Source organism: Urtica dioica, chromosome 8 (genome assembly GCF_054948205.1).
Source record: "Urtica dioica subsp. dioica isolate 48M chromosome 8, U.dioica_male_clone48M_v1_H2, whole genome shotgun sequence".
NCBI classification, from domain to species: Eukaryota; Viridiplantae; Streptophyta; class Magnoliopsida; order Rosales; family Urticaceae; genus Urtica; species Urtica dioica.
This window is the reverse complement of record NC_142763.1, coordinates 31860106-32003877: the sequence shown is the minus strand read 5'-3', so window position 1 is coordinate 32003877 and position 143772 is coordinate 31860106. Positions and strand designations below refer to the sequence as shown.

Below are 143772 nucleotides of genomic sequence, written 5' to 3'. Positions count from 1 at the left end.
TCTACGCCTACACCAACGCTGATGCTCTAGCTAGCTCTTCGAATGTGGTAGCAGGTCAGCTTCCTATAGCTCATTTTGACGCTTTAGTATTGTTTGACTCTGGTGCTACACATTGTTTTATTTCGTTAGAACTGGCTAGGAAATTAGGCGATAGTGTAGTGAAAACTAGGAAGGTTTTCAGGACAGCATTACCATCTGGTGATGAGTTGTTATCGGAGTACTGTCTGGAAGGAGTATCGATAACTATAGGTGGACAAGAATTAAATAGTGATTTCATTGTCTTAGAAATGAAAGACTTTGATGCCATCTTGGGTATGGACTTCTTAGGCGAGAATAATGCAATGATCGATTGTCGCCGTAAAAGAGTAATCTTCAAACCGGTAACGGGAAGAGGGTTCACCTTTGAAGGAAGACCACTCAAGAAATCAAAGATGTTGGTGTCAGCATTACAAGCTAGAAGATTGATGAGTAAAGGGTGTTATGAATTCCTAGCATCGGTGGTGGACAAGACTAAGGATGTAGAGGCAACTCCAAATGACGTGCCCGTGGTGGGAGATTTTGTTGATGTTTTTCCCGAAGAATTACCAGGCTTAGCTCCAGAGCGTGAGATTTCTTTTGGGATTGAATTACTACCTGGTACGGGACCGATCTCTAAGTCACCATATCGAATGGCGCCAGCTGAACTCATGGAGCTACAAACACAACTTCAAGAGTTGTTGGATAAAGGATTCATCCGCCCAAGTCATTCACCATGGAGAGCACCGGTTTTGTTCGTGAAGAAGAAGGATGGATCTTTCCGTATGTGCATCGACTACAGAGAGCTTAACAAGGTCACCGTCAAGAACAAGTATCCGCTTCCTAGGATTGATGACTTGTTTGACCAACTCCAGGGAGCGAAGGTATTCTCAAAGATTGACTTGCGATCCGGCTATCATCAATTACGAGTCAAAGAGGACGACATTCCAAAGACTGCTTTTCGCACCCGCTACGGTCATTACGAGTTCACGGTCATGCCTTTTGGACTCACTAACGCCCCAGCAGCCTTCATGGATATGATGAATAGGATCTTTAGCGACGTCTTGGATAAATTTGTAATAGTCTTCATTGATGACATTCTGATTTACTCTAAGAGTGCCGAAGATCACGAAGAGCACCTGCGAGTTGCACTATAGACGTTGAGACAACATCAACTATATGCCAAGTTCTCGAAGTGTGAATTTTGGCTAGATAAGGTGCATTTCCTTGGTCATGTGGTTTCTAAGGATGGGATCTCTGTTGATCCTTCCAAGATAGAATCTGTCAATGATTGGAAACCGCCTCGAAGTGTGACAGAGATCAGGAGTTTTCTCGGTTTAGCAGGCTACTATAGAAGATTTGTTGAAGGGTTTTCTACATTAGCTGCTCCACTCACCGCCCTCACGAAGAAAGATAAGAAGTATGAGTGGACCGAGAAGTGTGAAGAGAGTTTTCGCGAGTTGAAGAGAAGACTCACCAGCGCGCCAATACTTATAGTCCCTGAAAGTGGAGAACCTTTGTCTATTTACAGCGACGCGTCAAAGACAGGTCTTGGTGCTGTGTTAATGCAAAACGGCAAAGTAGTGGCTTATGCGTCACGACAACTCAAAAATCACGAGAGGAATTATCCTACTCATGATTTGAAGTTAGCCGCAGTGGTTTTTGCCCTCAAGATTTGGAGACACTACCTGTATGGTGTTCGGTGTGAGATATTTACCGATCATAAGAGCTTAAAGTATATTTTCACTCAAAAGGAGTTGAATATGAGGCAAAGAAGGTGGCTAGAATTGGTTAAGGACTACGACTGTGGTATTCATTACCACCCTGGAAAGGCAAACATGGTAGCAGATGCCTTAAGTAGGAAGGGTGAGGCTAGTCTATCGATGATGCGAGCTTTATCTCCTCAACTCACTGATGAAATCAACAATTTAGGGGTTGAAATTATCACACAAGGATTAGCCAATATGACCTTACAGTCAGATCTTTTTGAGAGGATCAAGGAAGCGCAAATGCGTGATCCGGAGATGTCAAAGTTGAAGGACGATGCGTTGGAAAGCCAAGAGTCAAAATTTTCCATTTCGGAGAATGATGTACTCTTTTTCGATGGAAGGATTTGTGTACCCAACGAAGATGAGTTACGAAGGCAAATTCTTACCGAAGCACATGAGACACCGTATTCAGTTCACCCAGGTTCCACGAAGATGTATCAAGACCTCCGAGAACACTTTTGGTGGAACGGAATGAAGGGTGACGTTGCAAAGTTTGTCAGTAAATGTCTTACCTGCCAGAAAGTGAAAGCCGAACATCAACGACCAGCTGGAGAATTACAGCCAATCGAAGTTCCTGAATGGAAGTGGGAACAAATCACAATGGATTTTGTGGTTGGATTACCTAAGACGGTTGAGGGTTATGACGCTATCTGGGTAGTAGTGGACCGTTTGACCAAGTCTGCTAGATTCATCCCGATGAAGGTCACGTACTCCGTGGAGAAGTTGGCTGAGTTATACGTGAATAATGTGGTGAGACTGCATGGCGTTCCTCTATCCATCATCTCAGATCGTGATGGTCGTTTCACTTCTAACTTCTGGAGGTGTGTGCAAAAGTCGCTGGGATCGCAACTAAAGTTTAGCACCGCTTTTCACCCCCAAACAGATGGCCAATCCGAGAGGACGATTCAGACCCTAGAGGATATGCTAAGGGCATGTGTCATGGATTTTGGTGGGAGTTGGAGTAAGAGGCTGCCACTTATTGAATTCTCATATAACAACAGCTACCAAGCCTCAATCGGCGTTGCACCGTATGAAGCTCTCTATGGGAGAAAGTGCCGATCTCCAATTCACTGGTTTGAAGCGGGAGAAAATAATCTCGAGAAAACAGATTTTATCCGAGACACAACAGAGGCTATCAAGAAAATTCGTGATCGAATGGGAACTGCCCAAAGTCGACAGAAAAGTTACGCTGATAAGAGAAGGCGGCCACTGGAATTTCAAGTCGGAGATTTGGTGTTCTTGAAGGTAGCACCTCTAAAGGGTGTGATGAGGTTCGGAAAGAAGGGAAAGTTGAGCCCGCGGTACATTGGTCCTTTCGAGATCATAGAAAGAATCGGAAAGGTGGCCTATCGTCTAGCCCTGAATCCCGAGTTAGCATTGGTGCACAATGTGTTTCATGTCTCGATGCTTAAGAAGTACCTATCTGACCCAACGCACGTCTTAATCCAAGAGCCCATCGAAGTTCACGAAGACTTGACGTATGAAGAGAAACCTGTCCAGATTCTCGATCGAGAAGAGAAAGTTTTGAGGAACAAGGTGATTCCTTTGGTAAAAGTGCTATGGCGGAATCACAAGATAGAAGAAGCTACTTGGAAACGGGAAGAAGACATGAAAACACGATATCCCGATCTTTTCAGATAATTTTAGTATGTCCAAGTAAGAATTCTTATGTTTTCTCGACTTTTGTTAATTTTCGGGACGAAAATTCTAATAAGTAGGGGAGATTGTGAAATCCCAATTTTTTTTTAGCTTAACTAAAAAGCTAAAAATTTTGTGTTCGAGTTACGTTAGTTTTTTTTTAATAAAGTAGTAGTAAATGATTTATTTATGTGGTAGTTTTTGAAGTTGTATTTTTATGTGTACTTTAGAGTGTTTTTGAATTTTACTATATTTTTTTAGATTACAAAATATGGATATAATATATATAAGTTATATATTATAAATAAGTTATGTGTATATATACATATTTTTATACATATATGTTATAAAAAATTAAAGTTAACGTATGATATCATATATATATATTACTTTATATTATATAACATAATATATATATAACTCATTTTTAACGTTTGTATATATATATATATATATATATATATATATAAATATAAAAATAATGTTACTGATAAGCGTGTTTTTTTTTTTTAAGATAAGTATATATATGATCAGCGTTATATATAAGTATAATAATAATTAATAATTAATATATTAAGAAAATAAGTAGGATTAGGGTTTGGGCTTTTAGGTTTGGGCTTTTATGGTTTATTTAAACCCTATTTAAACATCCCCTCCTCTTTTTTTTAACGCTTCTTCTCTGCTCTCTCTCCCCATTCCTCTTTTGGTTTGAAAAATTCGTAGCTCCTAATAGGTATGTTTTCTTTTCTCTCTGATTCGGATTCCCTGAAAACGTTTTCTTAAAACGCTTGTGCTGGTTTCAAAAAAATTGTTTTTGCGTTGATTCTTTTTGGAAACGTTAGTTTTAAGTGTGTTCTATTTAAATCTGCAATCGAAAAATATTTTTATGAAATACAGAATATTTTCCGATTATTTTGAAATCGGCGCACAGACCTGAAACCTATTCCCGATTTTCAGACTTTAAACGCTTACTTTGGATTCAACAAATTTGCTTTTGCGTTGATTCTTTTTGCAAACTTTAGGTTTAAATGTCTTCTATCTAAACCTTTAATCGAAAAATATTTTTATCAAATACTGAATATTTTCGGATTATTTTCAAAACGGTGCGCAGACAGTTTTTGACAAAAACTTTAAAGTTAGATCTTAGCACTTCTTTTATTTTTAATAAATAGTTAAAATATTATTTTGGCCGTGATGCCTTTACAAAAAGTGCTCAAAATTATATTTTATACGTACTTGATTTTTACAAAAGTTTTACCAGAGTTTCAGTTTTCCCCGAAACCCTAATAGCCAAGGGTATTTTAGTAATTTCACGTCGGATCTCGTTTCTGAAAATTTCCAGAAACTAAGTCATGTATTAAATCCTTTTCTTACCTGATAAGTAATAGTCAACCTTTTCCGTTTAGGTTCCGAGTCATTAAGAGCATCCTTTTCCTTCGACGGTCTTCGATAGTAATTCCGATATCCAGGTGAGAATAATCTCACTGCAACACGGATTAGTTAAAAAATATATATATAATACGTATTATGTGATATGAAGTATTTATGTATTGTGTGAATTTTTGTGTGTGCGTGTTTGTTCGGAATGTGCTTGTTATGATATGATATGACTATATGTGAGTTTATATTATTATCTTATGCTGTGTGTTAGAGTATCTATAACACGTCTTATGTTTCTAGCTATGTTATCATGTATGTTTTTATCTTATGTCGCTCATGCTTTTAACGTAATAAACACGATTAATAAGTTAAGTAAGCAAGAGAGTCGTACCGCCTCGAATTACGGAGGTACCTAGAGGAATTTCTCGAGCCGAACTACGGGCTCACATAGAGAGTTCTTCATATGTTTATGTATGTGACGGGGCGTACTATGGGAGGTCGCAGCCCCATGGTTCGTTACCAAAGTGTACACTGAAATCGGTACGGCTACTCTAGGGGACCCCCGAACTAAAATACGATAGACTTTTAATAGGGTATCTCATGTCACAGTTAAAATTTAAAGTACTAATAACCGGTTCATGCATTTTTGTTTTATTGCTTATGTTTTGTGAGTTATAGTTATTCTCGCTGAGCGTTAGCTCACTCTATGTATTTACGTCCGTGTTGTAGGTAAACAACATATGAGCAAGTGAGGAGGGTGGATCAGCGGCGGCGATAGCGAGAGGGTTGGGTTATGGTTGCCGTTTTCGAAAATAAAAGACTTCCGCTTTGCTTTCAGTTTTTCAATAATCCAAACCCAAGGTTTTATTGTTCATGGTTTAAGTTATGTTTTTCAATTTCGTTAAATGTTACGACTTTATTTATGGTATTTATTTTACGATGGTATTTTGTTGGTTTTAAATTTCCATTATGCAACTTCGACTTTTTGGTTGTTTTCGTTCATCAAGTTTAAATGAAAATTTATTTTTAGGTTACGAGTTTTCAAACTTTATATTTTAAGTTATGTTTTAAAAAAAAAATTTACCTCAAATTTTCTTAAGTTTTAAAAAGTACGATAAGTAAGACGGTCCGAAAAGTCGGGTCGTCACATTATATCTCAAATAGTTATACTAAGGATATAGTCCATCTAGTATATGTCTAACATAATATAACTCATGCGCCCCCTCCCGCTGCGGAAATTCTAAAAGCAAATGTTTTTAAATTAATGAGAAAACCTATATAAATCTGTGAATGAAGACCGAAACATACAAATTATATTTAAATAGTACTTGAAGATCTCGAGTTTAAATCTTCAAACTTTTATGATGAGATTTTCCGAAAGAAAGTGATGAAGAATGGTTTTTTTTTTTTTTTGTAATTAAATTAATAATTAAAGATAACATAGTCTTGTGTTGCAAGTATATTGAAGATTATTTAAATATGTATAATTTAGTGTAGTAGTATAGTCTTTCTATTATATAGAGAAATCACGATAACGGCCAAGTGATGTCATGTAGCGTTGTAACTCATAAAAAAATGATTAGGGCGTCTACTTTTTAGGTAACTTTTTTCATCATCATATATCCCCATATATATCATATATATAGCAAAAGCCTATTCAGAGATAATATTTCATTCTTGTGTATCTAAAACATTTTCGACTTCGTGTTGCGTGACTGTTAATATACTGTACACATAATTTTATATAAATATCTCCACCGACTTGGCTTGTAGGTTTATAGTTATTTGTTTATTAATGAAAGTAAGGCTTCTTTTTTTAATAATTAACGCTCAATAAAGTATTACCTGCACCTCAATATTTTTCCATATGACTGTGCGTTTATCATTTGGGTAACCTCGAGATTGGCATGTAACAAGTTTCATAATCGGATTAATCTGTACTTTGTCTGTCATGTTATTATCGTTGTTACACCAAGGTTTTTTTTTTTTTTTTTTACATTTAGGTTAATTTTGAAGCTTAGTGGTCCGAATAAAACTAAATGCGATATAGTTTTATTATTATAATATTTCTTTTCATGTGAAGCGTTTTATATGAATTATTATTTTCTATTTTGCTTCAACTGGCCTCGTATTATTTCTGGAATGATTAGACTAGCGTAGCTGTTAAGAATGTTAAATAAAAATATAATGAGTAACGAAGTTTATAATGTTTATATGGTATTTATGGGAAAAATTTACACGACTGTTTCATTGATGATGCTAAAACATGTAGCTAAAGCTGTATTCTTGTCTTTTAGTATAAAATTGAAATGTTGAGTCACTCTATATATTACGACGTACAAGTTGGCCGGCTGCGTTGCGTCACAGATGGAGCTTTTTTTTTTTTTTTTTTTTTTTTTTTTTTTTTTTTTAATAAAGTATAAAAATGATGATTCATTAGCAAACAAAAGAAAGGAAGTAAGTACATGTAGCCATTTAAATCTTTTTATGTTAAAATTTTAGTAATTGTTTAAATTTTAAAAACTAGCCTAAATTAAAGTAAGACAGGCGTGATGAAGATGAAGACGTAGACATGAATTGTACTAACTTTTTTTTTTTTTTTTTTTTTTTTTTTTATGTATAATTGAACTATAATTTTAATTTGGAGTAACCAATTCAATATTTCATACAGTTACTTTTTAAGAAACCTTCCGCCAATATATATATATATATGTTGCGATATTTTTGTAACTAGCACGCAGCGGACGTATCGAACAAGTAATAATGTTACGTAAGTAACGGATATCGATCCCACAGAGACTAGTTACTATAGCGACGTTAAACAACCTAAAGCAAATTGATTTCACGGTATTAAAGTGTGTGGTGCAAGAATCGACTACAATTAAACTAACAAAAACATCAACGGAAATGTAACACGAAACTTTGAATAAGAGAACATGGGGGTTATGACTTCACCGGAAAATTAAGACTCGGGGGTTTCAGGTTCAATCAACTTGACCTACTCTACTCACGCTAATCTCATTCTCCCTATGATATTACTAGGCTCTCTCGAGTGATCTAGCAACCTACGCAATTGACGGATTATATATCCTCTCGGCCTCTAATCCTATTAAAACAATTACGAGCAATAAACACGAGAATTCAAACGATTACATTGAGCTTAAGCCGTCTTGCAATTATGAGCGTGAGTTTTCGCCCTCTCTCGAGTGACAGAAAACTCCTAAAAACAATCCTAAAGATGGCCAATCTAAAGAACGCATTAAGAACACATCCACACAAGCATGAATAATTAAGCAAATCAAAGCATAATTTCACCCTAACGAAACCCCCTAATCCAATTCAATCCGGCTACATCGCAACCCCGCTAAAAATCTAGCCTCTAACGGAATCCATATTCAACAACATAATGATCAAGACGAGAATCAACATAACCATAATTAAGAGAAACACTATGAGATTCATGACGGGAAGAATGAAACTATCAATTAATGAAAATTAGAGGAATCGAGATTAAGGAAAAGAAGGAAAAACTATTAAAAACGGGATTCACGGTTGCTTGTTCGTCGGATCTTCGACTCAACTTCGCTCCCAAGCAAAAGCTCTCAAAGAAAAAGTGCACCAAAAGTAGAAAAAAAAACAACTCCCAACTAGAATAAGTTAATTAGGTTACAAGATGTGTTTTTAGCCCTGAATGTGTGTTTTTCGGAGTTATCTGAGTCTTCCAATTCAATCCAATGGTCAAAGATCTTCTATAAACATTAATTTCCTATTCCAGCAATCCGGAGGCGCGCGGTGGTCGATACGCGGCGCGCGGACCAAACTCCAGGTTACGCGCGCTCCGCGCATAAGACTCTGTGCATTTTCACGATTTGTGCCCCCGTATGCGCGGCGTGTGACTAGAGGCACGCAGGGCGCGACTAGAGGCACGCGGCGTGCAGTCTCGAAGTCTGTCTTTGCGCGGCGCGCGAGGGAATGTGCGCGGCGCGCAAAGTCGCCAATTTTCTTGCTCATCTTTTTTTTACTCTATTTCGACCGTTTTGTCTCCGAATCCCGTCATCTTTCCACGAAATTTACTGTAGATGCTCTATTGCTCCTCTGAACTTGAAACTACTTAAAAACCTACCAAAAACCATTAAAATACTTGAGGATTCGTCGGTTTTTGGTTCGGAAAAAATAGGAGTTTTACGCGTGATTAACGCACCTATCAATATATATATGTATATACTCCATGTATAAAAAATACTTACTCTCTTCAGTTTGTTGTTATATTTGAAATAAGCTTATATATGTGTGCATGTGGTTATCATAATTTTGTGTTCTTTCAAATTAGTCGCTATTCTTATTTTTGGTACTAATAGTCAATAATTTTCTTTAGTGATATGTATTCTTATGTGTATACATGTACACGTTATTAAATTTATACGATCGGAATGGGAATTTCACGTTCCGACTGAATCTGAATTTTTGTCCTCAATGGACCTGGTCTAAACGATGCTAGGGTGTTAGCCAAACCGGAATGAAAGATTTCATTCCTGTAAATTTTGACATTTTTTCATGTGTTATAAAAATCAAAATTATGAGTGATCATAGTCTTCATATAGACGTGTGATGACTTAACTCTCAAAAGGTAGAAAATAAACTATATACAATAGATTGTATATGTTGAATTCCATCTTAAAATCAATTAGTGTTAAGTGGAGAGATTAACCGATATGTAAACACATGTTCATTCACACACACAATCAATGTGTGTTAAGTGGAGAGATTCAATACTCTCCATCGTGTATAGCATGATCTAGGCCGAGTAACAATCATCTTCACACTTCGCGTGGGCCGGACTAAAATCAAATTATGTGAATGAACAAGACTCTGATACCATGTTCAATTCCATTTTAAAACAAATTGATGTTAAGTGGAGAGGTTCAACCGATATATAAACATATGTAACAATCACCATAGTAGTTTCTTATCATTGATAACTTATATATTAATTATAGCAACTTGTTTATAACTAATTCATAAATATATAATTATTTTACAACTATTTATTAGTTATAACTGCTACTTATTTATATTGTAGTTAAGTATATAAGTATTTAATTATTACGTAACTTCATTACTAACTATAACTACTTATTTATAGACTGATTAATAAACATTTAATTTATTTTTATATTCAGTTCATTTGAGGATAGTGAAAAAAATTCTTCTGCTTCTCAACTCATCATTTTCTCTCTAAATCCTGTTGTTAGGATTCTATTTGAGCCTGAAGGATTTGTTTGAAACCCAAAAACATGTGATAGAAAGTGGTGGAAATAATATGGAAACTACATAGGAAAATAAAAAATTAATCGTTATGTTTGGAAGTGATTAAAATCAAATTTCTCTCCTATTTTTTTCAATTCAAACAAAACTAAAGAAAAGTTTGACGAGTTTCTCATTTTTTCCCTTTACGTTTTCCGGGTTCCAAATGGACCTTAAGTGCTGAGTTAAGTTCGTCCACAAGAACAAAAATTCTGGATACTTTTTAGTTTCGGCTGATACCGCAAAATATATAGCAGAAGAACAATATTACAATATTAGACATCGTTACATCCATGAAAGAAATCGCAAATAATAATCACATTACAGCAAACTGTGGAGCTGGGGTTCGATGTGAAAAAGACTAAAAGTCCATCTCACTTATTTGATAAACAAAGAAGCACACCATTATTGAATTACACACAAACAAACACACATATATATACACATATAAATTAATTGGTGTTGGAGTGATGAGCACAAATATCTTTGGCAATGGTGACGGCCATGGCGAGGTAGTTGTGCGGATCAGGAACATCATCGCTGAGCTTCTCATATTCAACCATGGCTTTGACGAGACAACCCGTGTCTTTGGGATAAATATGGTAAATAGGATTGAAAACTTTGTAGTACTTGAACACGTCTCCGTCTAATCCCACCATCTTGATGGTCATCCCTTCATCATCGAACTCCAATCTCTCCTCGAAACTCTCGTCTCTTCCATCTACACAGATACACATAAAAAAAATTAGCCAAATAAGCCACCGAAAGTTTAAAAATTGCTAAATAGCCAATTTTTTTTATAAATAGTCACCTCAACTTATTTACGGCACTAAAAAAACAAAAATATAAAAAAAAAACATTTCGACTTATTTTGAATTTTTTTTTATCTTTTTAAATGCCGTAATAAGTCGAATGGCTATATAGCTAAAAGACAAAAAAAAATAGTTATATCGGTTCGAGTTTATAACACATAAAAAATTAAATAATAGATTACATCTCTAGGAGGAAAAAAAAAGGAGGACAAATGATATAGAATCGGTGATATGTACGAACCAATTGTGTACTTCCATTTCTTTTTGGCTCCGTTGAGATCCCAGTCGTGATCTTCGTGATCCTCGTGGAGCTCCACGGCCTGAATATTGCCCGCCACGTTGGGGAGTTTATGCGCCGCGTTACACCACATGTGGAAGAACTCCTTTGCAGTTGCCTTCAGCTCCACGTCTTCCTCAACCCTGCTAAGTGCCATTATTATTTATTGTTATGATTGTTATCAGATTATTTGAAGAGATTGTTGTGAGCCTTGTTGCCCTAGCTTGCGTCCTTATATAACCTCTGCTCTCATTATACTAACTTCTCCACCACTTTTCACGACTAATTAGTACACTTCAACTCGCTGTCTGAAATCATTATATGAATATTTATTTGTGTCCATTTCATCAATTTGATAATTGTTTATCACTCAATTATTAGCGTAAAGAAATCCAATGCCAGCCACTCTACGTAGGACCAGATATATTTCTTATTATTATTATTATTATTATTATTATATATATATATATATATATATATATATATATATATATTGTTTTGTTTACTAGTACTGATTATTGAATGAATTTTCTTGATTTCTAGATTTCTACCGATAGGAATGAATTATAGATTTATATAGAATAATAAGGGACAAGAGTTGACTACAGCTTCCAAATATCTTGATCCGCATATATCTTATTGCTTATTAAAGATATGGATATATAAATAGGCTGTACAAAAGAACCGAATATTTGGATACCGGAACCGGGCCGATCCAAACCGAACCGATTTTTTGGTGTACACGTCATCAACCAAAACGGTTCGGTTATCGGTTATGAAAAACTTGTAATTCGGTTAACCGAAACAGAACCAAATATGCATCTGCTTATTGTCTTTTTGTTTTAAATATAGCATATTTTTAATAAAAGATTGGTTGCAAATGTTGGGTTTCCAACCCGAGACACCGACAAGGGAAATACATAAGTCATTTCCGCTAGACCAACACGCGTTTTGACTTACATATTGATTTTAAATTTATATATCGATTAAGAACCGAATGAGAACCGAAACAGAACCGAATTAGAATCGAATTATTCGATTAATCGAAATTCGAATTGGAACGGTTTCGATTTTATATTTTGAAAAAAAAAAGGAAAATTCGGTTTCGGTCCCAAAATTATGCTAAAACCGAAACAAATCGATCCAGTTTAAGCCCTATTATATATATAAAGGAGAGGTAGGGTTTAATATGTTCACGTTCACGTAGACTCATCTTATTATTGAGTCTATAGTGATCGGGCGATTCTGTCCTTCAATTGCATATAATTTACAAATTTGACAATGACTCCTTTATATACATTTTTTTTATAAATGAATTTCTCCTTTATATTGTTTTATACATGTTTCCTATCCACATTTTTTCCATAATTGTCAGGATGTGGAACCTGGTACAGATTTCTTTCTCTCTTAAGTTTTATTAATAATTTATTATTTATCATAATTATTAATACATAATTCATTTTCTCGATGTAGCCAGATAAATATACTTATTAAAAGTATTTCTAAACAGTTAATTTTTTTAGATCATATACTACAAAAGTACTTTAGAAGTAACAAAAAATAAAACCCAAAGATTTATAAATTACATATATAGAAAAACTGTATTACATAAACAGTGGATTGCAATATACATACATATATATATATATATATATATATATATATATATATATATATATATATTATTCCTGCTTTAGTGTGCATATATGTAAATATGTGTGTACTTGCAGATAATAAGTGAAATTACTAGAAATACGTTTGAAAATTTGTTTAGACAGTGTAAGATATCGCGCACAGTGAAAAGTCAATGTATACGACAATTTAAATTAAAATAATAAACGGATAAAAAAAAGTACAGTGCGTAAATGAAGTGCCGCAAGATATGGTCACAAAATTCAGTGGAACGTCACCTACTCCAGGGGGCAGTGTGCCCAAGTGCAAAGAAAATTCATTATATCAAAAGTAATACAAGTACAACGATGGACTTATATAAAACAATCTTTGCTTCAATGCCCTTTACCTAATACTATCCATGAATTTCAACTCAGACTCCCCTGCATCTGAATTCCCCTCAATTCCACTCTCAAACACTCTCCCATGTGTTTGGCAAATCTAATCTCAATGCACGTGAACAAGCAATAACAACATTACAGCACCCACAGCAATTCACCAAAACTCAATAGATCTGTAGATGTGTTTCGAGAATTCGGCACATTCATCAAAACAATCAGCTTTCCAGTCTACCGATCGTGTACGTCTAGAAACCCTAAAAGTCTGAATGAATGCATCAAAGCTACTAAGGGAGAAGCGCACAACTTTTATATTAGCAATATATCTAGAAGTCAAACTAGGGTTTTTTTTACCAATACACGCGCATAAAACGAATGTAGAAAGTTATTTGTGAAACATTCTGGCAGAATAGAAAACTTGCCAAAAATATGTAACAATGTACAGGAAAAAGATGTCTCAGCACAAAGTGCAACATGATGTATGACATCTTTCCAAACAAACTTGCAGTAAAAAAATATGCCAACAATAGACGTATCAACGACGTTGAAGTAGATTTATACTTATTTTGAAAATGAAAGGAAAAATAGAGAAAATGTTAATATTTATAAAATGTTAAATTAGCAATGAGACAGACACTAATCACGTAGATGCATTTCGCTATTAAATTTACAGTTAAGTGACAAAATTGCTCTTTTAATTTTTTCTACTTACAGAACTTAGCACTCGATGATATTACAAAATTGTCACTCTGATGTAACATAGTCAATTACCTGTGAAAAGATGGAAATTTACAAATTTGCTACTGGTTAAAATTACCAATTTGCCACTGTTTAAAATGACCAATTTGTCATTGCTTATTCAGTTCTAACCTAGATTATTCTGGATACATGACGGTTGATATTATTCGTGTGTACATATAGAAAATTACACACAACAACGCGTGGGAGTTAAACTTATATATATATATATATATATATATATATATATACTAGTTTTATAAACGCGCGATGCGCGAGTTAGCAATTTTTTTATTTTTTTTTAAGTCAAAAAGAAAAATAAGTAAAATAGAGTAAGTTGAAGACTTTTAATTGTATTAAATTAAATCTAGCAAAATCGTTGTCAAGGATGTTTAAAAAATAACAAAAGGTAGAAAAAAAATTCTTTTATGATTCAAAGGTTTTCAAAATACTGAATGTTTTCCTATCTGTCAGATTTCTTAGAAGTATTATGGGAAAAAGAAATTTTAGGTAAGTAAAAGTCGAAGTTAAATTCTGATAAAAGAAATCGAAGTTTTTCCAACTATATATATATATATATATATATATATATATATATATATTAACATATACTCATAATAATGTATGTTATTGGTATAGTATAATATAGTATTAGTAATCATGATTATAATATACATAAAAAAATTATACAAAACATATTAATGAAAGATGGAGAAAAAGGAAATAATATAAATAAAAAGATATACAAAATATATTGATGAGAGAGGGAAAAAAAATTAAAGGTCGGGAAAAAAAATAAAAGATAATGTATGTTATTGATATAGTATTAGTAGTTATGATTGTAACATACATAAAAAAATTAATGTTTGGAAGGGAAAAAAAATCAAAATTTGAAGGAAAAAAAGAAAAATTCAAAACCAAAATAAAAATTGGAAGGCAAAAAAAAAGGGGAAAAAAAAAGAAAACCAAAATCAGAAGCAAAAAAAAGGGAAAAAAAAAATCGGAAGCAAAAAAAAAAAAAAAAAACTAGCCGTTACATGTTGCCTTCTGGCGGCGCCACGTGGCGGCATCAGGATTGAAGTTAAATAGGGAGTGCCTCTTATTAACTATGTTAAAGATATATATATTACAGCGAGAAAAAATCATTAATAAAAGATTAAATTATTGATTATCCATTTTTTATTCGATAATGTTGTCATCATATTTTATTTACATATTCATCATATATTTATAATATAATAAGAGCATTTCACAGACAGAAGTTGAATTCTGAACCTGTGATGCATATTACTGATAAAAGTATAGAGGACAAGCATTTAAACTTTATATTTAAATATCCAGTGTAAGATATTTTTTTCAAATAAATTAAATAAGAAACGGGTTAGGTAAAGTACTTTACGACTTCTGATTTCGTCACCGTATCTTTCCGATATGGAATTCGATATGGAAAGCACATTGGACTTTGTGTAAAAAAAAAATATTATAGACACGATTGCATTGCACGCGTACAGGATATTATCTTAGAAGTAAATCATGTAAATTGTGATTGGTTAAATCTAACTAATTAGTTCCATAAGATCCGCTATTTAATTTTATCATCCCAGAAATTATCTAGGTTTGTTATGGGATATCGTGTAATATTTTCGTATCCGGAATAAGATATTTTGAGTAAAATTTCGTTTTAATGTTTCACATAATAAAGTTTGAACACAATTTGAAAGCTTGATCTTCATAAGAATAAAATCTTGTTGAAATTGTTGTGAAATCTGATATAACTCGGTTTTAATAAAGAGTATATTCACAGAGAGAACGAGAAGATAGACTAAAGGGAGAGAGAGAATTAATTCTTTTATTCTTTTCTTAATGATTAATATCCGTACATGAGTGCATTTATATGAATGTTATGATGTGACTGAGATCAGCATAGTATGCCCACTCACACGTTAGCTGACTCATCACTTTGACACGTAAGCAATCTAATACAATACACGTAGACAAGGCTAAAGATCTCAGACTAACAGTCCCCCTCAAGCTAAACTCTCGCCACTGTAGAGATTAGCTTGCTGCACAGATCTTGAAACCTTGGAACTGCCAAGGCCTTCGTAAACACGTCTTCCAGTTGACTCGCAGTGGGCACATAGCGAATGTCAAGCACTTTCTGCAACACCTTCTCACGCACTAAAAGCACATCTACCTCTACGTGCTTTGTTCTAGCATGGAGCACAGGATTTGAGGCTAGTGACGCAGCTCTTTGTTTTGCAAGCCAAGCTCGTTCATTAAGCTTTGCAGCCACACTACTTCTGCAGTAGCATCAGCTAGAGCTCTGTACTCTGATTCACAGCTTGAACGTGACACCACCTTTTGTTTTCTTGAACACCAGTTTACAAGACATCCACTCAGAAATACACAGAACCCTGTAGTTGATCTTTTATCATCTAATGAGCCAGCATAATTAGCATCTTTATATCCCATAATGTCAAGTCTATTTTCTGGCTTTGGCAGCAGTAAATTCAATGCCTTTGTCCAATGTGCCTTTCAGATATCTGAGTATGCGCTTGCAAGCACTCAAATGCTCAATTGTTGGTGCTTTGAGAAATTGGCTCAATTTATTTACAGGGAATGCAATATCTGGTCTTGTCAGGGTCAAGTACTACAGTGCTCCTATGGTACTTCTGTACACTTGAGGATCATCAAGCTCAATTCCTTCAGCTTCAAGCTTCTTACTTTGACACATTGGAGTTGGACTGGAGTGAGCACAGTCTATATTGGTTTTGGCTAGCAGATCAAGTGTATATTTTCTCTGAGTTAGGTAATATCCCCATGTACTCTTGACAGCTTCAAAACCAAGAAAGAAGTTGACTTGACCCAAATCTTTCAGAGAAAACTAAGCATGCAGTGCAGGAGACTAATTGACTGAGCTTGGTTTGATCACCCCCAGTAATTAGAATATCATCAACATAAACCAGGATGAGTATTAGACTCTCACCATGACCTTTGTAGAACAAGGAAGAATCTGAAGTGGAACTGTGGAAGTTTAAACCTTCAAGGGCACCCTTTAGTTGTTCAAACCAGGCTCTAGGCGCTTGACGAAGACCATAGAGAGCCTTTTTCAGTGGACAAACATGATTGGGCTTGGTGGGATCAACAAACCTTTGTGGTTGTTCCGTATGCACTGTTTCATTAAGGACACCATTTAGAAACGCATTGTTCACATCAACCTGTTGAATTTTTCAACCAAATTGAGAAGCAATGGTGAAGGGAACTCTGATGGTGGAATGTTTGGCAACTGGACTGAAAGTGTCAAAGAAACCAACCCCCTCGTGTTGTTGAAAACCCCTGGCTACCAGCCTGGACTTGTACTTGTCAAGTGAACCATTTGCTTTAAACTTAGTCCTGAAAACCCACTTGTTAGTGATCACATGCATGTCCTCAACTCGAGGTATCAGAATCCAAGTCTTATTTCTTATAAGGGCATCATATTTCTACTTCATAGAGTTTAGCCAATCAGGGTTGCCTAAGGCATCTTGGACATTTTATGGTTCAATAGGCATTTGGTTTGACATGAAATCTGCTAATAGGGCTCTTGGTTTGTAGATGCCAAGCTTGGAACGAGTGGTCATGTGATGGGTGTTTTGGTTAGGGAGAGGTGGAGGAAGAGAGATGTATATTTCAAAGATACGAATAGGGACAGACTCATACACTTGAACCCTGGAGTTTTGTCCATGAGAACTGTGGATGGTTATTTGTGGCACAGACTCAGGTGATACAAGACTCTGAATCGAAGGGTTGGACACAAGACTCTGAACAGAAGAATTGGACACAAGACTCTGAACAGAAGAATTGGACACATGAATGTGATCATGCTTAGAAGAGTGGTGATTTAGTGACACGGATTCCGTGTTTGAGCTTGCTTGACCCGAGCTGGTTGGCATAGGCAAGGTTGAGAACAGAAATAACCACTGAGATGGGACAAAGGCATTTGATGGTAAAGCTTGCTTGTTGAACAGGCTTGGATATGGAAATTCTGTTTCAACAAATTTGACATCCCTGACAATGTATAACCTACCTGAGGGATCCAGACATCTATGACCTTTATGATGATCACTTGGTCCTAGATAGATGCACTTTGTTGACCTGAATTGAAGCTTATGTGAGTTGTATGGTCTAAGGAATGGAAAGCAAGCACAACCAAAGATTCTAAGCTTGGACAAATCAGGATTATGTTTATACATGAGATGTGAGGGTGACTTGTTTTGTAAGACTGGTGAAGGAAGCACATTTATGAGTGAGACAGCAGTGAAAAATGCATTCCACCATAAATGAAAAGGTAAGTGAGACTGAGCCATAAGAGCAAGACCTGTTTCTATAATGTGTTGATGCTTGCGTTCAGAAATACCATTTTGTTGGTTTATGTGTGGACAGGACAGAATGTGTTTGATACCTAGTTGTTGCACAACAGATGAGAGAGTCCTAAATTCACCTCCCCAGTCAGAGTGAAATGTTTTGGTTTTCCTGGAAAACTGATGCTCTACAAAGGCATTGAACTTGAGAAATGTGTTTAGAGTGTCAGATTTCTGTTTTAGTGGAAAAATCCATGTAAACCGAGTTAAATCATCCAAAAAATATCACATAATATCTATATCCATCTCTTGATACATGTGAAGATGGTCTCCACAGATCAGAGTGGATTAGAACAGGAATGTTCTTGGACTTTGTGATTGACTTTTGAAATGGAGTTTGATGCATTTGTCCTAGTGTGCACGAGGAGCATAATCATGTTTGTTTTATGTCATGAACAGAAAAAGGACTCACACGACTCATTACAAATGGAGATTGATGACCAAGGCGTCTATGCCATTTTTCAATTTCTGTTTTATTGCTAGGAGTGTTTGTTGATACAGGAGTTTGAACTGATACAGGGATAAACTTTTTTTTATCACATACATGTATATACATGGGTGTATGTTTAGTACAACAGTCTTTTTGATCTACAACAAGTACAGAATTACACACATTGACACTCCTATTACAAGCAGGATCTATCTCCTTGGGAATTGCTTTTGTAGTATTCACAGGTACATGGTGAGGTTGTGACTTTGACATTGAGAGTTGGTATAGGCCATCCTTAAGGCTTCCTTGAACTAATACCCTCGTTGACTTCCTATCCTTAATATAACAAGCATCAGAATGAAACTCAATCACTACATTGTTGTCACGAGTAAAGTGAGATATGCTCAAAAGGTTTTTAGTGATTTGTGGAACATGAAGGATATTTTTGAGCTTCAACTTACTATGTATAGCAGGAATATGAATGATTGAATCACCAATATGAGAAATAGATAGCAAGGATCCATTATCTACTACGAGTTTTTGTTTGCCTTTGTAATCAGTTTGTACTAAAAGGTTCTCAAGCTGAACAGTGACATGGTTTGTAGCACCACTGTCCAAACACCATGACGCATCACTGGTACTTGCAACATGTGCTTGGTGAGGTTGCTGAGACATTGAGGCGAGATGAGCTTGAGTCATTGAGGCAAACGGAGCTTGTGGAGCCGAACCATAAGACTGAGTGTATGCTTGACTTCGACTGTCAAAGTTTGGTGCATATGCTTGCTGAGCATAGTTGAGATTGTAGCCAGTCATAACTTCTGAGGGAGCACAGAAGCTTTCTTCAAATGTCATCTTCTCAGTCTCATCTATGTAGCCTGTTTCAGACTGAGCATTGTAGTATTCGTTCTCATACAGCTGTGTCTGGTGAGCTTGAAAGCCTTGTTGCTGATGTTGAAGGACTTGTATCTGAGACTGAGAGGCTTGTTCAGGTGCATCAAACCTGTGGAAACATCTTATGGCAAAGTGACCCGTTCTTCCGCAGATTTGACACAGCACACGTCCACGACTTGGATTTGGACCACGTCCACGTCCTCTGAGGATGAAACCTCCTCTGTTATGGCCTCCACGACTGAAGTTTCCTCTACTTGAAGGAAATCCAATTCATCCTCCTCTGTTGAAGCCACTGCAATTCGATCCATGAGCAGCATAATGTGCAGACAAGAGATCGGAATTATCAGGTGAGACATCGAATTCATTGATTCAATTCGCGTCTCTTGAGATTGAAGCATGAATTGTACTTCCTGAAGATTAAGATCATCACGTCGCGACGTGAGGTTTACCAATGCGGACTCGTACTCCGGTCCTACTCCTCCAAGAATATAGAGAATTAACTCATCATCGAAGATTGTTTGACCAGATTGATTTTGGTTATCTGCAAGCTTTTTAATCTTGAGAATATAATCCTTAATTGACTGATTTCCTTTCTTCGTAGTCTGTAGGAGAAACTTTAACTGCAACGACCTGGCTTTTGACTGTGTAGAGTTCAACCTCGCTAAGGTGAACCAAACTTATGAAGAACTTCGACATCAATTCACATGTCCTAGCATTGACACCGATATCGAAGCAAACAACCACGAGAGAAGAAAATGATCGTACCTCATCCAATTGTGAAAAGCGGGATTTGGCCGTCGAATTATTGGTTGAGTTGGATCTGGTTGATTTTCGATGAACGGAGTCGGAATTGGTACTTTACCTTCAAGGATCGTGTCGAATCCATGAGCTCTAACTGTTGGAAGTACTTGTGAGCGCCATAGAACATAATTGTTCCGATCTAAACGCATCGGAAGTGGATAGAGATGAGGAGCAAAATTTGGCGCTACTTGAAACATTTCCTCTCCCTGGACTAACGGCTGAGCCGCCATTAGAGCTCTGATTTGGACTGAGACCTAAAGCTCTAATACCATGAGAAAGAGCGTATTCAAAGAGAGAACGAGACTGATAGACTAAAAGGAGAGAGATATAATTAATTATGTTATTCTCTTCTTAATGATAAACATCCGTACATGAGAGCATTTATATGAATGCTATGATGTGACTGAGATCAGCATAGTGTGCCCACTCACGCGCTAGCTGACTCATCACTTTGACACGTAAGCAATCTAATACAATACACGTAGACAAGGCTAAAGATCTAAGACTAACATGTTTGTATTGAGATATTAAACTATAATTAGGACTTGTGATTTTCATTTCTAATTTTTCACTTATATTTATCATATTTAGGTTGTGCTCGTGCACTTTCAGCACCTCTCATTCGGATGTTGTTAAAATCTTCAGTTTTCTTGTAGATTACATTGGCATGTATGGACATAGTAAAGTTTTTTTTAAAAAAAAAAAAAACTGACTATCATGATGAGTATCATGATGCGCTCCATGAGAATATAACACCAGAGGTACCCTGTCCCGGATCCCAATTGATCCCAAACACCTCATTAAACCATAGTCGATTTAGTGTATAAGAAACATAAATGATCCACTATCTTTGCATCCGAATTCTAAAGCCTACACTATAGCTTAATTTCATATAAATCTTTGAAAGTCTATCCATTGTTGGAATTGAAATTACTTAGCGTGTTTTAAAATAGTTGTTCAATTAGTGGGTGAACGAACTTGTTGAACAAGTGATTATTTTCATCACTATTAAATTAATGAACAATTAAACAAGCAATCAATCAGAAAGCAATAAAGAACACAGAGATTTGGTAACACTGTTCGGTGATAAAACACTTACTAAGGGAGACTGGTACGCCTGATGGTGAAAAGCGATCCAATATCTCAATAATCAAAGGTACATGACTTAGGTTTGCAGACTCTCTCTCAAACATCTTCTTCTTTGATTTCTCCAATGGATGGAAATCTAAGCACCCCTTTGATCAGAGACTCCCTCTCTATTTCACTAAATCCTCTCTCGAAGATTGAAACAACACGTCAATGCAAAAACACGCACTCACAAACTCTCTACAAATAAAGTACAACGGTAGCAAGCACCTAGAACTAGTTGTTGTCAAAGATCTCCAACACATTTTCACATATTTGGGCCGCAAGCTTAGATATTTTATCTAAAACAATAACGCGATTTCGTCATAAAAACATAAGATGTGACAAACTAGAGAGTTGGCTTACGATGTGGAGTCCATGAAAGGCTCCTTCCTGTTTCGGATTTATGTTGCAATATTTTTGTACGCAAGTACACGTAGTCGCTCAAGTAACATAGTCATAAGAATGAATTGATCCAACGAGGATTTTGCTTAACCAAAACTTAACTAACTAGCAATGATTGAACTCAAGACTACGAAATATGATTATTAACTAATCTGCAAAAATTAAATAAAACACAAAGTAAGTGTGGATGAACGGATGAGTAGAAGGAAAGGGAAAATGCTTCGCTAAACCTCATATGTTGAGATTCCTAGAATTACGCACGATTTTTCTGTTCTCTCTCTTCACTAATTACACTCATGTAATATTATAGATAAATCTATCTTGAGCATCTAATAAACCTATGTCAATATTAGAATTTTATCTCTCGATCTCAAACCCTCAAAATAAGAAAATCATTACAAACATGAGCGTTCAACGATTCCATAGCAGCCTTGCTACCTCTAGCCTAGGAATGTACTACTGTGAGATAATTGTTATGCACGATCGACATAATTTTTCTCAAGCATCAAGTCAATCCTTAAAATCATGAATGAGAGTTCATGAATCTCAAATAAGCAATAAGCACAGAATTAATTCAAGCGATAGAGAAGAAGAACATATAAAAAATACTTCAATCAATAAACATGAATCCATAACAATAATTGAGAAAATCTAAGCCATCACCCTTAAAGGGTATAGTTCATGGCGACGAGAGTAACATAAATACAAAATAAACTGAAACAAATCATAAAAACTATGAAAAAATAAATCAATATCAACGGAATTTCCAAGGAATAAAGATAGAAGAAAAAACGCTGAATTCGCAGTTGTCAATCGCGACAAACGATGGTCTTCTTCTCCGGTTGTCTCTACTCTCCCAACTAGCCAAACACTAATGAAAACCTAAAATAAACAAAACTTATATTTTTTTAGGGGTTCTAACTAGTATATAAAGTGTTTAAGGTGTTTTTCGGAGCTATTTAGACCCTTAGATCTGATCAAAAGTTCCAAAATTCGTCAAAATCGGAAAATAGCATCTTGGAGGCTGAAAAGGCAAAATCGGCACCAAACGTGCAATTGGTGTGCGCGGCACTAAGTTGGGCGCGAGGAACGCGCTAAGTGCTCTGTTTGGTGTCTGCGACGCGCAGAGATGCTTAAAATAACATAACGTCTTGCTTCGGTGATTCTTACAAATAAATATGCAGTGGAATGCTAAGAGAAAGCTCTCTGCAATGGTGGAAAGAATTAATCCATGATTGTTTATAGAGAATCTCAAAATCATGCAAAATATGACTCCGTATTTTTTGTTCCGCTCTAACTTGTTCAAAAAGTTTATTAATCACCTCAAAATTTATCCGTAGCGTCACATGATATGCTACTATCCTCCTTAATATCCAATTGGCCTCTCGAACCTATAAATCAATCAAAACACACTAAAATACATCAAATGCACAAGATAACTCTAAAGATTCAAATCGAGAAATAGAAATTTAACGTGCACGAAACGCACATATCAATTTGCATACGGCTAAGAACCTATGTAGTTATGACAAACAAGTACATGAATAATCTCGAAGGGATAATTTTTTAATAGTATTCCACAAGAAGCCGTAAGGATACATTGATTACCAAACCCACCACCTTGCTAGATTCAACAAAACAATTAAGAACTTAAGAGAGTAAATTTCCACTCAAGGAAGTCATGATAATTTCGGATATAGAAAAGTTTGTTATGAGAACTTGTCATGAGATAACTACAATTTGTCAGAAATAGAGTCTTATTTTTTAAGACTTATAATTTTCTATTTTCAAAATCTTAACATTGTTAATATTGTATGGATGTTAATATTAAAACTATCTTTGAATTATTGATCCATGATAAATATAAACTATAAATTATAAACATTGTTAATATTGTCAGAAGAAGACTTTTTCGAAATATAAACTATAAATTATAAATAAAAACTACATATGATAAATATAAACTGTAAATTACAGCTATATATTATAAGTATAAACTATATATTGTAGATATCCATAACCTCTAAATTAAAACCATATATTAATTATACATTAAGACTATACATTATAAAAGAAAAATAAATAAATTGTAGGAGAGTTTGAGATAATTTGAGAGAGTTGAGAGAATAATGGATTGATTTTTAGGGGAAAAAAGTTGAATGAGGTAGTATTTATTGGAATAAATTGTTGAGAATTAAATATTTTTATTTTTTCATCGCTTAGAGAAAATTAAGACCTTTAACGCATGTTTGGTTGGCAACAGTTTAAGTTTAAGGAATGGAATGGAATGTATTCTTTAAATTCCTCATAGTATACTATGTGTGGTTTAGTTTTTAATGCTGTAATCGTGATTATTTTGTATGATTATTCAGCTGATTGGATTACTTTATAAAAAGAGTAGAATGGTTCATTACATCATTAAATGGATAATTTTTTACATAAGTAACCTTTTTAATAATCTTAAAAAAATTCTCTCAACAATTTTTGTTCAAAGAAATAAAATTCACGATTAAGATTATCACAATATAAAATATTTACACAAACTCATCAACTGTTTTCTTTATTTTTGTTTTAAGTTTTAAGTAATAAAACTTCACTACGTACATGGAACTTCAAAACACTACCAAACCAATCTGAGACGGCATTCGGGGAAGAACTCGCTACCCCGCGTAGTTTTGAACCATACATGTTCTTAACAATTTCAGAAGAAACGCTGTTCGATTATTTATGGATTCTCTTTGCTGAACTGGAAGTTTCATTTCATTAGCCACTAGAATGATTCTTTCGGTCGCGGTGGTTCTGGTGCCCAGATTGACTCAAAGATATGCCATCACTTTGGGAAATGATGTATTTAAATGGACTTGTTGGCTTATTCTATGTTTTTATAGTATACAAGACGTAGAAGTATATGAGTCAGATCTTCATCGACATTGTGGTAGAGTTAATTGTGCGTTAATTTTGTCAAAATTCTCATAAATATGAAATTATGGTATCAAATTACAACGTATATGAGGAATATGAACCAAACTGATTAAAACTAAACTAAATTAAAATAATATATATTTAATATGCAACTTTGGTGAATTAACAATCAAATCTCAATACAAATGCGGATCAGGAGATGGTATATACTTTTATTATCTCCATTTTTAACAAAGAATTATAAAGGACGAGGTTATATATGATATTGGAGATAATATCTTAACAAAAGGACGAGGTTATAACAGTCGTGAATATGTTTCACCCACGAACTGCACTTATTTTTCCTTCTATTGTCGTTGTTAGACGCCCTACGCGCGTGCAACTCCGCTAAAATGGTGGCCGTGTAGTATCCACAGAGAGAGCACTGAAAGATTGAGATGGACTGTTCGATTGGCGGATGCCAAAGGCTACAGTAGTGCCAGTGGATGGACATACCTCCATCAAGCTCTCCATACCTCACGCTCAACGTGCTCAACCATGCCTCACCATGAGCCATGCCGTGCACCGCCATGAGCCTTACCATGCATTGCCGTTGTGCACCGCCGTGAGCCTTTGATATTCCTTTCCATGGACGTGACTCGCCTCACCATGGACTCGACTCGCCTCGCCGGACGTGTGATTTGCCTCGCCGGACGTGTGACTCGTCTCGTCGTGCCACAACTCGACACGCCTTGCCCTCGCCGTGCCACGACTTGGCACGCCTTGCCCTCGCCGCCCCTCGACTCGTCTTGACCTCATCGTGCCCTTTCCACGGCTCGACCACGGACCAAAGCACCCTGCCACAAGGGCCGTACGGCCAAACCCCCATCACACAAGGCCGTACGACCACTTACTTGGCCGTACGACCAATAACCCTCAAGAAGATTACCGTATGGCCACCTCCAAGGCCGTACGGCCAAGCCCTCCAAGCCAAATGGTCGTACAGCTATCCCACAAGGCCGTACGTCCAAAGCCCTCAAGCCAAAATGGTCGTACGGCAATTTCCTAGGCCGTACGGCCACATCCTCAAACCAAACAGGCCGTATGGCCACTTAGAAGTTGTCAAGCCTATTTATAAAACATAAAACTCTAATTTGGGGCTTCAAACTACGGAATTTGGCTTATATCCCGAGACTTTAATTGCATTGAGTCTTCTTTATTGAGCCATTTTCACTCGAAAAATGCTACTGTAACGTCATATTATGTTCGTACGGCCAGTCTACCCAGTCCGTACAGCCAGCCTTCCACAGCCTGGGAAACAACGCCGAAATGGCCGTATAGCCCTCCCAAAGCACATCCAACCTTTTGCCAACTCACCATTTCAGCCCCAGTCTTATCCAAACACATCAAGGGACCTTTCTAGCTCTTTCCTCACACAAAAGCACTTTCCAAGCACTTTTTCACCACAAAAAGGAAATTTTCTCACACATTCATCACTCTAACACCTTGAAAGTCCTATAAAAACCCCAATTCTCCAACAAGAAAGACACACCCAATTTTTCCTAAAAAAAACTCTACACAATCTTCTCCTCATACAATTTCTCTCAAACCCATAATCAACTCTCAAGAAAGATCCTAGAAAGGAAATTCTAAACAAACTTTCTTCTTTCATCTTTTAACCGATTTCTCCGTATTTCTCACCACACATACCCAAATCCACGCCCACACACCATCATTGATAAGACTACACATATTTCTGTACATCTCTCGTCTACTATTTTTACTACACATTTCTCTACATCTCTTCTCTACACATCTCATTACACCTCTCTCTTATCACACTAGCTACCACGCGTAGAGAAACATCTTCCTTCCTTTCTCTCTAGAATTGGAGGAAGATCACTCTCATACTCACATTCTCTACACTTTCTTTCTTTTACATAGGCTCAAAGCTATACTAAATGTTCTCTCGTGATGACTAAGAGATTGCGAAAATCCATTCCCTTGTTCTTTATCTACTAGAGAGATACATCCTTTTTTTTTCTTTTATCTAACATTTTTGACTTAGGAAAGAATGAGCCAATTACCACCTCGGAGAATCATCACCAAAGAAGACGGTCCTATTCCGAAGTCCCTCAGGAATCACGACCTTAAACAAGCAACTTGTTGCTTGATCACCTTGATTTCCTTGCGACCAAGGAGCCGACCCCGAAGACCATCACCGAAGGCCCTTTGAAGAATCGCCACCAAAGAAGACGGTCCTATTCCGAAGTCCATCGGGAATCACGACCTTAAACGAGCAACTTGTTGCATGATCACCTTGATTTCCTTGCAACCTAGGACCGATCCCGAAGACCATTACCGAAGGCCCTTTGGAGAATCACCACCAAAGAAGACAGTCATATTTCGAAATTCATCGGGAATCATGACCTTAAATGAGCAACTTGTTGCTTGATAACCTTGATCTCCTTGCGACCTAGGAGTCGACCCCGAAGACCATCCCCGAAGGCCCTTTGAAGATTCGTCACCGAAGAGGAAGGTCCTATTCCGAAGTCTCTCGAGAATCAAGACCTTAATCGAGCATTCATTGCCTAATCACTGTGAATTCTCGTGAGGCATAGAAATCGACACTTCCCTCACGATCGACCACTCCGGAGGAATCTTAGGAGTTGTCGCCTTTATCGAGACTAGATCCCATAAGCGATATATCCGTCAAGACCAAAAGAAAGGAGACTATCCACCCACCTCACGGCACACATACTCATACCTCTTCGCGATGTGTGTGTCGCAAATGCGATGCAAATAAACTGCATCAACAATTGTTGTGCTTTGTCTTTCCGTTCTTGTCTTCAGTTTTATCAATGCAAATAAAATAAATTTGTGACTTAAAAAGATAATTAAATTGTTTGGTGTACAATTAATGGTGCCCATTTTTATTAAAACTAATGGTTTAAATGGATTGTGTGTTGTTTGGGAGGAAAATTTCGAACCATTAAATCATTTAAAAAAAAAAGCTCTTAAATGAGATTTTCACCATTATTTAAATTCTGCTCTATAGATGAATTAAACTCGTTAAAAATAGTGAACATTTATTTCTAACTGTTACCATATAACACTCACCATATATTCTATAAATGCAGTTGTTCATTTGTCTTATCAAAAGTTGGTGGTGCGTTAGTCTTCTTCCAAAAGACAAATAAATATGACAACGGATATGCAAAGCATGCAATATGATAACAACTATTAACTTGGTCCCGACCTCTCTCTTCGGAACAGAACAGGGGAAAAAAAAGAAACCCTAATTTTGAATCGCCGCCGCCGCCCCTCTGGGCTCGGACGCCGTCACTGTCGCGGCTACGGTTCGGAGGGGATGGCGATTCTCCACGTGATCCCCTTCTCAGTGGATGCCGTTTCTCCGCTTCTTCGCCGTCGAGCCCGCTCGCCACCGCCGGTCCAGATCCGTTTTTCCCCTTAGCCCATGTTTCCTGCAGGCCCTGCTGTGCCGCGCCACCGCCTGGGGGCCCACGCGCTTCCGCGCCCTCTCCGCCGCCGCCCACAAGGCGCGCTCCTTCCAGTCCGCGCGCGCTATGGTCCTCGAGCCCCAGGAAGCCACGCCCTGGACTACCTTCGGCCACGTGGCCTCCAACGCCGGCCTTCGCGAGGCCCTCCACCACCACCACGCCCTCCACGTGTTCGACCTGGGCGCCACCCTCTGTACCCAGTGGCCCACCCTCCTCGAGGCCCTCGCCACGCGCTCCCTCGACGAGGACGCTCCCGCCATGAGGCTCACCGTGCTAGATCCCACCGCAGGCGGCGCCGCCCTGACCATCGTGGTGGGCCACCGCATGGAAAAGTTCGCCAGGCTCAGGGGAGTGTTCCAGTTCGCCGTGGCCTCCGACCTCAACCTCCGAGCCCTGGGGATCTGCCAAGGGGAAGCCCTGGCGGTGAGTTGCGCAGGGGCGCTGAGGGAGGCGCGTTCGCCCCACGCCTTCGTGGAGGCGCTGCGCGCGTTTAACCCCGAGATCGTGACGGTGGTCGAAGAGGAAGCTGACTTCTGCGGCGGGGTCCAGGAGGGGTTTCGCGGGGCGCTTCAAGGAGTGATGAAGGTTCACAGATCTGGGTTGTATGGATCGGTTTTTGTGGTTGGCTTACTGTTTTGGTGGCTGGCTTTTTGTTTTCAGTTTAGCTATATGGTTCTTGGTTGGAGTCTGGATCCTTTTAATGTTTATTATGCTTGTTTTGTCTTGTCTTGTTTTGGACGCGGATTAGCCGTAGTCGCATCTCCCGTAGTGGATTTCCTGTTAGGTTTTTATCTATGCAGGTTGAAGAGCCACCCTATTCGTGGTTATCAGACCAAGTTTGGTTGGATTTTTCCATCGCCATTCTTTGGGTTTTTCATCGAGCCTCTTGTGTGCTCTATTGGTGCTTGTAATTCTTCCCATTGTAGGAAGTTTGCACATATCGTACTTTTATCGGAATTTAGTGTTAGATTCATCTCGACTTAGGTCTTGGTAATCCATGTACTAAGGTGTTATTCTCCTGTATTGATGGGTTTTTTACCCTATTTTAATGGAAAATCCATATTATTCAAAAAAAAAAATTAACTTGGTCCCGACAAGATTTGTTTTAGACAACATATATGAAAGCTTATAGGCGAGCACTGTGCCATGGATCAATTATCATTTTTAATAGTCTTTTTGAATGACCAATTTATAACAATCCAATTAGAATGAAATGGGCTATTTGAATGCTGCACCAAACAGACCCAATGAAATAATTGTTATTAAAGAAGCAATTTAATGAAAAATTATGCATACAATGGAAAAATTGAAAGATACAATAATTGTTTTATATTTAAATTATCATATAACTCCCGGAACTTACCCATTTAAAACTCCCAATTGAAAAAAAAAAAATATTTAAGCTCTTATTCACCATCAAGTAATGAAGTACGAAAGATATATATATATATATATATATATATATTATAAGTAATAATAAATATTTACTGTTAATATGAACAACCAATCATATTGTATTTCATTGCTTTCGTGGCCTACTACATGTAAGCCATGTGTCATTGCTACACCTAAATGAAGCTTACAAATACCACTGCTTAGCCATTTTGTTGTGTTTTGTGTGTTTAAAATAATGATTACACTATATTATTCATCAATAAATTTATAAGACAATTTTGACATATATATTCTTGTTTTCCCATTAGATAAACACATAATTCCAAAATTTCGTCTTCACAAATATTTGTCATATCAATATCATAATCTATAAAGTATCAATATCATAATCTATAAAGTATATATTGTTGTGAACTATGGTATGTATAATTGGTGTGAACAATCAAAGTAAAAAAAAAAAAAAAAAAAAAGAGGGGTAAATAATTAATTACCCTTATCTCTTTGTTGACCAATGTACCTAATTTCTACTATAAATACATGTGGATGGGTAAAGAAGTTATTTCTTAAGTTTGTTCATAACATATATATATATATATATATATATATATATATATATATATATATATATATATATATATATTCAAATGGATAAATTACATTATTGTCCCTTAAACATGACACCGGTAACGATTCACCCCTGAAATATGAAATTGTACATGACAGATCCTGAAATCTTACATTGTAATAAACACATCATTTTGTCAAGTTTTATTAACGACTCTCAAATGATTCAAGGGTAAAGAAGTAATTATAATTAAAAAAATAATTAGTTTTATTTATTTTGTTAGTAGTATTTGCTTCGTGCCATACACATGCAAACACATTATACTATACAAATATATATATATATATATATATATATACACACATTACATTATATATATATATATATATATATATATATACACACATACACATCACAATAAAATAAAATAAAACTAAAAAAAGCTGAGCAGATCAACAGAGGGATCGAGAGAGGGGAGATTCAAATCCGGATTGGTCAAATACGTAATATAAATCAGTGTTTCTCTTTCATTTAATCATAGGGTCAAGCGGCTATATAGCCAAATAGAACTTAAGTTTTTGCAAAATAGCATAGTTTGTCAACTATAAGCAAACTAGCCAAAGTAAGATTAATCTAGGCTGGATTAAATTTAATCTCAACGAACTATAAAGACAGAATGTAAGCTTTATGAAAGCTGGATTAAAATTAATCGAGGCAGGATTAAAAGTCGTAGTACTCTCAATTGGCTATTTTGCTATACCTAATGAAACTATGGCGCTATTTTGCAAAAATCATAGTTTGAATTGGCTATTTCATATCATTTTTATTTAATCATATTGAATCGAATCTTTGACCACACGCATTAGCATAGTCTTTCCCTTTTGGAAATTTTGTTTGGCATAAGTGTTTATTTCTCAAAGCTTTCGAATTCGATAAGAAACGTCAACAATGGAGACCAAGAAGACTCTGTCTCCGACGCCGGAGGAATCACGCTGAGATTAAACCCCCAATCACAGTTGAACCAACTATCTCACTGAGAACATGGGAGCCGAAAGCTTCTCACCCCTCTTCCCCGACAAGATTCTTCGGCGGAGCGGTGCGTCAGCTTGGGATCCCGATCTTCTGACTGTGGTGGTGGTTCTATACATAATTGTATAATATTGCTATGAAATTGATGAGATCTCATCTCTTTTTTTTTTGGATTTTTTTTTTCCACACTAATGGTTTTGTTCTCTTTTCTTCTATTTTCAAAGATTGAAATTGAATGTTGATTATGAGGTAAACCAACTGTAAAAGGAAACTGAGGTTCATTTATCTGTTTGTTCCTCGGAGGACTTGCTTCATTTCGGCACTCTACTTCACTGCAAGAATGTCGTATCGACTGAATTGGATTCTTCGGTGGCCAATAAGCTCTTGGCGATCCACGGCACGGTCTCTATTTCGACATGACCAATTTTTGTGGTGGTTGGTCTGGAGCTTCTCTCCGGCGAAGAGCCGCTGAAGTATCAGATGGAAGAGCGGTTGCGATTAGTGGGTTTATGAAACTGAAGCTAATTTTTTCGTTTTATGTTTTAGGGAAAATTGAAGTTGATTTCAGTCCACCATATGGTTAACAAAATCATAAATTAAAATATATATATATATATATATATATTTATATATATTTAAGGGTATTAAAGTAAATTTATTATTCACCACGGTTTTTTTTAAAATATTTTTGTTAAATATTTGACCAAAGAATGTGTTAGTTACAATGTAGGATTTTCAGGCTCTGTGATGCACGATTTTTTATTTGAGAAGGTAAAATGTTACGAGTAATATAGTTGAGTAATATAGGCGAGAGGATAATGTAATTTATCCTATTACAATATAATAGTTTTAACTTTTAACTAGAAGAAAAAAAAAACTGTAATCATTTTAATATCATACGAACATAATATTTATTTCTTTTTATTTCTTTGTATAATTCCGCAGCTTTACGCACAGGGTTATATACTAGTATATACTATATACCCGTTTAAAATTCCCAACTATAAAAAAAAAAAATAAAAAAAAAAAATAAAAAAAAAAAAAGGAAGAAGAAGAAGAGACTAGAGATCAATGATGTCATCAAATTCAGAGATCATCCAAGAAAATGGACCAACCATCCGCAAGAAACTTGCTTCAATAGAGTTTAATGGATTTCTAATCCAATGTATTATTAATGTTGCCATGGTTGTTTAATATCTCCACATTCTAACAAAAAAAAATGGTGTAATTCCTTCTTCCTTCCCCACCCAATCTCCCCAATAAAAAAAAAAAGAACAACACATGTTTTGCTTTGTGTGGTGTCCAGCAAGGTCTCTCGGGTCATACATAACTTACTCGAGACATGTGATGTTATTATCCTTCTGATGACCCAAATAACACAAATAAATTTAAAGGCAAGGGGCTCGGGAATTTCACGTGAGCAAGCCGGTGGTTTTACAGATGGGGCACAGATTCTTGTGCTTCAGCCACTGCTTCACGCACTCGGTGTGGAAGTCGTGCCCACAATCCAGCACCCCGATATCGTCCCCTTCCACATATTCCTCCTGGAAAAACCAAACAGACCCGAGCTCAGTTAAACCGAATTTACCTCCTGCAAGCATTATTGGTCAACATTGCGTAGACTCTGAACAAGAGCCGGCTTTTCATTATTATTATTTATATTTTCATGTTATTATTCACAATGCCACCCCAGGGCGCTTGAGCAATATAGCCGTTTCAAACTTAATGTTCGCAAAATAGCCAAGGTTTCAGAATTGTTAGAACTATGCCGAACCGAAACTAATTAAGTTGACTTCAAACTTTGCTGTTTCGGATATGCAATCAACACACTGTAGTGACTGCTAATTTACTATCAAATGTAAAACTTTTGCTATTTTACTCGGAAGTTTGTCCAACATAACTATCTTACGATATTTCTCAATTTGGCCACTCAAGTAAGCTTGGGTGAAACATCTGAATCTTGTTATGCACACATTACCTGACAAACACAGCAAGGTTCCGGGTCGGGGCCGGACTGTGCTGCTGCTGCGAGGGACCAGTGTCTTCGACGTTTCAAAAGCCTGGAAATTGCTTCCTCACTGAGCCCCGTGCTTACCTCTCCAATGCGTTCCCCGAGAGCCAAGAGCTCCTGGTTATCATCCACGAAAAGACGACGAGTCACTTATACAGAAATCTACGAGAAACGAAATGTTGGGCCACGCCACGTGTGTTCTTTTTTTTTGGTACCTCATACGACATGTTATCAACATCGAGACGCATGTCTCGGTGCCGGTCCTGCAATTCGGCCATCCCGTGAGACAAGAACGGGTCGAACACCATGTAATCCTGAAATTTATTACAGAAGCTTTGTAACATAAATCACTTCGAATAGCACACGAGTATTAGCAGAATATTATATCCACCTGTAACTAAATAACACGAGAGAGAATTTTTCTGGTCACTGGAACTAAAACAATAATTAGCTTTAGCTGTTATGCGTTACATAGTCAAAAAGTGACAACATAAAAAAATTAAAAGTATACCAATCACAAGAAACCCAAAAGAGTTGGAAGATACCTTAACTTCGACATAAAAAGCACAATGAAAAATTGTTCAAGTCATAAATAGGTGATAGTAATAAGTATCAAACCTCGATTTGTAGGTTCTCGCCCCTCCGCATCGCATGCAAGACATGACGAATCTGCTAAACAGAGAAGAGAAAAGTGCTACATGTTGTTGGTTCTTGGTTCAAACACTAGATTTCATTTTGATGAACAATATGAAATTCTCCTCATGACACATGAGAAAAAAGTAACACATTTGTACATAATAGAAAATAAAACACTACCACATCAGCTATAAAGCAACAGCTGAGCTTGCTGCAGAAAATTCAGGTAAATTTAAGACCATATTCCAAACATGTATATACTTTTGTTAGCATAGTGATTTAATAACCTTGAATTAGTCTTCAATTCAGGTTGTGTATTTGTCAACAGAAAAGATAGAAGATGCAAACCTCGGATATCAATCGGCGTCTTCCTTCGGCATCGGCGTTCAAAGCTCTTAACGAGTTGGAGACACTCAGAGCATCTTCAACTTGCCTATCCGCCAAGAAATTTGACCTGAGATATGGCTGTTGCCGGTTCTGATTATTATTCCGAGCCGGCGGGATCGGGGAATCCCGTGACAGAGAAGGACCGGCGGGAAGTGGGTCCCGACCAGCGTGAGGCTGGGAATCAAGGGTTGAAAAAAGAGACCACGGAGCCAGCTCCATCGCTCTCTGCCGGTTCTGTGACGAAGAACCATGAGGCTGAATCCACGGGTGATTTGCCGCGAGATGGTTGCTTGAGCTAGAAGGAACCCTCGCCGATGAAGGAATGCCAATACTACCGAGTGCCAAACTATCGTGCGCGAATATCGGATGATCCGTGTTGTTGTTCCTCGGCGCCCCTCTTAAACTCGTTTCTTCTCTGTCTATAAATGGGAAAGAGTTCGGGACGCCTGTTCTCGAGGAGCTAGAAGTACCGTGCCATGGAGAGGTGTGATTGGTCCCAAAGAAACTGGGACTGTACAGCCTCTCGGCCGGGTTTTGGATCGGACCTGGACCGCTTCCCGATGATTGTGGCGGTCTCAGTTCGAAAGAATTTCTGAACTGAGGAGGGTGTCTCAAGCTCAAATGCCTGGCATTCTCTGCCGATGCCATGTTGAACGGAATAGACTCGTGCTGAGACAACGAACTAGGCTCAGCACCAATTTGTCTCAGAGAAGTTCCCGGATTAACGTTCAGAGAAGGAAACGGGTCGGAAATCCCTGCTCTCGGGTCCTGAGGTTCCGAACCAAACAACCTAAAAGTGTTGGAAGCATTGACACGGCCGTAACTATTATTCCACGTGTAATTATCGGGCTGCAAAAAGGAGCCAGAGCCAGAGCTCGAACTCGCTCCAGCGTGGCTCGAAGTCCCTTCGAAAGACTTTCTCTTACACGACAAGCCCCAATTACAATGAGGCCCCGAGTTCCCATCGCTTCCCTCCGAAGCTCCATCAGTATCCGGTGCAACGGCGGTACCAGATTCCGACTCTGTCTCCAACCTGCTCGACGACAAGTAAAGATTCGGCTCAGCGTCGCCGATATTCCCGCTATACCCTTCATTCAAATCCATGCCCTGATGATGATGATGATGATGATGATGGGTGTGGCTTGAGCTAGCCCCGCTGCCGTTTCTTATGCTCACCATAGCTCTCGGAGGGAAAAGGATTTCCTTTGCCATTGAACCCACAGCATGGTTTCTCGAAGACGACCCGCTCTCTTCTCCGGCGCCCTGTGCCTCTCCATTTCCGGCATTCACTCGCGCCTCGCCGGAGGAGGCGTAGCTCGACCACCGGCGCTCCGGCGGAGGAGGCACCAGAGAAGATTGCTGGTTATTATTCATTCCACCGGAGCCGCCGGAGCTTGATTCCGATCCCTTTCCGAAGCTGCTATTATGGCCTTGCATCAGGGTCTTATATATTTGGGGACACTGAAGATTCAATGCGATGGTCCGAGTGTCAAGTCCTTTATGAGCACACCTGAATTGAAACCAAAGTGTAACAATGTACAATATTATAAGTAGTTCTGAATTACATGTCAAATAACAAATTTATTAGCTGTGTGTTGATCGATCGTGTATGCACTAAGAACAAATATTTGAGTACAGCATAACAGTGACACGTATGATAAAATAAACGGACGGTTACAAATTTGCCGCAAAATAAGTGTTAAAAACGAAATAAGATGAGACCAAATTCTGCTAAAAACCAATTCGATATTATCAATGAAAAGATTTCTACTGTGAAGAAACGAGCAGTTTCAGGTGAGCAAATTAACTTCGAATACGAAGAGCGTAATGGATCGAAGCCGATCCTTAAAGTTCATTCACATTTACAGAAAATTATAATATAAACTAATAATCCAACACCAAAAAGAAAAGAAAACTCGTATACAGGCAGAATTTTATCGCACAAGCTACAATCGCCATAAGGAAAATTTACAGACGAACAGGATGATCGATTAACCCGAGAAAAAAAAAGGAGAGAGAGAGAGAGAAAAAAAAAATTACCACGGAGAGAGGAAAGAGCGAGATCAGGGTCAGAACAGGACGATCGACACCGGAGACAAAGCAAAGGAAACGAAAGCCATTCATTCCTAGTGACGAAGAAGGGAAAACGAAAAAGCCTTTCGCTTCAATAACTCAATCGCTCCGATTCTTGTTCTCCGACTTTCGGTTACCTCAACTTCTCTCTCTTCCTTCCGATAAAAAAAAATAAATAAAATATTAAAAAGAAAAGGTAGCCAAGCGAGTGCGAGAGAGAGAGAGAGTACGAAATCTGGAATCTAATCTCTCCTTGTTCTCTCTGTGTTAGAAAGTGAGTGTGTGTGTTGGCTAAGATTCTGAGGTGTGTTTGGTTGGATTTTGTTTGGTTTTGGGTTCGGGTTTGGGTTTGGGTTTGGGTTTGGGTTGGGCTTTTTGGGACTTTTGGGTCTCTTTTCTTCTCTTCCTACTCGCTGTCATCTCTTATTGTACACGTAGCTTGCATGCATTACAATCTTGGGTCCCACGTTTTACCTTTCTTTGCTTCCAAAAACAAAGACCAATAATATTCAATTTTTAATAAATAGCGCACGATACAACGACAACTAGTACCAAATACCAATATAAGAAATTTTCTTTTCATAAAACATTATTGGAAAATTTGGGTTATTAGGTGGAGAGTAAAAACCCCTAATAAATCTTTTTATAATAACGCTAGCTATAGCTTAATAGATCAGTTTCGAAATCATTGTTAATTATTACATTTGTAGATTATGAATGATAGAAATTGGATTTGAGAACTGGGAAAAAACCAACTTTCATCTTGAATAATTGAGAGTGAAAATGTTTATTTCTATCTTGAATGAGAAAAGTACAAATAAATGACTTTATATAGTCATAAAACATTAAAAAAAATACAATGAAACAAATAAAAGAAAAACAATATATCGTACTTATCGTTTAATAGACATAAACGACGCATATGGAATATATTTGATCTCTAATACACCCCCGCAAGATGAACTTTTCCGAAAGTCCATCTTGGATTGAAGTTGGATATCGGAGAAGACAACTCGGAGAAGACCTCGATCGTATGAATGAAGAAATGAATTGACTTTGTGAAGAACCGATCTCGTTTTGAGAAGAAAAAAAAAATTCTTAGAGGCATTTTGTCGAACACATTGAGTGCATATTCTAAACAAGTGCATAACATATCATAACACGATCGGTTTTATTCCCAAGAGGAGGTTGACCTTCAAAGAATTCAAGAGTGCTTTTGACTTTGTGGATGAAGCCCCATCGGAGCTGATTCTCGCCATTGCTGAGGCCGGGATAGAGAACCTCGAAAGCCATGTCCGTGAACATCGCGTCGCTGTCCATCCACCAGAGGAACTCAATTTCTGCAATCGACGGTGTGGACCACGGCGGACTTGGCGACGAGAAAGAGCGTTGCGTAGAGAGGGAAACACATCGCCTACGCAATCGACATCTTCGCGAATCGCTGGCAGGATTGTCACTGAAGTGTCCTTTTGAAAGGCTTCTTCTGATGGCGAGCTTCCAGCAGAGGAAACACCGAAGGAATCAGAGGATATGGCAGAAGAAGATGAAGAAGTGGAGCGCCGGAGATGATGGGGCTTTTCCTTGCCATTGCCGATTCCGATTTCGTCGGCTTCAAAGCCGAGAGCGAAATCGTCTCGCGAAGAAGAAGAAGAAGAAGAAAACGTTGCAGCACTTTCAAAGATCCAATATTTGTTGCAGCTCTCATCTTGATATTGGCGATGGATTGTCGTGGCTGCGCTGGAGAGGTCGGAGGAGCTGTTGATGGCTTTGACACGGCGGGGACTCGTCGGAGAAGGGTCTTGACTCGACAAAACTTGTCGGAGTATAATCTTGATCGTATTGGCACGGCGGGACTCGCCAGAAATATATCTTGAAGCTTTGACATGGCGGGACTCGCCGGAGAAGCCTCTTGAATGTTGACATGGCGGGACTCGCCGGAAGAAGATTCTTGATGAATGACACGGTTTGAAATCGCCGGGGATGAATCTTGATAAAAATCGCTCCGAATTTCCGATGCGTCTCCGTCGATGAAGCTTTTTTTATCGTCGATGAAGCGATGAAGAAAAGAACTTGAAATCGAGAAGAATAGAAACTGAATATTCGAAATATTCGGAAGTAAAAGGAAATCGACTTTCGTGAAATTCCACCGAGCTTCTCGTCGGAGATCTATTCCGATCGTCGAGGAATCGGGGAAGACGAAGTGGATTTCTCTAACTTAGAAAATTGAATACGGAATTTCGCTCTGATACCATATTACATTTCTAGGTTAGGATCGATAGAAATTGGATTTGAGAATTGGGAAAAAAAACTAACTCTCATCTTGAATGATTGATAGTGAAATTGTTTATTCCAATCTTGAATGAGAAAAGTACAAGTAAATGACTTTCTTTATATAGCCATAAAACATAAAGAAAATAAATGAAAATACAATGAAACAAATAAAGGAAAAACAACATGTCGTACTTATCATTTAATAGACATAAACGACACATATGGAATATATTTGATCTCTAATATTAATTAACAATGTTTTCTTTTATATAAAAAAAATAATTATACAATGCTCATTTATAATGTTGTTTTCAAAATTAGAATCCTCAATCTTTTAGCACATTCACAGACAGTACTCAAATACTTTTTTTTTTCTACAAAACTTTAATAAAGAAAAAAAAAATGAATCATAAATAAAGAAAAAGAAATGAATCATAAATAAAGAAAAAGAAATGAATCATGTCATATGTATATAACAGACTCATTATACAACAACAAACTATACAAAAGTATCAGGACCTTTCAGCCAATCAAATAAAGAAATCTATAGTTATACAGCCATATCGAAAGCAACCTTTATTTCACAAATTTCGGTTTTCAAAGAGACAAAAGTAGGATGTTAAAGATTAGAAATCCACCATGTTTCATGATTTTTTTTTATCCTTTTGGATATTTAAGACTGCTTTTGCGAGGAAACTTCGGTACCGGAAAATATTTATTATTATTATTATTATTATTTATTATTATTTTTTTTTTATCTTGAGTTGGGTACTCATACTCTTTGTCCATCACGAGTATCGGTTCTTCATTAATCATTAGTACAATTATGTTGTGTGGAATAAGCTCGCTCATTTCTATTATATTCTTCAATTCCTAACCAAGCACTCATTTGTTGGTTTTTTTATTACTAACTAGTAATTTTACAATCTTGTTACTCATCATCCTCATTGGACATATAGGTGCTACACAATTCAATTTGAACTGAAATTTAATGCCGTTCAACCAAGAATTATGGATTTTGAAAGCATTAGATATATTTATGCTGAGCAAAAGAAAAGTAGGTGTGACTTGTTGTAACATCAAGCCAAACTTACCCAATTCTCTCTTTTGAAACAGTGTGTGTCTAATTTGACGTCTAAAATCTAAACTAAACATATGAAACTTTTACTCATGTTATCCCCATTGTTAATAATAAAATTTTCAGTTTCGAACGTTTGCTTCATCGGTTCAAATATAGATTAAGATTTCTATTATGTAATTTAAATTGTATATATTAATAAAGTATTTATGTATAATGATAGATATCTAAAATTGTATATATTAACAAAGTATTTTATGTATCATGATAGATGTTCAATTGAAGTCATGAGATATAAATCAACTGACGATCATATTATTTTCAAACACCATTAATATATAGGGGCCGTATTTCTAAAGTGAAAAGTGTGTGGGTCCGTTTGATCTGTTTATCTCAACATTGAACGAATTTGCGAATCATAAGTAATAAAAATTGGGTACCGGATTGGTTAGACTCGTTTATCCATATCAATATCCATATCAATATAAATATATATATCAATATAAATATATATATATATATATATATATATATATATATATATATATATATATATACTTCTAGTATGTTGTTTTTTAGAGATAGCATTATTAACCGATGATACAAAAGTAAATATATACAAATACAGAAGTTTGACAAATATAATAATCTATTATTCTATCATACAAAAGCACCATAGTCTTAAGGGCATGTTTGGTTGAAGTGATGTAATATGAATGAGAATGACAATGGCAATGAGAATGGAATAAAGAAGGAATGGAATGGAAATACAAACTTGATTATTTTGTTTGGTGAGTATATTAGAATGAGTGACTGAATATATACTAATATGTTTGGTTATTAGTAGAATGGAATGAATTAAATTGCTTTTTACAAAATATAATATTATTATCTACATACAGATTACAGATTACAGAGTACACAATAAGAAAATGAAATAAAAAAAAATTAAAAAAATGGTTGATAGAAGAACGAGATGCAATTCAAATCACATCCCACATAAACCCAAATCTCAGACTATGGTAAACGTCGAAGTAGATCCGGCGATTACATTGATTATTATGGTGATGAAGGGCCGCGTAGGACGATGGCGGCGGCGGCAGAGTTTGGCGACGTCGGGTTACTACCTGGTGAACGTCAAAGCAGCTCCAGCGAGTATGGTGATATAGGACCGCATCAGACGACGGCGGCGACGACGGAGATCGGTGATGATTTGCGTAGTTGGGTTAACTACCTGGTAAACGTCAAAGTAGCTCCGACGACTATGGTGATGAAGGATTGCGTTGGTAGAGGGTGGCGTCATACGACGGCGATGGACTTTGGAGGCGATTGGTGTAGTTGGGTTTTTTGGGGTTTAGGTTTAATTCGGATTTTTTTTCTCGTGTTTTAAACTAAATGGTTTTTTGGGAATTTTAAAAAATACGTTGGAATGGAATTATGATTCAACTGGTACCCCTATTTGTTGCGATTTTTACGCGCGCAAGTGCACGTGTCGCTCAAATAATATAGTGAATTAAGTACGAGTGTCGATCACACGAGGAACAAGCTTAATTAACAAACAAATCAACTAGCACGAATTGAACTAAAAGGAAAGATGGAAGGGTGTCACAAATTATTGACAAGTTTTAAAACAATTAAATAACAAAATAATCAAATAAAAGTTGTTAGCAGAAGGAGAGGCTAAGGACCAAGGCTTCACGGGTTTATTCAACGGTTTGGATACACGCATTTGACGCACAATCAATAAACAGCTCACTACTCTTTGCTAACCATACTCACAGAATAATATTGCTAAATCTCTCTCGAGCATCTAACAACCTATGTCAAAATTAGGAAAATCTTCTATCGATCTCAATCCCTAACAAAAACATGCATTCATAACAAGAGCATTCACACGATTCTATGGCGACCTAACTATCTCTAGCCTAGGCATGCATCATAGTAATTCAAACCAAATCGCTAACAACCTAATCTTTCTCAAGTATCAAGTTGTAGTACAAAATCATGAACAAGGCAGCTAAACTCGATCAAGCATTAAAAAAGGATTTGAATTAAGCAAAGCAATAGAGAATGGAAATTGAATTTCAATATATTAAATCATATCCATAACCGAATCCTAAACCCGCTACGCCATAGTCCTTAATGGAATTAGTTCATGGCGTAGCGAGGAAACAAAAATAAAATAAAAGAAAAAGAAGTAGAAGAAACCATAATTGAAAACTAAATTGAAAATTAAAATACGGGAGTTCAAGAGTAAAAGAGAAGAAGAAAACTGTAATTGACGCGAATTGATGAAGAACGGCTCTCCTCTTTCTCTCTATCTCTCCCAAACACTAAGAAAAACAATGAAAAAGTGCCAAAAGTCCTAAACAAGAGATTGAGAGGTGTATTTATAGGCGTAGGTCAAAATCCTTGGGTTTCTCTTAATTTTCGGAGCAGATTGGGTAATTAAAAGTGATCCAACGGCTCAGATCGACTACAAATCCGCGTTTCCTCTTTTTTTGTCTCGGCGGACCTCGCGGCGCGCAGTTCTAGGGTCGCGCCGCGAGGTTGACATCCCGGAAGACCTCGCGTTCCGCGCTTCATGCTCGGAGATCGATTTCGGCGATTTTCGGAACCTCGCGGCGCGACCCCCTAGGGTCGCGCCGCGCACTTTTTCTTCTCGCGCGCACCGATTTTGTAACGGCCATAACCCCTAGCTCCGATGTCCGATTCTTGCAAATAAATATGCGTTGGAAAGCTAAGAGAGAGCTCTATCCAATCATGGAATTGGATCATCCAAAATCTTTACTTCAAACTCTCAGAATTGTTCACAAGAGGACGCTGTATTTCTTATTTGCTCTAACTTGGCGAAAAGTCTTCGAATCTTCTCAATATGGCTCCGTTACTTCACGTGATGCTCTACTAACCTCCTTAATACCTCATTGGTCTCTAAAACCTACAAGTCTCTCAAAAACACACAAAAACATCACAAATACTCGAGAACAAGCTCGGATTTAGTCAGGAAAATATGAGTTTTCCGCGTCATTAACGCACCTATCAAATACCCCCAAACTTAAACCGTTGATTGTCCTCAAGCAACAAAACAAATAACACAAAATAAAACACACGAAAGAAGTTACCTACACTAAATTGGTAAATCTCAATGCTTTAAGTAAAATAACTTACTCATATTTGCCTCAATTTCAAACCTCTAGACTTACATCTACACGGAAATCCATGGTTTTAAACTCTAAGTCAACTACCAAATGTAAAAGAATCCATACAAGTTCGTGTTAGCTCAAGCCGTTTGCAATGTTATTTTGTCTCGATTAACTTTCGATTCCCAAGTCTCGTAGCCTTTCCCAATCCTAATATGCGACCACAAGAATCGATTCTTTGAGTGATAGTTTATTCGATTCGACACACCATAAGCATTCTCTTCACCCTTGATCTCTACTAATGCGCACATGTCATTTCTAGCTCGTAAATAGGTCTTTAAGGCTTGTAATGTTTTAGGCTAGAGTCAAAGGTATGTAATGGAATTTTTAGATGTGTTATATATATTTAAAGTATAAATGTTATATGTATCATTGAATGATATACATTATATCTATTTGTTATATGATTTTTGTCGATATATCTGTCGATAATCAATATAACATTCGTATCGTCGATAGTTAATATTAAAATTATTATAAGATATCACTCGATATCTCCGTCGGTACTCGGTATCAATTAAATCAAAACTTTGATAACGGTATCGGTGTCGATATCTTTGGTACGTATATTATTTTTTTAAAAAAAATATTATTACCAACGAATTTATTAAAAAGTAACTTCATTGGAGTAAAAATGAGATAAGCAAACGAAGTATTATAATTATTTTTAACCTCGTTGAATCTCTCAGAGTACTCCAAAGAGTTGTGAAAGAGAAACACACGGAGGAAGCTTATGTGGCAGAAGACAAGAGAAAAAATCCCCTCCGAAATCCACGCAGAAGAGAGAGGGAGAGAGAGAGAAGATCGAAAATGGAATCCCGAAAGCTGTCGGCTTTGCTCTCTTCTCTCCTCTCCCAACTCACTCTCCTTCTCTCACTCCTCTTCTCCCAATCCCAATACCACTCCCAACCCTCTCTCTCCATCTCCCTCCTCCTCACCCACGAGATCGCCTCCGCCGCCGCCCTATCCCGAAAGAGACCCCGCTCCGACTCCGCCGCCCGCCTCCGCCGCAACCCGGACCCCTACAAAGCCACCTTCCTCATGAGCGCCTCCACCTTCGAGTGGCTCGCCGCCTCCCTCGACCCCCTCCTCGACTGCCGCGACCCCGCCGGCGAGCCCCTCCGCCTCTCCTCCCACCTCCGCCTCGCCGTCGCCCTCCGCCGCCTCTCCTCCGGCGCCGACTACCCCGACCTCTCCCGACGCTTCCACGTCACCGAGTCCGCCGCCAGGTTCTGCTCCAAACACCTCTGCCGCGTCCTCTGCACCGACTTCCGCTTCTGGGCCGACCTCCTCTCCGCCGTCTCCGCCGCCTTCCCCGGCCTCCCCAACTGCTGCGGCGCCCTCCGCTCCGCCACGTTCGGACCCATCTCCGCCCACATCGTCGCCGATTCCTCCTCCAGAATCCTCTCCGTCTCCGCCGGATTCCCCGCCCGCCGCCACGTCATCACCCGCTCCGCCCTCTTCCAAGACGTCCGAGACGGAAAAGTCCTGAATTCCCCTCCGGTGCAAGTCAACGGCGTTGGAGTTGACCAGTACTTCGTCGGTGGCCGCGACCACCCGTTGCTTCCGTGGCTGATGGTCCCGTTCTCCTCCGCCGCTGCTCCGCCGTCGTCGTCGACTCCGGGCTCGGCCGAGGACTGCTTTGACGAGACGCTGGCGGAGATGGGACTCTCCGCGGCCAGGACCGTGGCGAGCCTCGGGAAATGGGGGGTTCTGAGCCGTCTGGCCGGGGAAGATCCGAAGTCCGGCGTGGCTTACGTCGGGGCTTGCTCGATACTCCACAATGCTTTGTTGATGAGAGAGGACTACTCTGCGCTCGCGGATGAATCCGAGGCTCGCTCTCTGAGCTCCGAATACGACGGCTTTGGCTTCTACGACCGTGGAGACGACGTTGAGTCGTCTGCCGAGAGTGTTAGAGCTTCCCTTGTCCGATGCGCACTGGCCGAGAAGGCCAAAGAGATTCGGGACTCGAAACAAAATAAGTCTTTAGTTCTTCAGAGCTCGGACACATGAATTGTTCTTAGATTGGTAATTGACACTCCCTTTCTCATCTATTGAATATAAGTTTGCAAGCAACTTGAGTTCAACTGTAAATACTTTGTCTGGGTGTGTACTTGGCCATAACACTGATCATTGTCGTTGTTTTTGTTCAAGTCTGCCTGAATAACAAGTGTACATGAGGAAGAAGTACTGTTGAAATATGGCTCTGCATTCCACTGGTAAGTTTTGGGCACGCTCTCCATAGACACCAACAAATGTTTGGTTTAGACATTGTAGGAGACAAACAAGGGTATCACAGGCAATACAAATATCAGCTCTTTTAGGCTATATATGGAACCCAAATTAAGAACTTCAAAGAAAATGAAAAGTGGGAAATGTGAGATCATCAAAAGAGACCACTTTTGAAAGGAATAAGATGGGAAAGGGTGAGAATAGAAGCACGTATATGGTCCGTACCTGTCAATACATGTACAAATCTCTTTAGATATTTCTATATTCTCAAGGAAAATGGAAAAAAAAAAAGTAGTTGTAAACTTTTCCTTAAAAAAAATTCCGTATGTTGTAATGTGTTGTGAAATCCGGTATGCATCCGGTTGAAGGTAATATAGGATTGGTTATTGAACCTAAATGGCGTGTATTTAGAAGTAACAGTGAGAAATGAGTAAAAATAGCTTTAGTTGTCCATATTTTCAGAATAATGGGCTTATATCCCCATATTTCATATTTTTTTCATACCAATGCCCACATTTACATATAGTCATACTAAAAAGAGGCATTATTTCGAAAACAAATTTGAAATGGAGTATAAATAACTTCCGCTAAAAAAATGGGCAATGTCCAAATCCCAAAACTAATGCTCTTCTTTGAGCCATAGATCGTCTTCGATCTTCTCGGACGCTAATATCAATTTTCACTTGCATGATAATATAACATCTGCTACATTTGGAAAGAGAGAAAGACAGACGTGATATATGGCTCTCTCTCTCTCTCTCTCTCTCTCTCTCTCTCTCTCTCTCTCTTGTAGAGAGCAATACACTATGCGTCAAGCAACTGAAGCAAGCACACAGTTTAAGATGACTCACTTGTTGGATATATTAAAAAAAAAAGTTAAAAAAATTGAGTGAAAAAATTAAAAAAAACACATAAAAACTGTTTTCTGATTTTTTTCATTAAAACAGAAAATAGTTTGAAAACTTTTTGAGTTGTATTCTGAGAATCATCAAACAAACAGTCAATCCAGTTTTTTCATAAAACTGTTCAAGTTAGAAAAGTCAAGAACAGTTTTCAAATGAAGAAACAAACATGGTGTTAATGTCTTTGTATAATGTATATAACTTAAATGTTTATATTATGAAGAAGATTTTAAATACTACAAATTTTTAAAAAAGAATATCTAAATTATACATATGTAAAAATGACCTCTATACACGTAAAGAAATTTTGTGTAACAACTAATAAGTGTGTGAGACGAAATATGTTGAATCGGTGGAAACCAAATTTTGTGATACATAAAAGATGAAAGGTGACAAATTTTGTGATACATAAAAGATGAAAGATGAAAGATGAAAGGTGACAAATAATCCGTGGAAAAAACAAAAGTTTCTCTCTACTGGAGAAAACCTAGTTGGACGCCGCCGCCTAACCCCTTGGGTCACAGACGTCGTTCATGCGACTCAGATCCGGGGGGGAGGGCGATGTTCGCGCGCAGTCGCGATGAGACGGTTCTCGTGTTATGAATGGTGGTCCGGTGGTGTCTTACCTTGACGAAGCTCGGATTCCGGTTGTAGAGCCTCTCGCCTGGTCATGCCGGTCGGAACTCTCTGGAGTCGGGACGGGCCTCAGATCTGAACTTCTCTGAAGTCCAAGCGCCGTGTTCTCTGTTCTGGGTGGGCTTCAGTGGTCACGCGTCGGGGAGCTCTCGGGCGGTCGCGGTCTCAGGCGGTGGTCGGTCGGGTTCGCTCTCGGAGTAGCGGGACAGACTCGTGCTCATCCATTGGGGAATGCTTTTGGCTCTGAGTTTGGGCGATAGATTTGGGGCTCTCCGTCCGTGGAGTTGCGGTTTGGTCCGGGCTGAGTGTGGGTGAGATACCGCTGTTTAGTTTCGTTTTGTTTTTTTAAGCTTTAGTCTAGTTTTCTTTTAGTACCTGGTTGGTAGCTTGGATCAGTTTTTGGTTTTCTATAGTTTGAATTGTGTTAGTGTTCAGTCTGTGTTTAGTGCACAGTAGGTGTTTGTTTGTTTTGTTCTTTCAGAGAAAGATAGGTGGAGAGGTTTTATCTGAAAAAAAAAAAAAAAAAAATTTGTGGGTTTTGGTGGACGAGTTGGTCTTATCTTTCTCTAGTCAGATTCGGTGTGCCTCGAGTGCTCGAGGTTGGCGATGGTTTTGAACGCTTGTCTGCTCTTAGGTTAGTGCTCTTGCCCGCTCAAGGAATTGCAGAAGATCTCTGTTGAAGGGGATTGAGGGAGTTCGTTTTCGAGATGGTAATTTCGTTAAGAATAGACCCTTACCTCCTTTGTTTGCTTTGTCCGTCTTCTGCTTCTCATTTTCAGTGTAGAACAATTTATTGTTTGAGGGTCTGGCCTCTATCCGTGATCTTTGTATGACTGAAGCCAGTTATATCCGTTAATGAGAATTTTCCGTTACAAAAAATAAAAGATGAAAGAGTTGGTCTTCTATATACCTGTGTGAACAGTGCCCCACGAAAACACGGTTTTAGATGAAAATCTAAAAATTGTTTATGAATTGTTCAATCTATAGTTCTTGGGACTGCAAATCTTTTTTCCCCAGCTCAAATATGTTCAAATGCAATTATATTCTACTAAACAACCCTGCACCGTAAATAATCTCTCAAAAGCTAGAAAGCAAAGATCAAAATCGTAAAGACTCACAAGAAAAAAAAAAATAGCCCAAGAAAAAAAAAATAGAGAGTGGTTCTTAAACCATTAATGTGGATATTGCATATGTACTAATCATAAAAATAGCGTGTCTAAAATTTTATAGAGAAAATAGTGTTTTCAAGTTATAAACAACCACTTTTCGGCTAAATTTGTTAATCTCATAAATGCCAACTATATATAGCTTTTATTTGTAAGCTGTTTGATTTGACTTATTTTCCTTTGTATTCCAATTTATATAAACGTTTATTAATTTTGAGTGATAGAGAGAAGTGAGAGTCATAAAAACGGAATTAAGGTTTGTTGTTGGATGAAGAGAAAACAAGTTTCAAATAGTCACAAAAAGCCCTCTCTTTTTTTTCTTTTTTTTTTTAACTGTTTATAGCTTTAATTTGTATAAGATTTGTTTACAGTTTTAATTTAGCTAAGTGTTATTCGGGTAATTTTTTGGTAGACGGTATTCTTGGAATGAACATAAAGATACCATGGTATCTGGAGAAATTCCCATAAATTAAGCTCGAGGGGAGACAGTAGCATGGTTTACCCATTTCTAATAATACTCATATTCCTTGTTTATATTATATCACTTATTACTAATAAGTATCGGGGATAAAATGGTACCCTAGATCGTCAAATTAAAATGTTTATGGATCATGTCCTTAAACATACTTTAGGTGCTATATTATATCTAACTGAACTTCAAAATATTTCTCAGCTAAAATTAATGAAATTTTTTTAAGGACCAAATAACTTCAAACTAATTAATAGGGGGAAAAAAAAAGTATGTTGCTCTTGTGGCTAGACGCTTTGGCCTTTTCGCATGGCATTGAAGGAGGCTAGACGAAGCAGTACACGAAAATTTTGATTCATTCCTAAGTGGTGATTAACCTTGTCAAGACAAGATTACACCAACGGAAGAAGTGGACGTTGTAATTACTTCCAATATTTTCCTACTTAGTCTTGAGTTTTGTCATTTTGATGTTGGGTTTCAACTTTCAATTAACCCCGAATTTGTCTAATATTTTAGCCAAACAATCGCTGCCTTTTATGTAGACGTCATTTGTAACTCGAAATTTCCTCCCGGAAGTAGAAAAGGATTCCTAATTGATAATTAAAAATATAAAAGTTGCTTTTGTGGTGTTTTGGCTATGTGGGGTTCACGTTGACCATACCCGGGAACTGGGAAGAGGTCAGTCCACCAACCAAGACCAATTAGTGGGGTTGGTGAATTCAAATAGTATATAAAAATAAAATAAAAAATCAACTAAAACATGGCAAGGGACCATCAAGCATGATCACCTTGAAACCTATTTATATATCTCAAATTTTGCCTATATATCTTTTTAGTATTATTTATTTTATGCCCAAGCTAGCAAAAAAACTCAGGTAATGTATAGATTGAAACCTTTTTGCTTCTTAAACTTTCTCTCCCCCTTGATATTATTTTACATGAAAGAATATTTGGTTCCATAATTCGTTAAAAGAGTCATTGCTGCCATAAACTTATACTAAAGTAAGATATAGGTGTTGTCAGCGTGCTAAGCTTGCAAATAAATAATAGTTGTTGTACGTCAACGTGAGTTTGAAGTCTGTAAATTTAAACCGGTAAAGGAACAAGGTCATGAAAAATAAAAATAAAACGATTTATCATCGTGTCAAATTCAGTGACGGAGCCAGAAATGCTCACCAGGGGGGGCTAATTTGAAAAAAAAGTTTCAGGGGGGGCTTGATTGTAAATTTTTTATAAAAATTGGGCCAAAAGTATAAATTTTCAAGTAATTTTTTTAAAAAATGGGCAAAAAGTACAAAAAAAAAAAAAATTTGAGGGGGGGCTAAAGCCCCCCCTGGGCCTATACTGGCTCCGTCACTGGTGTCAATGACCTTGTTTTTCAAGAAATCCGAGTTGTGAAAGATCTATAACTAGAGCCATTCTACACCAATAAATCGACAAATTAAGCAATAATTTTATACTCAATTTGATTCATGGTGCGACGCTTGTGAAATGTCTGCTTATATTTAAAAAAAATGCTTGGAATTGAATCATGATTATTTTAGTCTCTATCCTTGAAAACACTGCTTCATTTTGAGCCTAACAGAATTGAAAACGACAATTTTATGGGGGAAAAAAAATTAAGCAGACTTTCGCTTTCACAAGTATCTAATAACTTAATATACAAATATATAAATAAAAGAAGGATATTAAAGCTTTCTTCTACATTGTCTCGTTAATACTAACATAAAATTCCTACTTAATTTCTAATATGTCGAAGATATATTCGGACGTTAGGAGGGATTTATCATCATCTTTGCTATAATAAATAGGAGACTTGGAAGACAGTAAAATAGGTTAAGGCATGTGAAAGCTGTTTGGGTGATCTGCTTATACACTAAAGCAAATGATCCACCGGTGTATAAGACAAAAATTAAGTGAATTTGATAACTTAATCCTCTGTTAGATAATTAAATAGTGGGGTTATTCTAGTTGGTGTCGCTGGCTGGTACTTTTCACAGATTGTTAATAGTTTCTTAGAATGCCATTTTTCAAGGATCCAGTGGCTATCTAGCCATATGAAACGTTAAAAATTTCTAAATAGTCAACGTTTCATTATTTTTTGGTAAATAACCATGTAAATTTATTTATGCAGAGTAAATTTATTTATGCAGAGTAAATTTCTAGTAAATACGTATAAATAATGTTGGTTGCGTTATATTTTTGACTATTTATGAAACATTTATGCATATTTATAAATTTTTTTACAAAATATTGATTAAATTTAAATGCTTATGTTTTTGTGGCTTAATTATATCGCTAAATATTTGTTTCTTTAATAGGTTTACTTTCTTTCTTATATTCTCTTATTTAACTTCACTGGATCTTAATGACGTAACCAAGTTTTGATTGATTCTGTGTACATTAACTACTATATATGTCAAACTTTATTTTTTTAATTATCCGGTTAGTACTAAAAAAATGTATTTTGCATCATATTCCTTTTTTTTTTTCAATCTTTCTGGAATTTTTTTTATATATAATAATATATTTTGTATGATTGACTCAAAAGCTTGCATGGTTTTGTAATTTGACTCCTAAAAGAAGTGTTGCGCAGGAGATGGATATACTATATTCAGGGAGCAATATTCTCTATTTTTTTTCCTTCTCTTTACTCGTCTTTAATGTTTTTTCCCCTATAAATTCCCGTATCTTACGGTCTTACCGATGCAAAGGTGCAAAACGTAACACTTAATAAAAATAAAATATTTAAAAAATAATATAACGTATCGTAGGCTCGTAGCGGTTTCAGATGGCATATATTTCGTTGTCAGTTGCAAAATCCGTTAAAGTGTCTTTTGCATGACGAATAACGTTTTCATATACTTGAAACAAATTTTGAAGATGAAGTAATCTTAGTTGAGCCCAAAAATTCGTTCATCGTCATAAAGATATTTATCGTGACCCGAAGTTCGGTCATGATTTATATATTGACCAAAATGTTCAGTCGTAATATATACACTGACCCCAAGATAGTAGGTAGCATGGAAAAAGCTGAAATAATAAACAAACTATATTCCCAGCAAAAATTTAATAATTAGAAACAAACTATATAAAAGTTAACCTTTTTTTTTTTTTTCGAAAAAGTTAACCTAAATAAAATATAGAATATATACAAAGTGGCTATCAATCACCAACCGCAACGCGGACCAAGTTTAGTGCACCAACTTTTCACCAAACTCGAATCCTAACGTGCAACATTACAATTTTAACCTCACACACAAAGAATATAAAAACAGAAGGGTTTACCTTTTTTTAATTATTATTACTGACTATTACGGAGTGTGCCGATGTGGCATCCAGGTCAGCTGTATTAGTTGCTGATTGGTTTATCTTTGCTGATTGTACTTACCTATAAATACTCTGTATTTCATTATCGTCGTGACTCGTGAATACAATCCAAACACTTCTTTCTCGATCCTATTGTTCTTTATCATCGACTATACATATCAAAAGATAAAATTACTCCGCAAATGTTCTTTATGGATTAAGATCTCACGTACGTCTCATTTTCTAAGTTGGCTTACTTTTGACTTGCTAAGTTTTGAAGTTAATTTTCAAAATTATTTCAACATTGAAATTTACGTCCAAATTTAAAGTTTAAATCTCTCTTTGAATTGTTATGTTGAATTCGAGTCAATCAAGATTCGAAAAAGTACAAATTTAAATTTTGGAACACGTTGTTTTTTATCTCTATTTTAGCACAAGCTCGCAACTGTCCTCGCGTGTGCGCTGACCAAATCACTCCGTACGATCCTTTAAATGTGACCAGAAGCCTTTCTCAGACTACGAAAGCACTATAAACATCCCTCCTATGAGGGGTTGGCTACACAATTCTCTTCTCTCAAGATTAATCGATTATAGATTTTTGAAACGCTGTCGAGGACCCTCCGCACTCCGTTTCCTTTGTCTAGCGCATCTTTTTAAATATTCACTAACGAATATTGGCCCCCCACCTCACATAGAAATCAAATTAATGTTGAACGTCAGAGCGCGCGCCAGACGCACTGCCTCTGCGCGCCCTCTAATCTTGATTTATCTTCTTCTTATTCACATATATCTCGACAAGTGAAGAATGCCTTCGAGTTAGAGTAGCGACAACTCGTGACTTGCGAGTTTCCCCTAGTTAGTCCTGCGTGCGGACACTTGGTCCGACTTTGGGTCGAACAGTCCGAAACTTTAAATAGTTGTTCAATTCGCAGCGACATTAAGAAGGAAAATATATCAACATTATTCTCTATGTTTAATTGAAATGCACGATCTACCCCATTAGTTTTAAGAAATATCAGACATCTCTCATCAGTTAATATAAATGACACATATCTACCCTAAAAGTATGCTAGATCGCAGATACCACCCTTTTTGTTTATTTTTTCCAAAAAGAAATTTTGAACTCACCAAAATATCATTGATGAAATAACTCTTTATTTCTATTTTATATATATTAAAAATTAAATTAAAATCTTTCTTTATAAAAAAATTAAAGATTTTTAAATTTTATAAAATGTGGGTTTTTTTTATAATAATTTGTATATAAATATATAGTTTATCAAGGGCATTTTGCGTAGTTCAAATATTTTTTTGTAAAAGATAAACGAAAAGAGTGGTATGTGCGATAGAACATATTTGTAGGAGAGGTGTCATTTATATTAAATTGAAGGGAGATATCTAATATTTTTAGAAATTGAGGGGATAAACATTTCGATTAAACATAAGAGATACTGTTAATATTTTCCCATTAAGAAATCATCCATCCTCTAAAGAAGAAGAAAAAAAACATATAGTAGACCGCCTTTGACAGTTTCCTAGAAGATGTACAGTTAATTCATCTCCAGTGAAACTATAATCCAATAGCTCAACACTAAAGCAGGAAAATAAAATAAAAGTCTTATGATGTGTGCAAAAAAATAGGTCCATCCGCACAGAGACTCAAACGAGAGTACAGACAACCAAAGTGTTAGGATATGAGCCTTGAAGAATAAATAACACACCAATTAATATTAGTTCACTCTCAATACAAGAGCCACGTCAACTTTGCCGCTGCATATTTCACTAGAACCCAAATCAAGAATGGTGTTTTACAACCTCTCATACAGTAAAATGAATATCGGCTCACAAGTCGATCCACGCATCATTGTCGCAAGATCTTCATAATAATTTTCGATCAATTAGGCTCCGCACCTCAACTACACACCCAACATGGCGCGCACGACAACTAACGAACAAAATGAAGACGATGCTCCTCTAACAGGGAGTCGAAAAAGTGATTAGAGGAAAGAGACTTGTTGTCGAACACTGGTAAATTACTCGTCCCTACTACCATCCATGCAAGAAATGTTCTCATTACTTACCGTCGTTCCATCAACCTTCGGACCAAAGCTACTTCGAAAACGACCACCTGCTACCCCAAGATAAGAGACTGTTCTCTGGCTGAAGACATCGTCGAAGCTCGAGGAGCCCTAAGGCGGCCCACCTCTTTGAAGAAAGCTAAACTCACTCGGTAATTAAAGAAAAACAATTTTTAACATCGGCAACAATGGAACATCGCAGTGAAAATATACTGTGGGATCCACACAATTTGCCTATCATTTTCGTAGGATGTGGCGTGAAAATATACTGTGGGATCTACACAATTTGCGGTCGGATATCATTTCTCATAATGAATTGGAGGTAATTTATCGTTTGATATTAATTTTCATTTAATTTGAAATGTGTCGAATCAAACCATCTACCATCTACCAAAATTATTAAGTTCAAGACAAAAGTTCAAGACCACGTCATAAGTGCTAAATGACGTCATAAATAGAATTCCATAAATTATATCCATATACTAGCTATTTATTATTCACACAATACACATGCATATACATCCGGGATATATTAGACACGCATGTCCGACTTATAAGACCAAATAAACAATTCAATCCACGATACATAAACAAAAATAAAGTCAGGTAAGTCTTTGTGTGCCATGTGTGTGGGTCCATGAATTCTCTCTCATACGAAGCTGCGAGGTTCACCAACCCCGGACCGGTCTTGGTGAGCGGTTCACCCACCAACAACGGTTCGACCCGGAAACTCAAGACTCATATATAAACTCATTCCTTCTCTCACCCTTTCCTCAATTCAGAGACTTCAAACACCAACTTTTATTAGCTCTGAATACCAAACACACAAAACTTGAAAACGAATCATCACTGAAAGATGGCAAGCAACGGTGAAGGAAACAAATCAACCGAGGTCAAACAGCACCAAGAGGTTGGCCACAAGAGCCTTCTTCAAAGCGATGCCCTTTACCAGGTATAATAATAATCAATCAAATTATAATTATAATTATAATTAAAATAAAAACTCATTGAAAAAATATGTTTCTAATTTATTTTTTTATTATAGTATATTTTGGAGACTAGTGTGTACCCAAGAGAGCCAGAACCAATGAAGGAGCTCAGAGAAATCACTGCAAAGCACCCATGGTGGGTTATTTTTGTGATTCCTACTTTTTAGTAACATTTTATATATCATGTCTATGACATAACTAATTCGGTTCGGTTCGATTTTTCTTAAATAGGAATTTGATGACCACATCGGCGGACGAGGGGCAATTCCTGACGATGCTCTTGAAGCTCATCAACGCGAAGAACACCATGGAGATCGGCGTCTACACCGGCTACTCTCTCCTCGCCACTGCCCTCGCTCTCCCCGAGGACGGAAAGGTAATTTTTTTACCCTTCCATTTTGCGTTCTAGTCGCAAAAAAAAAATGTCATTGTTTTTTTTTTTTTTTTAACATTTTTTAAAAAATCTTTGCGGCAGATTTTGGCGATGGACATCAACAGAGAGAACTACGAGCTCGGCCTTCCCGTGATCGAGAAGGCCGGCTTAGCCCACAAGATCGACTTCAGAGAGGGCCCCGCCCTCCCCGTCCTCGACCAGATGATCGAAGATGTAAGCAGAACTACAAATTTTCTATCAATAAAAATATATAGATATCAATACAAAAACTGTAAGATAAAATACTACTAATAAATAATAATAGAATAAATAGTCCCATTATGCTTAATTTTGGTTGAAATCCAAAAATGTTATAGAAATCAATATAAAGGCTACCTGATAAATACTAAAATGAAACTACTACTAATAGATAATAATTGAAAATCCTCGTTTTTACTTCTTCTTAATTTGGGTGGATATAGGTGATCGCAAGCCATTTAATTCCTTTCAATTGCAAAAATTCGGTCCAAAATCCGTAACTTTTTAAATTTTTTTTTAGAATATATGGCAATAAAACATCCGTGGGCATTCTCATTGGCACTCTTGTATTTGTAAGACGAAATCATTAAACCAATTATCTGTAACCCAATTTTAATAATCACCTCTAATAACCATGGACAGAGCCAGGCTAGTCAGCCCTCCCTTATTTTTTGTACCTAAAAAAATTATAAATTAGCCGCTTACAAAAAAATTCATCTTAGCCTCCTCTAATTGATTACTTAATTTATTTGAAATGACTTTCAGGGAAAGTACCACGGTACGTTTGACTTCATATTCGTGGACGCGGACAAGGACAACTACATAAACTACCACAAGAGGCTGATTGACCTGGTCAAGATCGGGGGCGTGATCGGCTACGACAACACCCTATGGAACGGCTCGCTGGTCCTTCCGGACGATGCGCCGATGCGCAAGTACGTGAGGTACTACCGTGGCTTCGTGCTCGAGCTCAACAAGGCTCTCGCTGCCGACCCCCGCATCGAGATTTGCATGCTTCCCGTCGGCGATGGAGTCACCATCTGCCGTCGGATCAGCTAAATACTTTTGACAAAAAAAATATATATGTCAAACTATATTTTATTTACTTTCGTACATTTACAATATTATTGATCGGCATGGGTGAAAAATGTTGGAGATGTGTAATTGAGAAGTGACTTTATTATTACGTGCCTGATTTGAAGTTATGTTTTGGCCTATTGGGTTCATATTCAATGCGTATGCTTTGCGAATAATTCTACTCTAGACTCTAGAGTGAAAGATTTAAAAAAAAAAAAAAAAAAATTATCTTATTTGTCCTCTCCACTTTTTATGGTATCCCCGAGCCCAATCGAATTTAAATAGCGTTACACTATTTTTCCCAGGCCAACTTTGGTTCCGTCTTTTACTTTACTTGCACCTTCATCATTAGAAATTTGAATTAATAAATAAAACGCTTGAGATTTCGTTGTTTACAATGAAAGATACGGTACGACAACGACAGTTTGTGATATATCGATTACTTGTATATATACTACCCACCCAACGTGTTGTTAAAGTTAAAGGTCCACTATAATAATACTACCCACCCACTTCAAATTTGATTAAACAAATATTTTTGATTTATTTTTTAATCCAAATTAATCAGTTAAAATTAATTGAACGGTTAATTTTAAATTAACCTAAATTATAAGACTTATTAAATAAAAAATAATACAATATATTATTTTTTAAATTAAATTTAATTACAACTAATAATATCTATCAACAATTTATTAAAATTTATATACGAATTTATAATAATTTTAAAAAATTTATTATATCAATTTACTAATTAATTTAATTATAATGAAATTAAAGGTATTAATTTCTTAAATAAATTTCAATATTAAATAAAATATATTAAAAATATTTCAGTTAACTTAAGGATAAATTACATAAATGCTCCCTGAACTTTTGACCATTTAACAACGTGGTCCCTACTTTTATTTTTCTTACAGCGTTGCCCTTGAACTTTGACAATCTTACAAACTTCGTCCTTCGGTCTATTTTTCTCAACAATCCATCCATTTTTTCCCATGTGATTGGCATGTGACTATTTAAACAGGGACAAAATTGTAAAATAACAAAAAAGATTGATTTTATAATTATTTAATATTATTAAAAATTATTATTTATTATATAAAAAATAAATAAAAATAAAATAATTATGTAAAATATAAATTTTTAATAAAAATGAATTGTAAAAATGAATTATTATTTATTATTAATTTTCTATTATCGTGAAAAAAAGTATAATGGAAATGTATAAAAAAATTATTAAAAAAAGACAATAAACAAAATGAAAATTGAAATTTTTTAATTTTAATTTATTAATTTTAAATATAAAATAATTAAATAAAGGATATATAGGTAATTTTAAATATTCAAGTTATTACACAAGTTAAAATAGACGGAATATACTCCCAAAATTTGACGGAAGGACTAAGTATGTAAGATTGTCAAAGTTCAAGGACGACGCTGTAAGAAAAATAAAAGTAGGGACCACGTTGTTAAATGGTCAAAAGTTCAGGGGGCATTTATGTAATTTATCCTTAACTTAATTCAAAAAAAAATTTGGTTAAACGGTTGACCTTTAACCTAAGTTTTCGGTTGAAGGTTAACCTAGTTTAATTGAATTTTCATCTTTACACCCACCCAATCAATTCATTACTAAATAGTAAATACAACATACCAATAAATTGTCATAATAACGATATTAATGTTGTCAATGGTGCCCACAAGAAGAGTTGTAGTCTTTATATTGTACATTTGATGTAATAAAGTCTCATGAAGACTCTTGCTTGTAATTGCTTATTCATTAATAAAAAGTTGAAACGTCCATTCATTCCTCCTTGTCTGTTTGAAGCTTTATGATAAAACATTAGTCTTTAATCCATAAACAACTTACGAAGAGACAAATGTAGATTTGCATGAACAAACTCTTCGTAGTTTGCTTAAAAAGATATATTCGCAATCTAAGGGTCAAAGGACTATTGACCTCAGTACGATTGTTAGGAGAATCTATGATGTCTGGTTATGGGGCATTGAGAGTTGGAGACTCTATAGTTCTTCTAGGTATCTTCCGAAGGTACTGAATTGACCAGTGCACTTCTAGAGACAAAATAAGAACAAACCATTTAACCTCTTATGTCTCGAAGTCGCTACGTATGAATTGCATCGTGCTTATCTTAATCCTGAAATGAGACATGCCATTTCACAGCTTACGTATTCTCATTTGAGAAAGTCAGAGTTTGGACTCACTATGTGATTCCGAACAGGGCCTATTGGTGAAGTACTAAGTTGTGAGAATGTCATGAGTAACTTTGTGAAGTTCTTATAGATATGGAGTTCATGAACAAGATTGCTGAAATGCAATGTATATCACATCATGCTTTGTTCCTTGGAATGTGAATAAATGAATTGGCTAGTGTCCAAATTGAGTCTTGACTCTTTTGGATGAAACAATGTGACTTGTTAGCTCCTCGTCAATACATTGTTTCTAACTTATTCACAAGCGACAAAAGAGTTGAGGAAATAACATCTAGAAGGGTAAAATGGTAATTTTGTAAATCCCGACTAGCTGATGATATTCATGAAGGGTAAACACTAATAATATTCTGTGGATCCACTCATTACAATTATGTTGAATTTTTTAGTAGAAAATAAATTCATTTGAACCGAGAGATTTTCAGTGTCAACTTTTAGTGGAGTCAGTTGACATTAAGCTAAACTTGGAAAAGGTTTGTGAACTTTTGAGTCAAAGTATTTAGCTCAAGCTTTGTTCATTTGGATCCATGAGGTCACTGTCACGAATCACATCGAGTAGGAATAGTTAAACTAGAAGCTAAGTCAAAACAAAAACGAGACAGGTTTTACGAAAATTGTCAAAAAGGTATTTTTTGTCTTTTGAGACATAGGATGAAATGAATGTCAATAAATTTTTGACAATGTCATTTAATGACATGTATCACTCGGCCAATATTAGTCTTATTGGGCCTTGTGGATTAATTTCATTTCATAAGAATTTTATTGAAAATTCTTAATGAGCCTTTTACATGTTGTCATGAACAAGTGGAAAAGCTTCTAGAAGCCCTTTCTAGAAGCATGTTGGGTGCCTACTACCCAAGAGAAAGAGAGAATATTTTGTGCATAAATGTATCAAGATACTAGCCAAAAGAAAAAGAGGAAACAAATTTCATCCAAGAGGAAAGCATAGGGGGCGGCCAAATGGGTCAAGGGAGAAGCAAATAAAAGAGGAAACAAATCCAAAGATACACTTGGATCCTCTTGGCCTTGTGCCTCATGAAGGAAAATGGGAAATTGGCTCATGAATATGTGATATTCTATAGAAGAGGAAACTACCTTATTGAAGGTAAGACCTCTCCTATAAATAGGAGCCTAATTCTTCACATTTCATTCATCCAAAGTTTTAGAGATTGAGAGCTTCTCTCTCTAGACTTGGCCGCCCCTCTCCTCTCTCTCTATTCAATTTCGGTTTTTGTTTTTGGCACCTAGGTCCTCATTTGACCTAGTGTTTAGCTCTTCGACTTCAAGACTTGTTCTTAAGTCTTCGTGTTTAAAAGTGGCCACACACTAATTCATTTTTCTCTCGAGTGATTTAGTGATAGAAACTTTCGTGGTTGCTCGAGTTGCTGAGGAAGGAAGAGAGACGTGCTGCGAGGGGAGACGAACGTTGCAACCTTTTCCAAAAGCTTCTCAACGTTCAAGAATCTAAGAAGGTTAGTAATCTTTAAAGCTTATATTAGTTTTTATTTACATATGCTTGCACTTTGTCTAGGTTAGTAAAAACGTTTTACTTGAAAAAGAAATTTTTTAAAATTCCGCCGCTTACTGAAGCGTTAAACTTTTTCTTAAACCCTAGATCGATTCCAACAATTAAGGCATCTTATTCTTATTATGTGTGATGAATCTTGATTAAGCAAGCACTAAATGTATTTCGTCATCTCTTTTTTATAATTGTTCCTCCTCCACCTTAACAACTCCAACTCTAAAATTAGAAACAATCAACATTCAAAACATTTAATAATGAAGCAGAAGTAGTTGGGTTTAAGAGTATGTAAAAGAAGGAATGCATTGATCAGAGAACATTAAACATTATTATAATTAATTTTCTTCTTCTACATATAAGATTTTGGACTTTACCTCACGAGTTCTCTTGATGTGCTCTCGACCAGGCAAGTTCAACTCGAAACGTTGAACGCCAATCTTGGTTCTCAATCGGATTTGTTGCATAACTCGCTGAAGAAATATGTATCGCTATAGAAACCAAGCTCGCCGACCTTAGTGATGAGATCTACCACCAACAACCTCGATCCTTCACTACTATGTATGAAGCAGCATTTGGCTCATCGGTTTTCAGACCAATAAGGACGGCTCTTGAAGCAAACCCAAACGGGCTTGGTCCTCGAGGAGATGACATAAGCTTCAAACGCAGAACAATCAATATGAGGTCATATTTGAAAATATGAAGTGCGAAATATGTTGCGATTCAGGAGCAGCTCTTTTTCGCTAAAGCTCACAACCTCTGCATCGAGAAGGTAGAGTGATAATCTCATCGCTATTTCAACAATAAATGAGACTTACCATTGTCCCGCCACTCTAGAGTCGGTGGTCCAAGATATTCATCGTATCCTCATGGAGGTTGCTGTTCGATACTGCTCTAATGATTTTCGTAAAGGGAACCATGTAGCACAAACACTAGCCAATGACTGTTTTAATTTTTATAAATGTTGTTTGCTTATATGAGTGTTCTTCTTGTATTGAATTATCAATTGTGGCCCATTTGGCTGTAAGTACTTATCACGATTGAATCTTTGGATCGAGAGAAAAGATGAAACGAAAATTTGAAAAAGGGAAAAACTGTTTCATTAATTTCGGAGAGAAGAAGATACAACTGATATAGCCTAAGGCTTTTGAAAAAGACAAAACAGTCCTCAAAGATATAAGTGAAGGATAAAAGAGTAAACTAATAATACAAACTGATAAGCCTTAACAGCTAGAAGAAAAATTAAAACGAACTAAGCTTAGAGATTAAGCTACTAATCAACAATAATAACCAGATACAAGCCTTAAATTCCAATACTCCCCCTCAAGCTAGATGGAAAATGTCTTTGAGGGATAGCTTGGACATGATAGACCAAAGCGCATGAGTTGGAAGGGGCTTCGTGAATGCATTTGCTAGTTGATGATGCGTGCGAATAGGAAGCAACTTCACATCGCCTCGTTGCACATGATCATGAACAAAATAGAGATCGATCTCTATGTGTTTGGTTCGTTCATGGAACGCATGGTTGGAAGCTATATACACTGCCCCTTGGTTATCGCAAAACAGGACTGTTGGACTCGTCGGAATGACGTAAAAATCACACAATAGTTGTTGCAACCACACAAGCTCACTTGTTGCTGTTGCCGATGCTCTATATTATGCCTCAACCGACGACCTGAACATGGTGTTTTGCTTCTTAGACTATGAACACCCTGTGGTGGACCGACGTGTATCCGAGCACGTACCCCAGTCAGCATCAGAAAATACTTTAAGCTGAATAGATGACTTAGCAGAGAAGAAAAACCCTTGTCTTGGCGTGCCTTTAATATACCTCAGCAAGTGATGGACAGCCTATAAATGAATATTCCGAGGAGATTGTAAATATTGACTCAAGGAATTCACTGAATAAGTGATATCTGGTCTAGAAATAGTCAGATATAACAAACGGCCAATGAGACTTCTATAATGAGTTTTATCTAATGGTGATACAAGTAGGTATCAGACACGAACAATCGCTCTGATACCACTTGTTGGGAAACGAGATGGGTATCAGACACAAATGATTGTTTCGACATAACTCGCGGTGAAGCACGTAGGATATCAGACACGAACAATCGCTCTAATACCACTTATTGGGAAATGTAAGTAGGTATCAGACACGAACAATCGCTCTAATACCACTTGTTGGAGAAACACGAGCGATAAGCACTTGTTGTAATTATGTGCTCACCTTAATAACCATATAAGTTGCAGAATAAATTAATTACACTAACAAGAGCTAATTAAATGTATGGTTATCTAACAAGATCTAGATTTACTTTATTAATTAAATAATGAAAACATTCAAACATGTCAAGCAACCAATAAGAACAAAGAACAAGATTCATAGAGAACTTACGGATTGGGTTCACGAACAGAAACTTCAAGCTTTCTCAATCCGTCTTCAAAAGCCTTGATCTCCTTTTTCAAGCTTTCAGATCCTCGTCTTTGAACGCCTTGATCTCATTCTTCAAGCTTTCAGATCCTCATACTCCTCTTGATGACACCGTAGTTTTCCGAAACGTAATCTCCGGACAAATAAAGAAATATTATTCATGAGAGAGAATAAAAGACAATATCTTATTTCCTTTTAAATATTATTCTCTCCTAATATTAATGAAAGAGAATAAATGACAATATCTTATTTCCTTTTAAATATTATTCTCTCTCCTTTATCTAAACAATTAAAGAGAAAATATTGGTTACTAATTATGTTATGGACGAATTTTATGGCACACGGCCAAGGATTTTTTGGCGCAAATCCCAATGCCCGAAACTCTAAAATTCGTCCACCTCATTTAGTGCATGGTCCAATTGCTTAAAGCCCATTTAATTATTTATTTACTTGGTCCAACAATAAACAAATAAGTAATTAATTAATTATTTACTTGATCAAACAATAAATTATTAATACTATCATAAATAATTATTTAATTATGCAAATACCCATATTTCAGAATCGATGCTGTCAATCACAATTACAGCTTGTGAGATTATAATAATGAAACACATTATTATAAGAAGTTCTTTATTCGTCTTATCGAAGCCAGGTCGGGGATTATGGACCTAGTAATAGAAGCTTAACAAATACGATGAAAAGACGAAAGAGTCATTTCTCTTTTCCACATCAATTTGTCTAATCTTTGTCAGACCCCACCTAGGTACACTAAGACTGAACTCTCCTTTATACTAGAATTATATTTACTCACCGTGACGAGTGTCCACTGATCTAGTCAGTACGTGATCAAGATCCTCTAGGTTCAACCCGTATCGAGAAATGTCAATTAATCCGTTATACCTTTCTTGATACATATATACCCTAAGCACTGTTGCTTCTCCAGTGAAAGATTCTTCCGAACGTACATACTTCGGAAGTGCCGGCAATCTATCGATTCTGGAATCAATCCTTAGGTGAGTGAACATTGGCCTTCTTTCAAAAAAAGGCTGGATTCCGTATCTGTCAACCACTTCCCACTCGAATCATGCTCCGAAACTCCCAAGACATAAACTGTGATTAGCATGATAGTAGCCTTTTAGCGGATGAATCAAAGAGCGCGGTAACATGATCCAGTGTCCATGATCACTTCAGGATTTAGAATAAGTCTCATTGTGACCATCAGAGCGACCCTGGTTAGTGTGTCGTAATGGTACTTAAACAACACATATACAACCAAAGTCTGTCTGGGTCGTACACTTATCACAAGTATAGAATGCTCGCACGTCGTGATCAACATTCACCAGTATTCCGCACATATGACTTTAGATAGCTGTCCAGACATGTATCAGTCATCGACCATGTTTTAGCAACACCGCCCGAACTCAGGTGCCCAGCACGTGACTTAGTTTAATACAGAGGCTATGGATGATAGTTGCTATTGATTCTGATATTCAGACCTCAACCCACTAATAATATGATGCTAATAAAGTAAACCATTATTCTTTTTAGTAATCATTTATTTATTATCTCTCGTGGGCAAGAATTCATAACAACCTCCCACTTTGACCAAAGAGGATAATGCATTTCCTTTTAGTCATTTTATTCTTAGCCATGTCATACAGACAGCTAGAAGTCTGGCCAGGATCGAGATTCCCATCATATGGAGTCTCACATTAATATATTTTTGTCGCATCAATGTGTTTCTCGTTTTAACATTATTTAGTTCATGCTACTTTGCAAGTGATCCTTGGCTTACCTTTATTAGGTCAGGTTAAGTTGTCCATTAGTAAATCAATTTACTATAGAACACATTAACACTTCGCATACGGTTAGATCATACACCAGACTTTATATCTTCTTGATAATAAGTCCCTTATCACAGGTGTACATCCCTTTGGCACCAAGGCTAAATGTACCACAACATGTTTCAATCTCATCACCACTAATTATAGTGTGATATCATTGAACATATTTTTAAGAACTTTTATTGACCTGTTTCCATTATTTGGTTATTGCATAGTAGATCCTTATTGATCGTGTTCATATTCAATATACACAAGACTCAAGATTCTACTATATCTATAATAACTAAGTATCTCACTATTTCCATAAATCATCGTGTTTTAAACATTTTTCAGATTTCTCGAAAATTGAGCATTGTGAAGGGACTAATGGCTAGCCCTTATAATGATAGTGCCTTCAGCCTCGTCAATCGAGCTATATACTTAATGTCAATAAGTATATTTGAGATAATATGGAAAGTGCTAGTTGTTTCTAAAAACTTAGTCATAGAAACAGTCAGCTCAGTCAATTTCCTTGTGTCAGTCGTTGACACGTGTTTAAGGAGTTACACATATCGATCATTCTTACAATATAAATTTCATTAAATAAACTCTTAAGTACTATCGTACTTAGTTTATTTCATTTTTGGATCATCCTTTGTTAAGGTTTTAGTAGTTACACTAATTTGATCCATATCATAAGTTTTCAGAACTTTATCCATAAGGACAGTTCAATAACTTCCAATTTGGAAAACCCAATGAATTGGTTCGTGGTATCAGAAGAGCATCATCGTTTCCAATGTCTCTAATCACCCTTTTTGCGCCACTAAGCTTATTTAAGCTTGAACGCATTCATTAACCATTTATAGATATCTTCTCATCCATTAAGTCGAAGACATAACTGGCAGATCTAAAAAATTGGGTTTATGACATCTTTTAAGTTATTGTGATCTTTATAATCAAATCTTTCATAGAGTGAAAGATATTGTTGATGGTATTGAGGTGACGAGGATCCTTGCAAGGATGCTCCCACAATTTCATTTACATTGTTCATAAGGAAAATGTCACTTTTCCTTAAGTTCTTTTTTTTTCTTTTTTATCGAACCATGTGGCAAGGTAATTTTCAATTAACTTTTCACTCAAATTATTTAATGATAGAAAAATCATCATTAATGATGAGCTTGATCATGTGAATGATGTTGCTAACATTGAACAACAAGTGGCTAGATTCAGAACGTCCCACTTAATCGACGAACAACAGTGACTAGGATCCAATTAAGGATGCTCCCACTTAATAATTTGAAAATATAGTGGCTAGGATCCTTTAAAGGATGCTTCCACTTATTTAGTGAACTAGAGTAGCTAGGTTCTTATTAAGAAAGCTCCCACTCATTTAGAGAACTGGAGTAGCTAGGTTCCAATTAAGGAAGCTCCCACTCATTTGCTGAACTAGAGTAGCTGAAGAGCATATTTTCTCCGACTGATGACAATCCTAGAAATAGATCTAGCAATCTCAATTCCTAAGAAAAACTTGTGAGGACCTAATTCTCTCAGTTTGAACTTGGAATGCAAGAAAAACTTGAGATGACCTAAGTCTCTCAGAAAATCTTAACAGTTATAAGCTTAGCCATCGGAGAGAAGATATCAATATAATCAATTCCTTCTCTTTGGTTATAACCTTTAGCAACTAATCGTGCTTTGTGTCTAGCCAAAGAACCATCAGAGTTGAACTTATTTGTATAAACCCATCTACAACCTATGGATTTCTTATCTGGTGGTAGGGTGACTAAAGACCAGGTGTTATTCTCTTCCACTGCTTTCAGTTCATCTCTCGTGGCTTCCCTCCACTCAGGATGTTGACATGCTTGGTGATAAAACTGAGATTGGAAGTGATCTAACATGGATAGAACATAATTCTGAAATTTGTGGACAGATTATCATAGACACAAAATTTTGAAATGTGATGAAATGAAGGAACTGGAACACCTAAATTTGTGCACGTCACATTGTAATGATAGTCCTTGAGTTGTGTTGGTGCAACTCGCGGTCTATCAGACCTCCTAATTGGCATGGCAGGGACTTGTGAGTTAATAGATGTCGATTATTCAATGCAAGGAACATCAGCTGATGGTTGTGACAAATTAGAGTCAGGAATGACCCTATTGTTAGTGACAGGAATATGGACTTGGTCCTCATGGCCATGATCATCATGTGTATATCCTGGAAAATCAAGAGTAGGTACATGGAAAACAATATCTGGAAAAGAATCAAAAGTATTAGACTTAGACGGAATATGATAAAAAGGAAAAAGTTTCTCATGAAAAATGTCATCATGAGAATTAAAAATTTCTCTAGTATTCATGTCCAATAGTCTATATCATTTCACACCATGCAGATAACCAAGGAAAATACATTTCCTAGCTCGTGGCTGGAACTTTGTTCTATAAACCTGTAAAGTGGGATGCAAATGTTAAACAGCCAAAAGCACGCAAAACATAATAATCAACATCCTTGTTGAACAAGATCTCATAAGGACATTTGTGATGCAGAACAGGTGTAGGAGTCCTGTTAATCAAGTAAAATATAGTCATAGCACATTTAGAGTAATACTGGATAGGTAATTGAGATTGAAAGTATAAAGACCGAGCAACATTTAAAAGGTGTTGATATTTTCTCTCCTCAACAGAATTTTATTGTGGAGTTTCAACACATGAATATTGATGTAACACTCTTATTTTTTAAAAGAAATCAGAGAACACCAATTCCTTATGAACGTAAACGAGGAATGATCTTATGAACATCATATTTATTTATCGTCGAGCCCGCACCGCACCCAACACCGATCCTCATGGACATCGTATGCAGTTTCTGCTTTACACTCCGCTGCCGAAAGGGTGATTGGCAATCAGATCCATGCGGCTCCGTTGCAGTGCTGCTGAGGACATCATCTGTCTTGGGCGGAATAAACTGCAGTTGATGTTGAAGGAGGCGCTCTCACAATGCTCTCTGACTCACAGACAAGATCTCGTTCAAGTCCTGATGCTCGACGTGGCGGCTCTTTTGAAATTAGGCCCAAAGCCGTTGCTGTGTTTTCTTTCTGAATTAGGTAGGCTGATTCAAGCCGGAGGAATAGAGGCTACAGATAAACCTACTAAGTGGTGTCTTTACTTATTGTGATGGGACAACGAGCAATCCCGGGAGAAATTGTCATCCTTGGTAGGACTGGTGAGGGAAGTGAAGATCTCTTTGTTGGAGCCCAAATGACTTAAAAAGACGTAGTCAAATTATTGAAGTAGGTGTATCTCACACACTCAAGCTATTTATAGCTGTTTCATTATTAAAAAGTACAATTTACTTCCGATGCGGGATGTTTTTGCAATGTGATGACTGCCACACAATACACCATATATTGCTATTTCTAATACACGTTTTTAATACTTAATAATACAGGTTAACAACTTTTGAACCTTGTTAAGAGAATAGAAGTTACTTACTTTTTTTTTCCTTGTCAAACACATAGTCACATGTTATCTAAATATATTAATATGAGTAAAAAAAAATTACATAATGTACAAAAAAAATATATGTTTTTCCTTATACAATTAAACTTTAAAAACATTGTCATATATATATATATATATATATATATATATATATATATTCATCCGGAAAATTTCTTTTCCTACATTAGTCATTTAATTCTTTTTTTCAATTAATAAGAAAATAAAGGCAAATGCATGTTTTATTTTATGTAATTAATTAAATTTTTTATTTATATTATAATAATACATAGTGTAAATAGAAACACTTTTTTTACATGTAATTTTGTGATTTTTCTTACATTGTATTTTACATAGTGTATTACACTCTAAGATTTTAAATTTATATTTAAAAATATGTCAAGGTATAACAATTCTATGTTTAAATTTTCTATGTATGCATGAAAATTGAAAAGTACCTTTTTAAGTTTATTTACTGTTCAATACCCCACGAAATACCTTTTTTTTTGCAGTATACCCAGCGAAATGCGGTTTATCACGTGGTACGAAATACACCGAATGTTCATCAAATACCGCGGAATACCATGGTGCGAGACGAGATACCCTCAAAATTAGAGGTGGGGTACGATCGCGAGATGCGAGATTTCAATCCTATGAGAAGGCTGATTTCTGTTAATTTGCTTATGTCTGTTAATTTATGTTGATATTTATTTGCAGAACAAAGCTGATCTTGAAACGATTGTCTCGCGAGAAGGAATATCTAAGGATGAAGCTGCATGCAGTGAGGATGTTTCCGAGCTACGTGTTGACCATAGAAGGCGCATGGAACTAATGAAGAAGAACAAAGAATTGGGGGCCGTATACAGCAACCAGTTGGGCAAATATTTTACTAAAGATTAACTAGCTTGACAAATCTTGATATTGGCAACCATTTCGGACATGATTCATATATATATCCATCAGTGATGGCAAATGCAAATGGATAAGTTTTCCAACCCTTATTTCTTTTCCAGAATGGATAATGGAGCAAAGATTTCTAGGAAAAATGATCGCAAATGGTAAATTAGGAGACATTGTCTATGCTTGAAGATTGATCATGTGTGGCTGAAAAACAAACCATATCAATATCGATGACATGTACAAATCCAAAAGAAAAAAAATCTTGTTTTGGTCAATGCAGAAGCATATCAACTAGGTTTCAAAGACGAAATGAATGAGCTAGTAAACTGTACTTTTTGGGGAGTTGGAGCAAATGATCGTCGACAATCAATGTCATGATCTCAATATTATATTCATATTTTGAGGTAATGATCATATGATAATCTAGACACCCTCGAATGAAATTTTGGAGCTAATCAAAATGACATCGTATGGAGCTTCTGATATTTGGTTTCGCACAAGGCTTGATATGGAGATATCTTTAACCCGACGCTGTAACTTGTATCATAGTGAAGCTTAGCCAATGCTAGATGGCCTATCCAAGCCGTCGGTGAGATATTTTACTAAGGCTCCGAATCATCACTTCCGATTGGCCATAAATTTGAAGTTGAAATGCTGTGTAATTAAGAGTTTTGTGACACTTAAGTTTGAACAATTCCAAAAGGCTCATGTACAGAGTCTCGCTTAATCACAATCGTGCGAGGAAGCCCATGGTGGTGCACAACGGTAATAAAGTAGAGATCTGCTACTCAAGTTGTGGTGAAACTCGTTGACAAAGCTAGACAAGTCATAGTTTTGGATTAATTTGAATACATTGGATTTTGGTCCAAAACTATTGAAGAAATTATACTTTAGGAACAATCCCAATGCATTATTTTGAGAGACAAACCCATAAATATTAAGAGCTTAGTCTTGAAAAACTTGGATATTGCCAAGAGACTCTGCAACATTTATGAAAGTTTTTTATTTATTGCAACTAGTCAATCTTCTACCTATTTAATTTTCTTAGAGAAATAGTCCATTAAACCGAAGTTAATTAAATTAATTATTCATGTTAATTAATTTACTTAGGCTTGATGGGTATTTTTCTAAGTAAATTAAATTAACCTAATCAGTTAATTGATATACTTCGATTTGTTAGACTATTTTTTTTTAACAAAATGGAATTTTTGCTAGTTTTTTTAAAAAGAGTGCGGATTATTGGACTACTGGCCTAATTGCCCCTTTTATAATTCTCAAGTTATTAAATATTACATTGAATTCGTCCCCCGAGCTCCAGACAATAATTATAACTGACCAAGTCTTATGGAAGACTTAACTATCTACTGAAAGTAGGGAATTGATTTTTGTCAGCTAATAAACGCTGATCAGCGCTGACATGTTAAAGCATATTCACTTATGTATTAATGTGGTCCCCACATTTTTTCAATTCATGTGCAAACTTTCACACTACCACTAACGCTGATAACGCTGTTATATAGCATTACTCATTGAAAGTATATGTCAACCACCGTTTTGTATAATTCGGATCGAGGATGACACACGAGTCAAGCATCAATCAGAGTGAATTTGTTCAGAAGCAACGTGTCTTTTGTAAGGAGTGTGTGTGAGGGAAGCAATACACGAGGAAGGATATTGAACATTGTGATAAGATAGTTTCATTTCCTTCTTGAATGCACCGAGACACTTTCCATATGAGACATTAAAGTTTGCCTCACTTGAAGAGGTCTCTTGACGTATCTTGAAGCAAGGTGTATTACAGGATCACGGAGGATAACAAGTGTCTTGATTGCAAGAATGAAACATAATCGAATTTCTATTTGAATATTGAAATTGATTAAAGACAAGGATACTGACCCTCGAAACTCATCTCAAGAATCTGAGGAAGGAAAATTTCACTCTCATTGCCATGATAGGCATGGCAAGTTGGAATAATCAGAATTGAAGTTTAAATGACATTTTATTTTTACACAAGAACACCGTTATATTGAAAACATGCAAAATCCGATTACATGAGTGGTGCTTCAGGAAAAACCCGAAACAAGCCCTAAAAAGGAAACAAAGTAAAAAAGGGACACCCTAAAATCAAACATCCTACGAGCCTATTTGTGAAAAAAAATTCCTAGACTTTGCAAAACAAAAAATCCGCCCGTTGCTCCCTGCTCGCTGCTCCGAAGGAAAAACAAACCACCATACTAAAATCCACGAAACCCAAAAGCATCATCCGAACCTCCTCTCAATCCAAGTGAAAGACTTCATAAAAATCCGGAACAAATCCTCATGAACTTCGGCTTTCGTAAGCTAAGTAGATAGGTCATTTTCCGAAGATCTCTTTTATCCATTTCGATCTTCTCAACCTTTCTTTTTCGTCAATCGGGATAGACACCACCTGTCCTACGCCATTTTGCCCTATCACATTAGACTTTGGAGACTCGGCATCCCGAGAAAGAGCGGAAGGAAGAAAAAGGATTCTGAAATCCGGGATACCGTCTTCCTCGCTGCATGAGAACGCATCGTAATCGAAGAGAGCTGCCATGCCATCCAAAGCCTCAAGCGTATCAACACGAGTTGAAGTCGTCTCCAAAATCATCCCTTGCCCAAGATCTGGGAGAGGTTAGAACTGAGCACATTCGCTGAAGTGAATAAGAGCGATATGGTCTCACTCGTCCTTGATAGTAAAGCCTCACTCTTCAATCCTAAATCGTAGCCCTTTAGTATAAAAAAGTGATCGGGCTCATTAATGCCCAAAACCTCCTCTGCTTTGCCAATTCTAGAGTCATCAGAGATCCTCGAGCCGAGCGGAGTGACAGGAATAACTGGAGAATTGCGAATACTTCATTCTTCTCCTAGAAGCTTCTTTCTTTTTGAACCCCGGATCTTTCGAGAACACCTCCTACAAACACTTCATGCGAACCTCCGATCTTTCGAAGAAGAGTGGGGAGCAAAAGACTGATCGGGCTGAACTTCCTTCCCGATTCTTTTCTGGCCATGCACTGCCTCTACAAAACTGAATTCCTTATTGACTTCCTTGTTGACCTCACAACGTTGAACCTTGTTATTGTAAGATAGATTTACTGACCATCTTTTAAGAGTCGAACTAAGAATCCTCACAAAACCTCTCCATCCGTTTCTCTGAGAGCCCTCTCGTATTAGAATCATCCTGCCTTCTCCTTGGGCCACCTTCAAGAGCCTCAAACAAGAACCTCTCTTGTTGACCATAACATCCACAATTATAGAGAATCTGTTTCTGACGTACCTCTTCCGAAATCTGACCTCCAAAACGAATGCCAAACATTCTTCCACAATCCCGACCAACCAACAAGCAGCAACCCTACTCAGAAGCACGTTGAAAGAGAAATTTCTTCTATCCTCCAAAAGACGAACAGTTCCGCCATCTCTTCTCTTCCAAGAGACACCGAGAAATGCTTATCTTTTTTCTCGCAGAAATCTACGTAAACATTTTCCCTTAGAACAACCATGATCAGGCTTCCTGATTAGGGCTGACAAAACGAAGGAAAACGACGACGAAATGAAGCATCTCAGAACCGGATAGAAAAAACTTATTTTCCAAAAACTTTGCTCATGAAGAGACCAAAAGATGTGGACGAAGCAACGGAAGCCGAAAGAAGCTGGAAAAAAACATGGAGGGCGACGCGTGGGAGAGTGGGACGGCGCTTGGGATCAGATTTGAGCCAAGAACCGACACATATCAGATCGGCATTTTATTTCCGGAAGGTCTATGGGGGTGGTGAGAAGAAAAAATCATTTTCTCCGATCATTTTGTTGAGATTCGAAGAGAAAGAGAAAAAGAGAAAAAAGAGGGTTTGGTGAAAGAGAGAGAAGAGATAAAAAGAAGCGGGATTTTCGAAATTAATGATGTTAGCTTCTTAGCTCATAATTGAAGTTTAAAAGACATTCGAATACCATATTTTGAAACAGGTCCTGATCAGAGCAGTGGACTTTCTTGAAGAACTCCCAAGGGCAGGGGTAATCAGGACCGAATAAGATAGGTACAAGAAGACCAGAGGAAGTTGGAGATTCAATCAGATTATGTATAAATGATAAATGCCCGATCGATTAAACATGAAACAAAAACAGAAAATAGACATGACATGTATTTCATCTGGTACGTAGCAAAGAAGGCAACAAAAAGAAAACAGCATTACTAGTAGCCGAACTTGGGCCATATAATCAGTCGATGATCATGACCAGTACCAGGAAATCTAGAGGAATTAGTCGCAGAAAATTTTAATTACATGAGATTACAAAATATGCTGTGGTTCTCAAAATTCATTTGCCAGATTGCACTTCCCCATAAGTAAATAAATAAAAATATCGCAAAGTAAAGGCATTGCAGAGTATGACCAATACATGGCACAAAATCAGACAAACGAGTGAAATTCATTTTAATTGGGAAGCTAGGTAGAGTAGGAAATATACCAAGAAAACCAATATAATGTGCTGTCGAATAAGCAGACTAAAACAGACATATAGGGGAAGGAAATCAATACTACTATAAATCGTCACCATGACACGATTGACCTGAATATCTATGGTACCACTGGTAATAAGCAGAAAGCATATTAAACTAAAAAGTGTGACCAGGTATTCATTCAAGGAGAACTCACAATATGAGTAAAAAAAACAACCATAACTTACACTCCTATGATACAAAACTATAATCTATGTCAACAATTGATCGATACACAGATGCCTAATATATATATATATATATATACACACACACAAAGAAAAACAAACATGACAAAATAAGAAAATAAATAAATCACAGTAAGACAAAGATCAAACCATCAATTTTTTTTTTTTGTTAATGACAACCGTGGTGTCCAGGTTAGACACGACTAAAAGGCAATATCCAATTGTTGCATCAAAGGGGGATTTGAACCAGGGACTATCAAGGTCCCAAGAATCGCTCTTACCACTTGACCAACTCCATCATTTTTAAAACTAGAGTTTAGTAGCTAGATCACCCGCCTGAGAACACAACATTTGGGAAACTGGAAAAGTTGGCTTTAGGGGGTCTTGGACCCAGGATATCAACAAGACAAAAACCAAGAGCAGAGCACTCAAGATGGACCAGACGCACAATATTATTTTACTATACAAAAGTTAGTAAAGATCAAAGAAAGTTATGCAGTCATAGTGCCTGAAAAAATCTCCACATATCACTAAGACCAAAGATGATGTGCAATCTTCTTTGTCACACAGGTTAATGCTGTATAGCTACTTTGACCGAAAACCATGGTAACATTCTGTATAGAAGTTCAGTTTTTACTATATCTAAAACTAGACACATTGATTCAGAAAGCAAATAAAAAAAGTAGATTTATCTTATCCAGAGAACATAAACACAAACAGATAATCTCAGCATCAGCAACGTGGGACGAAACAAACTAACAGGCAACACACAGACACAAGAAACCACAGACCAAAAAAAACACACCTGGACAAACTAATTTCATTGAGAGATTATTACATGAAACGTAAACATACTGTTCAGATAAAGCCATGAAATCTCAAGTCCCGTGACAATGGGGTTCTTCTTATCACAATTAGATGAGCTTTGCAAGCAACAAATATCGCAAATGCATGATCATATCAACTCACTAAAGCTCTTATAACCTGCTGTGATAACTACCAAGCTGAACCACCGAAAACCACACAAATCGAAGTAACTATATATATAGCCTAAAACCACACAAATCTCAAAACAACTTTCATGGTTCTATCAAATTGATCATTTGAAGGGAGAGAAAATCAAAACAGACTAAATAAGTCTCGGTACTCAAAATTCCAACAAAATTATCAAAACACAAGGTCTTTCCATTCCATTACACCTATAGCAGCGAGAGAAGTAGTAATAATAGTAAATACCAACAAAGGAAACCAAAATAGCTCTCTGTTCTTCAACGGTAAGACTTCTGGAACCTGGCGCGAGCTCCGCGACCTCCGAACTTCTTGGGCTCGCAGCGACGAGGATCGGCGACGAGCAAGGTACGATCGTACCTCACGAGAATGTCCTTGATCTCCTTCTTGCTCTGCTCGTCAACGTACTTCTGGAAGAAAGCAACGAGGGCTTTAGCGATGCTCTGTCTGATGGCGTAGATCTGCGAGGTGTGACCTCCGCCCTTGACGCGGATCCTCATGTCGACGCTGGCGAAGCGGTGGCGACCGAGGAGGAGGATCGGCTCGTAAGCCTTGAAGCGGAGAATCTCCGGCTGAATAAGCTCGATTGGGCAGCCATTGATTTTGATGAGCCCGTGGCCGCGCTTGCAGTGCGTCACGGCGACGGCCGTCTTCTTCCGACCGAAGCACTGCACGGATTCCGTCGCCGGTGGTGGTGGTGGCGCCGCCATGATTGGTTTCTCTAGCTCTAGGTTTGGGCGAGGGTCGTTTGGGGGCAGAGATTAAACCTAGTCGAAACTCGAAAGAGAGTCTTTATAATTATATGTGCAGGTTTTTTTTTTTTAATTGGAAATTTAAAAATACAATACTGCCATTTTTTTTAAATGACGAAATTAATAATAAAAAAAATTCAATAAGAAATCTAATCACAAATTTATTATAAAAATTGAGGTAAGACTTTACGAAATTAAAATAGGAAATATATAATAATAATAATTTTTTTAAAAATAATATAAATATCTCATTCTACAAAGGACTTTTTACCACCGTTGGATCATAGACGTTCGGAACCAGCTATAGAAAGCTCAATGTTGACATTCACCTGCAGGAATGGAGTAATGTTGAAAATTCGGTTAACTTCAATTAACCATTAACCGAATTTTTTTTTCACGGTTAATTGTTAACCGAAATAGAAAAGTGGACAATTAATTACAATTAATTGTTTAACCGAAAAGTGGGCAATTAATTGTTTTCGCTACTGACGCACTATATGATCGCTTCTGCTATCAAGCAAACATTCTACTAAAATAAGCCACGTGTCCTCCTCTTGAACGTGCAAATTGAACTTTACAATAAACTATTATTATTTTTTTCAATTAACCTAGGTTAATTGTTTTTTATTCGGTTAAAATTAACCGTTCAATTAATTTTAACCGAAAATTCAATTAAAATTAATCGTACGGTTAATTTTAACCGAATAATTTCGATTAAAATTTAAATCAAAATTTTTTCTTTAACCGAATTTTTTTCTTTAGAATGGAGGCGCGTCAACATTGAGCTTAGTCTTTCACCCCTCAGACGGCTTCCATTTGATCTTGTCGCATAATAGTTTGGAGAATCTATTTTGGACTTTTTCCGTCGTGGCCTGAAATTCGAATAATAGCATACCGCACCTCAACTGTGGACATAGTTGTTTCTGGTCCACCACAGATCGTACACATGAGCTCTTTTTTTTTTCTTGAGTGAGTTGGTTCCAAGTGAGTTGGTTCCAAGTGAGCAGGACCATTTCCACAACTTAAGATACATGTAGAATTTTTCAACTTGCTTTTTAAAACTTTATCTCAAATCTAAATTAACTTATTAAAAAATTAATTATTTTGATTTACTAATTAATTCAAATAACAAAATTTGATTGAACTCGGTCAATTCCGGTAAACTTTACTACAAAAAAAATTGGTTAAATGGTTAATCTTAAACCTAAGTTTGTGGATAAACATTCACTTACATATATTAGTTGAATTACCATTTTTAGTTTAAGTTTATGTGCAAAGCTGAAAAAAAAAAAAAAAACTCGAACACTTAAACGAAGAATGATTAAAAAGTAACGAAATATATTCTGAGTGAGTAAAAAGTAAAAAAAAAAAAAATAATAATAATAATTATATATATTTAAGAAGATAAGTCAACATAAAAAAAAAATACGGAAAATATTTACAAAAACTCATGTGTTACTCATTCACCGTTCACCATTCACCATTCATCTTGTAAATTGGCAATACAACCATAATAACACCACTGAGAAACTACCAATAAAAATTAAGGTGAGAGTAAATTAAATCTTATGTTTCTCATTATTGTTGAACTCTATGGTTCGAGTCGTAGAATATATATATAGATATAGTCTATAGATATTACATGTATATATATATATATATATATATATGATGTTCTTTTATGTAACTTCACTGCAATAATTATTAACAGCCAAGGATGGTAAAAACCGGCGGCTTGGCGGCAAAATCCGACTTGAATTGCAGCTCCGGTTTACCGAAACCGGTCATGATCGCAACCGGCTTCATCGTCTCCTCATCAAGACAGCAATCACCATCATCATCGTCTTCTTCTGAACCCGAATCATCCCCGATCGGAATAAACTCCTCCAAATCTTCCGATCCAACGGCCGGAAGATCCTCGCTTACGAAGGGGTGTCGAAGAAGATCCTCCGCGGACAGCCTCCTCTCCGGATTCCTCCGCAAACACTTGCCCACGAAACTCTCCGCCGCCGCCGAAAACACCCCACACGGCGGAGAAAAATCTCCCTCCGAGGGAACCGTTCCAGTCAGCATCGCCAGCACGACGCGCCCGAGGGCCCACACGTCCGCGGCCGGGCCCTGAACCCCTTTCCCAACCACCTCCGGGGCCCAATACGCCGGGGTCCCCACCACGCCCCGCCTCCAAACATCACCGCCATTGTTATCGATCTTCACGAGCCCGAAATCCGAAATCACCGCCACGAGGTCGTCTTCGCCGTCGAAGAGAAGGACGTTTTCGAGCTTGATGTCGCGATGGACGAGCCCTGCTTTGTGGGTCCCGCGGAGCCCCAGGAGGAGCGACCGAGCGAACCTTCTGACTTGCGGCTCAAGCAACCCGCCGGGGCGCCGGAGGACGAGGTCGAAGAGCGTGCCGTGGCGGGCGTAGTCGAGGAACAGGTTCAGGATGGGTCTCCGGCGGGTTTTTTCTTCCTCTCCGGCGATATTGACGACGGTGATGTCGTGGCCGAGGCAGCGGACGACGGAGGGGCAGTTGCGGAGGCGGTCCAGCGCGGCCTTCTCGAGCGCGAGGTCTCTCCAGGCGGAGCCGGTGGCGGACTTCACGGCGGCGATCGGAGGGAAGTCTCGGAATCGGGGCTCGGTCGTCGTCGTCGGGAAGAGGGCCACGTGGACGGAGGCGAACCCGCCTTGGCCGAGCTTCTTGCCTCGCAGCCACCCTTTGCCATCGTAGAAGATGCTTCGTTCTTGTGTAACTGATCGATGATGATTTTCTTGTGGTTCTTGTCTCGCTCTCTTCATCTTTGATTTCAAGAAGCGGTGAAGAAACTAATTTGGGGTTTAGGGTTTTAGGAGATTGTGTAAATATAGTCGGAACTTTCAATTTATAGTTTTGCAATTGACTCGTTTGTTAGCTCAACCGAGTAATCTGAATGACATGTCGTTTTTGTATATTTCCTTCCTTCTTCCTCGCTTAAAAGGAACTAAAGGCGAAAAAAATAAAAAGGGAAACTAACTATAATTTAAAACCCTCCTTCGGTCCATGAATGCCTTTAATTTTACTTTCACAAATTTCTACCTCTGGCATTTGACATTTTTGCTAGTGAGAAATAAAGATATTCTAAAACAAAATATACCTTTTATCCACAGACGTTTTTATAAATAAGGATAGTTATTGTATATATGTTGTAACAAATTATCTTTTTAGACATGTATTAATATATACTTGAGAGATGGTCATCAAAGAAAATAGTATTCTATTTGGTATTTGATCTGAGTTGATGTTCGATTCAGGTCGAAACCCTCTTCACCGTAGGCGTAGAGATCTATGGGGCCGCGAAGGGGACTCTGACGCTGATATCAATGTGTGGCGTGCCTACATCTATATGTAGGTATTTTTTTTTTTTTGCAAATTAGATTTATTGCTATAATATTTCTAGCTTTCCCTACTTTGATTTGCTATAATATTTTTTTTGCATATTAGATTTATTGCTATAAGTTTTCGATTTATTGTTATAAACAATTTAGAGAAACTCAAAAACTGAATACAAAACTTAATAGTGTACATGATCAAATGTTTTGAACGTTTTTAATCTTTGTTTATTTCAAAAAAAATTTAAATAAATTATTTAAAACTTGCAAATTTAACTACATTACACAACTCATCACGAGATTCAGATATCTTATAATTAAACACTGCTCAAGTATACCTGAAAAGACTTTTTGAGACCGATGTCAAATCAAAGTACTATTCAGCCCATGGTTCAAAATACCGACGCTATGCCACGATAGTCGATATCAAGAAAAAATAGAAAATCAGTATAAAAAAGACTATAACAGCTTAAGTGTCGATTTTATTTCTCAAATATCGATTTTTATGAAGAAAAAAATTACTATTACAGTTAAAATAGAAAAATTATTTCTCAAATACCGATTTAATGGGCTCAAACAGGCCCAAAATTTGAACTTGAGTGCTTGGGCCGACAAAGCTCCATTGTTGTTTCTGAAAATTCAAAATACCGCATAGGTTTATATAAAGTGACTTCTTTCAATTTTTTTTTGTATCACTATAAAGTGAACCCTATTTGTTAGCTAAATAATACAAAAGTTTTTTTTTTTTTTTTTTTTTTTTGCATTCCATTACTTCAAGTTCAAATCAAGTGGTTCAAAATTCAAATAAATATTATATATTCATTCATTAAATATATTTATAAATATAAATATATATATATATATAGACATTATATATATATCTAAAATATAATTGTTATATGTATCATTAAATGATATATATCTATTTGTTATAGGATTTTTGTCGATATATCATCGGTAGTCGGTATTGAAATTATTATAAATATTCGTCGATAATCGTCGATACTCGATATATCAGTAAAATCAGAATCTCGATATCGATATTTTAATATTTGATTAAGCTTAAGATTGTATTGGACCAGCGTACCAAACGTCAATGTACAAACATAAACATATGATCAAAATTGGATTTTTTATTTTAAACGATGGGAAGCGATTCCATTAGAAAGCCGATAATGATTAAAAAAAAATATGGATTCACACGACTTTAGACAATATACGAGAGGATCATAAATAGCTTTGTTTTTATAACTATGATTATGAAAATTAATAGTGTTCTACCTTTTTAGAGACCCAATACAATATTTCGCACTAAGTTGTGAGCACATAGTTAACTCTTTTGAATTATTATCAATGGTGGATGTGAAGGGGAAAAAAACCAAATAAGTGAGGTCCAACATATAACAAACAAATATAATCCAGCTCCTATAAAGGAAAACTTCTAACAAATGACCCTTATCGATGCCCTAGAAGATTTAATCCTTCTCTTGACAAACTAAGACCAGCAATTTTAACATAAACGAAAATGAAATGCAACCTAAAGCTAAACAAGCAACAAAAAGTGAAAAAATTAGACAAAGTCTTTCAAAGTGTGAATCAAAATATAATCCGTCACATTGAGACAAATCAAATCCAGAGTACTGACACTCATCCAGCACATGACATATGCCAGAGATCCCTGCATGTCTGGTCCAAGATCTAGGCGAGATAAACCACTGCTTCAGGCCTCATATTTTTCAAGCTTTGTGGTGTCGTGTCTTAACTACCAAATATGAAGTCCATCCAAGGGACCTTTTTTTTCAAAGGTCAAAGAACACTGCTCGATGGTGTAGCGAGCAATATCTTCGGTTTCAAACCTTCTACGTAAGGGTTCAATGACGGTCATTGGCGACGAGAACTCCACGGACATATGGACATGAAAGTGGCTTCTAGAGACTTCTACGTAAGGGTTTGTTTGCAATTTATATTTGGAGGGAACACGCATGTGGGACAACGAGCTGGTTTGAATGGTTTTCAAGGAAAAGAACGCGGATCAAATTTTAAAAATCCGACCAAGGAGGCTAATTGAGGGAGATGAATGGATTTGGACGGGACTCGAGATGGCTCTTTCTCGGTCAAGAGCGCCTACTAGATTCTTGGGACAATTAAATTTGGTGCGGAGTGCACGGTTTCTAAGAAAATATGGAAATCCTCTTTGCATCACAGGTGGAAGATTTTCCTTTGGAAATGTATTCATAAGTGTCTTCTGACAGGGGAGAAGCTACAACAAATTTTAAAGGGAAATAGAGTTTGCAGCCTATGCTTTGAGGATCGTGATGGGAGTCTTTTCCATCTTTCTTGGATTCCCCATTCACCCAAAGAGTTTGGTTTGCCTCTCCATGGGGAATCAAACTTGAGGACCCTAGAAGTGACGTGAAAGAATTTGTTGGTTGATTACTGAATAATCCGACTGACATTTTGAATCACAACAAGGAATTTTCTGCCTTCGGTACTATTTTGTGCGATCAGGTGTGGACGACGACGCTGAATGATAACATCCATGGCACAGAGACACCGAATATCCATTTTACTCTGGCTACCACGGTTAAAAAATGGAGGGAATTTATTTTTTGTCAAGTGGCTTCCTCAAGGGGCGGGGAGCATAATCTTGACGAACTCCAAACTTTTTCCTCTAGTTTTTCTCATATAATTTGTGTTGGATCTCAAGAACTAGTTATGTTTTGGATCAAAATGTTTGTAAGTGGGCAACTAACTCTCTCAACTTTGGTACTCTCAATTCTTAGATTTTCCAGCCGAGTTGTTGAGGATTCGATGAGTTTTATGAAAATTGCAACTTTTACAGGAAAAAAAAGAAAAAAAATGGCCTTATATTTTTTTTAAATGACCCACTATTTTGTACTATTTTATGATACACATGAGCCGATTTTTCGCCGTGTGGTTGGTTACAAAAAATGTGAAGGTTCAATTCCATATGTAGCGAGACCCGCTTCCTCGCTAAATTTGTTTTGCTCTAGAAACTCCTGATTTCTTTTCTCACTAAATATGATAGATAGACTTGTCAACTCAACATTCTTTTCATTTGTTTTCTTTGATGTTAATTCCAATTATAGAGCCAAAATATTGAAAGGAAGAAGCTTCGAGTCTTTAAACAATGCTAGTTATTGCGTTTGTTTTTCAAGAGCCGACATCGAGGTGCCAAACCTTCCCATTTTTCACCATAACCCTCAAAAAACAAAACTGAATTTCAAAGAAATGTGCCTCTTCAACGTGTTCAAAGGGCCTGAAAGAATCCCTAATGAAAATCGTCCAAATAATGCAAGAAATCGCTCGTCGCAGTTCAAGAATTAAGCTATATTATTACTAGGAAAAATTGGGTCTTTAGCTTCGGACAATTTTTGGATGTGACATTGTCACTGAGCTTCACCCCAATTCAATCCTCTGGATTGATACGCGTTTTGGTGGGAAAGCCTTTGTCACATCCAAAAATATGCCCTCTATTTTCTCATGGAATGCTTCTTGATGCGACTGGTCACATTCAAAATGTCGTATCGTTGCATCCAGTTGCAACAACAGCGGACCAAAAGATGAGACTTTTGTCGCATTTAAAGTCACCTCCAATTGACTTTTGGGTGTGACTTTTGGGCGTTTGGATGCATCAAAAGCCGCATCCAAAGATCCTATTTTTCCTAGTGTATCACTAGTCACATTTGTTACCTAATTAGCCTCCTCAAAAGTAGAAGCTATTAATAAAGATTTTTCTTTCGAAGAAAACTCACATGACGCAAATGCACATATCGTCAAGTGATAGAAGTGCATAAAACACAAATATTGATCCCACGAGAATTTTTGACGATTTTTTATGTAACCTCACTAGATTTTTTTTCAAGTTATGAAAATGTAAAAATGGAGAGTTTTTTTATGTATTAAGATTGGCACTAATTTGAATGCAAGAATAAATAAAAGACATTAATAATGATTCAAAAACTATAAGGAAAACAAGGGGCGCGACTTCATTAGATCATCCACTTGGTTGGCTTTGGTAACGATTCTAAGCTTGGGTTAGAGTGGGAAAACTTAGTCTTAATCCTCCTAAAATATCTACTAAACTATCTCGAGTCTTTAGGGACCTAGCTATTTGACGATATCACACCTCTCTACTTGGGTTTATTAAAATAAACAATCGCATTTAGCCCGGGATTTCAAGCAACTACATTTACCCCTAGTTTTTCTATAGTCATAGGTAGGTGAATGATGGGACGGGTATAGCTGGCTTGACTTCAAATTGTCATATCTTGCTTGATTTTGCTTGTTTTCACTCCAAAACCTTATCCCACTCATCTACACCCGAAAATGCATTAAAAACTACCAAGCTTCGATTCTTGCCTGCAAGATCATGATAAGTGTGAACGAAATTCACGTATTAGCTTTAAAACCCACTCATTTCTTTATCTTCTAAGGTTTTTCTTTTAAACGTAGACAAACATTGAAATAAGCTATGGTATCTCCATCGACAACCTTCAAAGTTTTAACTTAGGTGGTGGGAATTTGAAGCCTTGATATGCAAACTTTGGAGGTTATTTCATGAGGAACTTCTACGTATGATATTAGTACATGTGTTGATGAAGCAAAATACATTCTTATCCACCGCATTGTATATATTTTTTAAGAGCAGTAGAATATCCAATATATAGCAGCTTCATCGTCACTAGCATCTTAGTCCTTCTGAGGTTTCAAGTTGATGGTGTTGTCACAACTTTGAGAGTGGATAGACTCCAACCAAAAAAAAAATATTTCTACGTCTTGTAAAACAAAAAGATTTGTGAAACGCACTCATGCGAGCCTTCTAGTATACGTAGTGTGTTCCATCAAGAACTTGAGAATGATTAATTCATATCCTCTTATCCTGAGATTATCCATCTTAAACATGAAACGCTTACGCACATAAGGAATGCACCCAATAACTCTAGGTGTGTGATATCGAATTGATTTTTTTTTAATAATGCACCCAAGATGTTACACAAAATGTTGGAACAATATGTCTAAGAATATGCAAATTAAAATCACATAAGATGAACAAATAAACATTGTACAAAAATCAAGAAACACTGAATTGTTAACTCAATACCGTGCAATATCACATACGCCGGGAGAGACATAGTCTAGTGGAAATGAAATTTACTAATAAATAAGTAGTTAATAGTTCATGTCGATCTTATATGAATGATAACGTATTCAGAGTCATTTTATTCCTAATATTACTTGTGAATTTTAAGCAAGACTCTCTTTGATTAATTTGATATTCTCTTAACATACTCAATCAAGTGTTTGTTACTCTCAATTACAACGTTTCAGGAAACAATACTCACATATGTCCTCAAAATTATACAAATTCGATCTATATCACTCGCAAATAAGTGGGGAAGAACAAGACATAGATAAACATACACCCAGGACAGTTTTCGACTCTCACTAGTTTCTAGGGTTTTGTTAATATAAATGCCCGTACCAGCTGTATGTTCTAATTTAGGATTTTAGCAACAAATTTATGGATTGAATTGCACACGCCTTATTACATAAAACAAAAATTTATTAAAAAAACAAAACCAGTATGACGTACACTCATAAATTAAAACTGGTTGGATGTCGGCAGATACATATGGGGCCGTCTAAGCTACTATTCATAACTGCTACAGCAAACTACATTTAATATTTGAGTTTATAGGTTTCTGAGATCACTTTAATCATTTTCCTATACTAGTCTTACGTTTTATATATCCTTCCTATTTCTTTCCGTTTAACTAGTTCTACTTCTAACTTACTAAGTGGGGTCGCTCAAAATGGGTGGGGTGGGTTTTTTTTTCATTTGAATTAGTGATTCTTAAAGTATATGGTCATTTTTCCATAAAACATGAAAGAGCACACAACTCTAGTATAATATAGTTTTCTTCTTTTCGTTTTGAGCCTCTCTCTCTCTCAAATCTCAATATACTTATATCAAAATAAAAGCAAGCAGGGAAATTGAAGAAAGAGTAAGAGCATAAAGTCTTTATCGTTCCCAACCTATCCACAACCCTCCAAACTATATCTTTTCGCACTCAATACGTGGTGGGTAACACTTCTGACGTAATTAACTTGACTATTTTACCCCTTCAACTGTCTCTCTGATATTTAAGCTGCCATGCACTATATATAATATTTAACACTTCAACTATACCCTCTCATATATATTCCTCTCACAGTCGATAATCTCCCAAAATATCTATGGCAACCACTCCGGCGAGAGTTTCCGACGAGCCAGTGTCGCCGGCGGGGAGGCTACTATCGACGGAGGGGATGAACCAAGTGATCCTCTGCGCGATGGGGCTCGAGAGGCGTCCCGATGCTGACCTGGCAAAGAACCACATCATCGAAACGCTCCTCTTGCACCCCCGCTTTCGCAGCCTCAAGACCTGCGACGACTCTGGCCGCGGGTGCTGGCGGTTGACCGACGTCGACGTTGACCGCCACCTCATCGTAGTTGACCGTCCCGTCTCCAACGCAGCCGAGGATGACTTGGCGGTCAACGACTACTTGGCTGACTTGTCCACTGGCCCGGGGCTCAGCCTTGACAAGCCCTTGTGGGAGATCCACATACTCACCGTCCATAGGTTTGTTTGCCCTATAATACCCTCTCACTATTTTTTTTTAATGAGATTTATAATGTATCCAAGTATACCTAAGGAACTTCACGAGTCTCTAGTCTATAATAGTATATTTGGTCATAAAGTTTGAACGAAAACCCAATTCACGTATGAGATTTGTCCCAAAGATGAGAGTGAGACCAACAAACTACTAAAAATCTTGGCGTGAAAAAATAAAGGAAAGTGGGCAACACGTTTATGATAGTAAGTTGATGCACTACATTTTCGTAAGCAATTGTTTTGAAACAAAACTCGTGATACTACGTTATAGTCAATCTAATTTGTAGTATATTGAGTTCATATATAACTTATATATATAGTCAATCTAATTTGTAGTGGAATCAACTACACGTAGCCCGACTGGCTTTATGTTTGAAGCTTGGATTTTTAAGAAGGAAAATGTAAGAGAATATCACGCTTTTCTATTTTATTTGTAAGCGAAGAAAATTTGTAAGAATGATAGAAAAAGTGGGAAGAGAAACACATTCATAGTTCTCACGAACGAATCCAGATATTTTGTCTCTCTTTGATGTCTCCTTTAATATCTCTCTAAAAAAATAAACCATGTCATCATTTTATTTAATTAATAATATATTTATTTAAAAATAACTTAAAGTAATTAAATTAGCTTAATTTGATTGGAAGTACACTAAAAGAGACACTAAAAAAAGACTGAAGATCTAGATTCCGAATAAGTGTAAATTGAATTCGCATAATTTTTCATTTTCAACTTTATACTTTCATAGAAAAAAAAAATCTCAGATTTATTGTACTCAAATACTTTTTCTCATCAATTTTTTTCTCGATGAAAGAATCCCACAAATTTTCCATATTCCAAAAATAAATAAATAAAATACAAATGGATTTTCAATTTGTTTTTTCTGATTTCAATGGCTCCAAATCAAAGCCAGCCAACCATACCCTAATAAAACAAACCCATTAATACGAGAAACTCAGAAAAGTCTGTAGCTTTTTATAAGCCGATTTACAAGATTTCTGCTGCAAAGCCAATGGCACCGTGACGACTCGTGATCATTTTCTTTACTTCTTCTGACCTTGAAAGCTATTTCAGCACGAGTTTTTTTTTAGAAATTGAATTAAATAGTATATATATAATATAATACTTATGCTTTCATTTATTATTGAATTGCTGAGCGGTTGATATCCAACACTCAGAATTCAATTGTTGGCTGTTGATGGATTCGAAATTAATGAATCTGGATTGTTCTATTTTCGGGGCATTCCTACATTTATTTCGCCACGAGAAACTAATTAATTAGCGTATTCTGTCCCAGTCAGTGCCCTAAATTCAAAAATCAATTAATGAAAAAAGTGCAGTCACAACTTCTTCTTCTTTTAATTTTTATATAGAAAAATATAGGATATATATATATATATATATATATATATATATATAACCGAAATTAATGAGTTTAGAAGACAAGCACTAGATTTCAGTTAGTGAAATCTAAATGTACAAAATTAATGAAATCTAAATGTACAAAATTAATATTGGTGTATCAAAGATTGTTTAAAAATAATAAAATAGTCATAATGTAGAGCACTAAATTTCAATTTTTTTAGCACGTGTAAATTTTTAGAAAGTGAAAAAAAAATATAAATTATCAAAAAAATCAATCAATGTAAAAAAAAAAAAAATTTGACGAAATAACTTCGACGATTTATTGGAAAACGTTAAACTTTGTTTATTTTGCAAGTCAATCAGTTTTAAACAGCTATGTCATATAATTTTTTAGAAAATATACATGCATGCACATATTTACATGAGGCTCAAGGGGATTACATGAGCCCCTCAATTTTTTTTCTTACATTTTGATCCATTTTAATTTTTTTAAAAGTTACTCTAAAAGCTTACAAATTAACTCCGCCTAAGATTTTTTTTTTTCAAATTTGCACTTCTTAGATTATTTTTTTCTAATTTGCCCCTCCTGGTGAGCTTTTCTAGCTCAGTTACTTACCGCATATATGTATATTTTATTTTATTGTTTTGTACAGATGCATCATCTTCCGGATCCACCACGCTATAGGAGACGGGATCTCGCTGATGTCATTGTTATTGTTGACTTGCCGGAAAGTGGGAGACCCCACCGCCATGCCGGAGATTCCTCAGTCGACAAGTTACAAGAATAAGGCGAAGAGAATGCCTTTGTGGCGGAGAGTGGCCGGATGTTTTGCAGCCTTCTGGTTTAGCCTGATTTATATTGTGGAGTTCCTTACGAGGCTGACGTGGCTTCGAGACCGCAACACCGCCATTAGCGGCGGCCATGGGGTTGAGTTGTGGCCGAGAAAGCTTGCCACCGCTCATTTCCGGTTAGATGACATGAAGGCCGCCAAAAGAGCTGTTGTTGACGCTGTAAGTCTTTACATTATTATTGTTGTTATTATCATTATGTTTTAGCAAAATTAATACGTAGTTATGATTTTCCTCAAATTAAGAATTTATTGCTTGGTTGATACCTTTTTTTTCTTCTTTTGAGGTCAATTCACTTTCTAAAAATTTAGGTTTTAAAAAATATGAAATATAGATTTTCACACAAAATTGTCTTTAATTTAATTTTTTGATATTTATGATTAATTGCGTGACAACGAGGCAAAACGAGTTGTTAGGGGTGTACAGAAAATAAATTGCTTTGAAATTTGAGTGCAACATATAACTGCAAGTCATTGTCCAATTAATTATAGTGATAGCACCATACTCAGTACTTAGTGACAAAAATATCTAATATTTTTCAAAAATCATCTTCATATATATCTATTTTTTTCTTGCGGTGAAAATAGTTAATATAATGTTTTAATTGCACTGTAGGTAGTTAAGCCGTTAAATAAGATGAAAAAACATGTGGTGACCTCAGCTTTAATGAAAAATAATTTTTTTTAATTAATCAAGTATTAATTATATAATTTTATAGTACAAAAAATTCAAAAGCAAAAAAATACTTTCTCCTCGTTAGTATACAAAAATAATTAATTTTTTCTTAAAAGTAAATAAAATATATTATATCATTTTATAAAAATAATAATTATAATTCATTTTTAATTATTTTTAAGATAAATTAGTTATAAATTTTTTTGTATTATAGAAGGATATATTTAATTTTTAATTCTTTTTAAAAAAATTCCTATTTAATTATTTTGTATTACAAAATGATATAGTTAAATGTTTAATTAGTTTTAAGAAAATTAATAAAAAAAATTGTATTATAAAATGATATAATTAATATTTAAGAAAAAATTAATAACTTTTGTATACTAATGACGAGAGATTCGTTTTTCGTTTGAATTTTTTGTATTATGAAATTATATAATTAATTTTAAAAAATATTAATTTTTCGTTAAATTTGAGGCTGCCGCATGGTTTTCCATCCAAGTTAATGACTTATATATCTACGATGTGATTAAAACGTAACATTATGTATTTTAATCGCAAATATATATATATATATATATATATATATATATATAAGTATAATATTTGAAAATTATTAAATATTTTTATCGCTATTAACTCCTTTTTTTAAGGATGGCTAAAACGAGTATAACTGCTATACATTCTACAATGTCGGTAACAATTGTAGTGTACTTTTTTAGAGTATTGATAGTTTTATGTAACAAACATTTCTTATGGATACTTCAAACATATCGTAGCCACTAGAAGAAATGCGTCAAATAATATATTCATCATGAAATCTCCAAGATACATATATAACTAATTAAATAGGAAATTAGCATAAGTATTTCTATTTTAACACTATTTTACCAAAATAATCATGAAGCAAATATTTACACATCTATTAATTTATGAAAAGACTGTAATAATATTAATGAAATTGGTCACAAAATTCAGGAGTTTGTGATGAATCGTGACAAATACATCAAATAGCCTGTAATTCGTAACTAAATGATTGCGAAAATGGGAAAATTCGTAAGTAGTTGGTCACGACATCTGGAATTTCTTGAATTTCCTGACAGATTCCATTAAGAGTATTACAAGTCTATTCACAACTCATTTACTAATAAATGTGTAAATAATTTCCATAATTATAGTTAATTTTAGTAAAGTAATAAGTTGAAATGGTAATATTCTTGTAAACTTCCCTAATTAAATACACTAATATATATAAAGTTGTAAGTATTTAAATAAATTGAAATAGTTAGACGTGTGACTTATAAAATGGGTTGTAGCCAGACAACATTGAGTTTAAACAAATAAATAAAAAAAAGTTATGTCTTAGAGCTCTTTTCTCAATCAATGATTATAATGTGTTTCCTTTCTTTCCTACCTTAGCTCATTCCTTATATATAGGTCTTGCGTCCTTGATCTTTGGAAAATCCTAGAAAATACTTGATCGGTTTCTTTCTTTTATACTAGTCTTTATTTATAAACCTTATTCTATTGTGTACGTTCATGGAGCTGAAAAGTCACACAATGGATTAGCCTAAAAATAATCCTTATATGTGTTACGATAACTCTTTAGGTTAAATTAATAATCCATTGTTTTCGTGAGGACATTTGCTTGAGCATTTTGTGATTGACTCGGATATATCATGTTAAGTATCATGTGTTTTTGTCTCAAAAGTCTCATCTAATTTTAAAGCCCCTTTGATTTTTAGAGGTGGTTTAAGTTGGAAATGTTTAGTAATTCTTTTAGTGGAATTTGAAGTATATAGCTCGAACTAATAATTTTGGGATTGACCACGTTGGACTGATATTCATCAAAATATTGCAATTCTAATGCAGACAATCAACGACGTTCTGTTTGGGATCATATCATTTGGCTTGTCAAAATATCTTGATCACAGAACACCAAATAGTAAACACATATTTTCATTTCACTATAGTGCTACTAGAGATTCATAGTCTTGAATTTACTTCATAACTATGACAAAAACTAATTATTTTATTTTTGTTTGAATTTGTTATTAGCACTTAAAGACGGACAACAAATCACCGGGATTGCCATGGTAAATGTAAGAAAACAACCCGGGCTTCAGGTGCGAATGACCTCATTTCAGTAGTCCTTGAATTTTAGAAATATAAAAAATAAAAATAAAAAAGTTCACAACACTTTTTAAACTATGAAATTTGTTGCCTCATGACCATTTTTTAATTTACGTATTGTTTTTGTACAAAATTCAAAAGATGCGACTCAAATTACCTTTTTTTAGTGCTAAATTATACTTCACCAAAGTAAGTTTTGGACAAAATCAAGTGCAACCCACATAATTGTCGTTGAAACGTGAACATATTTGATTTGTTGGTGATATATTATGTGATTTTAGGCAAAAATAAAAAAATTAGAATAAAAAAATTATATATATATATATATATAATATATATTATAAAGAAATTGGGCCTTGGACATCATAGTTTCTTTTCTAAAAAAAATTGAGGTATTTTACTCATAAAATTTGAAGCCGTTTATATATAATTAAAAAATATGAGATTATTCAAAAACTATGATAATTTAGAAAGTTTTTTACCAAAATCTAATAATTATTTTTATTCCAAAATTATGACTAAGTTTGTCAATAAATACCGATTTATTGTCAATAAACACAGTTATTTATTGACAAGATTGTCAATAAATGGTCATACTTTTCGAATAAAAATTATTTATTTGATTTTAGTAAAAAAAAAAAAAAATTAAATAGTCATAGTTTTAAAATAATCCCAAAAAGTATATATATTTGGGTTTATTTCCCACAAAATTTGAAATGTTAGGCGGCTATTGCCTGAGTGTAAAGTTGGCCATATGGAACTCAGGAAATGGGATCCCCTGGTCATGTCTCATATTTTGCAGGAAATGGGACTCCCGGATGCATTAAAAATGGTACCGAAAAATCCCGGAATAATTTTTCACGGTACCTGAAATTTTCGGTACCATATTTCGCGGTTCCGAGATTCTCATATTTAAAAAGAAATTCCTATATTTTCAATTAAAAAATATAATTTTAAAAATATGGTACTAAATGGTACTAAATGGGGATCTCAGTTCCGTCTCATTTCCCGGATGGTTCTGGGACAAAAATCCCAATACCCCATTTCACAATGAGGTTTTTTTCCATTTACCATATGGTATCAATAATACGGGAAATGAGATTCCGCGGTATCCCATATGACAAGCTTTACCTGCTGAGTGGTCTAAGCTTGGGCCAACCCAGATTATAGTATACATAAACTTATTATTTTATTCTAATAAATAAGGTCGCGTGAGTCGCACGTTTGAGATTCCATAAAAATAAATAAAGACTGAAGTTTAAAAAAAAAATGACCGGTCGGAATCAATAATTCTCAGAAAGTATCGGAGTTGATGAGAAGCAATTCCGGATCGCGGTGGGGCAACAAAATTGGGGTGGTGCTTTTACCTGTGCAGTACCACAAAAGCGAGTCACGCTCCAATCCTCTGCAATGCGTTATGAGAGCCAAAGCCATGCTTGATCGAAAGAAACAATCTCTCGAGGCTCCTTTTTCGTACAGCCTTTGTTGCGCTGTCATGGCTTGCTTGGGCTTAAAGGTACGTAACCAAAACAAGAAGAAAGAAAGGAAAAATAGCATTTGATAAGATCAGACAAGATAATTATCTCTCTGGTTATTATTATTATTATTATTATTATATAGGTTGCTGGTTATCTTCATTACAAGCTGTTTTGCAACACTAGTTTTCTCATCTCAAACATAGTCGGGCCACAAGAGGAGATCGCTTTCGGAGATAACCGAGTGACTTACATCAGAGAAAATGCTTCCACTTTGCCTCATGTACGTTCGTTGAATTATACCACTTATTATATATTAAGCTTGCACTAACATCACCTGAAAAAAAAAATATATTAAAAGCAAAGTTCTTTCAACAATCTCAGTTTTAATAAACATGCATGTCATTGTTATATTTTGGAGGTGGAGGATTCTATTACTACGTGTATAGTTTTGGTACATAATAGATAATATACTATACATCTTTTAAATTAATATTTAAGAGCTGCAAGCACTGCTGTATATATATGTATGATTTATTATGTAATCAAGCACTGATCCATGCAAGTATTCTTTTGGAATTGTAGAAATAAATTAATAATTCATAAGCTCAAATGAATCAAATGTAATTATTTTCTAAATATTATTCATGTTTTGATTAAATTTACGATTCACTAATTTTTAATATAATTCGAGCTTATAATAATATTTTCGTGTTTATAAAAAAAAACGTGATTTGTGAGAGCATGCTCAAATTATACCTACAATTATATTAGAATGAAAAAATCAATGTAGCGACATCATATTATAATACTTACATTTACAAGATAGCTACACTCTTTTTTTTTTTTTTTTTTTTTTTTTTTGATTTGGTGGCATGAGAGGTTAATTTTAGCACTGTGCCTTAATACTAATAGTATCCAGAAGATTATCCACAAAAAAAAGGTATAAATTCATGATATTTTAGAGATTTTTGGCTAGTTTCTTATCAACTCTTAAATTATGACTATTTTCTTGGTGTTTAACTTTCACATAACTATATAGTTTCCAGAATAAAAGAATAAAAATTTATTCATAAAATATTTATTTTAGACGTGTATACTCTGCAAGTAATATACGTTAGAATTCTCCCTAAATACACATATACACATTAATTTAAACTTCAAAATACATGAGCTAAACCTAACCAAGCAGCAGGAAAAACTCAATTTTTTTTATTTGGATGAATTAAGATTGGATTTTGATTTAAACCAAAGCAGTAAAAAATAAGTTTGTTTCCTTGCTAATTGCCAAATTCAAAGAATTGTTAATGTCATCATATATATATATATATATATATATATATATATATATATATATATATATATATATCAACATTTTGAGTAATTAAATTGATGTTGCAGGCATTGACAATGCACATGCTGAGCTACGCGGGAGCGGCGGAAATGCAAGTCTCGGTGGCCAAAGACATAATTCCGGACCCTGAATTTCTCGCCAAATGCTTTGAAGACGCCTTGCTTGAAATGAAAGACGCTGCCACGGTTTAGCTCATCTTCACAACACAAGATCAGCTTGTTCTCATTTATTATGGGTTTAACAACACATTTTTCTCTGTACCACACTCGTTACATTTTACAGACATATATAATGTTATATGAAAGGCACTACATTTGTATGTGTGTATATATACATCAACTTCGTAATAGATGATCAGCTTGATCATATAAGCCATAATAGTGGAACGCTCAATTTGTATGTGAATTTACCCCACCTCTTTCGTTTTTTTTATTTTTTATTTGTAGCTTATTAATCTATATATAAATATTTTTTTACGGTTGTTACTGATATTTTTAGATAAATTTATCCAAGAACACACACATGAATATCAACTGTTTATGATTTTTTTTTTTCTCTTTTTTTGTGTATATCGAAGTAAAAACTAATACAAACAAAACAAAGAATTCAAACAAATCCAAAAAACAAACGTGTATATACATTATCAAGTTTAACTACAAACAGATTGAAATCGAAAAACCCAATAAACAAGTACATTAACTTATTATCTACACACATATATATATATATACATATATATATTTATTATTTAAGAGTCTTTTAGTTATATAGCCATTTGACTTTAGCGTTTTGTAAAATAGTCAAGTTTTTGTTAATTTTCGGTAAATAGCCACCTCAATTTATTTACGACACTCAAAAAGGCCAAAAAAAAAAACCAAAAAAGTTTTGGGTAATAGCCAACTTTTTGTTAATTTTTGGAAAATAACCACCTCAATTTATTTACGACACTAAAAAAGGAGAAAAAAAATCCAAATAACTGAGAATGTTTTTGGGCATTTTTATTTTTTTGAGTGCCGTAAATAAGTTGAGGTGGCTATTTAGAAAAAATTTACAAAAAATGTTGACTATCTAGCAATTCTTAGATTTTCGGTGGCTTATTTGGCTATTTTTTTTTATATTTAAAGAGTAATCGAACATTCCACTCTTAACATCGACTCTTCAAACTCAGAGCTCTTTGTTTGAGGCAAGAAACTCTCCTTAACAATCCAGAAAATGATGAGGAAAAAAAACATTAAACCTTGAAATCATTATATATTTCTGTATACTGCCACTCGGTCACATTGGCATCGGCCACGGTCCAAGCGCGATGCCAGGCGTCCAAGGCTCAGCCACTCGACCACCCATGGGCCATGGCCAAGGGCAGGCCACGGCCCCCTAGCCATAGGTAGGTCTCGGCCGCTTGGGAACACGCAACGATCTCGAGTGAGGGGTCTAAGATTTAATCTCTCTTCGATCGATGCGCGATTACATGGCCTAGACCTGAATCAAAGCATTCAGGTTATAAGTGTTGATTCGAAATTAGGTATTAACATTGTGACGATTTCAGAACTTGTAATTGTTAGAAATATTACGTTAATAATATTTATTTTGCGGGAATGAATAGACAAACTTGGTAGAATAAATAAATAAATAAAAAACTACTAAAGTTGGAAAAAAAAATCAACAACAAGATATTAAGAACGCAAAGAAAGGAACAAGAAAAGAACGCCGAGAACCGTTCGATGGTTTGTTTAAATTAATATTGCTCTCCCACAGGTGCTGGAAACGACGTGCAATTTACCTCACAAGATATAACGGCAACGTGAGAAGAGTCTGGCACCAACAGAACCTCTCTAGCGAACCAAGACAATAGCATAATAAACCACCGACTACAAAAGAAAATAAGACAAAACAATTTCGAGAGAGAGAGAGAGGGAGAATACAATTCTTGTGTGTTTGAAATGAGAGGCTCAACCTTCATTTTATAGCCACGCCCAGGCAGTGGTTACGAACCAAAAAAATGCTTACCCATTATGGCGTTTAATGAATTAAAGCACACTAATGACAAACGTTTTTATTATCATGATGGCTCGGTAAAATTTCGGTTTGAGTTCTTTCAGAGAGTCAAACCCCAGCATTAACTCCCACGATTGCAATGCCTTTAGTTTTAATTCCCATAATAACGAAAGTGTTATTTGCGGAATTAAAATTTTATAAAGGTGAAATTTACAATAAAAGATAAAAATTACCACAAGCAAGCAAGCAAGCCCAAGCCCGTCCCGGCACGACACGACCAACCAAATGGTCGGCGGCGACGGCGCGCGCGTGGTGGACTTGGGTGTCCGTGAGCCCTTACCCATTTACAAAACTGGGTCACCTTTCGGAATCCAAATCCTTTTGATCAAATTAGCTATATAAGTTCACACATTTGTTCATTCTCATTTCATACAGGACTCTTGCATTTTACTTTCTTCACATAACACACACACACACACACATACACACACACATAATTAAGTGTTTTTTAAAAGCATACTTTGAACATCAATTTTTCATTTATTATAGCTCCGATTTTCGCAAACTTAGAATCAATATTATAGCCATTTCCGTAATGAATAATAATATGCATGAATTACTCAATTCTGTGGAGTGGACTCCACTAAAATCTTTGTTTAAAATCACCAGCTCGCATGATAATAAATTCTCATTCTTATCAATATTTTCCACTTTATTCCAACAATAATTTCTTCTTTGCTGGCAACTTAGACTTCTTCTTACCAGGGAATTTTCGGACCGGAGTTTTCTTCTTTGAGAGCAATTTCATTTTCCATGTTGATTTCCTCTTTATTGCTAACTATTAGGATTTTGGGGGAATTTTATTTTCTTATATGAAGAATATGTATCATGCATGCCGTTCAAATTTGATATTATATATTAAACTTATTCTATTATTTTTCTATATAACATTACTGATTTACCCTCAAAACAATATTCATGTGCATCAAACGTGACTTTAGAATAGACGGCCGTGAAAAAAATCTTGATAGAAGGACTAAATTTGATAACATGAAGGAGTATGAGGGTATATTTGTATGATTTGCAAGAACAAGAGGTGAGTTGTTACAAGTGCATTACTTTAGGAGGAATTTGTGTAATTAATTTTTTTTCGGAAACGGTAGTCCATTTTTTTAAGCGCAAGACATTTGTATCCTATTTTCAAGGCCGACTTACCATCACGGGAGGTTAAATTGCCATTGTTCTGGGTCCACACGTGATGGTATGCATGAACATGAAGAAAAAAGCCCTGAAACAATTTTGTTCTAGGCTCAAACACAATTAAATATAATCTGAATAAATAGAAAAAGTTCCCAAAAAAAATCAAATTTGTTTTAGGTCCAAATTTATTTTAGGCGAATTTACCCCTTTTTAGTTTATTTTAAAATTAATTTTTACTTTTAGTGTAAGACTATATATAATTATAAGATATAAAAACTTATTATTATGAAAGTAAGTATAATTAATGTTTTTTATAGGGGCAATTAGACTAGTAGCTCAATAATCCACTTTGTTTTAAAAAAATATCAAAAATTTCATTTTATTAAGAAAATAATCAACCAGGCCGAAGTAAATTAATTAACTGGTCATGTTAATTTAATTTACTTCCGAAAATAACCCACCAAGTCGAAGTTAATTAAATTAATTAAACCAATTAATTGATTTACTTTGACCTAGTGAGCTATTATCTTAATAAAATAAAACTTTGGTTAGAATATTAAACAAAGCTACAGAATTGGCTAGTTGCAACAAATTCTTCATAATAGCCCACACTCCTTTTAAAAAATAGTTCAAGTTTCATTTTATTAAGAAAATAGTCCACTATGCCAAGTTAATTAAATTAACTGAACAATCAATTTAATTAACTTTGGTCTGGTGAACTATTTTCCTAATAAATGAAACTTGGGTTACATCTTTAAAAGGAGATAGAAGATTGACTGCTTGTTTTTTTTTAATATATTTCATTTGTGTGGTTTATTAATTTCTTTTAGTCAAAGACCAACCCAATAGTGTACAATAACTAACAATTTTTTTTTAAAAAAAAAACAAACAATTAAGGACGCGTCAAATAGCTCATCACTCACATGCCTACAAGCTCCACATGTTTTTTTTTAAATATTTTTCAATAAATTCGCACTTGATATACGTGATGGATACTAGAGTGCCGTACAACGACCGTTACTTTAACTTCCCCAATGGCTCTCTTCCACCGAGTCTAATACACATATACATACATACAGAAACACGCCCATACTCATTATATATTTATGTATACCGCCAACTCGGTCACATTGGCCTTGGCCACGGTCCAAGCGCGAAGCCAGGCGCCCAAGGCTCGACCACCCATAGGCATGTCTTGGCCGCTCGGGAGCACACGAAGAACTGCAAAGATCTCGTGTGGAGTGATGGGCCTAGGATTTGATCGCTCTTTGACCTATGTGCGATTACACGGCCTGACCTCGAATCAAACCATGCATGTTATAGGTGTTGATTCGAAATTAGGTATTAACATTGTGGCGATTTCAGGGACTGTAATTTCTTATTTGCTGGAAACTTATACTTCTTCTTACTCGGGAATTTTTGGACTGGAGTTTTCATCTTCCACGTTGATTTCATCTTCCACGTTGATTTCATCTTACTGGTAATTTTAGGGTTTTGGAGAAATTTTATTTTCCTAAATGAAGAATGTATCATGCCGTTCGAATTTGATATTATATTTTAAACTTAGCTTTTAGAATATTACCGAATTACCCTCAAAACAACATTCATGTGCATCAAACGTGACTTTAAAATGGACGGCCGTGAAAAAGAAATTGATAGAAGGACTAAATTTGATAACATGAAGGAGTATGAGGGTATATTTGTATTATTTGAAACAACGAGGTGAGTTGTTAAAAGTGCATAAGTTCAGGAGGAATTATGTAATTAAATATTTTTTTTTCGGACATGGTAGTCCCCTTTTTTTAAGGGCAAGATATTTGTATCCTATTTTCAAGGTCGACTTACCATATCCTAGCCCTAGGAGGTCAAACTGCCATTGCTTTGGGCCCACGCGTGATGATAGGCATGAATATGAGGAAAAATGCCCCAAAATAATTTGGGAAAATAACACATTTATACCCTGTGTTTTAGTGAAATGTCGAGTTTAACCTTCGGTTTTCAAAAATGTTGAGTTCATACCCTCTGTTTAACTAAAATGACGAAATTCTACCATCCGTTAAACTAAAATGACGAAATTATACGCTGAAATGAATAACAGCGTCACAAATCTCCCTTTCATTGATATTAACTCTTATATAAGAAAAACCAAATCAAATCTAAATCAGTGTGCCTAACTTCCAAATTCTCAATTTTGAAATAAAAATATCCTTAAATTGAAATTAAATAATAAAACTCATACCTCCTAAGAAATAACTTCATTCCGTGTTCGAATTGTAACTCTAAATCCTGGATACTCTGTTTGCATATGCGATTTTGATGACTATCAACTATCGATGTTTACCCCTTTGTCTCTTTATGTGTTCTTCACGATTAAGATACTGTTGTTTATTTTTTAGTTTTTAAATAAATTACATACATGGCGCGAATGAATAAAGATAATTTGTGTTTATATATAAATATTATAGTCAACGTCAATGAAAAGTCAATAAAAGAATATTCGTGACACTGTTGTCTATTTCAGGGTATAATTTCGCCATTTTAGTTAAACAGATGGTATAATTTCGTCATTTTAGTTAAACAGAGGGTATGAACTCGACATTTTTGAAAACCGAGGGTTAAACTCGACATTTCACTAAAACACAGGGTATACATGTGTTATTTTCCCCTTTAGTTCTAAACTTTAACACACTTAAATATTATCTAAATAAATAGAAAAAATTCCCAAAAAAAATAAAATTGTTTAGGCCCAAATTTATTTTAGCCGAATTTACCCGTTTTTATTTTGCTTCCAAATTAAATTTCACTTTTAGTGTAAAATTATATATAAACATGACATATAAGAACTTATTATTATAAAAGTAAGTACAATTAATGCTTTTTTTTTTTATATATATATCTCATTTGTGTGGTTTATAAATTTCCTTTTAGTCAAAGACCAACCCAATAGTTCAATACTAACAAAACAAAAAAATTAAAAAAAAATCAAACAATTAAGGACGCGTCAAATAGCTCAGCACTCACATGCTCCACATGTTCTTCCAATTATATTTTTTTCATTCAATAAAAAATTATTAATTTTTTTTAATAAATTCGCACTCGATATACGTGGTGGACAGTAGAGTGCCGTAAAACGACCGTTATTTTGAGTTCCTAATGACTCTCTCGCTCTCAGCATAATACACACATATACAGAAACACGCCCAAAACTCTCTCTCTCGCATCAACCTTCCGATGGATACTCAGGCGACGGAATCCGACGAGCCGCTATCGCCGTCGGGGAGGCTAATGGCTCGGCCGGAGATGAACCAAGTGATCCACTGCGTCCTCGGCCTCGAAAGGCCTCCCGATGTGGACGCCGTCAAGCTTCAGATCAGAGACTCCTTTCTCCTCCACCACCCTCGCTTCAGGAGCCTCATGCTCCGAGACTCCTCCGGCCTCGAGCGGTGGCGCGCCGTCGCCGCCCTCGACCTCGACCGCCACCTCGTCGTCGTCGACAGCCCTGTCTCCGACGACGACGACGACTCCGCCGCCGCCAACGACTACCTCGCCGAGATGTCCACCGGTCCGGGCCTCCCCTTCGACAAGCCCCTCTGGGAGGTCCATTTCTTGATCGTCCATAAGTATGAAACTGAAATCAACTCAATCGAAACTCATTTCTTCTTCTTCTCGATTAGTTCGTAGTTAATTTAGGTCTTAATTTAGTTCATATTGTTTTTTTTTCTTTTTCTTTTTCAGATGCATGATATTCCGAATCCACCACGCCCTAGGAGACGGGATATCGTTGATGTCTCTGTTGCTATCGGGCTGCCGGAAAGTGGGAGACCCAACCGCCGTGCCGGAGATTCCTCCGGCGAGGAGTAAGAAGGGCGAGAGGAGGGGGATTTATTCGGTGTGGGAGAGAGCTGTGGGGGTTTTGGGGATGGTTTGGTTCAGCCTGATATTCGTCGTGGAGTTCGTGATGAGGCTAGCGTGGGTTAGGGATCGCAAGACCGCCATTAGCGGCGGTGACGGAGTCGAGCTCTGGCCGAGAAAGCTCGCCACCGCTCGGTTCCGGCTGGACGACATGAAGGCTGTCAAGAGAGCTGTCGTTGATGCCGTAAGTCTAGTATTTTTTTTTTTTTTTAAGATTCCTGACATTTATTTATTTTTTAAAGCCGATCAATTGCATTTTCAATAGGCTCATTTCACATTATTATATTAGAATGAAATAATTACACTATTGCCCATCAACTATGATGCGTGTAACGGTGTGCTCCCAAAATTCAAAAAAATAGCATTTGCGTCCTAGTCGCAGATGCTATTTTTCGAATTTGAGAGACATACTGTTACATGCGTACGTCAGAGTTGGAGGAAAAAAGATGTAATTAATCCATAAATAAATTGAAGCCAGCGATTTTTTTTATCATTGAGTAATGAAATATATATATGTATATTTCTATCGAGTAGTGTTTTTTTTAACGACTATTGAGTAGTTAAGTGATTGTAGTATTTGAAAAATACTGATTGTAACAGATATCTGTCTCCGTTATAGCGACATGTATGTAGTGGAGATTTTAATAAAAGGTATATCAAATATAGTAATGGAAATGAATGTCATACTTAAATGCTTAAACTAGTGCTTGATAGATAGGAGACTTGCATTTGGAAGCTGTATTTATTTACCAAAATTGTATGGGATGTTAATGCAGACTATAAATGACGTTCTTTTTGGGGTGATATCATCTGGGCTATCCAGATATCTTGATCACCGTACACCAAATGGTAAACATATGGTTTCATTTCGTTTCACTAAGATACATAAATAATAACCTAATTTTTTTTTTTTTTTTTTAAGCCCTGCAAGAGGGACTGCAAATCACAGGGTTGGCCATGGTAAATGTAAGAAAACAACCAGGACTTCAGGTACAAAAATTGCAACAAAAAAATTTATTTTATTTCCTTAGACACACGAGAAGAAGTGGCATTACAAAATTGATTCCGGTTAAAAATCATACGTCAAGAAGATAAAAATACTTGGCAAGATTTATTACAAAATCTGTTGTTACTAAAAATTGGACAACGTCGAAGACTTCGAGCGAGTCGACCCAAGGCCGGATCAAGTGGCCGCATCCGAGCCGGATTTGTAGAAACTCAAAAGTCACGAGTTCCTTCACCAAGCTCAAGAACGTTTTTCGTTTGTCGCGGAGACCTGAGAAGAAGAAGAAGAAGAAGAAGAAGAAGAAGAAGAAGAAGAAGAAAAAAAGCTTAGAGGGGGCATAGAGGTAGTGCCTCTGGCGCGCGTACCGACGCTCAACATTAGCCTGATTGCTATGAGTGAGGTGGGGAGCCGTTATTCTTTGAGAATATTTGAGAGAATCGAGCTCAATCAGAGTGAAAGCAACTGTGGAGGGTTCTCGGCAGCGTTTCATGACTTTGGAATCGAGTGATATTGTTGAGAGAGAATTGTGTACTTTTTTCCCTTTGAGGAGATGAGTATTTATAGTCATTGGAGGGCTGAAAAGAGCTCTAAAAGTCGGATCGGGCGAAGGCACGACACGCGTGGAAGGCCGGAGGCGCGCATAAAAATACAGGCGTGCCCGCCTAGTTTCACACTGGCGCGGCGCACCATGTATGATTGTAGATGAACTTAGCCACGCTATTTGATTTGTGTAAAGCATTTCGATGTTGCGGCAACTCTCCAATCTTCTCAAGCATCAAATCGATGCAATGACGCGTATATGGCGTCCAATAAAGACGCTTCCTTTTCTCCATCAACTTTTTGCCCGTGGTTTTATATGCACTCGCATTATCGGTCACAACTTGGACAACAATTTCCTCTCCGACTTCTTCAACCACGTCGCCAAGCATCTTGAACAACAAATCAGCGTCTTTGACATAAGCCGATGCATCGATAGACTTTAAAAAAACCGTACCATGTGGATTGTTGTCGAGAAAGTTGATGATGCCTCTTTGTTTGATGTCTGACCACCCATCCGACATTATTGTTACGACAGTCTTAACCCACGTAAGCTTCACTTCATCTCATCGTTGTCTTCACTTCCTCTTCCAAACACCATGTCTGTATCTTGTACATGGACGACAAAGTTAATCCTCGACCAAAATTCCCAACGGAGCGCATCATATCGATGAATGATGGAGACCTTACCACGTTGAACACAAGTCCTTTTTCGTAAATGAATCGTGTTATGTCGAGTTTGATTCACCGTAGCAGGAGGGACTTCTTGAGTTTGATTCTCATCTTGATAACTCGTCACGAATCCGTCGTCTCCGATCGGGTGCACCTTACAGAACTTACGAGCAAAATACTTGTTTTCACATTATCCTACAAAACAAACGTAAAACATATAAGACATCTACAACCCCTTTCTAAAAGCTTACTCGAATGCAGGAGTTGCACGAAGAGTTTAAGCCAGGAAAAAAGAAAAAATAAAATAAAATGCAAGAGTCGCACAAAAAGCAGGCACGAAAAGTTTATCCTAATTTTTTTTTCTTCTGAATTCACACGATTGTTAGTATTTTTTATATATATATAAAAAAAAACCCCTAAAAAACTGGCCCACGCTGTTAAGCCCGCACATTTACTTGAGCCAATTTTTTTTTTTTTTTTTAATTTGGCCATTTTCCAAGCGTATATTAATCTTTTCGTCTCAGAGCGTACGTCTGAAACCTCCTAAGGCGCCAATCACCTATTTTATTGCCGGGCTTAAGCCCAGCTGCGATTTCTGGCCGCCTTGCCTCAACGCGCGAATTTAGGCGCGCCCAAGAAATGCCTTTTTAAACCATGGTAGAAACTCGAAAGTCATGAGTTCCCTCCCCTAGTTCAAAAACGTTATTCGTTCGCCGCAGAGTAAGAAAAAGAAGAAAATAAGCTTAGAGGGGTGCATAGACGCGTTGCCTCTGGCGCTCACTCCGACACTCAACATTAGTTTGATTGCTATGAGTGAGGTGGGGGCGCCGTTATTCTCTGAGAATATTTGAGAGAATCGAGCTCGATCAGAGTGAAATCAAATGCGAAGGGTTCTCGTCAGCGTTTCACAACTCTGAAATTTAGTGATATTGTTGAGAGAGAATTGTGTATCTTTAAACCTCTAAAAGTCGGATTGGGCGAAGGTAGGGTGCGCGCGCATGAAAATACAGGCGTGCCCGCCAAGTTTTCACACTGGCGCACCATGTATGTGGCTCGGCGCACTAAGGGCTTTTTGGCCTTTTTTCTTTGTTTTTCGTGTCTTTTTTCGTGAGCTTGTCCTGGATGAACTTTTTAGCCTTTGCGGGCCTGGATCGGGCTTCTTTGAGGGCCTCATTTGGGTTTCGACATGAAATTCCTTGCAAGTCGCAAGAAATTTAATATTCCCAAAAATGACCGACAACAAAATCCTACCCTACTCTTTTCATTGTCAATTGACCTAAGCCAGTAAGGGACGAGAGGCATATACCCGCTGAAAATTTTTTAAAAATTATAATTTTCGCGTTGAGTTAATTTTTTTTTTTCCCAATTTAATCCAAATTGATTTGACTGTCCATATTAAATGAACCCAAAAAATAAAATAAAAAATAAAAATAAAAAAACATGTTAAGGATCCGACATCAGCTAGATAAAAATATTTCACGAGTTACTCATTTCATCTCTGATTGATTTTGAAATAGAGTCCCATGATATTTAGCAATTCTTGAAAAGAGAAAAACGGCGGTGTTGTTTATCAGGAATTAAAGGAGTTAATGAAGAGCGATTCCCGATCGAGCTGGGGCAACAAATTTGGGATCATACTCTTGCCTGTTGAGTACCACAAAAGCGACACCCAATCTGATCCTCTGCAATGCGTAAGGAGAGCGAAAGCCATGCTTGATCGGAAGAAACAGTCGGTCGAGGCTCATTTTTCGTACGCTACTGGTTACTGTGTCATGTCTTACTTGGGATCCAAGGTATTTAAAAAAGCTATCTGACCATCAATTATGCAAAGGAAAATTGATATATATATATCACCTCTTCTTCATTTTTTTGAAGTATTGTGTTGTGGTGTAGTTGGCTGGTTTTCTTAATAATAGGGTAATTTGCAACACTAGTTTCACCATCTCCAACATTGTTGGCCCACAAGAGAAGATTGCCGTCGGAGATAACCCCGTGACTTACATCAGAGTGAATTCATCCAGTTTGCCTCATGTATGTTATACGAATTCCTACACCAAAATTTACATGACACAAAAAAAATGTCAGTAATCAGAATAAACATGTGCTTGAAACAGAATTATCTTTTTTATGACAGAAGCTATAGGTAGCCAATCTAAAATGCCTGAAACCTATTCTTAATAATCATAGTGTTGATCATGTCATTCTTGGATTTCTTGTGACATGTCATATAAAAAAAATGCTAATTTTTTGAAGCACTAATACATCAAAAAATTTGTATTATCTGTGGCTTATAAATTAATCTGCTTTCCGATGATCATCGTGACCGGTAAAAAAAAAAATTAATTGATCCCTTGTTAATTCTGAAACTTCAACCATTTTTTTTTATATCATATAGGAGTATTAGAATTTTGAATTGATGGATTTAATTGTAGGCATTGACAATGCACATGCTGAGCTATGCCGGGACTGCTGATATGCAAATCTTGGTGGCGAAAGAAATAATTCCGGACCCCGAATTTCTTGCCAAATGCTTCGAAGACGCCTTGCTTGAAATGAAAGACGCGGCCTCAAGATAAGCCTAGGCATACAAAATCTTGCTTGTGTCTCTCTAAAGAAGGAAACAGAAGATAGAAACTTTTTACCGGGCTGAACATGGAACAACCCGGGTACAAAATAGCACTTTAAACAATTAACTAAATTTGAAAACTAGAAAATTGCATAGTTTCTAAATGCACACACCAAATGTTGAGTCCTAAACATTTACTTATAAATTGTAAAACATATTGAATTGTTGACATTTTTCACGCATGTAAGTAAGTAGGTTGTCTTATAATTATGAAAAATTAGTAGGTATTTTTCTTGGATAGTTGATCCAGATCAAACTTGTAGTAAATGTGTTCACATAAACTTCCTAGTTAATTTATAATTTTTCAACCCACTGGCAGATTAAGGGTTGGAGAATGAGTAACCAAGGCCTACTTTTTTTTTTTTTTTTGGAGGCCTCAAAATTTCAGATATGGTTAACTTGGCCATTAAAATAATAAATTTAGATCGCTCAAGCTGGTTGGCATTTAAATGCACATAATTTAATGAGCAAGATCAATAACCAGCCTGCAATATCAGCTGGAAGAGTAAATATCTTTGATGACCATCTTATATTTTCTTCTTCCTTGAAATGATCAACCATATTGTTCCATGCGTTTCCGTGTCTAAAAATCTCTTCAAACAGACATATATATAAATATATATTTACACCAATTACCAACCATGCTCAGACACACAACACACTCTTACTCACTGGTCTCTCTCACCCAAAAGAGGTCAAGCAAAAAAAAAAAAAAAAAAAGCCCAGACTTTTATTTGCATCTCTCCAGTCAAACATCAAGGTTAAGCAACAAAGAACACAGCACATCAAAAACCAGAAATCCATTTCATGTCATGACATCACTCTCTACAGTTTCTCACACAAAAGTTACACTTTGGCAGAGTACCGCGGTTTCTGACCGTTGCCTCTCCTCCTCTTAACCAATAGCTTCTTCAGCAAGTCAAACCCGCCGCCCTTTTTCTTGCCCGGAACGATAGCCAGGGTTCCGTTTCCGGCGGGCCTGCACCTCAGACTCCGACTGGGTCCCACCGCCGGAACATCGGCCGATTTAGGAGAAATCGCGGCCTCTCCGATCCTGTGGGACCCGTCCTCGGCCTGCATTCTGTCACGCAGAGAAGAGCGCTTTTTCATGCTCTTTTCTTTGCTCTCGGCCTCGGAGAACACCTTGTCCAGAATCGCCGCCTCCTTCGGGGTCGCCAGAGCCTTCAGCTGTTTCCCGAGGCTCACGATCGTCTCTTGGCACTCCGCCAATTTCGCCGAAGCCGCCTTGATTTCCCATCCCTGATTCATTTCGAGTATTGTCATTTTATATTTTAGTTTTCGGTCTTGTACTTGTTCGTAGGTATGACTTACAGATTGAGATTCCTTTCCGTCCTGGTCCGTTTTATGCTTCGGCGTTTCCGTCGCTACGTCGCTGAATCACGAAAGTCCCGAGCTCAAGATCGTTGGATGATAGTGATAATAGGAAAGGAAGAGAAAAATAAATAAAGGTTAATTATTACCTTTCTAGCTGAAGTTGGAGCTCGAAGCACGTCGCTTCTAACTCCTCGCAGCAGTTCCGTTTCTCCTCCAACTCGACCTCGAGAGACGAGACTCTCTGGAAAACTTCGTTCAGTTTGGCTTTGGCGACGCTCAGCTGGGTTTCAAGATCTTCGCTGATCAGCTTCTCGTCTTCGATCTGCTCCTCGATCCTCCCTTTTCTCTCCTTCACGCCATCGAGCTCTTCTTGCAATCTCTCGACTCGTTGCCTCGACTCTTGTAGGTGTATCAGCAAGGCTTCGCCTTTCTCCACCGCCGACTTCAGCCTCGACTCCATGTCGGCTTTTTCTGAAACGACGGTCTCGAGCTCGTCTTTGAGTCTTCTGTTCTCTTCTTCCAACGCGGATCGAGAGCTCTCGGCCGGGACCGAACCTTCTTGGCTCTCGCTGTTCTCTGGCTCGGTCTCGCTCCACCCGAAGTGTTTCTTGATCTTCTCCCTCGCATTCACGGCTTCCTTGGCGGTGACGTAGTTGTTCAGAATCCAGTCCAAACTGAACGCCACTTCCTCCGCGAATCTCTCGAGATCGCACCTCTTGCTCGTGAGATCGTCGCAGGTTTGAGTGAATCTCTGCAGAACGGAACTCAGCTCCGAGTTTCTCCATTGGAAGACCCGGATGAAATAGTCAGCGGATTTTGGTGAAGAAGCTGAAGAAGAAGCAGGGTTGATCTCTCGAATCAGATTCACGATCTTACCGGCCGATTCGCTTAGACTACTACTCTGACTATCTTGGTTGATAGTACTCGAAGCTTCACTTGGTGAATTCCAAGTGAGGTATCCACTGATCTGAACCGGATCGGATTCCTTGGGGGTCAAAGACTTGACTGGAGAGTTGACCAAGCCGAGGGCGATTTTGATATCCTCGAGGAGTTCTACTAGGCTTCTTTTCGAAATATGCCTCTGATCGGACATTGCGCTGAGAACAACTTGGAGCCAATCGAAGGGCTTTCCGTTCGCTCTATCGCTCGGTTTATCCGCGGTGGAGACTATAGCCAATTTCTCCATCTCGAGAAAATCGTCCATCAGGCTAATCTCCGAAGCTACGCGATTCGTTAGATCTTTCCGTTTCCCGTTGGCCCAAGAAGACCCGGAGGAGCTGACTTCGCTCCCCATGTCGAAATCCGCGATATTGGGCTTCGCGAGATTCAGCTCCGGGGTTTTCGTGTTCAAGACTCTCTTCAGTGCCTCGTTCTCTTCTTCGACGATCCGAAGCCTCTCGAACACGAACTTAGCCGGCGGTTCTCTAACCACCACGTCCCTCGAAGGGTTTGGCTTTCTTCTTCTCGCCGCGGCTTGATTGTTACTGTTATAATTGTTGTAATTATTACTGTTACTATTATTCCTGAGACCGGAAGGAGCGTTGGATCGCTTCCTGGCCAAGGCACGAAGCCGCTCGCACTCTTGCTCCAACTTTGCGATCTTCTCGTTGCTCTGGGACCGTTGCTTCTCCGATGAGCTTTCCGACCGGCGATAGTACTCCATTTCCTCGGTTCGGATCCGAAGCTCCCTCTCGACCACGCTGAAATCGTGCTTCAAGAGAGCGTTCTGCTTCTCGGCGGAGTCGAGCCTCGTCGCCAACGCCCCGAGCTCGGCTTCGGCTTGGCACTTCTTTCTCTCCGAATCCTCGACCAGTCTCTCTTTCACGAGGAGAGCTTCGACCATGTTGGAGTTCTCGGCGCTCAGAGCCGCGGCTCGATCTTCCAACGCCTTGCGAGCCTTCTCGTGCTCCAACGAAGCCTTTTCTTGTTCTTCTCGAAGAATGCTCAATTGGTTCCGACATTCCATGAGCTCGGCGTTGATCGAGATCGCCGTCTTCTCTTGTTTTTCCCTCTCTTGGCTTGATATCTCGTCTATAAAAACACAGCACAATCAAACAACTAATATAAAAAAAACGTTCACTATAATAAAAGGCGATTTTGTGTTTACCTTCAGCGGTTTCTTGTTCGTCGTTTTTTGGAGCGAGATCTTCTTCTTTGGCTGGGCAATCCAGAAGAACAGAGGCTAACTTCTCGTTCAGAGTTTTCTTTGCCGATTTCTCGGCCCAATCTCCGTTGCCAAACGGACTTTTGAGCACCTAACGTTGAAGGGCAAATATGCAAAAGTGAACAACAATGTGGGTGAAAATCGTAAAAGGAAACCAAGTTCTTGTTACCTCCTCGATTCTTTGTAGATGATAATTGGCTTTGCTGGCTTCGAAGATTGTCTTCTCTGAAGACTTTTTCCTCCAAAGCCATGCTTTGTGATCCATGATTTATGCCCCTATTTTGAACACAAAAGAGAGAGAGAGAGTAAAATAAGGCTCTTTAATGCACTTGAAACTCACAAATCTCTGGCAATTGGAGAGACCAGTCCAGTTGCATTTAGAGCAATCTTCATGCTTACTATTTTCAATTATTAAAAAAAAAAAATGCATGGCAAGCTCAGCTTAAATGTTCAGTAGTCAGGCTCAAATCTCTAAAACCAAAAATTAAGATTTGATGCAAAAATAAAAATAAAAAAGCCAAAAATTAAGCAGTTAAAAAATTTTCAAGCAACAGAAACTATGTCCTGCCTTATTATTTTGGGGGTTTTTTTTTGGTATAAAAAATTGAAAGAAAGAATTTAAAAACAGAGAAAAATCACTTCATGCATACTAGATTCCCATGAAATAAAATTACCAAACTTAATTACAAAAAAACAAAAAAAAAAAACGAAAAAAAAAAAAAAAACTTTCTTAAGAAAAATCGCTTAAGCGAAAAACCTCAACAATCTGGCAAACGAACTTTATCTCAGACCATGCATGTCAATATCCCAAAAAAGTTAAACACTACGAAGAACAAGTTAAAACGCTTCAACACAAGCTGTCAAAAAGGCCACAAAAGAACAACACGCGAAAGTAATAAAACAAAACCGAATTTACTTTATTTTTTTTTTTACTCACCTGAAGCCAGCCAGGTGTGTTATCAAAGCGCAAGCAGTTCAAGCAATATGTACATGTACATATAAATATATGTATACCAAGCTAAGTTTGGCTTTATGGTATCATTTATCATATGGTGCTCGTTGATGATCAATAATGACTTTAGGAGGACATTAAAGTGGGAAGAAATATATATAGCTAACAACTGGAATCGTAATTATAACAAAGAAGAAGACGAAGAAATGAAAGAAGGAAAAGCATTGAGTGTGAGCTTGTCATAGGATGCTCGTACCCACCGACAGTTTACCAATGGACTGGTAACAAATTTAATAATTTACTTATTTCACTAGAAAATATTATATTATATATATATATATATATATGTGGGTACATATACATATATATATATATATAGAGAGAGAGAGAGAGAGAGAGAGAGAGAGAGAGAGAGTAAAGGAAAGTGACGAAAAAATTATTGCAGTTTGGTAAATAATAACTATAAAAGAGTTCAAGATCCTCAAAAATATTCTTTAGCTATATTTAATGGTTGATTGAACTAGTTTTAAGGAATTGAGTTATTTTAATAACATAACACAATAATTTTACAGGTTGGTGATCAGGGTTCAAGTATAGTTATATTAATGCATTAGTGACTAGACTAGGTAACAGTTAATTCTACTTTGAGTGTCATAATAAAATATCTATGTTTTCAAAACTGTTTTAATTATTTAATGAACATAATTTTAGAGGCATTGTAAGTATTCAACTATTTCAAATATAAGTTTTTTGTATAACAGTCAATGTAATTGTTAAGAAATTAATCTATTTTAATAAATAAATGAAAACTTCATGATATTTAAGCTTAAATATCTAATTTCTTAATGGCAAAAAACGTTATAGCAATTGTCTCGACGGAGAGCTACGTATGTGGAATGGAATAAACCAAAAATCGCACAAATTTAGGCCATATTGCTCCTATTACAAACGAAACTAGTTAAAAAAACGAAATAAATTAATTATTGATGGAGGTGCTGATGGTAGGTGAAAATCGATGGAGCGAGAATTCAGATATTCTTGTGGAGTGCAGGAGAGTGTATTGTAGAGCTTTTTAGTTGTCCTTTCTTGTTTCGTTACAACATTATATTCGATTTTTCTTGGGTTGATCAGACTCACGATTTGATAATTATTAGATGAAAATGCCGCTCATATTTATGAGTATGAGCTATTTAGATAATCGTTTGCCGGTTATTCAAGGTTTACTTATAATTCAAACATTTGATTTACTAGTCTCGATTTAAATTGTAAGTTTTTTTTTAACTATTAAACTCTTGTGGGCTATTTTTGGACCTTAATTATTTTACGATTTCTCAATTCTCATGATCCTCGAATTGTCTTGAGCAATTCATTTAGCAATGCACTAATTACACTATGCTGGATCTTATTTGGTTTTTACACTGTAGATAAGAAGAACCGATAGCTTTTTTTTTATCTAGCATATAGATTCGAGCAAAGAAGCTATAACGTAGCCGAATAAATGAACTAATTGCTTATAAGATAAGAGCAAAGTCTCACAAACAGAACTTCACAGAGAAGAGAAGTTGGCAAGTCAAAGATTAATCAAACTAAAACAATATGATCACATCATAATTCGAATAAAAGCCGCCCGGAAATACGTACTCGGCGGTTATACCAATGAAAGCTAACTCATAAACGGTTCTAAAAATAACCACTCACTCACATGAGACATAGAGAAATTACAAGATAATTGTCAAATCATGAGTCTGATCACCATACGATCTTCAAACTCACATTTATAAAAGAGAATCAAATTAACAAAGAAGATGAAGTTCTCAACACAATCACGCACTAGAAGTATCACATATCACACATTACCCTCAGTTTATTTCCTATCTTTTACTGGATCCGTCCGTATTTAGAGTTAATCCTACTTGAAATTTTTAAACGGTCCATTAGGTATATAGCCAACTTAAACTTTTGCTTTTGTAAAATAACCAACGTTTCGTAAATCTGAGGTAAATAGTCATTGCATTTTGTTTATGCTTATTTACAAGCGTATATTTACAAAAATAAAAAAAATTGAACTTATTTATGGGTATTTTTGTAAAAATAAACTTGTAAATAAAATATAGTGGTTATTTATTTAAGATTTACTTAACGTTGTCTATTTTGCTCAACCCAAACGTTTAAATTGACTATTTTACTAATTTTTTATTTTTAAATGCTCGAAGATTAGCTCAAAATTTAGTGTTCTTCACAGAATAATTGTTGTAAGATTTTTGCATATGTATATCTCGTTAGTTTAATGTACTATTTTATAAAACTTGAGAGGAATGCCATCATTATCGTATACTAAAAGAAAACGAGTCTCAAATGAGTCCATGGAAGATCGAGTGATGCTTGAGTAATCATACGGGGTGTGTCAAAATTCGTCATCATTTGCTCATTTTCATTTTTGGCATATTTTAGCGTATTTTTCCTTTTGGTTATGTGTTTGACAGCTTAAGTTGAGACAGAATTAAAATTCTATATATTTAAATTGTGGAAAATTTGACAATTTTCTGGAAAAATTATGTTAGAATTTTCGTGGATAACAAAAGTAACAATAAAAAAAAATTATCAAGAAAAAAAGTGACATGTTAAGAATGGGTTTTCAATGGTGTGGAAGTTTGCGTGTAGTCCCACGCAAGAGCTGTGGTTCGTAGACGACAAGCGCGAACAGTGCGTTTTTGTCCACTTTGCTATTTCCTAAGAAAATCCCAATATAGGACCGGTTAGTGGATCCCACGCGCCTACCGGGTTGAGCTTGACTTCTTTGGGCCGCATGAAGCAAATAAAAAGTTGTAATTCTTAGCATAAACAAAATAATATTAATTAAAAAATAAGGATTGAAAATCCCTTGTCTATGATGATGTCTAGTGCCGTTGTCTTTTCTTTATTATATATTTTTTTTTGTCGTTGATAAAATAAAACTAATGCCATTCTCTTTAGTTTGCTTTTTGCCACTCCTTTATCTCTTTTTTTTTTTTTTAAATGTTATCCACCCTGATAAAGAAATGATACAATATCGTTTTACCTATATTGTATAATCATATCACTATTCTATAAGTTTCTCTAACAATCATCAGTTGGCAAAATTTAGTGCACCACTAATGTAGTGTAATAATATATTTAATTTTCCAGCAAAAAAAATCTATGTACTTAGTTCCAACAAGTATGTGATAGAAGATTATAAATTATTTAATGGTACGGATTCAAAATTTAATTTTATGGTCTCCACTTAACACCAGTGAAAAGTGAATGTAGATGCTCAATATCTATTTGACGACCGTTTCATGGCTTTTAGAAGTTACATCAAAGACAAATTTAGTTGTTACATTCAACAGCTCCAAACTTAAGATTATTTATATATTTGGTGCAAAGCTCTCGGCCATCCAACATGCATTTTTTTGCGCTAGAAGGTGTGACATTTTTCCTACGAGATCGAGACCGATTCAAAAGAGGCAGTGCACAGCTTTTAAAATCACTGAAATATATATATATATATATATATATATATATATATATATATATATATATATATATATATATATATGATGTAATCCTTCAGCCTGATATTCAGCTCAATTTTTTGTAAAGCGAGAAGGTAATTTAGTTGAATGTTTCTTCTAGTAATGTTTCTATTTGGGTTGATATATTTTGAGTTCCTTGATGGCTTATTTAGGTGATTTATTTGCCCCAACTTTTCAGCGTTTTTTATTTTTTTTTACTTTCGATAATTTTAAGTCATATATTATAGCATAAGTTAAAAAAATAATTGTTCATGCCTAATATGAATTTTTTTTTATTTTTATACTCTCACGATTAGGCCCTCTTTTCTCTCTGTGCTGATTTCTCCATACGCCGAAACCCTAGATTCGTCCGGCGAATCCCCGTCGGCCCGGGCGTCGGCACTCCGCCTCCTGCCCTGTTTCTTCTCCTTCTCCCCGCTCTCCCGAGTTCTGGGTCTGGATATTCCAAGTGAAGAACGATGATGCGGTGTTAAAAAAAACCCTCTTTTTACTCTGCGCCGATTTCTCCCTACGCCGAAACCCTAGCTTCGTCCGGCCAATCTCCGTCGGCCCGGGCGTCGGCGCTCGGCCTCCTACCCTGTTTTTTCTCCTTCTCTCCGCTCTCTCGAGTTCTGTGTCTAGATTCCTCGCTGCTCCGTGGGTGTGCGATGTCCTGGTCCGCCTGATATACTTAGGCACGAAGTGAGGTCTAGCAGCATCTTCTCCGTGCTCCGGACCTTTTCTCTGAGTTTCTTGTGAACTTCAGTGTTCCCCTGTGGTGTTACCTTCTTTTAAGGTCATGGGCGACCTCTGTAGCAAGTGGATTCACCTCAATGTTATTGAGGAGGAAGAAGCAGTGGTTTCAATCGATGAGGAATCGTTGGATGATGGTAGGAAAGCAGCTGATTCCTTGTTGCTGGGAAAACTCTTGACGGACAAGCCCTTCAACAAAAGAACGCTGAAGGCGGTGATCAGGAACCTGTGGAACGTTAAGGAGGGCCTGGAAATCAGCAACCTCCAGAATTAAGTCTTCAAGTTTAGCTTCGGCTCTGCTGCTGAGAGGATCCTTGAAAGCGAGCCGTGGCTGTTTGACAAGGCTCTCATGTGCCTGTCCGACCCCGCCGATGAGACTCCCTCGATCCCGGGCCAGTTTACGAGTGTAAGGCTCTGGACTCAGATTCATGGTCTACCTGTGATTGCCACGACGGCTAGATTGGGAGAGACACTTGCAATAGGGTTGGGAAAGTCCTGAAGGTGGATATGGATAGGAACGGGCGTGTCCCCGACAGCTTCCTCCGGGTTCGGCTGCTCCACGATATCACGAAGCCCCTCAGACGTGGTATTGCGATCCAACTTGGGGGCAAGGCGAAAAAGCTATGGTGCGACATCAAATACAAGAGGCTCCCGTTGCTCTGCTTCAATTGTGGGATTATTTGGCACCAATGGGAGAACTGTACTGCCAGGTCGGCTCCGACTGAAAAGCCGAGTGAGGGGTTTGGCTATGGCTCTTTTTTGGCGAGAGTTTCCCCTAACCAGTTTGCTTCTTCGGTGTTCGGGGGTGGACTCGGTCAGCAAGCGAAAACCCGGTGAGGGCTCCACGGCTAATTCCTCTAGGCACTCGAAAGGCGCTTCACGACGCTCTCTACAAGGGGTGCCCGGTTACGAGAATAGCATGGAAAAGACGTCTGGAGGGGAGGGCGAGCAGTCCCAGGCTCCTGCCCCACGGCGCTCGGATGGGGTGGACGAGTCACCAAAATCTTCAGTCCTGCCGGAGCAGAGGACGTCTGCCCCAACGGCGGAAGAAACGATCCACCAACCTCATGCAGCTGAGAAATCTGAGACCTTGCGATTCGCCCACAGTGATGACGCATCTTCCCGGCGTGTTGGCGTGGCTTCCAAGGAGGCCCTGAATACTACCCCGAGAACGCCGATCCAAGTGAAGCCCGGCGAGTTGCAAGGTACGACTCCAAAGAAGAAAAGACTTGTCGCCCCCTCTATTAAAGACAAAGTCCATTTGTTCTTTTCTGAAGCCCAAGGGTTCTCTACGGGGCCTCCCCCCTTCGGGCTGCGCGATAGCCTACCATACTACGAGTCTCCATAGGCGCCTCCGGCGACGAGTGAAGATTAGGGATCCTCTGTCGTTATGGGTAAGGGCAGCTTCACGTTCGGCGCTACCCAAACGGCGATGACCAGAAAGAACTCGGCAGCAGTCCGCCCCTGGTGAAAAAAAAGGGCCCGCATGCCCGGGGGAATTCGCGGTGATTCCAAGATGTCGGGTCTCAAGCCTCAGTTGAGAGATGCCCTCTATGATTCCGGAGATGAAGTAGTGGTCTCCAAAGCGGAGAGGCTCCTGACCAACCACGCCGATTTCTCCGGCCCAAGGGAGTTGGTCCCCTTGGCTCTTGTGGACTCATCGAGGCGTCCCCAGGAGCACGCTACCCTCTCCTCCGACCTCGAAACCAACCTCATCCCTGTTGTTTCCTTCTCTGAGGATTTGACTGTGGATTTGACTAAAACTGAAGCGGTGCCCCACGAGGATGAGGGCCACCGAGCGCAATGATAGGCCTTCTGTGGAACGTCCAGGGGTTGGGCAACCCCCGGACGAGGAAAACCCTCCGGCCGCACTCTTGTAAGCATAAGCCCGACTTTTTCTTTCAGTCGAAAACTAGGCTTAGGAGTAGTTCGACCGAAAAGGTTTAAAAGTGGGAAATTTTAATTTTCCTTTACGACCCTCTCAATTTTTTTTTACTGTATATCAAGAATTCTGGTTCTGCCTTATGCAAGTAAGGACTTGCCAATTAGACTAAGTAATTAAGAATTTGATAATATGCAACTTTTATGAAACATCAGTCCTAGAACAAGACTACACATGTATACTCCAGCCAAAGAACCGCGTATTTTTCTATCTCACCGCGGATTAAATGGAAGGAGAAAACTCAAAAATATTTCGAAGAATAGTTCGAAACTTAGTAGTTAGAGAGAGGAATAGAGTATTGAGGTCCGAATTGGCCTTCCAAAATTTAAACTAATCATCTATATTAAAACCAAATAGTGTGGTGTTGTTTCATAAAGTGATTTTGAACCGGTCAAAAACAGTTATAAAGAATTGATTTTTAATTGTTATATATGATGGTTCAAAAGTTCAAAGTGAAAGTCAAAGTTAAGACCTAATGAATGATTTAATAAAATTTAATTAAATAATAAAAAAACTAAGAGGACATGTTGGGTCTGAATAATATCATCCATACACTAATTAATGCCTGATATCTTCTATTGCAATAATCACAACAACGAATTATTATATATCAACGGATAAGATGATATATTATTGATATAATATAATATCAAATATGTGTTTGTTTTGTTTGATATAAGAACTAATAAATATATATACATGAACATATATCCTTACAAGTACTCGCTTTTCTATGATTAATGTTGAATGGAAACAACTGTGTGCTTGGATTTTCTCATTAGTTACATATAGGATTGACATAAAGTACTCGTATTTTGGGAATATCCTAATATAGACAGGAATTTATATCAAAAATCATAAAGAAAATGGCGGTATAAATATCTAATATTTTAAAAAAATACATTTAAATATTTAAATTTTTTTTCACCGCAAAAATACCTAATGATGACTTTCAGTTGCACCATTAAATAAAATTAGTTAAGTTTGACAGAAATACACGTGACAACCTCATATTAAACACGATTTAATATTTTTTTCTTAAAATTAATTAAACATTCATAATATCATTTTTATATAAAAAAAATTAAAAATAAATTTTATATTATAATTAAGCATTGATGATATTATAAAAACATTCTAAGATTTATTCCTTGAAATTAATTCAGCATTAACAATATCGTTTTTTAAATGCTTAATTAATCTTTTAATATTATATACGTGTTTATATTAAAACTATTTATTATTTATATAATATCATATTTAGAAAAATTCGTAATTAATTTTTTATTATAAAAATAATATTATTAAAAATTATTTAATATTTGTTTCTTCAAATTAATTAAGCATTAATAATATCAATTTTAGAAAAATTTGGAATTAATATTTTAATATCAAAACGTTTTTAATTATTTTTAGTTATAAAAACGATATTATTAATGTTTAATTTATTTTAAGAAAAAAAATATAAAATCTGTTAGGAATATTGTCTACTGAAAATAATAAAATAAACCTGAATGATTACTGAATATAATAGAAAGTTTACCTTATTAGCATTATTGATAAGTGTGTTGTTTGTTCGTTAGAATCAATAACAATTATCATCTATAGTTTTCGTATTAAATTGAATTACATGTTGGGCATATAGGTTTAGACAGTGAGCTAAAACTTGGTATGTGATTGATGCATGCCTGGATAGTTGAATCAAATATCACATATGCAGAACACAAGTGAAAGGTTGATCACTCGGGGGAGCATTCTACACATTTGGTATGTGTATGAAACGGACAAAATTTGGTTGTTGATGTGTCATTTAAGCACCGTTACGACTCACTAATCGGGATCACGATGATAGTCACAGTGAGACTTAGTCTAAATCCAAAAGTGATCATGGAGTTCTAAGTTATATTATCGATTCTTTTTACTCATTCGTTAATGACTATTTGTAGTGCCTAGAGACTTATGTCTTGGAAATTCAAGATATGATTTTAGCGAAAAGTGATTCACAGATACAGAATCCAGCCTTCCTGAAGGAAGGTCAATGTTCACTCACCTAAGGGTTGATTCCATAACCGATTTGATTGCGCGCACTTTTGTAGTAAGTACGTACAAAAGAATCTTTCACCGAGGAAACAACGATGCTTAGGACTCATATGTATCAAGAAATGTATAACAGAATAATTGACTTTTCTCTATACGAGTTAAACCTGTAAGACTGAGCTCATGAACTGACTATATCAATGGTCGCTCATAAACATCGAGTAAAATATAATTCTAGTAACAAGAAGAGTGCAGTCTCGGCTCATCTTGTGGAGTGACGCCGAGATTGACAAATCCAATTAACAAGAGAAAATAGATATTTCATCTGATTGTTCGAATTCGTAGGAGCTTTAGTTACTAGGTCCATAGTCCCCAAGGTGGCTCTGATAAGATAGATAGAGATGCTCGTAATAGTTAGATGATTGATTATACACTCACTACTGCAACTTGGTTGCAATATCTTTCGCATTCGTAATAAAGTATTTTACGAATAAGTTATTACTTGTTAGGTAACTTCAAAATATCACTTAGATTTAAATGGGCTTGTAAAAGAGCAATTTAAATCAGCTCACAAGGTCCAATAGAGCTTGTGGTAGGGGTGTACGTCATGGTACATGGGCCTTGGATTTGTTTGATCAATGTCCAATTGAATTGGGGATTTTCTCAAATAGGGAAATAAATATTATATTAAATAATATGATCCGATTTTGGTGAGTATTTAATATAATAACTACTTATGAAAGTATCATGAATATATTATCTACAGTTCTATTAATATATATTATTGTGAGAAACAAATAATATATTAATTATGTTATTTATTGAGAGTATTGTGGATATATTCTCTATTGTCATATTTATAGAATATTATCTCTTATTGAGAAACAAATAATATATTAATGATGTTATTTATTTAGAATATCATGGAGATATTTTATATTATTTAGTTACCTGATTAATATATTCTAAAATGAGAAATAAATAAATATCATACATGGATGGAATATTTTATTTATTAAAGTAGCTATAAGATATTTGATTTGTTCTATTCATAATAAATATCGCACACCAAATAGAATAAGATCAAAGCAAATCAAGTAAATGCATATTATATTTTAGGTAAGTTAGAAAGCTATAAATAAGGGGCTTAGAGTTGCAAAAATTGTCCAACACAGCCTTGTTCCACACTGGAAATTCGGCAACCCCCTCCATCTTGGCTTGAACGTTTTTCTTCTCTCCCGGAGTTGAAAAATTTGTTCATACCATTTTCTAAAGAAATAAAGAATTATTCAAACACCTTGTTGGAGTAATTAGTGAGAAAAGAGTTGGCTCACACATCGGTCTCTATCCCTCCGAAGATTACATCTTGGAAGACTCTGGTATCGATCAATCGACGAGCAACCAAGGAATCCGAGAGCTTGGAGATACGAGGATCCAAAGAGCAATGAGCCCCCAAGGAATCCGATAGCTGGGAGAAACCCGACACAAGAAGCAAGGAGATCCAAAAACTAGGAAAGATGAGGATATGTAGCTGAGCCGAAAGGTATGTATAACTAAATAATCTTATGGTTTGTGTTGATTGTGCTTGTTTTAATATTAGATTTGTTGTTATTGAATAATTTTGAGTATCTGGATAATTATGTTTACCTTAAAGATTAACGATCGTTCGTGTATTATTCTATTTCGCATTTATAAACATATTATAGAGTTAAGAGATTGGTTACCCAATAAGAAGTATTGAAACAATAGTTCATGCTCAATACATGGGAACTGTAAATAAGTATCCAAAGGGAAGTAATTTACCCATCAACCAGTTATCGAAGCGATTGTTCGTGTCCAATACAATAACCTATATTTCCCAACAATTGGTATCAGAGCGATTGTTCTTGTTTGATACCAGCTTGGTACTTCCTCAACAATTGGTATCCGAGCTATTGTTCGTGTTTGAGAACACATTATTTTCCAACAAAATTGTCTTTAATATGAGGTTGTCAAGTGTATTTTCGTTAAACTTAACTGATTTCATTTAATGGTGCAACTGAAACTCAACATTAGGTATTTTTGTCGCGAAAAAAAAAAAGAATAGGTATTTAAATGTATGATTTCGAAAATATTAGATATTTATATCGCTATTCTAAATCATAATATCCATTATACTGCATTTAATACAAAGCGATTATGGTTTAATAACCAAATTTTCGCTAAAAATATTTAACTTCACATCTCACATATTTTTTTTATTGTCGCATATCATCAAAGTATAAAATATTTGTTGGATAAGTGTATAATAATATAATATAGTGCACCAAACCAATGTGAAATATAAATTATATTAGGCAAAAACAAATATTTCCGAAAGAAAATTGTAAACCTTAATAAAACAACAATTTATCAGCCAAAAAATACAGTTGGTCACGAATCGATAGTTGAATTTTCAAGTGATACAATGTGTGATGTAAAGAAAATCGATTTTATCAAACAAGAAAATCGATTTTATCAAACAAGAAAATCGTTAGTATGACAAGCACCGTATAATCAACATAATCGATTTATATTTCACACATTATGTATACACATTTCTTCTCTTTAGTATCTCTTCTACGTGAGAATCGTGTCCCTGCATACTCTTAAAGCACACAGACACAACTTTTATATATCGACAAAACCAATAGAGATAATACAGATAGGTTGAATGTAATCGTTAGGTCAATCTTATCATAACGGAAAAATGTATGTATCAAATTAAAACAATAATTTACAGAATAGTCTCTTAACCAGGTAACTGTCACCTTTAGTGCTGAGAGTAATTATCATCTCGTCGCATAGTTCATTCGTGTTTTTGCATGTTTAAAGGCAAGATAAAATATTTTTACTCGTGATTTCTCGTGAAAATATTCTATCAAAATGTCCAAATCTAATCACAATTTGATGATTTCAAAACGTGAAAAATTATCTCAAAGAATGTAATTAATAAGGCTGGAATATGTGAAAATGGTTTAGTTTGAGGGCTAATTTTGTCATAATTTGTCTCTATACTATTTGAGTAAAAGTTCTTATGCATGTGGCAAGTTAATATTTTAGCTTCTTGCATGCATATAATTGAAAAATGATTAATTGCATCTGTAAATATATTTCTTTTTTCTTAAATATTTAAGGGGAATCGAGCTTCTTAAATATTGCCTTAAATATTTGCATCAATAAATATTTAACTAAGAGCAACTAATAAAGTTCAGCATATCAAAATTGTTGATGTCTGAATGTAAAGTACTATTTGGAACTATTCTCATGGTACGAAGCTCGAGTATCAATTATGATATATGCATGGGAATATTTTTGGTTCACATTTTGGTTCCCGTCTGCAAGTTCTAGTCCTTTTTAATGGCTTAGTGTAATGATATGTACCTTTAGTCTCCCAAATAATGAAGGATTATCAAGATGTTGAAAAACTTTGGAATGTATTACGATAAGGGTTTGATGTCTATGTATCCACACCTTTGAGCTATACAATGCGCAAACTCCCAAACTTCAACTAGTGGTCTCTTTCACCTTCAATGAAGGTATAAAGTATAAACATTGACTTTTGATAAAAGTGGATTAATGCATAATTATACTTCTGTTTGATGTATTTGTGAGTCTGTGACCATAAGATTACATTGCCACAAAAACCATTGCTTTAACTTTACAGAAGTTATAGTGGCACATTATTATTTTTTTTTCTTTTCTTTTCTTTATTTTAGTGATAGTGGCTCATTCTTAAATGTGTATTTTCTCCTCCACTCGTTAGATTAGGTAATGCTTATAAGAAAAATAAAGAGCTTGAAAAGACTTGATTGAAATCTGATGGTACAACCGTTGCTTGTTGTAAGTAAATGGTTGGATTCATACCAAATGAAATTAATAAATTGGCTAATAAATATTAAAAAAAAAAAAACATACTTTGATATGTGCATTATACAATTTTTTATTTTGTAACCTTTTTAATTAAATAGTTATTCGCCACAAAATATAACTTACTAATGAATTATATTGATTAATAAATAGCATATAAATAATGACCACACGTTATAGGGGGAAACTATATTTAATGGAATGCTATATATTGTATACGAAAAATTGTACTCTAAAAGCAATATAAATATAAAATCATAGATAATATTAACTAAAATTGAGCATGTTCTAGGGTATGAGTTATAACTAGTTAACTTTAGAAATAAATTTGTGGAAATTATCCTCACTACCTTCTTTTCAAACTTAATTTCTTAAATATCTCATTTATTTTTTATTACACAAATATGTCTTTTTGAAAAGCATTTTCTTGGTTATTTACAATTTTAAATTTATTTAATTTTTTCTTATAGTTCTCAATTTTATCTACTAATTTTTCTCTGTTTATAGCTCATTTATAATGAAGACAAAATTATCTGAAAATTTAAAAAATATAAATTAAGTATCATATAAGATTTTTGAAAATTCAAGGTATTCTAAAATTGCTATCCAAATGTAAATGAGGTATTTTCGAATTTTCCTCACAAATTTAATTTACACACGTCATCAACTTCTTTAGAGGAGAAATTATGTGAATACTTTTGTAACATTTTCAAAATAACAGGTATCTTAACTCTTTTTAAAAATTAGTGTTTTTCTAAACCGTAAATGTTTATTTTCTTTACGAATAAAACTGTTTACAGTAAAAAAAAAAAAAAAAAATTAAAATGAAAAACAACACTATTTAAATTTTTTAAAAAAAAGTCAATATAAAAAAATATATTTACAACATTATAAAAAGCTATTTTCATAATAAAAACTTTAAACACCTTATTCCTAGACAGCTTATCTACAAATTCGTGTCCACTGGATTGGGCTTCGTAGCCTATTTTCTAAAACTCACAGCCTTCAAAATCAGCCCAAACAGTACAGCAGACGTATAGCGATTGTCCACGTCATCCGAAACGCGTAAAGGCGTAGGCCATTCACGACCGACAACAAGTAATGACTTCATTAACTCGAATAATAAAGACCCAGCAAGGACAATACCGTCACTCCAGACATTTCAAGGGTATTATCGGGACACAATCGTCCACGTCATCGTCTCTCTCTCTCTCGTAGCACAAACAAGGAATCCCAGAGAGAGGAAAACCTGAGCGATTCATCACGATCGCCCCAAAACCCCACTCTCGACCCAACCAGAATCAGACCGGCTCTCACCTCGCCCGTCGAATCCTGACCATGGAGATCGCCCCGGCGGTTCCGGTGCCGGCCAACGAGTCCACCGGAAGCTCGGCTGACTCCGCTTCGTCGAGCGCCGCGAATTCCCCGGGTCTTTCGCCGGGAAAAGAATCGAGCGCAGCGCCGTCTTCTGCGGCGAATTACGATGATGACGAGGAGGAAGAAGACGTGTGCAGGATTTGCCGGAATCCGGCGGACGCCGAGCATCCGCTTCGTTACCCGTGCGCGTGCAGCGGAAGCATCAAGTATGTCCACCAGGATTGTCTCCTGCAATGGCTCAATCACAGCAACGCTCGACAGTGCGAGGTTTTGATCCTATCTCTCTCTCCCTCTCTTTGATCCGAGCTTTCGTTGTTAAGGGTTTCTATGCTCTGTGGAAATTATTGATCGAGATTTCCTGAAATAGACGAATACGGAAAACTTATATGTGTGATCGTGGTGGGAAAGCTTACTAAACCATGGCTTAGATTAGCAATTTGAACGGTGTTTTATTTGTAATAGTCTGCTTCAACATTTTGTAGGTGTCTTCTGAATTTGGAATGGAAAATGGGGATTAATGTCTGCATTTACAGTTGCGACTTTGTTTTATTTTGCTTATATCGATGAAACCGAAATTTTATTTTGTGCAGGTTTGCAAACATGCGTTTTCCTTCTCTCCTGTATATGCAGATAACGCTCCATCAAGGCTCCCTTTCCAGGAGTTTCTGGTCGGAATGGGCATGAAAGCTTGCCATGTTATGCAGTTCTTTTTACGCCTAAGTTTCGTACTTTCCGTTTGGCTGCTCATAATTCCATTCATTACATTCTGGATATGGCGATTAGCTTTCGTGAGGAGTTTCGGGGATGCTCATAGACTATTCATGAGCCACTTGTCTACTACAGTCATCCTCACCGACTGCCTGCATGGGTTCCTACTCTCTGCTAGTATTGTCTTCATATTTCTCGGGGCAACGTCTCTAAGGGACTACTTTAGGCATTTACGAGAGCTTGGAGGACAGGATGGTGATAGAGATGAAGATGGGGACAGAAACGGGGCCCGTGCCGCTAGAAGGCCTCCTGGGCAAGCAAACAGGAATTTGGCTGGAGAGGTGAATATTGATGATGCTGTTGGGGGACAAGGGATCGCCGGAGCCGGGCAAATGATCAGAAGGAACGCGGAGAATGTCGCTGCCCGGTGGGAGGCACAGGCTGCTCGTCTTGAGGCTCACGTGGAACAGATGTTTGATGGCTTAGATGACGCTGACGGTGCAGAGGATGTGCCCTTTGATGAGCTCGTTGGAATGCAGGGTCCCGTCTTTCATCTCGTCGAAAATGCATTTACAGTGAGTTCGTCTTTCTATTTTTTTTGTTTCTTTTCATGTTTTTGTGTTGTATTTATTAGTTGTAAGCTCTTCTTTTCAGAAATTCCATGAATGGGACGTTTTTATTATCCTTTTCCTCTTTTTTTTTTTTTTACATCCGATGCCTGAAAATATAGAATGTTTCTCCCCTAAGAGTAGTTGGTCTAGCGAGGTCTTGGTTCTAGCCTCTCTTAAAGTACAAACCTAGCAATTGCTACTCTTTCCAATCCCTCAGATGGTGGGGCTTAGGCGGGGGACTCGGGGACTAATTAAGCGGAAGAAAAATAGAATGACAGCCTAATTGTTCTTGATTCATTTGATTTACGTAGAAGGAGGTTACAGAACTTTGTTTGGCTTTATATGGTGCTAGGGGTACAAATCAAAAGGGAAATCGAGGTTTTATCCTATCAGTAGAGATGGTGCTTTTTAACTAGCTAGGATATGAAACTAGGTCAAACTTATCTGAGTCTTATGCTTGGTTTAAAGATTTGGATAAAGTAAGCGGACTATCATGTTATTTTTTGGGAAGATATGATGGCATCTATATGTGTGCTAGTTCAATTCTAGCCTTGTTTTTGCTTGTTTTATTGCAGTTAAAGAATATTCCAAACTAGACCTTGTTTTTTCCATCATTTCTATTTATGCGAGGAAGTTTTGTTTTGCTGCAGGTTCTGGCTAGCAATATGATATTTCTTGGTGTTGTGATCTTTGTACCATTTTCATTTGGTCGAGTTATACTCTATTACGTATCTTGGATTTTCTCCACGGCTAGTGTTCCATATATTTCGACAGCAGTACCTCTTACAGGATCAGCACTCTCCTTGGCGAATATTACACTGAAAAATGCATTAACTGGTTTGACAAATCTATCATCTGGAGATGAAGAGAACGAAGTGCTTGTCCAGGTTGGAGACGTGTTAAACGCAACTGCTAGCAATGTAACGACTCCGCTATCAGCGGATCTTTTGAAAGCAGCGAGCACTGGATCATCACAGCTCTCCGATGTCACAACCCTTGCTGTTGGATATATGTTTGTGTTCTCTCTGGTTTTCTTCTACCTTGTGCTAATTTCTTTAATTCGGTACACAAGGGGAGAGCCTTTGACTTTGGGAAGATTTTATGGTATTGCTTCTATTGCGGATACAATCCCGTCTCTGTTCCGTCAGTTCTTGGCAGCCATGAGGCATTTGATGACTATGATCAAAGTTGCGTTCCTTCTAGTCATTGAACTTGGTGTGTTCCCTCTGATGTGTGGATGGTGGCTGGACGTGTGCACCATAAGAATGTTTGGGAAATCAATGTCTCAAAGAGTTCAGTTCTTCTCGGCCTCTCCCTTGGCGAGCTCATTGGTGCACTGGGTTGTGGGGATCGTTTACATGCTACAAATAAGCATATTTGTCAGTCTTCTTCGAGGGGTATTGTTCTTTTGCCACCCCATTCGTCGTTTATGAATTTCTTTACGAAATTCATGCCTTCACTTTTTTGTGTGTATGAACCATAGACCTTTTTCTTGGTTGCAGGTTCTGCGTAATGGAGTTCTGTACTTCCTCCGAGACCCTGCCGATCCCAACTATAATCCATTCCGCGATCTCATCGACGATCCCGTGCATAAACATGCTCGCAGGGTGTTATTATCCGTTGCGGTGTATGGGAGTCTGATAGTGATGTTGGTATTTTTGCCAGTCAAACTTGCCATGCGAATGGCACCGTCTATTTTCCCTCTCGATATCTCGTAAGTTGTATCTCAACATTCAAATACCAAGATGGCAGTTATTTCGACACTGCTAAAATGTCTATATCTAATTTACCCCTGTTATTAAAATTCTGTATTTCATTTGCTCAGGGTGTCTGATCCGTTTACCGAAATTCCGGCTGACATGCTGCTTTTCCAAATATGTATTCCGTTTGCCATTGAGCATTTTAAATTGAGGACATCAATCAAATCTCTCCTCCGCTACTGGTTCGCAGCAGTTGGCTGGGCACTTGGTTTAACAGAGTTCTTATTGCCCAGACCTGAAGATAATAATGGTCAGGAAGGAGGGAATGCCGAGCAGGGAAGGCAGGACAGACTCCAAATTGTACAATTAGGTCAAGACCAGCCCCTTCTGCCACTTCCAGGTTCCGACGAGTCAAGTATTGTTGATGATTCCGATGGTGATGAACAGTCTGATTCAGAGTAAGTAATTAGATAGCTTCAACTTCGATATTTCATCTAAAATCGTTGTTTGGTAGTGAACGAGCTTCTGAACCTCTAAAATGTACTGCCCTGATATCGATCTTCAGCATCTGGTTTTTCTGTCTAATTATCTTATTTTTCATCTAAATCATTTAATAGCAGGTACAGCTTTGTTCTCCGGATCGTTCTCTTGCTGGTGGTAGCATGGATGACTTTGCTGATTTTCAACTCTGCGTTGATTGTTGTACCGGTTTCCCTTGGAAGGAAAATATTTAATACCATACCTGTCCTCCCAATAACTCACGGGATTAAATGCAACGGTAAATTTTTCAGTTTTTGTACAAGCTGCGTTACTTCATACTTATATATGCGTTGCTAACAAATTCATTTATTTCCTTAGATCTATATGCTTTTACGATTGGTAGCTATGTGATATGGACCATCATAGCTGGAATCAGATATTCCATTGAGCATGTAAGGACAAAGAGAGTTGCGATTCTTCTGGGCCAGATCTGGAAGTGGTTCGGCATTGTTATCAAGAGCTCTGCACTCTTATCAATATGGGTACGAATCAACACCACTTTTTACTGCACATTTCTCACGTTGATTAGATATGCTCTAACACTAACAAATCATGGCTGCTATTCCAGATATTTGTGATTCCAGTATTAATAGGGCTGCTGTTTGAACTTCTGGTGATCGTGCCGATGCGTGTCCCCGTGGACGAGAGTCCAGTTTTCCTCTTGTACCAAGATTGGGCATTGGGCCTCATCTTCCTCAAAATCTGGACTAGACTGGTGAGTCCCTAAACCATTGCTGTTGCAACTTCAGTTGTCTTTGTGAACATCACGATTTTCGGAATGGTAATAATCACCGGAGCTTGTTTTTGGCAGGTAATGTTAGATCACATGATGCCACTGGTGGACGAAAGCTGGCGGCTGAAATTCGAGAGAGTGAGAGAAGACGGGTTCTCAAGGCTGAGAGGTCTGTGGGTTCTGAGGGAGATCGTGTTCCCGATCGTGATGAAGCTGTTGACCGCGCTGTGCGTACCGTACGTCCTCTCGCGGGGAGTATTTCCTGTCCTGGGTTACCCGCTGGTGGTGAACTCGGCGGTGTACCGGTTTGCGTGGCTGGGCTGCCTCGGCTTCAGCCTCTTCTGCTTCTGCGCAAAGCGGTTCCACGTCTGGTTCACCAATCTCCACAACTCCATCCGCGACGACCGTTACCTCGTTGGTCGAAGGCTTCACAACTTCGGAGAGACTCGGGACGAGGCTACCGCCGACGAGCCCCAATCTGAGGCCATGGATCTGCTGGAAGAACCTGATAATGGGCTCCGGTTCAGACGGGCTATCCGCCAAGAGGATATGTAAATATGGTTTTTTTTTTTTTTTTTTTTTTTTGGTGTGGATTCATAAGATGCCCTGTTGATAGGGTGTTGTAGTAGAAGCCCGGCAGTAGTGGGGTTTTCCTTGCAACACTTTTGATTTTTCAACCTATTAGTCTTGCGTATTGTCGAAATAGCTGAATATAAACAACTGTGGTTGTGCTTTTTTATTTGGTAGATTTTACTCCTTTTTTTTTATTTTACTGAAAATAAATATAAGTTCAAAGATGCTCTGTTATTGAAATTTGTCTCTGGCCAAATACGTACACTTTCAAGACAGGCCATTTGTTTTTGAGATTGGATAAAAACGGGCTTCTGGGGAAACAGGCGATGTGCGAAGAGATGACAGAGGGTTTAGCTTCGGTGTTGATGAATAAAATGAAATCAAGTTTTGGGGAAGATGTTCAAATAGATGACAGGGTTTCTTGACGGGCAAGCAGTTTCAACTTATCTAGGTTTTAGAGCAGTTTGTTCTTTAGCCTATTCATTTAGCAGGATGTTCCTGAGTAATATTATCCGCCGTATATTGGTGTTACATTTTTGTGGGAAATCTACAATCTCGCACGCATTTTCGCTGCATCAAATTACATTTTCTTTACACGGTAAACATAGAAAAGTTGAAAATGGCTTTGATTCGACCAGCTTTATATTAACTTGACTAACTTAAGAATTCAATGAAGGATTAAACGTCGTTTCCTACTCTCTTTTTCAATGACGTAAATACACTATATTTGAGTTACCATGCAGAAAAGGAGGCTATAATTCTCCCACGTAACTTGTAAACGTCAAATGCACTCGACGCTTGATTTTCTTTGTGAGTGAGACATAAGTAAGCAGAACAAAATTTATCACAAAAAAGACGATGAGCAAAAATCCAGAGTAAGCGTTATGAATGTCAAAACGCAAGCATAAAACAAACAAAAAAAATAAAGAATAAAATAACAACAAACGTCTAGGAAATAAATAAAAAAAAGAACTTCCAGCAACCAAACGCAGTAGTATCTAGTCGTCTACAGACACAAGATAGAAGTCTAAAACCACATTTTTTGTTTCTTTGTTTTTTTTTTTATTATAAGAAGGGAGTTCCTGCAAAATAAGTTAAGCTGATGAGTCGGTGAGGGAGAGTGAAGCGAGGTGATCGGCGGCATTGGCGGCCTGAGTGACGTTCCTGAGGACATCAATGGCCTCAGCCACCTTTGCTTTCAGAGCCTCCGGCGACTCCAGCAAATGCAGAACCTCCGGTTGGTCCATCTCCAGCAGCATTCCGGTGACCTTTGCAGCGTTCTCCGGCTCCACTTGCTCCACCAGTGGGTACAGATTCTCTCCCAGCATCTGTTTTTCAAAAAATAACACAACAATACATAAATTAGTTACTCGAGATTCCAGCTATGTTTTCACTGAAAAGTTTCACAGTGATACGAAACGGGAGGGGACTAAAAATCCTCTGACGGAACCAATAGTTCCGAGGGTATGCTCATTAAATTAGTTTTGGGGGACAAAAATGCCACCGTAACATATTCGAAGAAGGCTTACAGTTCTCTGCTGCTCGGGCGAAGAATTCGCAAGGGCAGTGGCCAAGGCACCGATAGGGACCGCCTGGTCGCGCATCGGCATACCGCCCATGTCGAGCGGCACCGAAAACATGCCTCCGGGCATCTGCTGCATATCGGGGAGCCCTCGGCCCCCCGACGGGTATCGATAACCCCCTCTTCCCCTCGGATGCATCTGCTATTTTTACACCCACAAAAAAAAAAGCGCTCAAAAGTCAACAATGTGAAAAACTTAGGGCACAACTGATTATGAAAAAAAGTCGAATCTTATGCGGACCCACCTGCTGCTGCTGCTGCATTAACGGCATTGGCTGCTGATTGGGCTGAACGGGTCCGGCGCGTCGGCCGGGACGCTGCCCCTGCTGTCCTTGCTGAACCATCGGCATGTAGAAATTTGGCATCGGACCCCCGCCGGGCCTCATGCCCGGAACAAGCTGCTGTTGGTACCCGAATCCAGGCTATTTATGAAAATAAAATAATTAAATATGAAAAGGTAATGGAAACCCTTGGTTAGTGCGATTAAATTTCACGTTTTGAAGAAACCCAGATTTTGAGGGTTATGGAATAATTACCTGGGACTGAATCATGGCGGGCCCTTGGCCGTAGAACATTTGCTGCCCCATACCGGGGCCGCCAGGCGGGTACATTTGCATGCGAGGAGCAACGGAAGGTGCCATTTGAACGGGCCGCATCTGAGAAAACTGGGCCTGTGCAGAGTGATCACCCGAAAAATAATCACTACAAAACCGAGAGGAACTAGGACGAAGAATAAAAATAACTTCATTCCAATTAACCCACATTGAAACATAAAATGTTTTGTTGGGTAAAGATGAATCCTTTTTTTATTTTGTGGTGAAGCCGCTGACAAAAAGGAAACTAGAAAACTACCTGCAACCTGGCTTTCCGGTCTTCTTTGCGTTGAGCAAGTGCAACATACAAAGGTTTGCTTACAACCATTTTCCCGTTCATCTCCGCAAGCTACAAGCAAATTAAAAAAACAGAAAAGTTATCAGCTTGACGTCTTAAAGTACAAAAACGACATTATGACGTTAGCACACAGGCATTCGTTATAGCACAATACTATCAACTTACAGCTCGAGATGCCTCTTCAGGAGTAGAGAATGCAACAAAACCCGATCCTCTACTGACTCCGCTAGGGTCTCTCATGACCTGCCATATCTCAAGAAAATGAGTAAAAATGGTGTTGCAAATAAATCAAAGAAGAGGAAAATGTAGTGTCAAGAAAGTTAAACAAACCTTGCATGATGTAATAGTTCCATACTGGGAGAAAAGCTCCTTGAGTTTCTCATCAGTGATACTGTCATCCAGGTTTTTCAAATACAGATTTGCACCTTGGTATTTGTCAGACGCCTCTTTCATACTCTGCTCGAAACGACTTTTCAGTTCATTTTCTCTTTCAGTTTTCTTCTGGGCTTTCCCAACATACCACTCCTTGTCATCGATTTTCTTCCCATTCAAAGACTCAACAGCTCTAGCAGCATCATCTGCACTCTCATAGTTGACAAAACCAAAGCACTTTGATTTGCCATCGCCGTCTCTCATCACCACCACACTAGTAAGCGGTCCAAATTCACCAAAAATTCTGTTCAGATCGTCATCAGTCGTGGATTCCGACAGATTCTTCACAAAAACATTGTTGAAAGTTGACTTATCAGAGCTGGTGTCTCTCTCCTGCTTGCGGAGGAAGGGACCGACATAAACTTGCTTATCATTTAAAAGCATTCCATTCAGCTTCTCGATTGCTTTTTGGGCAGCTTCATCGGTGTCGAACTGGACAAAACCAAAGCCCTTCGATTGACCAGATGGATCTGTGGAAACCTTACAAGAAACGATATTCCCGAAAGCAGAGAAGGTTTCATGTAACGCTTTGTGGTCAATGCCTTTGTCCAAATTCTGCCAGGTATATAACACAAGGTTCAGTCTCCATGAGAGGATATGATTAGTAAAGCCACACTCAAAACATCTATACATGAAAATATTACAAAGAGACATTTTGCATGCTCAAATACCTTAATGAATATGTTTCCTGACCCACTCTTGCGATTACTTGGATCCCTCTGAGAGTACGTGACCCTAATAGGAGCTCCATTTAGAGGAGTGAAGTTCAGCATATCTATAGCCCTTGCAGCTGCAATAAACTTACAGCTCGTCAGAAACTAAATTGAGAAAACGTGAAAAAGATGCAATTCCATTATGCAAGTCAATTTGTTCCCTTATGCAGAAACAGTCTACTTCCAAGAAGAAAATATTAACCTTAGTACCATTTAGAACAACGCTAGTACGATTTTCAAGGTAATATGTACCATTGATGCAAAACACACAAGGATAACCAATGGTTGTAAGCAAAAATTTCTAGTCCCTAATCGGCTTTTATGTAAATCAACTTACAAGGAGAAACATATTTATATATTATTTATTCACCCCAAAAAAGGTAACATAAAACCACTCCAAACCAAGAAAAGGAAAGAAAAAAAAAATTAACGCTCGTTTATTTAGCAAAATAGTTTGAGCTCTTCTTTTATCAAAGGTGCGCTGACTCGGCTAGGTAACATTCTTAAATTTTATAGAATTTTGTATTCATTCATTGAACCAAGTGAAAATAAGTAATAACCCTTAATTACGACAGCCTTGGACTTCGAAGTGAATGCTGACAATGCAGAAACAATCCACTCAATACCCAGATAGAAAAAAACCGATAATCACGCCAAAAGCATTATGCCGATATGGGAATGAAACTACAAAACAGGAGATTTTACTTATTCCCACAGCTACCTCGAATCAAGTTCTTTCCCTTAAACAAGCACAAACTATCATTTAAAACCTTAGGGAATATTCGATTCTGATTCAAAAACTAACGTAACCGCTTCGATTAACTTAAGCTAAAATGGAAATACATCAAATGTAACTTGGCTTTCAAAACAATTCTTCAAACTTGCTTGGCTAACAGACTTAGCATTTCAATGATTTGAGAAAAAAGATAAAAACTTGAAATCAATGTAATATTAACTCATCACTGTACATACAAATGAACCAGGCTCAACAATAAGAACACGAAATGAATGAAGTCATGACTGACCATCTTGGGGGTTGCTGTAATTAACATAACCATATCCAAGCGACCTCCGAGTGGTCAAATCCCTGCAAACCCTAACCGAAACAACCTGTCCCATCTGGCTGAACAGGTCATAGAGCTGCGAATCCGTGATGTTCGGATCGAGATCTCCGACGTAAAGCGACGTCGGCACGAACTGAGCACCACCTCCGTTGGCCGCTCCGGCGGCGATATTGGCTCCGGGAATCGCGGCCTGAGGCTGAACCTGAATCTGCGCCATTTCTCACAAGATACTTTTTTTTAGGGTTTTCTCAAACTTTTCGAATTTTTTTGTGTTTTTTGGTTTTCCCTTCCCTCTCCTCTCGTTATTGCAATAATCAAAACCGTAGGTAAAAGCTAAAACACGAATCGCCTCTAAAGTTATCGAAACCCTAATGCAGACCAACACCTCTATGTGTGACACTATATTCTTTGGGGTTTTTTTAATTTTTTAATTTTTTTGGGTTTTTGGAATAAGGTGATAAAGGAGGAGAGGGAAGTTGGTGCAGGGATAGGGTGGCCGGAGTGGCCGAACGGCGCGTGAGGATAGAGAGAGAAAGTGTAGAGAGAGGAATGGAAATGGTTTTTTTTTTTTTTTTTAGGATACGGAATGGATGTTCTTTAAATAGTCGGACTCGTGCCGTACAGCTAACTCGATCGTACTTGAGCCGTTGGATCTTTCTTTTTTTTTAGCCCAGTGTTGAGGTTTTAACTTTTATCCATCATACTGTTATGGATTCTGAAACTTTCCGTTTGGTCCTTTCATAACTTTATTGACAGTTATGTGTCAAAGTATGTGTGTTATGATCGGAATTTCAAAATACCGAATAGCCACAAAAACACCGAATAATATATGATTTGAGGTGTAGTAACGTGAAGAACGATGCATAAGTTGAATTTCGAATACTGATCTGCATAGCCGTGCCTGACGGAGAAGCTTAGGTATAATAAAGACTAGTCAAATAATACAACTTACAATGTTCACGTAAGCGTAAATAACCGCCGAGATAACCCACGAATAGTTATCCAGACGGTTACGCAACACGATCAGAGTAGTTATTGGGCTAATGCTCAAGATGTGGGTCTGATCAACCCACGTTCATACCTGACCCCCGTCTATAAAAAGCACAAGAACTCCCTGGAGAGAAGAGAGACTCATTCTTTCACCAATGACACATGCATTGCACAATTCTCCTTTGTTATTTTCACCTTCATATTGGATCCCTTTGTAACAGTTGCTTCTTGTATTGAGATTCGTCTAATATAAGAACAATATGATCTTTATACTTAACATATTATCAAATCTAATTAGTATTTGCTGTATGTATTTGTTGTATAATCAACGAGACAATTGTTGTATCTATTTTCTTACATCAACAGTTTGGCGCTAGAAGAAGGGGATTTAGCGTTGAAGTTCGATGAGGAGTTCGTCGGTGCCACCAAAGTCTGAAGTGGAAGGCAATCCTCGAGATGATGCGGATCGAGCATCACAACAGGACTCTTCCACTGACTGCTGAAGAAATCGCGGAGATGCTCGCACAACCGAGTTTGCCAGAGGTGTTCAAAGACATGCAAGAGCGTCTAACACGGCTGGAGAAGAAGAACAAGGAACCGGAAGAGAAAATACAGGGCTAAGCGTGTCCCATTTCAGAGTACTATTGTGACTCCCGAAGACGATTGCCCCCGCCAAAGGCCGATAAAGGAGATCGACGATGCAGAAGATAGGTCTAAGAAGACCAAAAAAACATGTTAGAGATAGGTACAAGAAGGAAGGAATCAGTGAAGATACTGACAGTTCCGACCACCAAACTGCTTGAAGGTTCGAGGATAGATATATCAGCCATCCGATGAAGATCCGCAGCCTAAGAAGGCTCATTCTAAAAGCATTCTGACGTCAAGATTAAAATCTGATACCGAGGAGTCAATGTGTACAACCTAGACGAATTTTCAAAGGCTTGAACGCCGAATTGAAGAAGTTGCTCTGGGCCAAAGAAAGTAACCCAGAGTAGAAGATACTCCTTCACCGTTCATAACGAGGGTTTTAGAACATCTTCCACACCATGACTTTAAAATGCCGAGCATACCTCCATACGACGGAAAATCCGACCAGGGGGACCACATCGACACGTAAAAGTCCTTGATGGAACTGCAATGAGCCAGCCCCCAGGTGATGTGCCAAGATTTTTTCATAACTCTAACTAGTACCGCTAAGAAGTGGTATCGAAAGTTGAAGCCAAATACAATCCATTCATGGAAACAAATGTGCGACATTTTCATGGATAAGTTCGTAGGATCTCGAGCAGGGAAAATCCCGAAAGAAAGACTATTGGTTATCCGGCAGTGATCCGATGAATCTTTAAATTATTATATCAATCGCTATTCATAACAAGCCATCTTGGTGAATGATTTGAACGAAGATTTCAGATTATCCGGAATCACGTCGAGACTGCATACCGACTCGACATTCTTGTGGTCTTTACAGAAGATCGGGCCCAGGGACTACAATGAATTTCTTTCGAAAGCTCAGAACTATATAAACGCCGAAGCAGCAAAATTGGCAGTCGAATAGATCAATAGGCCGAGAGGAAGATCAAATGAAGACCGAAGAGATCGTCATTTTGGTCGTCAGCAAGATGATCGGCATCACGATAATCAGCATCAGGATGATTGACGACATAAGGATGATCGGCACCGACCGAAGAAAAATTGGTGTGAGCAAGTACCGATTAAGCCTTTCTCCAACCAGTTCGACAAGTATCATCCCCTAATCATGGGAATAGATGAGGTCTTCGCACTGACCGAACATCAGAAAAATTTCCTGACAACTGCAAAGATAAATTTGGACAAAAAATATAAGAATGCTAATTTTTTTAGAGTAAAAATTACAATTTCTAAAAATTCTGGGGGGAACAGTTGCCCCTCCTAGATCCAAGGTGGCTCTACCCCCGAAAATAAGTAACATTGTTTCTGTGGATAAATCTGGGGTCAAGTCTTAAACTCTTAATAATATGTTTCGGCCACTGCCGGAGCTAGGAATTCCAATTTGGGGTGGTAAAAAAAAAAAGAAATCAAGTGGGAAATTTAGAAAATCATATAAATTTGAGCAAATTATAAAAAATTTAGGGTAAAAATTACAATTTTCAAAAATTCAGGAGCGGCATTTCTCCCCCTATGTCCAATGTAGCTCCGCCATTGGTTCCGGCCAATAAATATTGAAAGTACCATTGTTTCATAACGAAAATTTTCGATTGCGAAAACAAAAATATCACGGTTTTGAAATAAGATTTTAAATAAATTTTCAATGATCATAGTAATAAGTTTTATAAAGAATGTGTTATATGAAAGTTTTAGATAATAAAGAAAAATTTATTGAAACGGACTCGTTAATAAATCTAAGGCCTTGTTTGATAGGAAAGATTGAGAGATAGTGGATGGATCTTTTTACAAGTGAAAAGAATGGAAAAGGAAAAAAAAATCCAATAATTTTTTAGGTATGTTTAGGGTAGAAAGTAGAGAATGATAGGTGGATAGATTGTATAAATTGTATATTTGTAAAAAAAAAAAAAAAAAAAAAAACAACATTTTTCTTGTATATTTATCTTTTCTTTCAAAAGTCTACAATCCCTCTGAATACTTTTACATTCTCTCTCCTCTCTATCAAACAAAAGATGTCACATATCAACAAAAAAAAATCATTATTCCCTCTCGCTTTCCCCTTTATCAAACAAAACCTTAAAAGAGTAAATCTCAGTAAAAGAGAATGTTGTTATAATTATAAAAAAAAAATGTATAAGAATGCATTCAACTATACATAAAGGTTTACATTTATAAAATAATAATTAAAATCCTCCACGAGGTTGATGTTGACAAACAATCTCTTGAGCTCGTCTTGAATGAAAAATCCAATTTTTTACAACGATTTATGTCTCCACAATTTCAGAGCTTAAACTACATCTCATATCATCGATAATGCACTTCGAACTACTAAATGCGACTTCAAATATAACAATTGATACCCAAATATAACCGTTTAAAACACATGATGATGAATGTTTCAAAGTCAAACTTGTGATAGTTAAGACAAACAATTGAATGTGGTATGATCTTATTTCAAAACTTGGTTTGAGATAGAAACCATGCACAAACAAAAGTCATATAGAAATCACTTTATGATGACTGTTTCCGAAGTTGAAATCGTTAATTGCTTTTATAGAGTGGCTATGCGCAGTACGATTTTTTTAGCTACTTGATTTCGCCAAATTTGTAAATTTCAAATGTTATAAAAACTGTTTAAAGTTATATCAAACTAGTCCAAAACGGTCTGATTCTAATTTTGTCTGAAACCGGTAAAGGTCCTATTCAAAAATTTGTTTGAGACCGAACTAAATCATGCACAATTAACTTCCAGGAACTTAGTTTGGATTACCCTATTTATGCTAGGTCTCATGTTGTGTAAACCTGGCCTAACGATAGCGGGACGGGACGGAATTCCCGCTACCGTTAGCCACAGTAACGGGAGTGGGAGTCCCGCTAATGTGACGGGATGGGACGGGAGTCCCGTTAACGGGACTAACGGGACACGGTGATCCCGTTAGTCCCGGCGGAGTATTTTTTTTTTAATTTCGGCCGTTGGATCAAAGATCCAACGGCCGAAAAAATAGAGCCTTTGGTGTTTTTGACCGTTTTAAAAGAGCCGTTAGTGGCTATTTCGGCCACTTTTTTATTTTTTTTTACCCATTTATTTCTAAAATCTATAAATACTCCCCCCCCCCCCCCCCAATTTCATTCATTTTCTTCATACATTTCTCTAAAACTATCTCAAACTATCTCAATCTCAAATTCTCTCAATCTCAATCCCAAATTCTCTCAAACGCTCTCAATTTTTCATGGCATCTTCATCCCATAACCGAGGAGGTCAAAGGGGAAGAGCTTCCCGAGGTCAACAAATACACAGATTTGAAGAAAATTGGTTGCACTTGTCTCAAAATGCCCCCGACCTAAACACGTAATACAGTTTCGATCCAAATTATGTTGCTCCTACTTTCGGTCATTCTGAATTCACCGAAATTCCAAACATCCAAGTGCCATACTACCCTCAAATGGATCCCGAGCAAGCGTATCAAGCTTAAATTCCGCCATCCAAAGTGGCTTATGAAGCATTTCAAGAATACGAGTAACCTATGCATGAATCCCAAAATCCAAATGAAGAAGAAGATGACGATGAAACCCAAAATCCAAATGAAGAAGAGGAGGATGAGGAAGATGAAGACCTACCACCACCACCACCTCAACATCAAAGTCAAAGTCAAGTCGATTCTGCCATTAGAGTTCCACGCCCTCGACAACGTACACAACAAGAGGAGACACAACAACGACGACAACGACGAGCACGACAACAACAACATGAAGGTGCTCAACAACAATAACAACCACCTCAACAACAACAACCACCTCAACAATCATAACAACAACCATGACGTCGTGCTAGGTCCGTTGTGTGGACGTGGTTTGAAGAGGTGATTTCGAACGGCGAAAAAGCCGAAAAATGTCACAATTGTGGCAAAATCTTCAGCTCTCACAACACAAGAGTCGGGACGTCGCTGTTGTGGAGTCATCACAGGCACTGCTAGGGGACGCAATCTGGAGCCTCGTCAAGCACTGTAAGTCACATCGATCCTGTACTCTTTAGACGTGATTTAGTAGAATATTTTGTTTCCACCGATCAATCTTTTAGTCATATCGAATCTCAAGGCTTTGTTAGATTCATCAGTTCTACAATTCCAAACGTTCAAATGATGTCTATGAAAGCCTTGAGATCCGATATCCTAAAATGGTTTTTAGGAGAAAATGAACAAAAGAAAGCCACAATATCATGTGTAGGTATAGTGTAGCTTTAACCTCGGATATATGGACTGGTCAATCAAAGATGGATTTCATGAGTGTTGTAGTGCATAATATAGACGACGATTGGAAACTCAACAAACGTATCATAGCCTTTAGGAGGATAGAAGGTTCTCACACTAGTCAAAACATCATAGATATCATAGTTAGTGTTATAGCTGAGTGGGGTTTGACCGATAGGATTATATCCGTAACCTTAGATAATGCCACAAGCAATAACATCATGGTTAGAGAGTTAAAAGATAGACTTCATTGTGACGATACCATTTTGCATCAACGATGTGCTACCCATATCATAAACTTTATAGTTCAAGCTGAAGCCGCTAGTTATGACCCATCCATCAACAAAATTAGGAATTACATTAGTTGGATCAATAGTTCAACCAGTAGAGTAGACGAGCTTAAGAGACGCCTTAGACACAACGGTCTCCAAGAGCGCACGTTCCATCTAGATAACAAAATTAGGTGGAATTCTATATTTCTAATGTTGACCAACTTTTTATCCGAGCATTATGTCAATGTTATTGTTTCTTACATTAACAGTGAACATGGCGATGACGCTATCACCGAATATGATATTAAGATGGCTGAATCATTTGTTTCTTTTCTTGACGTTTTTTACAAAGAAACTTGTTATATTTCCGCTGTTTACACTCCTACTTCTTTTCTCGGTCTTCATACTATGACCGCAATTGCTGTGCATTTTGATAAATATAAAAACGAAACAATTTTTTAAGATTGTATTCAAGGTTTCAAGCAATGAAAGTCAATTTTTAAAATATTGAGGGGCTGGAAAGGTTCCATTATTATACGGTTTTGGAGTCATTCTAGACTGCCGATGTAAAATCGGTGGATTAAAAAAGTTTCTTAAATACATTAGAAATCATTTCGAGGACAAAGATTACGTTGCACTTGATCTTGCGAGGATCGTGCAAGCTTTTTATGATCTTTTCAGGGTATACGAAGCGAAACTCTTACCGCAATATCGAACACAACCAAATCAATCACAGATGTGGTATCCAAGAAGACACCAATACACGAATGTCTTCGTCAACGCGCCTGCTTATAGCATATCTCCTCAACAACAAGGAGGTGGGACAAGTCAATCGAGGTCGAGCCCAACTGACACACGGTCTCATCCCGAGATACAAGAGTACGATCGGAACGAGTGGGTCAAACCGGATGACGAAGCCATCGACCTCTTGGTTTGGTGGCGACAGAACGCAAGGAGGTTCCCGGTCTTGTCATCTATGGCACAAGACATCTTCACCATCCCTGTTTCAACCGTGTCATCTGAGGCGGCTTTTAGTAGCGCGGGCCGCATCATCGACGATAGAAGATGTAGCTTGAAACCGGAGATGGTCGAAGCATTGACATGTGGTAAGGATTGGATTCAACATAGAAATCGAGCACAAGAAACATTCATGTGCTTTGATATTCTTGACGATTTTGAAGTTGATTTCACAAATGTAAACATCAATTCTTAGTCTAACTTGTATAACTAAGGGATATCCCGGCCCTTGTCCGGGATAATTTTTCAAATAATTAACGAGGTAAGGGGTGCTCTTTTTCCTCGCCGTCGCACATCTTTAGGGGTCGGTGAGGTTTTTTAAGAGACTCATTTTTAAATTGACATTCTTCTTTATTCTTTCTTTCTACCCATTTAGTTTAAAATCCTTTCAATTAAATCCTTCTATATAATTATTTAAAATCTTTTAAAACATTTTTTTTTTTTTTTTTTCTTCTTTTTTTTAAGCCTAACGGGGTCCGAATCCCGTTAGGCGGATCCCGCTACCGTCCCGTTACGTAACGGGACGGGACTCCTATTTGGTCGAATAACGGGAGTCCGGGCATATGCGGGAGCGGGACGTGCGGAGAATACCGCTAAGCCAGGTTTAATGTTGTGTTAAAGCGTGAGGTTCAATCCCCATATATCTTCTTTTTTTTTTTTCTTTTTCTTTTTCTTTTTTTGCTAGCAATCCCTAATATCTTCATTATTGAATAAAGGATTTCTTTGTAATTTTTACTTTAAATAAATACATAAAAAAAAAAATCATGCATAATTAACTTGGCGTGACAGTGACTATTTTATAACCTTTACAACTTGAATGCCAAACTGATTTAGTGATTTTATTTTTCGCATCAAATTAATACTAACTTAATAAAATTGAATATATATATATATATATATATATATATATATATATATATATATATACACACACACAATTATACACACACATTCCAATAAACCAGCAATTTAGTTCTGTGTCATTTTTCACATGTTTGTTTTACTAAAATCAAATCCTCTTGACAAATTATATGTCCCTTGAATATTTAAAAAAATAAAAATAAAAATAAAAATAAAAATAAAAATAAAAATAAAAATCCATTTCTTCAATGGAAAACTCTAAAAATCTGATAAAGTTAGTCGAGTTGCTCCAATGGTGTCGCTAAAACTCTTATAAATAGTGCAACACGAAATGAATAATATTACAGCAATGAACAGCATAGAATAGAAGATTTGATCGTATCCCTCTTTTGGAAAGGAATTTTATGTTTTGTTGGTCGTCATTGTTGTTTTTCCTTGTGTAGCTTTGGGTGGGTCCCTCACATGTGTAATGAAGGGGCTCACCAGTTGTGTCAATGGGCTCAAAGCTAATTAAGTAATTAACACTTGTTTGTGAGTTAATGGAAGTCCCGCTCCTTGTGCACGGGATGTTCCGTTGGCTTTGCCTGTGCCCTAGTTATAAAACCCTGAGTTTCAAATAATAGTTAATAATTAAATAAAAAGAAAGCCCAACTTTAGTTTTTATTTTTTAAAAAGATGTGGTCTACCGTCTATTTTACTTTCCCTGTCCTGTCACACTCACATCCGTTCCTAGTTCGGTCTTATTTTTCAAAGTTCGGTTCCTATTTTCCTAACAAGGCTTAGCTAACTTGATAAAGACAAGAAATCACTGCGCAGATAAAAAGACACTAAAAAACATTTTTGAGTCTTAAAAAAATTTCAATGCAGACACAAGACAAAGGCAAAAATAAATCTGAATAGTCAAACTTCGAGAGAAATGAAGCAAAGCCAAAAAAAAAAAAAAAAAAAAAAAAAAAACCCCAGTTTCCACAATCCTAAGGCATCAAACAAACCCACAACCGTGCCTCTCTCTCTCTAACCCGTCAATTGTCGGAGAGGGAGAGGGATGCCAGCTGGTCTGCGGGGTTGCCACCCTGAGAGACGTTTCTGAGAACATCCAAAGCCTCGGAGACCTTTGATTTCAGAGCCTCCGGCGACTCGAGCAAGTGCAGAACCTCCGGCTGGTCCATCTCCAGCAGCATTCCAGTGACCTTGGCTGCGTGCTCTCTCTCCACCTTCTCCACCAGCGGGTACAGATTCTCTCCCAGCATCTATTCCACAAAATAAACAAATAAATAATAATAATAATAATATTAATAATTACCAAGATTCGTTATGGGGTTCTTACGGTTCTCTGCTGATCCGGGGAAGCATTGGCGAGGGCACTAGCCAAGGCCCCAACAGGGACGGGCTGAGAGAGTTGGGCCATACCACCGCCCATGTCGAACATGCCTCCGGCCATCTGCTGCATATCCCCAAGGCCGCGGCCCCCGTGTGGGTATCGGTACCCTCTCCCCCTCCCATGCATCTGCTATTTTTACAACACAATACGTCTCAGAAAACTTGACAACTCGTGACAAAAAGCCGTTTCGCGGTGTTTTTTTTTTTTAGTATTCCCCAACCCAAACATTTATAAAATAGAGCTCATGTTTTGAAGGAAAAACTACATTTTCTGAGCACATAAATGCAAATTTTAGCGATATTACTAACATATAATGTGAAATACTAATTGATATTCTTCACATATTTCTCATGTATTCAAAATTGAACCGAGGAAAAAAAATAAAAAAAATTTAAAATAAGCGGGTGAAAAAACAAGACCAACCTGCTGCGGCATCATCTGGAGTTGCTGCTGGTTTTGGTGGAGAGCTCCGGCGCGTCGGCCGCCAGGGCGCTGCCCTTGCTGTCCTTGCTGAACCATTGGCATGAAGAAATTCGGCATTGGAGCCCCAGTGGGCCTCATCCCCGGCACAAGCTGCTGCTGATACCCAAATCCAGGCTGTGTTTACAAAAAGCAATAAAATAGAACCCGTGGTTAGCTTAGCTCACGTAATTTCTTTTTAACAAACCTCAAAAGAAGAACTATATATTACCTGGGAAGGAATGATGGCGGGTGGGGCTTGGCCGTAAAATATTTGCTGCCCCATACCTGGGCCACCTGGCGGGTATATTGGCATACGAGGAGCAACTGGGGTCATTGCTACTGGCCGCATTTGTGAAAACTGAGCCTGCTTGTACAGTAACATAATCAAATTTGCATACATATCACAGTTCTTACAGAACCAAAAAAAAAAAAAAACCGGTACACTACAGGATAAAAAGCTCTAACGTAGCACATGAAAGTGCAGTAGAATATAAGCATCGTTCAGTTGCATTTGACGTCTGCTTACAAATATCTAAGCATATCCACAACATGCTGTGGAGGTATACGTGTGTGTGACCAAGGTAGTAATCAATTACTGACTAAATAAACAAATAATTATTCCAGTCATTCAACTCAACAATGAATCGCACAGACTGAAGGACATTTTTACTAAAACAGACGTTTTAAAGTTCTATTCGTAATACTTATAATATGGCTAAATCCATTTTCTTGATTAATCATTAATCAATGGAGAGAAAAATTGTGAGCTTCGTAGTATATGCTATGTACACATTGAAGAGGGGTTAGAAAGGTACCTGCAACCTTGCCTTCCTCTCCTCTTTTCGCTGGGCAAGTGCAACATAGAGAGGCTTGCTAACAACCATTTTCCCATTCATCTCGGTAAGCTAAGAAATTAAGGTATGGTCAGCATCTTTCAACTCAAGCTCTCTAGTAGAGTAATTAAACAAAACCCGAGAATGCAACTTACAGCTCGCGATGCCTCTTCGGGAGTAGAGAATGCAACAAAACCCGACCCTCTACTTACCCCGCTTGGGTCTCGCATGACCTACATCACGACAAGAAACATGACTATGAGGTATTAAGAAGTCAAAACATAGAAGAAAAATCTGGCATCTTGTTGAGAGACAGATCCCACAAACCTTGCATGACGTTATTGTACCAAATGGGGCAAATAACTCCTTGAGTTTATCATCATTGACACTGTCATCAAGATTTTTTAGGTACAAATTTGCACCTTGAGATTTGTCAGCAGCCTCTTTCATGCTCTGCTCAAAACGAGCTTTCAGCTCATTTTCTCTCTCAGTTTTCTTTTGG

General features: G+C 36.9%; 12 protein-coding genes across 19 annotated transcripts in view; 5 read left to right on the top strand and 7 right to left on the bottom strand.

Moving 5' to 3' along the window:
* Window positions 1-10326: 10326 nt before the first annotated feature.
* Window positions 10327-11456, bottom strand: LOC149389241 (MLP-like protein 328). Its single transcript, XM_089623936.1, has 2 exons — window positions 11160-11456; window positions 10327-10827 (listed from the first exon to the last, which is right to left on the bottom strand). Exons 1-2 carry the CDS (start codon window positions 11350-11352, stop codon window positions 10559-10561), a joined length of 462 nt encoding a protein of 153 aa, XP_089480062.1. The 5' UTR covers window positions 11353-11456; the 3' UTR covers window positions 10327-10558.
* Window positions 11457-28299: 16843 nt separating this feature from the next.
* On the top strand, window positions 28300-31413 carry LOC149389240 (protein SHORT-ROOT-like). Its single transcript, XM_089622587.1, has 2 exons — window positions 28300-29028; window positions 31297-31413. The coding sequence occupies exons 1-2, from the start codon at window positions 28300-28302 to the stop codon at window positions 31411-31413; spliced, it is 846 nt and encodes a 281-aa protein (XP_089478713.1).
* A 1057-nt stretch (window positions 31414-32470) lies between these two features.
* Window positions 32471-36799, bottom strand: LOC149389239 (E3 ubiquitin-protein ligase MBR2-like). Of its 2 annotated transcripts, none has more exons than XM_089623249.1 (6): window positions 36480-36799; window positions 34401-35949; window positions 34035-34088; window positions 33632-33730; window positions 33384-33533; window positions 32471-32949 (listed from the first exon to the last, which is right to left on the bottom strand). In XM_089623249.1, the coding sequence occupies exons 2-6, from the start codon at window positions 35874-35876 to the stop codon at window positions 32818-32820; spliced, it is 1911 nt and encodes a 636-aa protein (XP_089479375.1). In that variant the 5' UTR covers window positions 35877-35949; window positions 36480-36799; the 3' UTR covers window positions 32471-32817. The 2 variants fall into 2 exon arrangements, with proteins under 2 accessions (XP_089479375.1, XP_089479376.1); XM_089623250.1 differs by having other exon boundaries at window positions 34035-34085.
* A 17777-nt stretch (window positions 36800-54576) lies between these two features.
* LOC149389238 (caffeoyl-CoA O-methyltransferase) lies at window positions 54577-56480 on the top strand. Its single transcript, XM_089622041.1, has 5 exons — window positions 54577-54805; window positions 54899-54978; window positions 55074-55218; window positions 55318-55449; window positions 56020-56480. Exons 1-5 carry the CDS (start codon window positions 54710-54712, stop codon window positions 56311-56313), a joined length of 747 nt encoding a protein of 248 aa, XP_089478167.1. The 5' UTR covers window positions 54577-54709; the 3' UTR covers window positions 56314-56480.
* An 18021-nt stretch (window positions 56481-74501) lies between these two features.
* LOC149389237 (small ribosomal subunit protein uS9) lies at window positions 74502-75236 on the bottom strand. The gene has a single exon (XM_089623489.1). The coding sequence runs from the start codon at window positions 75150-75152 to the stop codon at window positions 74703-74705; it is 450 nt and encodes a 149-aa protein (XP_089479615.1). The 5' UTR covers window positions 75153-75236; the 3' UTR covers window positions 74502-74702.
* Window positions 75237-76871: 1635 nt separating this feature from the next.
* LOC149389236 (mitogen-activated protein kinase kinase kinase 20-like) lies at window positions 76872-78029 on the bottom strand. The gene has a single exon (XM_089623488.1). It carries the CDS (start codon window positions 77988-77990, stop codon window positions 76899-76901), a length of 1092 nt encoding a protein of 363 aa, XP_089479614.1. The 5' UTR covers window positions 77991-78029; the 3' UTR covers window positions 76872-76898.
* Window positions 78030-84812: 6783 nt separating this feature from the next.
* Window positions 84813-93499, top strand: LOC149389235 (wax ester synthase/diacylglycerol acyltransferase 11-like). 3 transcript variants are annotated; one of them, XM_089623598.1, is made up of 7 exons: window positions 84813-85207; window positions 87257-87614; window positions 90000-90072; window positions 90186-90229; window positions 91558-91776; window positions 91881-92018; window positions 93137-93499. In XM_089623598.1, the coding sequence occupies exons 1-7, from the start codon at window positions 84822-84824 to the stop codon at window positions 93278-93280; spliced, it is 1362 nt and encodes a 453-aa protein (XP_089479724.1). In that variant the 5' UTR covers window positions 84813-84821; the 3' UTR covers window positions 93281-93499. The 3 variants fall into 3 exon arrangements, with proteins under 3 accessions (XP_089479724.1, XP_089479723.1, XP_089479725.1); XM_089623597.1 differs by having other exon boundaries at window positions 90186-90253; XM_089623599.1 differs by lacking the exons at window positions 90000-90072; window positions 90186-90229.
* Window positions 93500-99407: 5908 nt separating this feature from the next.
* On the top strand, window positions 99408-105318 carry LOC149389234 (wax ester synthase/diacylglycerol acyltransferase 11-like). 2 transcript variants are annotated; one of them, XM_089623595.1, is made up of 7 exons: window positions 99408-99904; window positions 100020-100380; window positions 100973-101045; window positions 101119-101186; window positions 103986-104204; window positions 104305-104442; window positions 104844-105318. In XM_089623595.1, exons 1-7 carry the CDS (start codon window positions 99516-99518, stop codon window positions 104985-104987), a joined length of 1392 nt encoding a protein of 463 aa, XP_089479721.1. In that variant the 5' UTR covers window positions 99408-99515; the 3' UTR covers window positions 104988-105318. The 2 variants fall into 2 exon arrangements, with proteins under 2 accessions (XP_089479721.1, XP_089479722.1); XM_089623596.1 differs by lacking the exons at window positions 100973-101045; window positions 101119-101186.
* Window positions 105319-105611: 293 nt separating this feature from the next.
* On the bottom strand, window positions 105612-109758 carry LOC149389233 (filament-like plant protein 7). The gene is made up of 6 exons (XM_089622051.1): window positions 109474-109758; window positions 108706-108812; window positions 108480-108627; window positions 106519-108403; window positions 106370-106430; window positions 105612-106297 (listed from the first exon to the last, which is right to left on the bottom strand). Exons 2-6 carry the CDS (start codon window positions 108799-108801, stop codon window positions 105884-105886), a joined length of 2604 nt encoding a protein of 867 aa, XP_089478177.1. The 5' UTR covers window positions 108802-108812; window positions 109474-109758; the 3' UTR covers window positions 105612-105883.
* A 13021-nt stretch (window positions 109759-122779) lies between these two features.
* On the top strand, window positions 122780-128117 carry CER9 (RING/U-box superfamily protein). Of its 2 annotated transcripts, none has more exons than XM_089622929.1 (9): window positions 122780-123285; window positions 123609-124301; window positions 124988-125734; window positions 125840-126051; window positions 126163-126495; window positions 126658-126815; window positions 126896-127059; window positions 127146-127292; window positions 127389-128117. In XM_089622929.1, the coding sequence occupies exons 1-9, from the start codon at window positions 122980-122982 to the stop codon at window positions 127863-127865; spliced, it is 3237 nt and encodes a 1078-aa protein (XP_089479055.1). In that variant the 5' UTR covers window positions 122780-122979; the 3' UTR covers window positions 127866-128117. The 2 variants fall into 2 exon arrangements, with proteins under 2 accessions (XP_089479055.1, XP_089479054.1); XM_089622928.1 differs by having other exon boundaries at window positions 126655-126815.
* Window positions 128118-128709: 592 nt separating this feature from the next.
* On the bottom strand, window positions 128710-133135 carry LOC149389231 (polyadenylate-binding protein 2-like). 2 transcript variants are annotated; one of them, XM_089622930.1, is made up of 9 exons: window positions 132527-133135; window positions 131460-131578; window positions 130687-131343; window positions 130522-130599; window positions 130318-130407; window positions 130002-130136; window positions 129711-129887; window positions 129413-129607; window positions 128710-129211 (listed from the first exon to the last, which is right to left on the bottom strand). In XM_089622930.1, the coding sequence occupies exons 1-9, from the start codon at window positions 132780-132782 to the stop codon at window positions 128978-128980; spliced, it is 1941 nt and encodes a 646-aa protein (XP_089479056.1). In that variant the 5' UTR covers window positions 132783-133135; the 3' UTR covers window positions 128710-128977. The 2 variants fall into 2 exon arrangements, with proteins under 2 accessions (XP_089479056.1, XP_089479057.1); XM_089622931.1 differs by having other exon boundaries at window positions 129413-129604.
* An 8243-nt stretch (window positions 133136-141378) lies between these two features.
* LOC149389230 (polyadenylate-binding protein 2-like) overlaps window positions 141379-143772 on the bottom strand; it is a 5077-nt gene continuing 2683 nt past the window's right edge. Inside the window, exons 3-9 of one of the 2 annotated variants that reach the window (XM_089622813.1) lie at window positions 143598-143772; window positions 143426-143503; window positions 143253-143342; window positions 142667-142801; window positions 142399-142572; window positions 141922-142104; window positions 141379-141844 (exon numbers count right to left, since the gene is read on the bottom strand). The exon at window positions 143598-143772 is cut by the window's right edge and continues 482 nt beyond it. In XM_089622813.1, coding sequence (XP_089478939.1) covers window positions 141617-141844; window positions 141922-142104; window positions 142399-142572; window positions 142667-142801; window positions 143253-143342; window positions 143426-143503; window positions 143598-143772 — 1063 coding nt within the window. In that variant the 3' untranslated portion in view covers window positions 141379-141616. The remainder of the gene's footprint in view (window positions 141845-141921; window positions 142105-142398; window positions 142573-142666; window positions 142802-143252; window positions 143343-143425; window positions 143504-143597) is intronic. The other variant, XM_089622814.1, reaches the window with a different exon arrangement.

What these genes read in the sequence shown, in the direction of transcription:
- LOC149389241 (XM_089623936.1), bottom strand. Translation starts at nt 11,352, where the DNA reads ATGGCACTTAGCAGGGTTGAGGAAGACGTGGAGCTGAAGGCAACTGCA. An exon ending in GAAATGGAAGTACACAATTG is followed by an intron (nt 10,828 to 11,159) that starts GTTCGTACATAT and finishes GTATCTGTGTAG; the next exon opens with ATGGAAGAGACGAGAGTTTC.
- LOC149389240 (XM_089622587.1), top strand. Translation starts at nt 28,300, where the DNA reads ATGCCGTTTCTCCGCTTCTTCGCCGTCGAGCCCGCTCGCCACCGCCGG. An exon ending in GATCTGGGTTGTATGGATCG is followed by an intron (nt 29,029 to 31,296) that starts GTTTTTGTGGTT and finishes TATTTCTCAAAG; the next exon opens with CTTTCGAATTCGATAAGAAA.
- LOC149389239 (XM_089623249.1), bottom strand. Translation starts at nt 35,876, where the DNA reads ATGCAAGGCCATAATAGCAGCTTCGGAAAGGGATCGGAATCAAGCTCC. An exon ending in TTGATAACATGTCGTATGAG is followed by an intron (nt 33,534 to 33,631) that starts GTACCAAAAAAA and finishes GATGATAACCAG; the next exon opens with GAGCTCTTGGCTCTCGGGGA. An exon ending in AACCTTGCTGTGTTTGTCAG is followed by an intron (nt 32,950 to 33,383) that starts GTAATGTGTGCA and finishes TGGTTTTTCCAG; the next exon opens with GAGGAATATGTGGAAGGGGA.
- LOC149389238 (XM_089622041.1), top strand. Translation starts at nt 54,710, where the DNA reads ATGGCAAGCAACGGTGAAGGAAACAAATCAACCGAGGTCAAACAGCAC. An exon ending in ATCACTGCAAAGCACCCATG is followed by an intron (nt 54,979 to 55,073) that starts GTGGGTTATTTT and finishes TTTCTTAAATAG; the next exon opens with GAATTTGATGACCACATCGG. An exon ending in TCGACCAGATGATCGAAGAT is followed by an intron (nt 55,450 to 56,019) that starts GTAAGCAGAACT and finishes AATGACTTTCAG; the next exon opens with GGAAAGTACCACGGTACGTT.
- LOC149389237 (XM_089623489.1), bottom strand. Translation starts at nt 75,152, where the DNA reads ATGGCGGCGCCACCACCACCACCGGCGACGGAATCCGTGCAGTGCTTC.
- LOC149389236 (XM_089623488.1), bottom strand. Translation starts at nt 77,990, where the DNA reads ATGAAGAGAGCGAGACAAGAACCACAAGAAAATCATCATCGATCAGTT.
- LOC149389235 (XM_089623597.1), top strand. Translation starts at nt 84,822, where the DNA reads ATGGCAACCACTCCGGCGAGAGTTTCCGACGAGCCAGTGTCGCCGGCG. An exon ending in TGATCACAGAACACCAAATA is followed by an intron (nt 90,073 to 90,185) that starts GTAAACACATAT and finishes ATTTGTTATTAG; the next exon opens with CACTTAAAGACGGACAACAA. An exon ending in ATGCTTCCACTTTGCCTCAT is followed by an intron (nt 92,019 to 93,136) that starts GTACGTTCGTTG and finishes TTGATGTTGCAG; the next exon opens with GCATTGACAATGCACATGCT.
- LOC149389234 (XM_089623595.1), top strand. Translation starts at nt 99,516, where the DNA reads ATGGATACTCAGGCGACGGAATCCGACGAGCCGCTATCGCCGTCGGGG. An exon ending in TGATCACCGTACACCAAATG is followed by an intron (nt 101,046 to 101,118) that starts GTAAACATATGG and finishes TTTTTTTTTAAG; the next exon opens with CCCTGCAAGAGGGACTGCAA. An exon ending in GAAAACAACCAGGACTTCAG is followed by an intron (nt 101,187 to 103,985) that starts GTACAAAAATTG and finishes GTTGTTTATCAG; the next exon opens with GAATTAAAGGAGTTAATGAA.
- LOC149389233 (XM_089622051.1), bottom strand. Translation starts at nt 108,801, where the DNA reads ATGGATCACAAAGCATGGCTTTGGAGGAAAAAGTCTTCAGAGAAGACA. An exon ending in ATCTACAAAGAATCGAGGAG is followed by an intron (nt 108,628 to 108,705) that starts GTAACAAGAACT and finishes CTTCAACGTTAG; the next exon opens with GTGCTCAAAAGTCCGTTTGG. An exon ending in CGAACAAGAAACCGCTGAAG is followed by an intron (nt 108,404 to 108,479) that starts GTAAACACAAAA and finishes GTGTTTTTATAG; the next exon opens with ACGAGATATCAAGCCAAGAG.
- CER9 (XM_089622928.1), top strand. Translation starts at nt 122,980, where the DNA reads ATGGAGATCGCCCCGGCGGTTCCGGTGCCGGCCAACGAGTCCACCGGA. An exon ending in TTGTCAGTCTTCTTCGAGGG is followed by an intron (nt 125,735 to 125,839) that starts GTATTGTTCTTT and finishes TCTTGGTTGCAG; the next exon opens with GTTCTGCGTAATGGAGTTCT. An exon ending in CTGCACTCTTATCAATATGG is followed by an intron (nt 127,060 to 127,145) that starts GTACGAATCAAC and finishes CTGCTATTCCAG; the next exon opens with ATATTTGTGATTCCAGTATT.
- LOC149389231 (XM_089622930.1), bottom strand. Translation starts at nt 132,782, where the DNA reads ATGGCGCAGATTCAGGTTCAGCCTCAGGCCGCGATTCCCGGAGCCAAT. An exon ending in CAGGAAACATATTCATTAAG is followed by an intron (nt 131,344 to 131,459) that starts GTATTTGAGCAT and finishes TATACCTGGCAG; the next exon opens with AATTTGGACAAAGGCATTGA. An exon ending in CTGAAGAGGCATCTCGAGCT is followed by an intron (nt 130,408 to 130,521) that starts GTAAGTTGATAG and finishes ATTTGCTTGTAG; the next exon opens with CTTGCGGAGATGAACGGGAA.